Genomic DNA, 144,179 nt, shown 5'->3' with positions numbered 1-144,179 from the left:
TTAATTAAATAACCTAAAATAAATAAAAAGGGCTAGGGATGTAACTCAGTGGCAGAGAAAGCTTCAGAGTGTGGATTTTCAGATCAAGGATATACAATCTGCAGAGAGAGAGAAAGAGAAAGAGAGAGAGTGTGTGTGTGTATGTGTGTGTGTGTGTGTGTGTTTGTGTGTATTCCATACAGGGCAGCATTTATTTCCTAAGGGACCAAAGAGGTTATTTCACATGGTTTTGGTAGAACATACACTTTGGTTGTAAAGAATCAATTATTATTTCTTTATATTCTCAAAATAAAATAGCATTTTTGTTGTTAATGATTATATGTGTAATTTGTACTTACTGTAAAAAAGCGAATATTACAAAATTACGTTAAATACAAGTGAAAATCTGCTAATCATCAAATCCCTCAAAACTATTTCCTCCTTATACTTTAGTGTATATCCTTTAATACTTTCATATATAAACATATTTTCATATAGGTTTTTAACTTAGGATGTATCAATGCATTTAGCATTACAAGTATCCTTCCATGTCAATACCTATTATTTAGTTTTCTCTCTCCACCCCCTTTTTTTCCAGCGCAAAGATCAAACCCAGTGCCTCAGGCACAATAGGCAAATGCACTACTGTGAGCTACATTTCCTATTCCTTATCTTTTTTAACAACTGAATTCTATAAACCTGAAAAAAATTTTAAATGATACTGAGAAAAACAGTTTCTCTCCTACTATATATTCTTATGATACTTCTGACGCCAAATGTGAGGATTCTTCCACACCAAGCAGTTTTCTAGCAGACCACAAGGGGGTGTCATATAATTTAATTCAGAGTCCACAGGCTAAAAACTTGGTTTACTAGACTTAGTTCAGACACCAAACAGAAGTCTTAAGTTGTATCCTGTGCTTCTAATGACCAGTTCATACTACCCATCACCTACTTTTTGATTATTTACTAAGATGATTCACAAAACTCAGAAACACTTTACTTCCATTTACCATTTTTTTATAAAAAAATATTATAAAGGATACATATGAACAGTCAGATGCATATGGTATGTTTGAAATGCATATGGTAAAGTCTGGGAGGAGAGGGGCTGAACGTCTATGTCCTCTGTAAGCACCACCTTCATAGTACCTATGGGGTCAGCAACCTGGACACTTATCAAATCTCATTCAAGAATTTTTATAGAGCTTAATCTCCAACACCTGCCTCTTCTCCTTTTCTGGAGTTTGGTTGATGGGGCTAAAAAAGGTCCATTCCTCTAATCCCTCTGTCTTTTGGGTGACTAACCCCATCTTGAGCCAATCATCTAGATGTTCATCCTAAATTACCTAATTAGCATAAAATCATGTGTTATCAAAAGGCACTCATCATAAACAACCATTAGGAAATTCCAAGGGCTTTAGGGGTCAGTGATGGGAACCAGAGACAAAGACCAAATACAACTACAAATACCCTCCTTTCAACATTTTCCAGCTTTCCAAGTTATATATGATGCTGCAATATATCTTTATATCTGTACATACATTTCTACACATCTCTAATGATTTCCTTAAAATAAATGTCTAGAAGAGAATCAGGGGTTTAAAGGTGTGCTGTCCAAAATGGTATATACGAGCCACATGACTACGTAAACAAATGTAAAATAAAGTTAAATTTAATGTCTCATCTGAATTAGTGACACTGTGATAAGCAGCCAGATGTAGCCAGTGGCTACCATACTGGAGAGTACAGTTATAAAACACTGCTATCATTTCATAACGTTCTATTGACAGCCCTGGTCTAAAGAAGTGTTCATATTAATAAATAATTAAATAAATATATGTAGTTTTTCGGTACTAGGAATTGAACTTGATTGCTTTTAACCACTCAGCTACATCCCCAGCCCTTTTTAATTTTGACAGAGGGTCTCACTAGGTTGCCTTGGATGGCATTGAACTTATGATCCTCTTGTCTCAGAACCACTGTGCCGGGGCTGGGGTTGTGGCTCAAGCGGTGGCTCAAGTGGTAGCACGCTCGCCTGGCATGCGTGCGGCCCGGGTTCGATCCTCAGCACCGCATACCAACAAAGATGTTGTGTCCGCCGAGAACTAAAAAATAAATATTAAAAATTCTCTCTCTCTCTCTTTAAAAAAAAAAGCACCGTGCCTATGTTTATATTAAAAATTTGATATCTGTATCTCATAGAATTTATGTTGCAACTTAAATTCCCAATATTAGTACATGAATTTATGTCATCTTCTCAACATCAGATCAATGTTTGATGTGAGAGATGAGACAGTGTTTTAATTTGCATTCTTAAATTATTAGGCTGAAAGTCCACTTTTTTTTGGCCATTTGTGTTTCGTTTGCTGTTGCTGTTGAACTACATGAGCTCTGTAAAATCAAATGTAATATACTCCTATTCCAATGGGAGTAAATAAATTTAAAAACCAAACCGTATGTGAAATGAAGATATTTCTTCATCTGTTTTGCTGATTGATGATGACATTTCACAGAGATATTTAACAAACTAGTATAAAAATAGCGCATGGAGTATACCACAATTAGTTAAAGGCAGACTTCTGTCTCATAGGTTGTTTCCTTAGAGTTAATGGATTAAATTTCTAAAAATAACAGGACTCTCATTGCAGTATGTTATTGCTAAGATCTTGTTACAAATAGGTTATAAAAGCATTTAAGTTTATATAAAAAATGTAAAACACAAAATGTTCAAATTAAAAAAATGAATACATACATACATATTTCACACATTCAAATGAAAGTATAGAATAGGAAAAAAAAATCACCTATGTGATAAGAATCAGAACAATGGTTCCGGAGTTGGTAGGAGAGGATTGACTAAAAAGTATACATAGGGAGTTTCAGATACGATGAAACTATTCTACATCTTGACAGAGCTATGAACTATAGAAGTGTACACATTTGTCAAAATTCATTAAATTTTACATATCAGAATATACTTTCCCACTCCATTTAAATTAAATGCTAATTTTTAATAAGAAGAAAAACAGTTACAACTACTATGGAAATTAGCATGGAGGTTCTTCAAAAGCCTGGGAATGAAACCACCATATGACCCAGCTATACCACTCCTTGGTATTCATCCTAAAGAATAGTCACAATACTATAATGATACAAACATATTCATGTTTATAGCAGCACAATAGCAAAACTATGGAACCAGCCTAGGTGTCCATCAATGGATGAATGGAAAGAAAATGTGTTATAAATACACAATGGAGTTGCAGTCAGTCATAAAGAAAATGAAATTTTGCAGGAAAATGTCATTTGCAGAAAATGGATGGAACTTGAGAGCATTAGGTTAAGCAAAATAAATAAAATTTAGAAGGTCAAGGGTCACATTTTCTCGCATATGGAAGCTAGAGAGGAAAAAAGAAAAAGAGAGATGGGGAGGGGACTCATGAAAATTGAAGGGTGATCCATCAAGTAAAGGAACTGGGGGGAGGGAGGAGGGAAAGGAAAGGGAAAATACTGGAGAATGATACTGGCCAAATTATACTGCTATATATTGTGGGCATGTATGAATATGTGAAACAGATCCCATCATATGTACAAATACAATGTACCAATTTAAAAAAGTGGGGGGAAAAAAGCAACAAAAAAGAGGAAACAAAGTGAAAAGCTGTATACTATTTAAAATATTAAGTTTATAAATAATTTATAAACTATTATCTTAAAAATATGTATAAAGCTTGGTTTGGGGGTCTGTGGCTGTGGCTCAACAGTAGTGCACTTGCCTGGCAAGTGTGAGGCACTGGGTTCAATTCTCAGCACCACATATAAATAAATAAAATAAAGGTCTATCAACAACTTAAAAAAACACACACACACACTACAAAACTAGTAAAACTTTCCATTTGGAAGAATTCATTTAAAAAAAAAAAAAGGTGGGTGGGGTGGCTTACACCTGCAATCCCAAATAAGAAGGCTAAGACAGGAGGATCACAAGTTAAAAGCTAGCTTCAGCAACTTAGCAAAACCCTGTCTCAAAACAAAAAACAAAAAGGACTGGAGATGTAGTACAGTAGTAAAGAGCCCCTGTGTTCAATCTCTAGTACCAGTAAACAAACAAACAAATAAATAAAATTGTAGAACCTTAAGAGTATGATATGATGGAAGCCAAATCACTCAATTGTCAAATCCAGATGGCACTAGAAAATTCACTATAATGCCAGGGCAACATATATTAAAGTGTCAAAATAGCATTGCTAACTTCAGAAGAAAAAAAAATTAATCAATGCTTCTACAAAGCCTATATCAATGCTTTCTGGAAAATCTACTTTCTGGGAAAGCATTTCTCTAATGCTGGGCTTAATTTTATTTTCTGAGATATTTGTTGAGGTAGTTGTTGAACTTGGTTTATTTTTGTATTATAAGCCTCCTCTTTTGGTTGTACCCATTTGCTCAAAAGCTAACACTTTCACATTAAAACCAACTGATTTGATAATGGAAAGTGTCTAAGGAAAGAAACAGAGAAGAATGCTTCTCCCCATCTGGCGCTGCCCACCCACCCCCTATGTTACAATGCACATTTATTATCTCTACCCATTTCCAACCTATCAATTTACTCGAACCTGTTCAGTGAGCGAGCTCTGGAGCAGCATAAACTACAATCTCATTCAAGTTCTTTGTAGACATGATCCTGGGGAAGTTATTTTACCACTGTAAATTTTATTTCCTGTTGGGGAATAGTAGTATTTCAAAGGTATGTGGTACAGATTAAATTAAAACACAAGTGGCCAGGCATGGGAAGGCAAACCTGTAATCCAAGGGACTGAGAAAGCTGAGGTAGGAGGATCACAAGTTTGAGGTCAGCCTCAGGAACTAAGTGAGACACTGCCTCAAAATAAAAAAAAATAAAAAGGAGTAGGGATAGAGCTCAGTGGTAAAGCAGCCCTGGGCTCAATCCCCAGTACCAAAAACAAACAAACAAAAAAAACCCCTGAGAAACATTTCAGTACAATGGCTGGCCCACTGAAGGTGTTTAACAAATGATAGCTACACTACCATAACAGTGCTGTTCCCTGAGATCCAGTCACAGTCCTCTAGAATGAAAATACAATCAAGATTTTCAGGCAGTTGTATTTTGCTAGAGAGGAGGAGAATGATCAACAGAAGGATATCATAAACAAAAAATATTCACTACAGAAATGTCAGCAGCCAACCTTAGAAAAGAGCATAAAAAAGCTAAAATATGTGCATATATGGTAGAAAATAATACTAGAAAACAGAATCCTGAAGTAAGAAATAAGGAACTGCAAGTTTGCAGGGAGAAAAAAAAAAAGGAATTTTCTTTGCTCAGTAGACACACATGATGCATCTTTACTATGCTACTGATGTATTTCATATCTATTACTACTGAAGTAATAAGGACACAAAAGGGCAAGTCATCCTTTACACACATGGAGTGGTCTATTTTACAGTAACAACCACATTTACTCTTTTTATTCTGGTACTGGGATTGAATCCAGGGACACTCTACTGCTGAGCTATATCCTCAGATCTTTAATTTATTTTGAGACAGAGTTTTGCTATGTTGCTGAGGCTGGCCTTGGACTTGCTATACTCCTGCTTCAGACTCCCAAGTTGCTAGGATTAAAGGTTGTTACTATCATGCCCAGCTACATTTACTCATTTTTAAAAAGCAGTTTGAGCCAAGTGTGTACAATCAACAAATATTTACCTGTTTCTCTTCATCTGGCATGTTTTTTTCCAGTTCTATTAGGTATTCTTCATCTAGTTCAGAGGAATTCACACCATCATCAACTTTGCTCTCAGCCTTATCCATTCCTGGTTCCTCCTCCTCGAATGAGGCACTGCAGTCATGAAAATACTCCTCTTCTCCCTGGTCATCCTGGGGATGGGCCTTGTCATCCTTTGGCAGCTTGCTCTGGGAATGCTCATCTTTGGGATCAGGAACTGCAGGGCTTGCACTCTCTGCTTCTTGGGGATCTGTAACCTTCAAACCATTGAATAGATCCTCTGGAACCTTACAGTTCTCTGACTTCTCCTCCATGCTGAATTCAGAAAGGGAGGGAGGCTGAAACTCTGGGAAAGAAAACGCTTCTGTTATGTAATGATGTTTATATTCTAAAATATAATAATTCTGCCTTTCACACTTAAACAAACCTTTGCAACAAACTCCAAAACACATCCTAACTTCCTTTCATTATTCCTTTCACATTATTCAAAAGTAGATTATGGTGGCCCATCTGTAATCCCACCAACTTGGGAGGCCGAGGCAGGTGGATGGAAAGTTCAAGACCAGCCTCAGCAATTTAGTGAGACCCTCTGCAACTTAGCAAGACCTTATCTCAAAATAAAAAAAAATAGAAAGAACTGGTAACTCTCCCCCCTACAAAAAAGTCAACATGAACTTAAATAATGTGGTAACTCTCCCCCCTACGAAAAAGTCAACATGAACTTAAATAATGCCAAATATTATTTTAACTGAATTACTTTTTCTTGTCAAATTTGGTATCAGAATTACTTATAAGCGGGCTGGGGATGTGGCTCAAGCGGTAGCGCGCTCGCCTGGCATGCCGGGTTCGATCCTCAGCACCACATACCAACAAAGATGTTGTGTCCGCCGAGAACTAAAAAATAAATATTAAAAATTCTCTCTATCTCTCTCTCTCCTCTCTCACTCTCTCTTTAAAAAAAAAAAAAAAAAAGAATTACTTATAAGCACCAAGAGACAAAACTCCCCACTCCCACCCCGGCAACACCCCTGCAAGTTGGGAATCCAACCCTAAGGCCTCACTGCTAATGAGGACATGCTCAGCTCCTAACAAGAGATGGATATTAAGGTGACTCTCCCACGTTTCCCGCTGGCATTTTGCAGGCGTAGTTAAAAAAAAAAAAAAAAAGAAGTAGTTATAACACTGGCAAGAAAAATGAAGGCCCAGGGCCTGGCTTGCTACCACTGAACTACATTCCCATCCCTCTTTATTGAGACAGGGTTTCATTAAGTTGCTGAGGCTAGCCTAGAACTTACGATCTTCTGCCTCAGCATCCCAAGTGTAAGGCCTTCATTTTTATTCAGCGAATGACGAAAGACACGAATAAGAAACCACGGTCTGTCTTTGCCAGCAACACTACCAGAATCCCAAGAATAAGCGTCTGGTGGAGCTAAAATGGAATCCGTGCCCAAACCACGATCAGTAACCAAAATGCACGTGATAAGCACACCTAGCTAATATTAGGAAGCGAGACTAGGAGCAGCGGGTCCTTAAGAGGATCCTCGTAGGCATCAAAATCATGCTCTTAGAGGGGTAGTTCTCAACCCTCGCTGCGTAATGACACTTGGAATGGTTTAGAAATCTTTTCTCCAGACCCTGCTTAGATTCTGATTTCTTGGTATGGAGTCGCACCGGGGTGTCTGAGTTAAAAAATGTTAAAAGTATACTAGGTGCAGTCACTGAAGAACCACTGCTCTAGAAGCTGAGTCAGACCGTCAGGAGTCCCGCCCAATGGTCGCAGCAAAATCACGCCAATGACCCTTGTGTCGCGACAAAGAGTCCGAATTCACCCCAGCTCGTTCCACGAAAACTTAATTAAAGCACCAAGATAAGTAATAGGGAGATTTCGCCTCCAGAGCCAAGTCCTGTTTCTCCCCGCTCCCAGGTCAAGCAGAAGAACGCAGACTGCAAGGTTATGAAAGTGCCACCCTGCCCTACCCGGCAGATTATCCCCTAGCCCGTTGCTCACCGTCACGCCGCCAGACCCACCGGCTACTCACAGCTTCACAGATCCTCCGCACTCTACCTAGCCAGTCTCCCAGACCTTCTACTTCCGCTCAGTCAGGTGCACTTCCGTCAGCGCCGACCAATGGCGTCGCCGTTGGCAAAGTATTCTGGGAAATGTAGTGGCAGCTTCTTGGGGGAAAGGTGTTAAGTCACTGCGTGACTTCATTGTACGGACCAAAAGTATGAAAGGCGGCTGCCATCTTTGGTTACGGCAAAACTCCAAGTTATTCTTAGCAGGAAAGAGGAAAAATTTTAAAAAGAAAAAAATCTGACCAGGCCTGGTGGCTAACGCTTGTACTTACAGCGGCTTGGGAGGCTGAAGCAGTTCAAAGCCAGCCTCAGCAAAAAAGCGGGGCGCCAAGCAACTCAGACCCTGTCTCTAAATAAAATACAAAATAAGGCTGGGGGTGTGGCTCAGTGGTACAGCGCTCCTGAGTTCAATCCCCTCTACCTGCCCCACCCAAGAAAAAAAATCTATCCGCCATTCAAACCAGCCTCAGCAATTTTGAAAGGCCCTATGCAACTTGGGAGACCTTGTCTCAAAACAGATTAAAAAAGGGCTGGGGATTCTATCCCTAGTACAACCCCCCCCCCCCCCAAAAAAAGAAGTCCTTGTTTATTTTACTCTTTCAATGTTTAGAAGAATCTAGAAACAAACTTTATGGGAAGTTTTCTCTCTGATGCCTTTCAAAGGGTTCATTGCGAGGTAACAGTTTTCATGATGATGCTAGGTTGTAATTTTCGTTTTCACATTAATTTTCTTTTGAATGTACAGTGTAGCTTTCCAGAGGCTGTGTGTCATGTGATAGTACAACAGATCAAATGCAAAGGAGACATGAGATTCTAGTTGTCCTCTATTAGCCAAAGATTTCTCAGAATTTAAAACAATGCTACTCTTCTCACTGGATTTTTTTTTTAAGTCATTATTTAAAAATACAAACATTACCTATAAAATATTATTTATGTTAGCATATAATGGGTGTATTCTTACCATAAATGAATAAATAAACATTTAAATTTTTCAAATATAATTTTCATATGGTAAATATTAATAGGTATAACCTGCCTGGCGAGGTGGTGCAATTCTAGGGACTGTGAGGCCGGAGGATGGTGAGTTTACAGCCAGCCCCAGCAAAAGCCAGGTGCCAAGCAACTCAGTATCTTAAAGAAAACACAAAAAGGGCTGAGGATGTGGTTCAGTGGTCAAGTGCGCCTGGATTTGATCCCTAGTACCACCCACCCGCTCCCCCCCCCAAAAAAAACACCCCAAACAGAAGAAGATACCCAAGAAAGGTCAAAAAAAGAAAGTCTTTCATGTCCACTATTATGGGTGGACATGTTTTAAGTACTTTTTGTCATTCTGGTATACTTAAAATTTCATTGTATGTAGGTTCCCCCCACCCTGGAATTCATTAATTGTTTGCTTTGGACATTTGGAAAGATCTTTAATAAAATTGATTTTACTTTTGAAAAAAAATACTATTACTTTTAATTTTTCCCAGTTCCGATCTTCGAATTGAGATTTGAGAATAGGAGACACAATAAAGAGTTAACATTCTACAAATTTAAATTTCTAATTTTCTGTTTTCCCTTAGATTAGCATGACCATTAAGGGATGGTGACTTTTGAGTTCTTGCTGAGTTCCTGTTGAGTTCCGGTTGAGCTCTTGCGGAGATTCCTGAAGAGTTCTCATTGGTAGGGGAAGTGCCAGAGGAGGGATTTCCGGTTTGTGGTTCCTGGAGGAGCGGAGTGGCATTCGGGTGAGTTCCCAGGGAGCGTGTGTGGAATGTGCTGGTGGAGTTCAGAAATAAAGTTTGTTCCTACTTGAGTGGCTCGTGATTTGTGCCCAGCCAGACTGCGGCACCTCAGCCTCCTGAGTTACTGAGATTACAGGGACACACTACTGCACCTGGCATGATTCATGTGTTTGAAGTTTGGTTATGGTGTGGTGAATGGATTATAAAAAAACAAGGGTGAGGGCTGGGGCTGTAGCTCAGTGGTAGAGCACTTGGCTAGCATGTGTGAGGCACTGGGTTGGATTCTCAGCACTACATAAAAATAAATAAATAAAATAAAGTCATTATGTCCATCTACAACTAAAAATTTTTTAAAATTAACATTAAAAAAAAAGGGGTGAAAGTAAAGAAGCAAAAACTGGGCACGGTGGTTCATGTCTGAGAGCCTAGTACTCAGGAGGCTTAACAGGAAAAGGCCCAGGTCAAGGCCAGCCTGAGCAATTTATGGAGACTATGTCTCAAATAAAAATAAAAAAGGCTGGGGCTGTAGCTCAGCAGTAAAGTATCTTTGTATCACAATTTCCAGTATCACAAAAAGGAAAATAAATCTTTGAATCATGTATAATTCTTAATCTTTTTTTTTTTTTTTGTGGTGCTGGGGATTGAACCCAGGACCTTGTGCATATAGGGCAAGCACTCTACCAACTGAGCTATATCTCCAGCCCATAATTCTTAATCATTTTTATTGACACCCCACCCCCATGAAAATGAAACCTGGAATTCCTTACCAGGGCCATAGGGCCCATGTATCTGGTCCCACCTCATTCTCTGACATCAACAGATACCACTTTCTCATTTTTACACTGTGCTGCTCTCTGATCCTAAAACACAACAATCCTTTTCCCATCTCCAAGCCTTTGTGCTCAATGTTCCCTCTGTGGGATGCCATTCACAACCCTCCCCTGCTTGCTCATTCTCATTCTTCAGGCCTTCCCTCAAGGCCACTGCAGGAGCTGACTCTATTACGTTACCTCCTGTATTGCCTTCCTGTCATTCATCACCATCTGGAATAGTCTTGACTAACTATTTACTTGATTATTATAACTCTCTCTACCAGACTAGCATTTCACAAGGATAGAGAAATCTTGTCTGTCTTATTTGCTGTGAAATCTCTCAATTTCTTTATTTTCACATGCCTGGCATAATCTAGGCACTTACATGTTTGTTTTATAAATGGATGAGACAAATGAGAAGACTGAGGCTCAGGAAGGTTAAAAACTTTCTCCAAGGGTCAAACAGCTAGAACAGAGCAGGGAATGAAAGCCTGATCTACCCACAGAGTGTATATTCTAAAGGATGAAGAGGCTGGTCAGATATATTATTTCAGAGAGAAGTGGCTTTGAAGATGATTTATATCTATAAAATGTAAATATGGATGTATATCTGACAGGAAAACCCTTGCAGTTTTTAGCAACAGGAAAATGACTCAGCCTGGTTAATAAGGTCTTTATTGCTCATGATGGATGGATGAAGGTACCATATGTAATGGAGACTGACAGTCTTGCAGGAAGTCATCCAGAAGGAGGCCAAAACAAGCATCCTGCTCCCATTTGCCCAATTGCCTGATTCCCTTTTGCCCTCAATCTTTTGCATTTGGCCAAGAAAGGATTCAGTGCCTCAGTCACAAATGGGATGCCTTCCCCGGGACACATCCACTGGACCAAACAATTTATTCTAAGTTACATTTCCAACCCTGTCTTCATTATATTAAACACTGATGCTCATTTCAAAGCACAAAGCATTGTGCTCATGATGTACAAACCACTGCAAGTCCAGGCAGGAGGCCAATTTGTGCCCAGTGGATGACAAGGTCAGTAATCTGAAGAAGGGGACATTTTCTGAGCACCAACTGGATGCCAAGCACAGCACTGAATAGTTGCAATTGTCCTTGTCCTTGCTGAATCCTCCCAGCTCCCCTCCAAGGGGGAGGAAACCATCTCAGCCCAGAAAGGAGACTCATCATCCTCTGTTCAAGTCAGAGGTAGTGAACATCTGGGGAGGTGAGCCATCTACAGATTTCTCAGCAGGAAGCTGAGTCCAGGATTGAGATTTCAGATTGCTTATATACTCAGCCTTATGATTTTTTTAAAAACTTTTTAAAACTTAGTTTTATTACTTCACTCATTTTTTTAAATGTGGTCCTGAGGATCAAACCCAGTGCCTCACATGTGCTAGACAAGTGCTCTACCACTGAGTCACAACCCCAGCTCTCAGGCTTACATTTTAAAGAGGATGCCTGTGATTACTCCTGTCCCCAACTCCCATTATTCTCTTTTATGGAACTTTATAACATGGATCATGGCTTTTTTTTTTTAGTTATAGATGGGCACAATACCTTTTTAATTTTATTTATTTATGTAATGCTAAGAATCAAACCCAGTGCCCCACACGTGTGAGACAAGTACTCTATCACTGAGCCACAACCCCAGCCCATAAATCATGGCACTTTTAAGTATTTTCAATTATTTCTCTCCTCCTCCTCCTCCTCCTCCTCCTCTTTTGGTGCTGGAGATGAAACCCAGGGCCTTGAGCATGCTAGGCAAGCGCTCTAACACTAAGCTGCACACCCTGCTCTCTTTTACTAATTTCTTGTATGACTTTTCTGGTACAGAGAAAGTATAACAGAGTTTTAGAGGAAGTGTTGGAAAACTTTTTCTGTGAAGGGTCAGAAACAGACTGTTGTAGGCTTTCTGGGCCCTATGGTTTATGATGCAGCTGTTCATCTGCTGTTGGTTATGAGAAAGTAGCCTAGGTATCACAATAATAAATGAGAACAACTGTGTGCCAATAAAACTTTATATACAAAACACAGGCACCAGGCTGGACTTGGGCTGCGGGCTATAGTTTGTTGACCCCTGTTTTAGAGCACAATTATGGCATCAGACTGGCCAAGATTGTGTCCCAGATCAACCCTGACTAGTCCTATTACCTTGACAAGTTCTTTAGCTTCAATGTTTTAGATCCCATAGCTATGTACAGAGACTATGACTGTATTTTCCTCCTAGGGCTACACAGAACCTGTCTTAAAAATTGTAATCTTTGCAACCTTATCCTTTACATGTCTTGAGGTAGGGGCCACATCAGCTATCTACTTGGTGCCTGGCACAGTGCCTTGGAAAAAGCAGGCAGTCAGGGCTGGGTGTGGTGGCACAACTGTAATATTATCTACTAAAGAGGCTGAGGCAGGACAGTGTATTAAACCCAGGAGTTTGAGGCCAGCCTGGGTAACACAGCAAGACCCTGTCTCCAAAAGAAGTAAGTAGTCAAGAAACATTGTCAATAAATCAGTACATAGATGCATCATTTCTTTTTAGCTGCCAAATAAGAAAACCAGGGTTTGTTTTATGTTGATTAAAAAAATATATATATAGGCTTTTCTTTTTTAAATGCAAAGAATTTCTCCAAGCCTAACTTTTAGCTGGATTATTTATATGACTCAGAATTCAACTGTATTTGCTAGCTGTCAATTAATGTAACAAAATTCCTTAGATAATCAACTTAAAAAGAAGAAAGGTTTATTTTGGCTTATAGTGAAGGAGATTTCAGTCCACGGTTGGTTGGTCTCATGGCTTTTAGACCTATGGTGAGGCAGCATTTCATGACAGGATTGCATGGTGGAGAAAGCTGCTCACCTTTCGGCATTTGGGAAACAAAGACAGAGACAAGAAGGGCCTGAGATTCAATATCCCCTTCAAGGGCATCCCCCATGACCCAACTTCCTCCCACTAGGCCCAACCTCTTAAAGATTCTGACATCTCCTAATAGCACCACGTACTCTGGACCAAGCCTATAATAGATGAGCCAATTGCATCAGCATCAGACTAAAATTTTTTTTGAAGCCAGAAAAAAGGGCAGATTTCATTGTGCAAACCAAACATATCATTGGGGAAGCTGATCAAAACACCACCTTCTTTAAGAATTATCTGTTTGACTTCACAGTACCCTGTATTTTTGAGTACAAGACCATGAAAGCACTCAATAGCACCTCTAAGATGATTTGAGGCCATGCCTTAAATATAATTGAGCATATAAAATATTTGTGGAGCTTTCCTTAGTATTTTAAAACATTATTTATGTCCATTTTCGCAGACTTCATGCATGAGTGAATATTTAATAAGTAGTTACAGATATTTTAAAGGCACAGATTAGGAAGGAGACAATCCAACTTTTTCAATTTTACTGTCCTGTGTGCAATTATCCCTATGTTTAGAGATTGTAGACAAAATGACTGTGGGAGGCCAACCGTACGAGTGACTGAGTTACACTCCCAGCTGGGTGCTGAGGCACTCAGTCACAGAAATGGGTGTGTCTTGCTACAGCCCCATGGGTGAAGCTATGCTCACCTGTTCCTTTGTAATATAACCCCTTGCCCTGTTTAGGATAGAATCTTCCATGGAAGTGCCTTGTGTGTGTCCCCTCCTCTTACTGTGCCCTTGGGTGTGGCCTACCCAGGTGTCAGTCAACCTGCTGACAGTGGACATCATGAAGAAGACTCAGCCCCCTGAAACCTGACCCCTTGCCTCATTTGAATAGCTTCTCCTTAATAAAAGGGTTCAGCGTGTGTGTGTGCTCTCTCTCTCTCTCTCTTTCTGCGGACCCTTAAGGTCAGAGGAGCCGTCACAGCAACCCCAAAGAAAAAGGTATTTGTGTCTCTTGTGTGGTTATTTCGTGCAGCCCAGTTAGCCCAGTTTAACTAGAGCGACCCCTGAGCCTTTTAGTCGTGAGAACAGAAACACGGCAAATGACTGATTGATCTGATTTTTCTTTTTTTTTTTTTAACCCATGTTATATTGATCAAGTTTTTCAAAGAAGCTAAGATCTTTGAAGCTCTGGGACCCACTGGTGACATCTCTGTCTATCTCCTCGTGTTCTTAAGTATTTCAATCTAAGTGCTCTGCTATAGTTTGGATGTCAATCATTCCCCAAAGGTCCATGTGGTAGAAGTTTGCTCCCCAGGTAGTGCTATTGGGAGGTGGTGGAGCCTTTAAGAGGTGGAACCTAGTGTACCAGGGTCTCCAGGTTAGGGGGGTGTTCCTTGAAGGGGATAGTGGGACCTCAACCCCTCCCTCTTTGTTTCACTTCCTTTCTACCAGGTGAGTGGTTTATTCCACTGTGCACTCCCCATCTTGTGCTGCCCTGCCACAGGCCCCAAAGAAATGGCCATGTAATCAAAGACTGAGACCCCTAAAGCGATGATCCAAAATAAACCTTTCCTCTTTATAAGTTGGTTATCTCAGGTATTCTTTAAAGCAATGAGAAACTGACTAACACATGTACTTATGGTACATTTTGCCCTTTATTCATTCATTCATTCATTCATTCTTTCTTTCTTTCTCTTTTTGTGGTGCTGGGGATTGAACCCAGGGCCTTGTGCTCGCAAGGCAAACACTCTACCAACTGAGCTATATCCCCAGCCTCCATTTTGCCCTTTACTATTGAATTTTACACTAGTTTGATTCCAATGTGGCACTAGAAAACATATGGTTGGAGCAGGACCACTTATGTGGAAGTGATAGAAAATCCTCAGCATCTCTGGGAAACACATCTAGAGTTGAATCAGTTAATAAGACTCAGTCTTGTCTTAGTGCTGCTGGGGCTGACCCTGTGTAATGAATATGCATCGGCTCTGCACCTGCATGTGTTTACATGTGGATGACTTTGGTTCTCCTTTCAGCCCCGTGCCAGAAAAAGCAAGTATTATTGACATCGTACCTAGGAAAAGACTGAGGAACTCAAGAGCTGAAGGGACTTGTTCCAGATGATAGCTAGTGGGAGAGTTTCATTAATATCGAGAGGGACAAAGAGACATCAATTCAAGAATTCTTCTTCTCATTTGCTCCATGCCATGGACTCCTTTGGTGGAATGCTGAAATGTATGGACCCCTCCTCTCAGAAAAATGCTTTTAAATGCATTCAACACAATACATAGGGTTATGAAGGAGATAAGTTATATTGAGGTACAATTACTGAAATCTTAACAAAATTTGGAACATACACATTTTTTATTAATACATTAAATATAACCTTGTCCAATGACTACAATACTTTTGAAGTTGTGATACATGTAAATGATGTCTGATTCAACTGCAATATGCTGTAAAATGCCTATGATTCTTTTGCTGAAGAAGTCACAGGCTCTGCTAAAATTACTGTGGTCTGCTTCCTATAGTCAGAGTACCAAGAAATGCTAAATTTCAATTAGAGGTGATTGAAAATAAGCAAAATGTTTTCCTATCCAAATTCATGACCGTCCTTCCTGAATTTTATCCGAGATCCCTATGGGTCTGGAGAACATAAGTTAAGAACACTTTATGGAGTCCAGTCCCTTGTAAAACAGATGGGAAAATGAGAGCTAGAGAGGAATGGGATTGGCTTAGACCCCTCAGCTATGTAATAGTGGGATTGAGCTAGAACCCAGGGGCTGGCAATACCTTCCCTGCAGGGATAGATGAAGAATGAATATGATCCTACGTGTAGATGCAGTGACACAGTAGCCATGACAGAAAATAGGACCATGTGACACGGCAGAAGCAAAGAGATGAGAGGTGCTAGAGTCTCCACGGAATGGGAAGGCCCAGCTGAAAGTGCCTTCTGCCTGGACCCTTTCCTCTTCTTCCTGGAGGAGGGACATCATGGCCACATTCTGAAGAAAGTACAGGCACATACTAGAAGGGACATAGGCCCCTCCTGACAAGATGGATTAACCATTGCTATGGTTTGAATGTGGTGAAAACTGTCTCCAAACTCATATGTTAATAGCATTTGGAGGGATGAGGCCTTGGGGAGGTAATTAGGATTAGATGAGGTCATGAAGCCGGGTGGGGTGGGGTGGGGACCTATGATGGCATTAATTGAACTAGCACATTGAACAACACTCTTGCCCGGTCCTGCCATGTGATGCCCTCTGCCATGTTATATGCAGCATCAAGGCCTCACCAGATGTTGAACAGGTGCTGCTGTCAGTTCTTAGGCTTCTCAGCCTCCAGAGCCGTAAGCCAAGTAAACTTCTATTCATAAATTACCCAATCTCAGGTACTTTATTCTAGTAACATAAAACAAACCAACACAGTCTATCCTGGACTGCCTGCCTTTAGAATTCCCATGTGTGAGCGAGAAAAACTCTCCTGACTTGTTCTCTGCACGGTGACTTGTGTTCTGTTCTGTGCAGCCAAACTCACTCCCTGACAGACAGCTCTTCCTAGCTGCGTGACCTCCCCTCTCTGAGCCATGGGTTCCTCATCTGTAAGAGCTCTGTTAAAGATTTTCTTGTGAAGATTAGAGGATACTGAAGACTTTTACTGCCTGGCACAGTAAAAGGCAGATGTTATTAATAAATAATATTATTTATTACTAATTTGCTGAATTGTAGTTCAGTGCTTTCCCTACCATATTGACTATAGCTTGAAACACCATAGACAGACTCGCAGTCCCATCAGCACCCGCCCTGACCCCAAGCTCAGCCCCTCTCACTTCAGCTCTGGCTTGCAGGCCTCAAATTCAGCCTTGACAAAGTGCTTGTCATGTCCCACAGGAAAAAAAAAAAAAAACAGTTTATGAAATACTGACAGAGGCCAAACACCTAATAATTAGTGGCTAGCAACCACAGACATGGAGGCAATTAGGAGGTTTGTAAAAATTCAGGGGACTAACGCAACTCCTCATTTATTCCTCAAATTTCTTGCATAAGCTCCAAAGATATTATTTGTGTCAGGAGTGCAGACTTTACAGGAAGAATGTGGGATAAGAAGTGACAAAGAGGCTGTGGGGGGCTGTGAAGAACCTTCGAACACCAAACCCCTTCCTGTTCCAGTGGCCACTCTGCTGGGCCTTCTACCATAAGAGCAGGATTCATATGGGTCATGTAGGGCGTCCAGAAGGCCATAGGCCTTAGTAGGGGGTCAAAGGATGTGCTGGTCAGCTTTTTGTTACTTCAACAAAACACTGGATATAATTAACTTAAAAAGAGGAAAGGTGTATTATGGCTCATAGTTTGGGAGTTTCAGTCAGTTGTTGGCCTCCTTGCTTTGGGCCTGTGGCAAGGCAAGACATCATGGCATCAACTCACAGTGAAGGCAAGTGCTCACTGCATGGCATCAGGAAGGACAGAGAGAGAGAGAGAGAGAGAGAGAGAGAGAGAGAACCAATATGGGGCAGGGGTCCTAATGTCCCCTTCAAGGGTATGCCCCAATAACCTAACTTCCTTCCACAAGGCCCCACCTACTAAAGGTTCCAGGAGCTGTGAACAGTCCTTTAGCATATGGGGGACACTTATCTAATCCAGAGTGAAGGGTAAAGATGGCATGAGTTTTCCAAAGACACACCTGGCCTACAGTCATGTTCAAGGCTGATGCTGTTTCTCTACCTGGCCCTTTTCTTTCCTCGACACCACATCCTTTAGCACTGATGGTTTGGGACCATGTTAGGATGCTAATGTTGCCAAAGGATGCTTTCATGGACAGGGGCCCTAGAAAAGTGGCACACAGCTCTCTATACTCAGGCCTGCTTGGGTCAATTTGACATCCCTGTAATTAAAATCCTTTTATCATCCTCCTTTTTTTATTAAAATAATACCAGGGGCTGGGAATGTGGCTCAAGTGGTAGCGCGCTCGCCTGGCATGCGTGCGGCCCGGGTTCAATCCTCAGCACCACATACAAACAAAGATGTTGTGTCCGCCGAGAACTAAAAAAAATATTAAAAAATTCTCTCTCTCTCTCTCTCTCTCTCTCTCTCTCTCTCTCTCTCTCTCTCTCCCCCACTCTAAAAATTAAAAAATAAAATAAAATAAAATAATACCATTTTAAAAATTCAAGAACAGAGTTATCTTGGAGCCCTAGTACGGTATCAATAGGCATGGAACCAGTTAACAGGACTCGATGGGAATGAGACCAATAGACTTTTCCACTAATTGAGGCCAGCGATGTCTTAGCATCTCTTACAGATCCTCTGTCTCCCCGCACCCCAACCCAGGTATCTTAATCCAATTGTTGACATTAAGATTGGGGGGCTCTCAAGGACATCTGGTACATTTGGAAGACACTTGGAACATTCTCAAATTTTTATTTTCTTATCTGAGGCTTTTCTAAGGGCTAAATCACTGAGTATTGCTTTTGTCATTTCAGCCCTTTAGATCTTTAGACCTCAGATTTGGAAATGGACTTCTCAGTAATCAGGGCTTCTGGAATACGATGAGAAGAAACCTGAGTACTTCAGGTCATCTCTTTTTGGGAGGATAACTAGGACCAGCAGTGTGAGCAGAACTCATGAAGGCTAATTTCTAGGCGCTTCCTTCATCCTGGAAGATGAGGTGAGATTTGGGAGGCTGTGGAATTGACTGGGCATGCTCATTCCTGTCTGTCCCTTCCCCTTTCAGGCCTTCTGTGATGGAGGCACATCTAAGTCCCCAGTTACCCTCAGGGTCAGCACAAAAGGTCTGGGACCAGAAGCTTCTCCTGTCTCCTCAGTTTTAATATCCAAACCGCAGGCCTCCCTGACTATGCCTGTTTCTCCACTATAGTAACAAAGTGTCAGGGCTGGGGGTGGATGGGGACAGGACAATCTGAGCCTTAGCCAAAACTTTGCCCACAGTCTATAATTTCTAAAGATTTGATGGCTGAATCTCCTTCCAGTTCTCCAAAAGTAACATCATGTACTATTTCCCAAACATCAGTAATTACTGTATCTACATCATGCCGGTTGCCATGTCTGCAGTCTTCTATTATTTCAATTTTAAAATAATCTCATCACTTTTTCACTCAATAAAATTTTAAGAGGAAAATTTTATGTCATCTGCACCGTTGAAATACTGGTGGCACTCGCTCTAAAACGACGTTTTTTTCAGCAAAAGTAAATAAAAAGGAAACAAAAACCATTTTTAAATTTGAACTCAGAGACCTTGAACTCTGAGGTCACCTGTCTAAATTTTTGAGGCTGAGATTTGGTTATCTATTTATTTAAAAGAAAAAGAAAGAAAGCTAGAAGGAGAGAAGAGCAAGAGTTGGAAGGGTGTTTAGGTATCTATGAGCTGCAGGCTGCAGGTCCTTGGGCCCTCCTGGTTCTTCTTCTTTTCTCACTTGTAGTTCTCAAGAACAACTTCAGAGTGTGCTGGTAACACAGCATCCCGAGATAAGGAGGAACTGGCTAGAACATCCTGGACTCTGTTCCAGTCCTTCCTAGAAACAGGATGTTCTTCAACACCGTAGCCCAGTTTGTCATGTGCCCCCTGCCCCCAGGTATAGCACTCAGGGTGGGCTGCTTTGGAAGCATCTCTCTGCTGCGTGCAAGTGGAGCATGCAGTTGGGTCTCCTGCCCTGGCAGTTTCCTGAACCGGAGCTCCTTGTGAATCCTAGACTTCTGTGTCCTTTGTTGCCTACCCGTAAGTAGCAAATCCACTTTCTGTAACTCGGTGCATATGTGAGTGTTCTGTTGGAGCAAGGAATCAGTACAGGGTGACCCTGCATGAATGTGGGAAGTAGGGTGCTCTTATAGCTTGATTATGAGGTATCCCCTGAAAACTCGCGTGTGAGACAATGCAAAAATGATCAGAGTTGAAACGATTAGATTAAAAGAGATGCAAACTAATAAGTACTAGTCCAGTGATAAGGACTGTGTGGTACTGGAAGCAGGTAGGGTGTGGCTGGAGGAAGTGGGTCACTGGGGGTATGTCTTTGGGGTTTATATTTTGTCCCTGGGGAGCAGAGCTCTCTCTTTCCCAAGGCCATGTCCTGAACTGCTTTCCTCTGCCATGATATCCTGCCTCACCTTGGGCCCAGATGGAGTCAGCCATCTATAGATTGAGACCTCTGAAATCATGAGCCCCAAATAAATTTTTCTTCCTCTATAATTGTTCTTGTCAAGTCTTTTGGTCATAGCAATGAAAAAAAAAAAAAACTAAAACAGGTTCTGAGGGGGAAGTGAGGAAAGATTAACTTGAAAATTGTGTGTAATAGTAAAATACACGACATCATATTTGCCCTTAGTTATATCTAGCACATTTATGATATTGTGCAATCATCACCATTTTCAAATTCCAGAACATTCCATCACCTCCAAAGGAAACCCTGTACTTTTAAACAGTCACTTCCCATTCCTCTCTAGTTCTGGCAGTCACTAATCTTTCTGTCTCTATGAATTTGCTCTGGACATGTCATATAAATGAGATCTTTCACAGTTTAAGTTTGCCTTTGTTCAAGATTCAACTATGTTGTGGCATGTATCAGTCTTTTATTATGCTTTATGGCTGAACAATATTCCATTTATGGATGTACTGGATTTTGTTTAACTGTTTGTAGACTGACAGTCATTTTGAGTTGTTTCTACCTTTTAGGTCTTGGGAACACTGTGGCTATGAACCTTTGCATGCCAATTATTATTATCCCAAGCCGTAACAGGCCCCTCGTTTCCACAATCATGCCCATGTACTGATTCCTAGATTGGACAGAACACTCTCATATGCACTGAGTTATAGGGAGTGAGTTTATTATTTACAGGTAGGCAATAAAGGACACAGAAGTCCAAGATTCACAAGGAGCTAAGGCTCAGAAAACTGCCAGGGCAGGAGACCCAATTATTGTTTGAGTACATGTTTTCAGTTCGTTTCAGTATATACCTAGAACTGGGATTGTTGGGTGCAATGGTTATTATGAGTTTATATTATCAAGGAACTGCCCAAATTTTCCACAGTGGCTGCACCATTTTGCATACCCACTAGCAGTGCATAAGGGTTTCAATTTCTTTGTATCATTGCCACACTTGATTTTATTTTTAAAAATTTTAACTATCCCCATGAGGAGGAGAAACTAACTTCTAACTCCTCTGATCTGCTCTCCACCTAGAAAACAAATGGATGTTCCTAAATTGTCCATATGTTCACATTTCCCACCTTTTTAATCCCAAGTTTTTAGGATAAAGACAAAAATACATCTATCTGCTTTTGCTGTGTATACAGGGCAGAAAGTGAGTGAGGGCTCAGAAGTTGTTTCCACCTAGAATTGTCATCTCCCTTCACTGTTGAGTCCTCCCAATGAAAAACCATTACAATTTCTCCTTTCTCTGTTTCTTAGCTCAAAAGCTTAGCTCTCTGTGTTTCTTAGCCTCAAATACAGGATTATCTCCTGATTTGTGAGTATGTGTGTGTGTGTGTGTGTGTGTGTGTGTGTGTGTGTGTGTGTCTGCTAGGGATTAAACCCAGGGCCTTATGCATGCAAAGCACACTCTGTACCAATGAGTTACATCTCTAGCCCCTGGGTTTGCATTCTTTTTAAATTAAAAAAGTTATTTATAGGGAAATAATAAAGCAGAACCATAAAATAATAATAATTATTATAATGTTATACTTTATCAAAATTAAATATGCCTACATTTCAAAAACACTATTAAGGAAATAAAAAAAACTAGGCAAAACTGGGAGAAAGTATTTTCAGAACACATATGTGTTAAAAGAATTGCACTTAATATAAAAAGCTCTTATAGCTAAATAAAGAAAGTAGAAATATCCAATAAAAATGAGCAAAAGACTTGCCAGGTATGGGAGAATGTGACTATAATCCCAGTAACTCAAAAGGCTGAGGCAGGAGGACTGCAAGTTTGAGGCCATCCTCAGCAACTCAGGGAAGGCCTGAACAACTTAGCAAGACCCTGTCTCAAAATAAAAAATTAAAAAGGGCTAGGAATGTAGTTCAGTGGTTAAGTGCCCCTGGGTTCAATCCCCAATATCAAAATAAACAAACAAGCAAAAAGACTTAAACAAGTACATCACCAAAAATGTACAGAGGACAAATAAGCACATAAAAAGTCGCTTGACATTATTAGTCACCTGAAAAATGCAAATTCAAGCCTCAGGAGGGCACCACCAGCCCATTAGAATGATTAAAATTAAAACAGATTAAAGCACCAGGGGTTGGTGAGGGTGCAAAGTGACTAGAAATCTCATGCTTTGGTAGGAATGCAAAATGATACAGCAACATTGGAAAACTGGCAGTTTTGTAAAAGTTGAACATAGACTAACCATACAACCCAGCAGTCCTATTCCTAGGTATTAATTCAAGAGACCTTTATGCAAATGAAATACCACTCATCAGCAAAAAGAAATGAATTACTAATATGCACAACCACATAGATGAATCTCAAACATATTATGTTAGATGGAAGAAGGCAGACACAGAAGCTTCGTACTTATGAGTTCACTTATAAGATATTCGTGAGAGGTAAAACTATACAAAGGACCAGTGGTTGCCAGGCTCAGGGTGAGGGGGGCATTTGATGGCCTAGGGGCATGAGAGAAATTCTGGGAGTGAAGAACATGTTCTGTATCTAGACTATAATATTGTTTACGTGGCCGAATACACTTGTCAAAACTTAAACACTTAAAAAATGTGAATTATATTTTATTTTACATAGATTTTGTGCTGACATAACTGACTTGAAAACTTATTTGAAACTCAACAATAACAAAAAACAAATAATTTGATTGAAAGATGAACAAAGAAGCTGAGTGTGGTGGTGTATGCCTGTAATTCCAGCAGCTTGGGAGGCTGAGGCAGGAGAATCACAAGTTCATATCTAGCCTCAGCAAATTAGTAAGGCCCTGTCTCAAAAAAAAAAAAAAAAAGAAAGAAAGAAAGAAAGAAATATATGTACATGTATATATATATATATGCATATATGTGCATATATATACATGTATATATATAATGAGCTGAGGTGGGGATATGGCTCAGTAGTTAAATGTCCCAGGGTTCAATCCCTGGTACAAACAACAAATAAAGAAATCAATAGCAAATCACAAGTACAATGAGATATCACCTCGTACCCATTAGAATGGTTTCTACTAAAAACAACAGAAAATGACTGGTGTTGTCACCATGTGGAGAAATGGAGAGCTGCACTCTTGGCTGGAACGTGAAATGGTGCAACTGAAGTAGGATGACGAGGCTGGAAACCAAGGAATTGTCAGGAAGCAGGTTTATTAGCTGCAGCGATGGGCTGGTGGGGTGGGGCCGCAATCAATTGCTTTTGCTGAAATCAATCAGTCCCTCTGAACCGCTGCAGCTAATAAGCCTGCTAATTCCTCAGTGTCCAGCCTGGTCTGTCTGTCTTCATTTTGGTGACCCAAATGGGACCAAGGAGGTAAAGACGGCTTTTCTGCCTCTCTTGTCTCTGGGGTGTGGCTTCCCCTTAGCATGCACAGGTGACTCTTTGCCAGAAGGACGAAGGACTCACCCAGCGCCCTGGAGCACCATGGAACACATGAGGGGCAGGCACCAGGACTAGGGAACTTGGAGCACCGCCCAACTGAACAGGTAGGACCTGGATCCATTAGTGGTAGCCCCCCAACTTCCCCATAGAGGCCTGAGCAGGTGGAAGAGAGGCTTGATCAGCCTCTGTGGGTCCTGAGTACCCTCAAAAGGGGTTGGGAACAGGAAAGAACCTAAGGAGTTCCCAAGTAGTCTCTGTTCTGGTCAGCCAGCAGAAGGGAAACTTTGACTCCTGCCGCAGTCTTGGCTGGGCATAGAATCATGAGCCACTAACACCTTGTAGATTCAAACAGCAATTCTTTATTCCCGAACTCACATCGGCCTCTACATACGTTCTGGGGAAATCCAAGTTCTGCCCGCACAATTCACGTCCCAAATTACTTTCTGAATTCCACGAGAACTCAACGGGAACTCAGGCAGCAGGAACGCCCTATTCCCAGCAGCAATAACCTTAAACCTGGAACTGCCCTAAACCCAGATTGTCTTAAACCTGGAATGCCTTAAACCCAAATTATCCTAAACCGGGATACTTCCTAAAACCTGCAGGATACGCCCTAAACCTGGATCCACCTTCGTCCTTAAGCAGGGTCACCTTTCTCAAACACACATGCAATGTCACAGCAAATTTCCAAGGCAAGTCCATTTAACATGGGTTACGCTGGCAAGGAAATTTTGATGCGTCATTCCTACTTGGCAATGGCCCTCAGCAGACTCCCTTTTTTTGGCTTGGAACCTGTGGAATTTGGGGGATTTGGGTGGTGTAGAGATTTTACTCTATGTTGGTGTGAAAGTGTGTCCTGACCCATGATTCCATAGTACCTCATACAGTCAATGGCGGATTCCACCATCCAGGCAGAAGCTCCAGGTCTGGGCTGATACTGACCTGCAAGGCTAAGAGGACCCTAAATCCCGCCAAAGGGAACAGCCAGAGATGGAGAAGGGAGTCTTGTCCTAAATGTGTGACACTGATGTAGGATAAGGACATGGGAGGCATACAAAGTAAACTGAACCTCTTGGAATATATGTTGAAAAATTTTAAGAAGGGTTTTAAGGGAGACTATGTGGTGAAACTCATCCCACAAAGGTTGCGTACTCTCTGTGAATTAGAATGGCCCACCCTAGGTGTGGGATGGCCATCAGAAGGATCTTTAGATGAGAGAGTCATTGCTGAGGTCCTTTCAATAGTTGTTGGAACCCCTAGACACCCAGGCCAGTTTTATTATATTGATTGTGGCAAGAGATAGTTCAGAAATAGCTCCCTTGGTTGAGAGCCTGTCTAGATGGACAGTCCAAGCTGCTGTTAGATTGGAGCATAGCAGCCTCTAAGACTCAACAGAAGGCCACTAAAAAGAGAAAACCTGACAAAGACAGAAAATGACCAGTTTTGCCCAGTGAGCCAGAAGAGAACTTACCACTTTACGTGGCACTCTACCCAACCTTACGGAAACTGCCCCCTCAGGCTCCTCGTCCCCAGAGGCAACAGATGATGGTCCTTCAACACCAGCCACTCCTTCCTCCATGATGTCCTCAGAGCCAGAAGTTTCCCCAGAACAAAAAACTCCTCCTCTACCTCTCGATGAAAACTCGTCCTAAGACCAGAGCCACAACCCAGATTAGAGCTCTCCAGATGCCCCTAAGAGAGGCTAGAGGGCCTGCCTATGTTGACCAGGAAATAAATGTTCGAGGGGGACAATGCATTTATATGTATCGGGCTTTCGTCTCCACTGATCTTTGAAATTTCAAAAATCCTATTCCCCCTACATGGAGAAGCCCCAGCCATGATTGATTTGATGCAATCCATTATGCAGACTCACCAGCCTACCTGGGTGGAATGCCGCCAGCTCCTTCTAACTCTGTTCAATACAAAGGAGCACAGACAGACGACCTTAATAGCTTTAAAATGTCTAGAGGAACATGCTCCAGATGCACAAGGCAACATCCAAGCCTATGCCCAGGCCCAGGTCCCTGATACTGACCCAGGGTGGGACCCCAACAAAGAGTAAGACCTCCGAAAGATAAAGAGATATCAAGTGGCCCTCACAGGAGGCCTAAAGAAGGAGGAAGGAAACCCTAAACATGAACAGGATATCAGAAGGTCTCTGTTTCTGTGAACTACTGTGTGAGGCCTTGTGATTCTTCACTCCCTTTGATCCTGAGGCACCAGACAGCCAGTGGATGATCAGTCTTTGTGGGACAGCCCCAGAGTGACATTTTCAGAAAACTACAAGAACTAGGGGGCTTTGCTGGGAACAGTGCCAGCGAGCTGATTGAAGTGGCCACCACTGTGTTCATCAGTCGAGACCAAGAGGCCCAGCAAGAAGCAGATCAGAAGATGAAGAAGATGAGTTTCCTTGCAGCTGTCCTTACTGCAAGCCTAGGAGTCACCCAAAGTGGGGGTTCCACCAGAGCAGAGCCAAAGCAAATATCAAAATTGGGGCCAAATGAAAGGCCAGAGGAGGATCTGGTTGGAAGAACCACCTCACCCCAGGACTAAGCTGAGACCAAACCAGTGTACCTACTGCCATCTAGAGGGCCATTGGAGAGGTGAATGCCCCCAACTGAAGGAAGACAATTGGGCTGCTGCTACTCCTTCCCAGGATAAGAGAGGTGAAGTCATTCAAGGGCCATACCAGCCCTACAGATGGGTCCCCCATGATACTCAACACCACAAACACCTATCTGATGCCCCTGAGAAATTCTGTGGGACTGGCAGCCATGGAAAATTATGATGAGGATTGGGACCAACTGGGCTCCCTTCCTTTGGGCCCCCAGGAGCCTATAGTCTGAATGTTTACAGGGAGCCAACCTATGGACTTTATGGTGGACACTGGAGCTCACCATTAGGTGGTGACTCAACCTGTGGGCCTACTTTCAAAGAAATAGACCACAATTGTAGAGGCCACAAGCAACAAAGCTCGTCATCCTTTTCTGTTGCCCCAGCATTGCAACTTAGCAGGCCACGAAGTGACCCATGAGTTCCTGTACGTGCCAGATTGCCCAGTGCCATTGATGGGTCGGGACCTGCTGGGAAAACTCTGGGCCCAGATAACTTTTGATGCAAGAGGCCAGGCAGCCTTATCATTGGGAAAACTGAAGCAAGAATTTTAACCCTCACAATTCCCTGTAAAGAGGAGTGGCATCTCTTCAGCCTAGTAGAGGCACCACAGCAGGGACCAGAGCTCTTTTTCCAAGTACCAGAAGTTCAAGCAAAGGACAACCACCTGGCCTAGCTCAAAATATCCCCACAGTGATGGTGGAGTTAAAACTGGGAGCCATACTGGTACACCTGACACAACGTCACAGTCCTCATAAGGCACAACTTGGAATTCAAAAACTTTCGGACAGTCTTTTGCAACATGGGATTCTCAGGCCTTGCCAATCACCATGGGATGCACCTCTTTTGCCTGTCCAGAAACCAAGAACTGGTGATTACTGGCCAGTCCAAGATTTACGTGCAGTGACTCAAGCCACAGTCACCTTACATCCTATGGTCCCCAATCGGTATACTTTCCTAAGTCTGCTCCCAGCTGAGGCAGCACATTTCACATGCCTGGATGTGAAATAAGTCTTCTTTTGCATTCAACTAGCACCACACAGTCAGCCACTCTTTGCTTTCTGGTGGGAAGATTCTAATGGGAACAAAGGTCAATTGACCTTAACTGGGCTACCACAGGGTTTCAAAAACTCACCAACCATCTCTGGGACAACACTGGCTGTGGTGGGCCATCCATGGGCTGTGTGTGTGTGTGAACTTTGAGCATGAGCACATGAGTGGACTGGACTGATGTTGCCTCTCTGTTTGGGCTGGTGACATATGTGACCTTTTTGCTTGCCTGTGATACCCACACAGCACCTGAGATGGGTGTGGCCTCCCAAGATGTCAGTCAATCTGCTGACCACAAGACATCATGAAGCTAGACTCAACCCCCTGAAACCTGACCCTGCCTCATTGGGGTGGAACTTTCTCAAGTGTCTTCCCCTCAATAAAAAGGGGCTTCAGAATGTTCTCCTCGTCTTTTTTTTCTGCCTCCCTGTGAAAGCAGGAGCAGAGGAGCCCTCACTGAAGAAACCCAAGACCAAAGGTATTTTTTCTGTCTTGGTATGGTTATTTGGTATCAACCCAAATTCACCTGGAATGACCCTGAATGATTTAATCATGTGCTGCAGCAGTTGGACTTAAAAGCCTTTCCTGCAAAACAATGTGGGTGCACATTGCTCTAATATGATCTGTGCTGGCCAGAACAAACAGAGAGGGCAGCTTCTCACTCTCCTGCTTAAGGCTGGCTACAAAGTTTCAAAGAAGAAAACCCAGATCTGTCAAGAAAAAGTCAAGTACCTTAGTTTCTATCTGACTCAGGGCCAACAGCCATTGGGCCCCGAGAGGAAATTGGTGATCTGCTCAATTCCAGTCCCTTCAACCCACTGTCAGATTAAAGAGTTTTTTTTTTTTTTTTTTTTGAGAGGCTGCTGGATTCTGCCATATATGGATCCCCAACTTTTCAGTTATGGCAAAACCCCTCTATGAAGCCACAGAGGAGGGAGAACAGGATTCTCTAACACGGGGGCCAACACAGCCAAAAGCCTTTGATGACATTAAACAAGCACTCACCAGTGCACCTGGACTAGGACTCCCTGACCTCACGAAGCCTTTCTTTCTGTATGTCCATGAGTGGTCTGGAATAGCTATAGGAGTCTTAACTCAAATGCTGGCGCATGGCACCTTCCAGAGGCCTACCTGTCCAAACAGCTGGACTCTGTAGCCCAGGGCTGGCTACCTTGTTTATGGGCCCTTGCAGCCATAGCCCTTCTGGTGTTGAAAGCTGATAAACTGGCCATGGGTCAAGAATTGGTTGTCATGGTTCCTCAATGAATTTTGACATTATTAGGCCACAAAAGACAGTACTGGTTGAGTAATGAGAGGATGGTCAAATACTAGGTCATGTTGAGTGAAAATCCACGTATCCATGTTGAAGTCATCCGGACTTTAAACCCAACAACTTTGCTGCCCATTGGACCTGGATGATCTGATCACACTGTGTTGAGGTCATAGATGAAGTGTTCTCCAGCAGATCAGACCTGACAGACCAGCCCCTCGGGGACCCGGATGCAGAGTACTTCACAGATGGAAGCAGTTTCATAAAAGATGGGGTTCTTCTTGCTGGAAATGCAGTGCTCTGACCCGAGCACTTCAGTTGGCAGCAGGAATATGTGTCAATATATACACAGACTCAAAATATGCTTTGCCACCCTTCATGTTCATGGAGACTTATATAAAGAAAAGGGGCTAATTAACTCGGGAGGCAAAGACATAAAATATGAACAGTAAAATCTTAATCTTTTAGATGCAGCATAGGTTCCCAGGAAAGTTGTAGTTACACATTGTGAAGGCCACCAAAGAGAAAACACTGTGGTCACTCAGGGCAACTGGAGAGCTGACAGTGAGGCCAGATTAGCTGCAGGCAAGAAACAGGAAGGAAATCCAGTCCCAGACTTAAATGCTGCTCTTCTGCCTGACCCTCTAACAGAATGGGGGCCAAAATATTCCCAACATGAAAGTAATTGGTTTAAGAGTGAGAAAGGAAGGTATCTCCTGAAAGGATGGTGGAGATTTTCCGATGGCTGCATAGCCATTCCTGAAGGACTAGCCCCTGCTTTTACCAGACAGTTCCACGGGGAACATATATTGGCACTTAGGACTGTTCTGAGTCAGCATCTCTATGTCCCCTAGATCACAAGCATCTTCTGGGTGATCAGTGAACAAAGTGAGGTTTGTGCCTACAACAATTCTGGCCAAGGGAACAGGTTTCCCCCAGGAATCCAAACTATAGGAGAAGCACCCTTTGAGGACTTGGAAGTAGACTTTACTGAACTACCATGCTCACAGGGCTATAAATATCTTTTGGTTTGTATGCTCTTACTCTGGCTGGGTAGAAGGCTTTTCAACCTGCCCTGAAAAGTCTAGGGAGGGAGCCAGGATGCTCCTCTGAGAAATTATTCCCAGATTTGATATCCCGGTAACTATTGACTCAGATAATGAATGGGCCAGCTTTTGTGGCAGAGGTGAAAGAATTTATTGGCCAAGAGTTTAAATATCAGATGGAAATTACATACTGCCTATAGGCCATCGAGTTCTGGTAAAGTTGAAAGGATGAACAGGACTTTAAAGGCTCAATGGGGTAAGCTGTGTCAGGAGACTCATTACATTGGGGTGAACTTCTCCCTATTACACTGTTGAGGATTAGATCCACTTCCACTTAGGAGGATTGGATTCTCTCCTTATGAGATAATGTATAGAAGGCCTCCACTTATCATGGGAATACAGGGAGACTTAAGAGAAATAGGAGAATTAACCCTGAGACGACAACTTCAGGCCTTAGGGAAGACTTTAGAGGTTTTCAACCAACGGTTAGAGAAAGATTGCCAGTAAGTTTGACCACAGATGCACACTCCTTCAAGCCTGGAGATTCAGTCTGGGTCACAGAATGGACTATGCAGCCCTGAAACTTGTTTTGAAGGGTCCTCTCACTGTTATTTTTTCCACCGCAACTGCAGCAGCAATGTCAGAGATAGGTCCTTGGGTTCATTACATCAGACTCAAGCCTGCAGCTGTGGACTGGGAGTGCTCTCCAGACGCTGCTACGCCCATGAAGCTGACCATCCAAATAAGGAAGCACTGGAGAAGCTTGAGGATCAGAAGGACAACAGCCCTGCTCTAGTCACTCCTGAACCTTACTAGCCTCTAGCCTGTGCATGTTTGAAGCTTGAGGAAACTACAGCCCTGCTTCAGCCACTCAGGGGCTGGCTGATCAACGCACAGCATGCACAGTGGAAGATAGACTTATCACCAGGATAAATGGACTCTTTCAGCCTCTAAGATAGTTCTTATACTGTAATGCATTGATGCCTCTTACTTCTAGCTGTATATATAGTTCTCTGTTCCTTTTTTTGCTATTGTTTTGATAACAGTAATTCCTACTGACTGAGCTCTTGGTAACAAAACTTCATTTATACTTTTTTTTATCTTGCTTGTAGAGGTTTTCTAGGTTCATTTGGTATTATTAATATGGCTTTGTTAACTCACACTGTTTGACCTATGCTAATCAAAATGTTGGTCTATCATTTAGTTTGGTTTCCTTTGATAATCTTAGGGGGCTCTGCCCTACTCCTGCCCCAACAGTGGAGATCATGATTATATCTATTATAATCAAGAGGTGATAGAAAACATTACATTTAGGACCTGTCCCACCAGAGAGATGCTCTAGGTGGATGACTGTCTCTGGAAAGGACAAAGAGTCTGTATAGCTTGGATTGAATCCCAATATAAGGGGGGATATAACTTGCCAGGGAATTTCACTCTTACCAGTGGAATTTGGTATTGCTAGCCACTGGACTTTCAGCCTCTGACATGGGAAAATTTTATAAAAAGTGATCCAAAACCAACTGCCCCAAGACTTACTATAAACCCTTGCCCTGATGCTAAAGTTTATGAGGGGTTGAGTTCAAATCTCAACCTTCCTTCCTTGGGGAAAAAAAAATCTCTTTCTGGACCTAGCAGAGAGAATTGCTAAAAACCTTGGAGTTCAAAACTATTGGTTCTGTAGAGGGGCCCTCGTGATCGAAGAATGACCCTGGACTTGAATTTGTCTAGATGCTTATTCCCTACTAATGTGAAATAAGACCCACATGGAACTAAAAATTGAAAGGCCCCCAAGGCTGGATCCTCACCTCAAAAGTATTTGGTAAAGAAGGTCTTGGCAGATTTAGACCCCACAACATCCAATGGGTAGGTAAAACCCCAAGTAATAGAATATTGTTTGGGAATGCTATCTGGTGGCCAGAGAAACCTATGTGGTTTGGGGCAGATAACCCAGGCTGGCTGGGGATTTATGATTTTATATGCAGAGAGCCCTCTAAGAAAAAAAAATTATTTTTAACTGTACTAGTTACCAAGAGATCTCCTTGCATGAGGAGGATCTAGGGCCAAGGAAAGAGAGGTCCATTGGGAAAGGACTTGATCTAGGAGGTCACCAATTTGGGGGTGAAGGTGACTGGCCACCCCAGAGGATTATTGCCACTTATGGTCCCACTACCTGGGCACGAGATGGCAGTTGGGGATATAGAAGTCCTATTTACATGCCAAACAGAATTATTGACTTACAAGTTGTACTAGAAATTAGTATTAATCAGACTACCACAGCCTTTGACCTCCTAGCCACACAGCAGACCCAGATGCAAGCAGCTATATCTATCAAAACCACTTGGCATTAGATTACCTACTGGCTGAGAAGGGAAGAATATGTGGAAAGTTCAACAGCTCAGACTGTTGCGTCCAAATAGATGACTATGGACAAGCATTAAAGACAGCCAAAAACATAAGAAAATCTGCACATGTGCCAGTTCAAAGCTAGCAGGGCATTAAAGCTTGGGATCCAAACTCCCTATTTGGAGGATGGTGTTTAACTCTTGGTGGATTAAAAAGCTTAAGTGGTATAGTGGGTATTCTGCTGTTAGCCTGTTGATTGCTCCCCTGTTTGGCTCCACTGTGTATTAAAACCCTTAGATCTACTATAGAAGCAGTTGTTGAAAGAAGGACAACAACTAAGCTTTTGGCATTATATAATGCTTTAAGCCAACAAGATGGTTAATGATGCTCTTTAATTTAAAAGATTAAATTTTGGGAAGCATCCTTCAAGGGAAGAATTGCTGTGGCACATAGAAAATCACAATTAAGCTTCTCCAGAGACTCTCTGCATAATTGTTCTTAGACCCTCAGCAAGGATCTTTGCAAAAGAGTTTTCAGGCAGGGGATCTGTTTGCAGAATCAGAGTACTTCCAGGAAGACTATCTCAAGGTCTTCACAGAGGTGTTTGCATTTCAAAAGACAGTAGTTAGATCCTAGGGAAAGGCATTACAATCCAATAGATAAGAGTAAAAGATGAATCAGGTCCTTGGAAATCAGCTGGGGGGTGGGGAGGGGGAGGAGAACTCTCCCTTTCCCAGGCACTGATTTTCACAGAGAGCGTCCTTGGGGTTATTTTTGTAAAATCTGGCCTGAGTTTATTGCCCAGAACAGTAGGAAAAAAAAAAAAAAAAAGCCCTACTTTTATGTGGACTTCTGCAGATTGTGAGCCTCTGAGCCCCTCCCTCTACACATTGAGTATAAAGTTCTAAAACTTTCTGAACTCGGGGTTCAGAGGGATTGATTGTGGTGAAAGCCCCCCATCCACTGGACTGTTGCAGCTAATAAACCTGCTTCCTGCCAATTCCCTGAAGTCCAGCCTGTCTCTCCTACTTCACAGCCTCAAGGGAAACGGCTGTGGAGGATCCTCCAAAACTTAAAATAGAATTACCATATGATCCAGCAATTTCATTTCTAGGTGTGTATCAGAAAGAATTGACAGCAGGATCTCAAAGAGAGATTTAAATACCCATGCTTATAGCAGAATTATTCATAGTAGCCAAAAAGTGGAAGTAACCCAACTGTCTATCAACAGAGGAATGGGGAAATAAAATGTGATGTATATACATACAATGGAAAATTATTCAGCCTTAAAAAGGAAGAGAAAGTTTTTTGTTTTTTTTTTTAAAAACCATCTTCACAGAGGTATTTGCATTTCAAAGGACAGTAGTTAGATCCTTGGGAAAATCCTTTACAATCCAATAGATAAGAGTCAACATTGAATTAGGTCCTTGGAAACCAGCTGGGGGGGGGGCGTGGAGAGGGGAACTCTCCTTTTCCCAGGCACTGGGATGGGTATAAAGGCAAATTTTTATGTTATGAGTATCTTATCACAATTAAAATCATATTTGAGTAACCTGGAAAATATTATCTGAGGAAAAAAAAAGCCAAGATTGAGAAAATGTATGGAATCAAAATAGAAAGCTTTCTCTGCCCCTCCCTTTCCTGGAGTGTCATTCTTAATTCTGCTGGGAATCATATATATAAATATGCAGCTTTAAAATATATGATACGTAGGGCTAGGTAATCTGCCTTTTCAATAGTGTCCGCCACCTTTGGGAGATTTTCCCATGTCAGTATGTATGGAGTGACGTCATTTTTAAAAAAAACCATTTCATAGTATTTCAAAACATCCATGGCATAATTTAAGCATTTTTCTATTGATTGACAGTTACATCATTTCTGATCTCCCCTGCTACAGACAATACTGCAATAAACATTCTTTCACTTCCTATGTTCTTTTAAGAGCACTTATTTAAATATTTTAAAAAGATTTCCTCTTGACCTTCCAGGATCCAGGCTACCCTGCCCGTGTTTTTCCTTGCCCTCAGTGGACGGCCAGCTAGGCTGGGCTCTTACACTCTCTCTTTTCCTTGCCCTCTGCTTTGTCTTTCTAATCCCTTCCACGTGAGGTGGGCTGCCTTGCTTCTACCTCCTCAGCTGAAGGCTGCTGCTGTCTCCCATCTGCCTAGAAGCCCCCAATTAGTCAAGCCTTGTCTCATTCTTACAAAACGTGTCCCATTTTTTAATCTGGAGCTATTTGGATGTTCCCACCAAAATATCCCTAATGGCAGGGAAGAGTGAATGTATAACCTGGGATATCTGGGAAGCACATTGCAAATGGTTACAGGGAGAGGGAAATTTCTTTGAAGTCCCTTTTTGATCTAGAAATTTGCTGAGAGCCATTGCCAAGTAGGAATGACGCATCGAAATTTCCTTGCCAGTGTACCCCATGTTGCTTAGAGGAAGGACTCGTGGAAATGGACTTGCCTTGGACATTCGCTGTGACATTGCATGTATATTTGAGAAAGGTGACCCTGCTCAAGGACCAGGGTGGATCCGGGTTTAGGGAGGATCCTACTGGGTTAGTGTGGATCCAGGTTTAGGGTGTATCCTGCAGGTTTTAGGGAGCATCCGGCTCCTTGAGTTTAGGGCGTTCCAGGTTTAGGACAATCTGGGTTTAGGGCGGTTCCAGGTTTAAGGTTATTCCTGCTGGGAATAGGGCGTGTCCTGCTGCCTGAGTTCCTGTTGAGTTCTCATGGGATTCAGAAAGTATTTGGGATTAAAAGCCTGGTGGAGTACGTAAATTTTGCGGGCAGAACTTGGATTTCCCCAGAACGTGTTTGTAGAGGGCTGGTGTGAGTTCGGGAATAAAAATTGCTGTTTGAATCTACAAGGTGTGTGGTGGCTCGTGATTCTGTGCCCAGCCAGACTTCGGCAGAAATTCTTGTATTAAAGAAAAATGTTTTCAATCCTGTCTTGTTTGGTCAAGCTTGGGTTCCAGGTGATGTTCCAGGTTTTTTTTTTTAATATTTATTTTTCAGTTTGCAGCAGACACAACATCTTTATTTGCATGCGGTGCTGAGGATTGAACCCGGGCCTCACGCATGCCAGGTGAGCGCGCTACCGCTTGAGCCACATCCCAGCCCCAGATGTTCCAGGTTTGACCTATGGCTTGCAGGGTGTCCAGGTAGACAAATGCAATTTGAGTTTTATGTTCCCAACTGGACCTGAAACTCAGGAAAGGGATTCAGAGGGGAACTTGCCTTTCTGGCTCAGAGGAGTTGGTAAATGCAGTGCCTTAGTGGTGGCTGCATTTTCTGTTGCTGAGTTGTCCAGCAGAGGGGAAGGGCTATTCTCTCTATGAGAATCAAAGCCTTGTATGGCACTATGTATGTGTGGGGCTCATGCCACGTTGATACCTGCTAAAATGTACATTAGTTTCCTAAAGATGTTCTAACAAATCAACTTCTTGGCCTAAAGCAACACACATTTGTGTGCCAGAAGGCTGCAATCTGTTTCAATGGGCTAAAGTCAGGATGGCCCCAGCTGTCTTTGGGGCCTTTAGTGGGGAGTTTCCTTGCCCCTGCTGGGCACCCGAGGCTGCTTTCATCCTTTAGCTCTCGACCTTTCCCCACCTTCAAAGCCAGCAGCTTGGCGTCTTCAAAAGTTTCTTTTTGTCCTTCTTGATTCAGTTTTCATCCTGCCATTTCACTCCTTTTGTTCCCTTTTTATAAGGACACTTGTGATATCATACCTGCTGGGACAATCCAGGATAATCTCCCCATCTCAAGATGTTGAACTTGATCAAGTCTGCCAAGCCTCTTTTGTCTTACAAGGTAACACCCATAGGTTCTGGGGAATAGAATGTGGACTAATGGGCGGGGGTGTGTGTTTCTTCAGCCCACCACACACTGCAAAGCCCGAGAAGTGACAGCTCGCCTTACCAGCAATGACTTACACATTGCTGGGCACATGGTTCAGAGTCCCTAACAGTCAGTCATGAAATATGCAACTTTTTTTTTCTAGAAAAATCCCATATAACATTTTAAAGGAGTCCCGGATTCCTTGAAGTCAACACACAAACCCCTGGTTAAGCATCCTTACTGTAAAATTCCAGAATATTCAGCTGCCGCTGAAATTCCAGCGAGGGACCAGGGAAAACCCGGCTGAGTCGCCCAGGCTGAATTGCAAAGCAACTTCACTTCTTTACATTCACGTCGCTTAGTCGCTTTGGACAGCAGGTGGCGCCCGCGTCCGCCTCAGCGCCAAGCTGGTCGGATTCGCAGCACCTGCATTTGGGAAAGCGGCGTGGAGCGGTCTCGGTCACTGCAGTGTCTACAGAACTGTTTCTCAGTCTCTGCACGTACGGAAAAAGGATGCCCTGTTCAGGGGGCGAGAAGCAGCTCAGGAGGCTTCGCCTTCTTTGCGGTACGCAGCTGGAGACGCCGCAAGCGCCTGGTGCTGAGCCCGCAGCAGAAACCCGCGCACCTGGGCGCGCCCTACGGCCTCGCCCGGGGCCTGGGAGCAGGGCTCTGGGCAATAGCAGAAAACTCAAAAACCCGAAGGAAATATTTATGAGTTTCCAAAGAGGCAAGATGAAACCTTTCCGATGACTTCCAAGCTATGAAAGCAATTGCAGTTTGGTTTCTGGAAACAGCTCCCCAGGGCCATCTCTGTAGTCCTCAGGGGAGACTGTGGCTCTTTCCTGGCCCTGGGCACGGGTGTGGATGTCCATCGACTGGGCCAGAGGAGAGGCTGAATTTCTCTGAAGCCATTTTAGGCTCTCTCAAGCGTTAAGGCAGAGGTTAGGTAAAAGTTAAAACCTGGAGACAGCCTATGGGCTTGGGGAGAGAGGAGTACCCTTCCAATTTAGTGTTTGGCAAAGTCAGTCCCAGAAGACAGTAGGTGTTGTAAGCCACCCAGGGATGGGGGATAGATAGGGGGTCGTGAAAACTAGTCCTTTCCCATTGGCATGTGTGTTGGAGTACAATGCTTCTCAAAGTCTGGTTCATGGACCAATTGCAACATTTCCTAAAAATTCAGATTACTGGGTCTTCCATCTGCTAAAACAGATGGAAGGGGCTGAGGGTGGTGACAACCTCAATATTTTTAATAAGCTCCCTGAATGATCCTCCTATTCTCTGGGTTTGAGAACCACAGCCCCAGCTCTCAGTAACCCCAAAGTGGCAGTTCAGATAAAATTCCTTCCACGCAGCTGCTTGGGAGGCTGAGGCAGGAGGATCGCAAGGTCAAAGTCAGCCTCAGCAACTTAGTGAGGCCCTAAGCAACTTAGACCCTATCTCTAAATAAAAAATAAAAAGTGCTGGGGATGTGGCTCCGTGGTTGACTGCCCCTGAGTTCAATCCCTGACAAAAAGAAAAAAGTTCGTTCCCAATTGACTCTAGTCCTAGCAGCCAGGGGTGCAAATTAGGCCACCTAAACTGACTAATCAGTATTTCCTGTCTAGTAGTCCTCATCTGTTAAACCTCAGATTCTCTTTAAAAGTCTTCCCCAATTGTTCTGTGAGCCCCTGCGGGTTCCTTTTCTCCCACTACCTCCCTAATAACTGCTTCCTGCAAGTTTCATTAAAAGTAACCATAAGAGTGGCTTCTGTGGCTCTTGTTCCTGGTGCATCTGTGAGCTCTCTCCTTCCTTCAGGGTTAGCCCCAGCCCTCCCAAAACCTCAGAGACTCAAGGGCTAGATAGAATTATCTTCCCTTTGGGTCTCACTGTGTTCAAGTCCTGCTTTGTTCCAAGCAGAATCCTCCTGTTTCCAATGCAGGATTAGACTTTGTCACTAAGACCCAGAAGCAGCACTGTATCTACTTCAGTGATTCAAAGTCCTTTGAGGAGGGAGCCTTTCCCAAGATTGTACCCAGTACTTTCCAGTTAGCTGGAAACATCTCTCAAAACCGAAAACCAAAAAGAATCACAAAAAGCCCTAGGACTCTTGATTTTTCCTGTCTCCTTCAAGTAGATCATGCTGAGCTATTTTCAATACCATTGACCATTGGCCGATCATTTCTTATATTTCCAGCCCTTCTGTGGCCACATTGGATCATATCTTCCTCACAGTGATTGTGTGAAGAAGATTCTACTATTGTGCCAGTTTTATCAATGAGGAAACTGAGGCACAGGGAGGCTAGAACTCTTTTCTGGGACCACACAGTTGGTGAGTAGCAGAACAGGAGTTTGAACTGAGCTCTGTCTGACCCCCAAGTCCCACTCCTTAGTGACCAGGCTGTCCTGCTACTTTCCCCTGATATCTTCTGGACATTGGAATCTATCAGTCACATAACAATCTAGTAAGAGGGAAAAAATTCCGGGTTGGGGCCAGGCAGTGTAGAGTCTTATTCAAGCCCTTTACTAGCTTGGTGACCTGGGAAAGAAATTTTCTACAGCCTCAGAGATTCTGCCCAGCCTATCATAAGAAAATGGTGATGAGGCAGCACCGTGGACATGGAACTGCTTGGTTAAGTCCTCTGGACACCTACGCTGTTACCTCTCACTTTCTCTAGATCCTCCTTGTTCAGATCTTCATTTCTGGCCTGTCATCATGGCCTCGGACAAGCAACCCCCCCCCACACACACACACTCCAGCCTGGAGTCCCTTCTCCTGTCACTCTCTTCTGCTACCCAGCAATCCCTGTGAAACACAATTTGGTTGTCTTCCCTTTTCTATTTGCAGATCTTAGGCAGCTCCATGTACATTGGTGTGGCTCCTAAGGAGGCCTTCACCTCCTCTGGCTTCCTTCCCCAGCTCCATTTCCCTGTTTCCTCTGCTTCTGTCTCTTGCCCACGTCTGCTCTGCCAAATCCTTCAGACCCTGCTGGGATACCATCTCCTCCACAAGTCTTTTCTGATTCTGTGCAGATGGATACGAAACCTTGAATTCCCAAAGCCCTACTTCAATGCCACTTAGTAATAGCAATAGCTGTTCACTGACCAATTACCATGGGCCCGGCACTATGCTACGTATGTCACATGCCCTACCATAACTGATCTTCCTAACAACCCTCTAAGATGGGTATAACTACTCCTACTTCAGAGAGCAGGAAACTGACCCTCAGTTAGTCACTTGCCCCAAAAGACACAACTAGTAAATGGAAGAATCATGACTCTCACCCAGTTCTAACTCTGTGGTTCTAATGCTTAACCCATGTTACATAAACTTTTTTTCTACTTTGTGCACAGTTTTTAAAAAGATGGGTTTTTTTTGAGTGACAGTCCTATCTCTCCTTTCAGACTGAAACTGTCATGAGAGCAAAAACTAGCTTTTATTCTCCTTTGAAACAGTGGGATCACAAAGGAGATCAAGGTGATTGAAGATAGTTGTTGAATGAATGAAAGAACAAATGAGTGAGTGAGGCACTATACATGTATCAGTGGCTGCTGGGTTTCAGGCGGCACTTGATGGGGTGTCAGCTGCAGGTAACACTATAGGAGAGGACGGTCCCTAGGTTTCAGCACTTTTCTTTGGTCGCTGGCAGATTCGGATGCCTTTCTTGAAGACACAGTCTGAATGAGGCCATCAGCAGGGCCAATGCCATTTGTCTTTGCTAATCCCAATGAGGTCTTCTTCCTCAAATAGCTTGCCTCTGAGGATTGTGCATTGAGGAGAGAATAGGAAGTCAAGACCTGCAGAGTTTCAAGGTTGTGTCTGGCCCAGGACAGACAGTAGCCTGGAGAGGGGCAGGGACTTAGAAGCCAAACCAGGACCAGAGGCTTGGCCTCATACTCCTACCTTTGCAGAGGGACAAGGGAGAGAGCACTGATCTGGAAACACCAGTGTGGTTCAGCAGCAAGGGCCCAGGTGAAATTCTTCAGATGTCTTTTCTTCTCATCAGAACTGTCCTCCACCTCCACTAAGTTAGAGGGAAGACCCCCTGCATGTGTTCCTATAGCACTCTGTGTAATCACTGTTTCCACACTCATGGCAGGAAACTACACGCGCATTCATTTGCAAATATTTATTGAGTACCTACTATGTGTCAGGGACTGCTTTAAGTGCTGAGAATAAAACTGGGCAGAATGAGCAGAAATCTCTACCCTCAGGGAACGCACATTTCCAGCATGTGTGGGGAGATAGACCACACACGTAAATATCTTCAAAAGGGTATGCTAGGTGGTGGTTAGTTCTATGGAGAAAAGGAAAGTGGAGAGGGCGGTAGGGAGTGCTGGGTGGCATCGGGAACGGGGAAGTCAAGCCAGGTGATCTCTGAGATGGTGACACTTGAGGAGAGAGGTGAAAGATGTGAGGGAGAAAGGGGCTCTAGGCAGATGGAACAGCAAGCCCAAAGGCCCGGAGGAGGGAACCAGGCTATCCCCCATTTGAAGAAAAGCAATCAGGCCAGTGTGTCTGGTGAGGTCAGAGAGGGACTGGGAACCAATTGCACCTGTGTCCCCTTCCACCCACACTTTAGTGAACTAACTGGTGGTGGGCCTCAGACTCCAGCCAAACCAGCTGGAAATATGTGCCCACTGGGAAGTCAGACAAAAAGTGTCAAATTTCTGGCTTTTAAATTTCAAAGGATAGGTCCATGTATAGGATGGGAAACTGGGAAGATGCAAATTCTTCCAAATCCAAGGGGAATTGGGGCAAGTCCCCTTCCAAGAGCCCAGAGCACTCCACCATCCCCTCCCATCCCCTTCAAAGGGAGGTAGGTGGAGCTTGATGGTGTGGACAAGGGAAGGGTGGCAGACCACCCTAGTCCTTGTCCCTCTTGAATTGGATAACTCGACCTTCTTACCTCTCAGTGAGAGTGGGTTCCCGGAGGGCTGGGTCTGGTCTCCATTGAAGTTGTATTTGCAGTGCTAACAGGGGTCCAGATTCATGGCCTTTGTGTGTTCTCTCTGGATGGGACTACTATATATTGCTGGAAGGCAGTTGTGGCAAAACAGAAATTGGGACCAAGGGGATCTAGCAAAACTATTGTCCACAGACCCATGAGAGGGCCCGCATGCAGCTTTACTGTATGATCGTCCAAAACCCAGAATCCATTCTGACCTGAAGGGGAAGGAAGGAAACAGAAACCCCAAAGCCCCGCTTGTCACAAAGTACTCAAAGGCGCACAGGGGAAAATGATCTTTAATGTCTGACTTTGTTTCCAACCCCATCAAAGTGCCATCATTCAGTGAAGAACAAGGAGGGGCTTAAGAGGTACGAAGTCACGAGACAAACAGCACCCGGGCTGGCTGTCCCCGGGGCGCACACCCGCTCTGCCCGCGAGGGCGGCCCCCAACACACGCACACATGCAGACCACACGTACACCGCACAGACACTCGCACGTGTACCCACAGTTAAATACATGAAGAGAGAGACTCGTTTATATATATACAGAGAGGAGAGAGAGAGAGAGAGAGACGTAAATCCCGGCCGGCGTCGGGTCCCCCAGGCTCTCAGCATGCTCGGCCCAGCTCGTGGCGCTGTACCTGGCACCCATGCCCCTGCCAGAAAAGCAGCTGCCCCTCTCCCGCCCCCCTCCCCCGCTCCCTCGGGCCCTGTCCCCCGGCGCTGACACTCCCCTCCCGCCCTCCGCCCGCCCTCCCCCCACGGTGGCTCCTCCCCGGGAAAGGAAGTTGTGCCGGGGCCTAGAACTGCCCGGGCGCCAGGGGCATGTTGCTTTTGAAGCCCGGCTGCCCGTTGGCCACGTCGGCCTCGGCCTCGCAGCCCCCGATGGCGTCCCCGTCGGTCCCGGGGCTCTCGGGCTCCGCCAGCAGCTTGAAGGTGAAGAGCGGGCCCGAGTCTTGGCGGCCGCGGCGGCCGGGCGGCTCCGGCAGGCTCAGGAGGGCGCCGGGCGCCTTCCACTCGGGGAAGGCGTACAGCTCGACGGCCGGTGGCGCGCCGCGGCCCAGGTAGCCCGGGCTCGGCGACGCCGAGGGTAGGGTCCGCTGGCTGCCGCTCAGGCAGCTGCCGCTGTCGTCCAGCGAGTCCTTGCGCGACTGCGAGCGCTCCAGCGAGCCGCCGCGGGTCCACGGCCGGTAGGTGTAGGCGCAGCCGCCCAGGCGGCGACGGCGACGGCGGCGGCGGCGGCCGCGGCACTGGCACCCGAGGATGCGCATGAAGGCGCGCTTGAACTCCTTGCTGGAGCACGGGTAGATGATGGGGTTGAGGCAGCTGTTGAAGTAGCCCAGCCAGAACACCACCTTGAACACGGCGTCGGGGGGCTTCAGGGTGGAGAACAGGGAGCCTGCAGCGGGAAGGGGTGGGGAGGGCGCCGGGCAGAAACAGACAGCACTGGTGAGTATTCAGCTCTCTCCTCCTACCTCCCCCTAAGCAGTGCCAGCCCGCGCCTTTCCTGTTCCCCGCAGTTTCCCCAAGCCACTGACGCCTTTCCTTTCAAAATGAAAGAATCCCATGTTCCTTCATAGGGACAACCTCAGTCATTTCCCTTCTGTCCTGAAACCTTTCCCGATTGAGTGAAACAGCTTCTGAGCTCTGTTATATGTAGATTTACACATAGGATGTCTATGTATCCTATAACATATAGGATGGCAGTACCCCATTCTACCCACGTGACAACAATCCCCATCATTGCACATGTCTTTGGGGGACAGGCTCTGTGGCAGGCACTCTACCTATAAATATATGCTGATTTGTTTCCATGGCAGATAAGAGATGTGCGAAAGACCTAAATCCAAAAGGCAGACTTTTAAAGGTAAAAAATAAAGGCAACCTAAAGGACTATCTTTTTGATCTTGGGGGTGAAGAAAAATGACTTAGCACTTCAAAAGGATAAACCACGAGGCAAGAATGGGAAGAAATTATTTACAATATCTCAAAGAGTTAAAGGATTGCTATTTAGAAGATAAGGAACTCCTTATATAAACAAGAAAGAGCATTCCCAGGAGAAACATGGGCAAAGAAAATGAACAGGCAATTTATGTAATAGGAAGCCCAAAGGCTAATGAGCATATGACAAGATGCACAAAATATTAGACAGTCAAATAAATTACAATGAAAACCACAAAGAGATGCAACATATCTGTTAGGCTGGCACACATTAGGAAACTGGTTAGGCAGAGGTGCAGGGACATGGGTAGCTTTCTGCATGGCTAGGCTCAGATATTTTGGAGAAGACCTTGGCTCCACTTGGTCCAATTAAGTGTACACATTGTGACCCAGCTCTTCTGCTCTAGGCTACAGATCTCAATGTATTTTCACAAAGTCTATAAGGGGACGTGTATAAGAATGCTCAAGGTAGTGTAGTTTGTGGTGACAGGGAGTTGGAGAAAACCTGGGTGTCCCTCCATGGGAAAGGCAGAATGAGGTAGATGCACTCATGGAGATTATCTAGTACTTAGAGACCCAGGATGACATGTCCACACAGTGATATTGAAGGATCTTAAGTACATCATTCCTTATGATAAAAAAGGAGGAAATAGAATGAGATTTATGACATAATATCACTTAAGTAATTTACCACACAACCATAAACATTTTGTAGAAACACTCTCAAATTAAAATGACATGTTAAACACAGAATGTTTGCCCAAGGGTAAAGGCAGATGGACATGGGAATGGAGAATGGGAATAAAAGGAAATAAATCATTAAAATAAGAGAGAGAGTCTGCCATAGACTGATGAGGATGAGATGTTATGAATCTTGAAACATGATTAACTCATTCCTCTGAATTTGAGATCCAAAAACATTCTATGACAATATCAAATTAAAAACCATTTCCATTTTAAGTATAAGGCAAACAAGACTTGGAGAGGGTAAATGGCTTGCCCCAGGTCACACAGAATGTTTGCAATATAGCTAAGATTTACACTATTTGAATACAAAATATGTTTTTGAAATAAAAAGATGCTAATACCTTTTTTGGAAAAGATAGGAAAATGCAAAAAAAGCCAAAAGGAAGAAAAATATTTTTAAAAAGTAAGCATAACCCTGCAATGCAGAAAAATCACATTTTGGCACATAAACTTTCAGATTTTTTTCTGTTACATATATATATTTGCATATTAAAAATGGGATTGCACTTAACAGAATATTTTGTATCTTTAAGCCACATCTGAACCCTGTCACCCAGCCTGTGGTGTAAAAAATTTTATTTTCCTCTGTCAGACTGTGAGTTTCCCAAGGACCTGATCTGTGGGATCATCTTTGAGTTTATTTATTGAATGAAGATTGAGAATACCTAGATATCCGAATGGGGGTGGTTAGCACTTGTCAAGACCAACCATTTTGCATATGGAGACAATGAAGATCTGAGAGTAGCTGAAAATTCCACAGGTGATGGCACGAAAGAATTCCTATCTTTGATTTTGGGTTATGCTTGCACTTCCCTCTTGGAGCACTTCACTTTCTTGATTGTATGAGGTTTGGCTATTTTACAGGGAACCCAAGTCTTTTCTGCTTAGCAACCCAGTGGTGGTAGCTGGTGGGAGATGATTGGGCTTCTGGTGCAGGACTGAGGTAGTCAGGGATTTAATCTGGGAACAGGAGTCACCCATACCCTGAAGTGTAAATGCTAACTCCAAGTGCTGGCCTCTTTTCTCAATTCAGAGAGGTTTGCTGTGATGAGGCAGATGGCAATGGTCTGATTTGGTCTGATTTGTGTCAAGGGCCAGGTCGTTAGGTTTGTGTCCCACCACTGAAGAGAGTCCTTTGAATTAAGGCACCACCCGAGATGCAGCTATGGCGTGTGAACACTTAGAATCCCACGATGGAGTGGGCTGTCTTTGTCCATGGTGATGGGCTTGTTTGCATCACTGTATCTCAAGGGCCTAAGAAACTAGACTTGACAAAGTGGGAAACAGGAGAGACCGAGGTAAGGCTAGGGAGCCTTGTGCATTACCCCGGGAGGGTAAATGTTGATGAGCCTGTGTACAGGTGGCACGTCCCCTTGTGTGGGGACATATGGGATGGCAGCTGAGAGTGAAAAGACAGTTGTGCCCAAAGGTGGGGAGGGCCCAGAACAGGGAAGCCATGTTTACTGAGAGCAATAACTTTCCTTGGTACCAACCCTGTTGAAGATGGTGGTGAACAGGGAATAAATGAAATAGTGGGGACCCATCCTGAGGGGTCAACTCTTATGAAGAATGTATAAATAGCAGTAATGCTAATAGCCGCCATTCACGTTGCGTGTGTGCTCTACAGGAAATGTGCTAAACTTTTCGCACCGTTAGCCCGTTTAATAATCTTAGGAGTGGGAAGTCAGTCTTGGGGAAGGTGCTATTGGGTCCTATTTTTTTGGCACCAGGACACTAGCATATGATGGTGGTAGCTATTTAAATTTTTATACACTCATCCATTTTTTTTTCATTCATTAATTCTTTCCAGAATCACTGAGCTCCTGACAAGTGCCAGGCACTGACAAGCTGGGGATTTACAGAGCTGAGTTTGGGATGTGGCATCTGCCCTGCGGTAGCTAACGGGCCATTGCAACAGAGTACACGTGGCCTTAGGATATGGGCATAAATATCATTGTGTCCCCCTGGGCAGCATGGCATATCTTTTCAGATTCTTCTTTACTTTCTTTATTACTGGAGGCACCTTGCCACGAGCAAAGGCAGGTTGGATCTTTGCCTTTATTTCTTATCAAATATCCTTCCAGGACCATAGCCCTGAAAAGTATTGAGCCTAAGTAAGGGAGTGCAGATGACCTTTCTCATGAGCATTTACAGCACATTTCGGGTTTGGGCACCTTAAGCTGTTTACCCTTCTTAGAAGAAGCCGTTTCTTTTGGTCCTCAATTTAGGCAGTGTGGGCAAGTGGTTGGAGCACAGGGTTTTGGTTGACATGAACCTATGTTATTAAATGTCCTCTTTAGGAATTTGCTGTTTGCTTTTAGAAATGTTAATTAGTTAATTAACTTTCTCAACCTCAAGTTTCTTATGTGCAAAATGGGGAACATATCTGTGTTATAAAATGCTTATGAATACATGAAAATATCCATGTAAAATACTTTTTTTTGATACCGGGGATTGAACTCAGGGGTACTTAACCATTGAGCCACATTTCCCAGCCCTATTTTGTATTTCATTTAGAGACAGGATCTCACTTAATTGCTTAGCGCCTCACAGTTGCTGAGGTTGGCTTTGAAGTCATGATTCTCCTGTCTCAGTCTCCCAAGCCACTGGGATTATAGGCACGTGCCACCGCATCTGGCCATGTAAAATGCTTTGACACGTGGCCTGATAACTTGAAAATAATAATAAATGGTGACCACTTTGAAGTATGTAGTTTTCTGTCTACATGTTCAGGAGATTGGTTCTAGGACCTCCTGTAGATATCAAAATCTGCAAATGCTCAAATTCCTCATATGAAATGGCATAATATTTGCATATAAACTATATACATCCTCCTCTATACTTTGAATAATCTCCAGATTATTTATAATACCCCAAAGGATGCCAACACTATTTAAATAACAGTATACTCTCTTTCTCTCTCTCTTTTTCTTTTCTTTCCTCCCTGCCGTCCTTCCTTCCTTCCTTCCTTTCAGTGATTGAACCCAGGGGTTTTTAACAACTGAGCCACATCTCCAGAATCTTTTTATATTTTATTTTGAGACAAGGCCTTGCTTAGTTGCTAAGGCTGGTGTAGAACTTGCCATCCTCCTGCTTCAGTCTCCCGAGTCACTGGGATTACAGGTCTGCCACCATGCCTGCCTATACTGTAGTCTTTAGAGAATAATGATAAGTAAAAAAAAAAAAAAAAAAAAAAAAAAAAAAAAAATCTGGACTTGTGCAATACAGATGCAATTTTCCCCCTGAATATTTTCAATCCAGGGTTAGCTGGCTTGGATTCAGATCCCTCAGATACAGAACTGCACTGTGCTTCACAGCTAGCTCAGTCAACTTCCACAGGAACTCTGTCCCATCAGCCCCATCCACATCAGATGGAGTTCTTTCTTCTGCACCCCATATAAAATGTACAAGCAGATCACCCTGTTCTCTTGTTTGCTTGTTGCTATGTTAAGCCATTCCTAGGCTGCTGAGTCCTGTTCACCACCCAGGTTGTAAATTCCTTCTGGTCAGGAGACATATTTTCATTTATTTTCTTTTCCCCTCCAGATCTGTATATTTTTATTACAAAAATGATACATGCTGTGTTAAAAAATTACATGTTACAAAAAAATCTATATTGAGTGAAAATTCTTTCTTCATTCAAGCACCAGGGACCAGAGTTAACAGCTTTGTTTTTATTCTTTCTAGATTAAAAAAAAAATAGAGTCATATTTGCAATACCTTTCCCTAAATTGCTTTCTTTGCTTAGAGTGTTTGTATTTTCCCAGGTCAGGATATATTATGCTATTTCACCCCCCACCCTTGTCCCTGCAATACTGTGTATTTAGTAGTTTATTTAACACCTTCTCCAATGCTAGTCAAAGAGGTGATTGATTTCCAATTTTTGACTGTTACAAACTGCAGCAATAGAAAGCCTTAAGCAATTCACATTCTGCATGTTTGAACATTTCTGTAGAGTAAATTCCCACATGAGGAATCACTGGGTCAGCCCCCCATTTATACACTGACCGCTAACTAAATTGCCTTCCGAACTGGTAGCACCAATTCACCCTCATGCTGAGCAGCCTGACATTCTCCCTACCTCCCCACCTCCTCAGTTTCCTTTAGCCTTTTTTTCAACCCTGGAATGTCGGTAGGTGAACAAGGGCTTGCCTTGGCTTGCCTTCTTGTCTCATTTGCATTCAATTATTTTCTTTTCCTGCAGACCCCCAGCATGGCACCTCCTGACCCCTGAACAAGCCCTCAGTGACTTCTGACAAGGAGTCCCCTTTCTTGTTGGAATGGCACTTTTTGGATAGAATCTTGGCTGTCTCACCATATGACTGGCAATTTTCGTATTGTCCTTGATCCTTGGGTTCTCATCAGAAAAATGGGGCTTATAATGTTAGTGACCTTTTGGAGTTGTTTCCCCTCCCTCTTTCAAGTTTCGGTTTGCTAAGCACCCATCACTCCACCACCTGGACTAATTATTTTTTTAATTAAAAATTTTTTTTAGTTGTCAATAGATCTTTATTTTATTTATTTATATGTGGTGCTGAGAATCGAACCCTCCTGAAGTTGTTTCAAAGCATGTCAAGTCCTTTGGGGCACCCTGAACACTACTAGGTGCCTGCCACCCAGTCAACTCCACATCCACAGTAACTCACCACATAATAATGATGAAACCTCTACATCACTAACTGGGCTAGAAATTTCACTTTAGAAAACTTGTGTTTGGTAACTTGCTTTCCTGTTCTGGACCTCAGATTTCCTCCTTCAGTTTCCTTCTTTAATTTAGTGGTTTGAACGGGGTCCTTTCCAGTCTTGAAATTCAGAGTCTACATGAACCAGCGGCGCCCAGAGCCCTTCCTATTCCTGCCAGGGTACTCCTGTTTCCCCAGATCCACCGCAAAGGGGCAGTGTGGGTCAGGGACTGGATGACCAGGCCACCAGTGTTTCCCCCTCCCTCTTCCCTCTCCTCCCAGCAACTCACTAGCTACTAGGATTAGAGGACTTGTTTGCTACGCCAGCCTCTCCTGATGGGAGCCAAAAGCTGAAGTTAATTAGGAAAGGTGCTAAGCCTCTTTGGCATGAAAGAGTGACAGGGATCTCTTTCTCTGGGCGCCCAAACAGACTTTTTACTGGGCATGAAGCTGCCAGGAGAGGGGAGTCAATACAACAGGAAATATAGGTTCCTGGAAGGCTGGCTCTCCGTGCTGGAAGTCAGGCGGTGCTGGGTTCTTTGACAATGTCACCAGCTTGCTTGGCATGTCCCTGAACCTGGCTCTACTTTTCTCGCTCATGACATAATCCTGATGATTGACCTGCCAGGTGGGCAAGCCTCCTTCTTTTACTGGGGCTTGGTGAAGGTGAGTGACTCGCACAGTCACTCCATGGTACATAGCAGAGTCACTAGGACATGTTCAAGTGGCCACTCATCTCATCAATCAATGTTTATGGATCGAGGCAGTGGGTTTAGTGTTCAGATGCCACAGGTCGGTAGATCTGGGTTCAAGTTCTAGCCCTGGCATTTCCTGCAGTGTGACCTTGGAGATGAACCTGGTGATAGCTCTCCTCTGTGTGGATGAGGTGAGCGTAGGCTTGGCAAAGGCCTGGCACACTGAAAACACTCAGTAAATGGATCTGTTAGGACTGCTTCAAATGTGCTGCTTCAGGGCTGCCCACCGGCTGTTGACACCAGAGTGGCTGCCGAAGAGGGGAGGAAGGCAGAGAAGAGGATGATGAGGTTTTCTGTGCTCACTAGGCATTGGGGCTCTCGCCCTAGGGCTCTTTCCCACACAGATCCAGAGCCTGCTAAAATTGAGTGGTAACATTCATGCATTTTTCTAGCAGGAGGGCCCATAGGGTCATTATGGTCTTAAAGGGGTCAGTAACCATTATGGTCTTAAAGTAACTCCCCTGGGAGGGCTATGACTCACCTACCTCAAGTCTAGGTTTGCTAAGCATCTATCACTCTGCCACCTGGACTTCCTTTTTTTTTAAGTTGTCGGTGGACTTTTATTTTTTTTATTTGTATGTGGTGCTCAGAATCGAACCTAGTGCCTCACCATGCTAGGCAAGTGCTCTTCCACTAAGCCATGACCCCAGCCCTGGACTACTTTTTATTTATGTTTTTCTTTTCTTCTTTCTTTTTAAAAATACTTTTGATTGGTCCCTTACAGTTGTGCATAACGGTGGGATTTGTGGTTACGAATTTGTACATGCACACCACATAACAATGTAATTTCCCTGGTGCATTCGAGCTTTTCTCTAAACCAATTCACTTTTGGTATCTACACTAAATTCTTTTGAAGGAGGCTTTCTATCACTGTTTTAAAACCTGCATCATTTGTCACAAATGAAAAGTCTTGGTAGAGAAAAATAAGATGAAAACTAAAAATCAATTTCAGTACTTTCTGAATTGCTCCAGGAGGAATTGAGAGGAGTTGAAGACATTTTGGGCCCTAGAGCGGGAAGTTTTCCTCTTTGTGGATTCTAAAGGACGGAAACAGACGTGAACAGATAATCCCTTTCTCCCTGGAGAGCCCACAGCACATAGTAGGTGCTAAGTAAATATTTACTCACGACTGAATGATGGAAGATGGGACTCGGAGTTTCTTGTACCATCTCCAGCTGTCATTTCAAGCTATCTTGTACACCATCCAAATCCATTGTGAACTTGACCTGCAGGTGAGGTGCATCCCTGGGTGGTCGGGGTCCCGAGGCCCCACTCTGGCACCCCCTGCCTGGCAACCTCTAACTTAGGATTATTAAGCAGATCTAAAGAGAAGACACTTCTGGAAGGGCTTAGAGAGGGTGAAAGCTCTCTACCTACGTGAGGCATTTGCATTATTTTACCCTATTTATGATGGGTGCAGGGAGCAGGAAATGGAGTTTGGCGAGAAGGGACTTTTGAGTGGCTAAGGGTGATTTAGAGGGATTATGAAGTGTGAGATTCAAAGGCTAACGCTGGGCAGCACCTGCACAGGGAGAAGCAGTTATCGGCAGGACATGGTCCTAGCAGGTCACCCTTAAGGGGCCATCTCACAAATCTGAACAGTAAACAGTGAGCAGTGAAGGTCACAACCCTGTTGAACCTCCGCTCTTTAGAACCACGGGTGCGTGTTCGTAGAATAGTAGGTCTCATTTATCAAACGCTTCCTCTGTGCCTGGCCCTGGGCTAAATGCTCAGCCTTTGTTGGCCTTCCTTTGACCCCTTCAGCAGGCCGAGATCCTGGGACAGCTCCATGTGACTGTGCCCTGCTCAGCTCTATGGTTGCCATCCACACCAACCTCTCCATGCTCCAACTTCCATGCTTGGGCCTGGACACCAAGATTATTATTACACTCAGGAGAACAGAAACTCAATTTACCGAGTCACAGAGCTAGTGGGTGACACAGAATTAGAATTGGAATCCCAGCAGCATCTAACAAAGGCTTTTAATAACCCTCAGTACAGTTCACAGGCAAACAATGTATATGCTTATGGATAGAAAGGTCTGGAAGGATATTTGCTGGAACATCAGCACTGACTATCTTCAAGTGGGAGAATTATGGATGGATTTTCCTTTTCTGTGCTTTTTGGTGTTTTCCAAAATTGTCTCTGTAAACACAAACTACTTCTGTCATTGGGAAAATCCAGTGAATATTATTGAAAGGTTAAAAAAAAAAAAAAAAAACAACCAACCAACCAAAAGATGCTGTGGTTAACATCTTGTTAGGTGTCAGCCAACTTTCTTTGCCCTATTTCATTTTTTTAATTAATTTTTTAATTTATATATGACAGCGGAATGCATTACAATTCATTTTACACACAGAGAGCACAATTTTTCATATCTCTGGTTGTATACAAAGTATATTCACACCAATTTGTGTCTTCATACATGCATTTTGGATATAATGTCCATCATATTCCACCATCATTTCTAACCCTATGCCCCCTCCCTTCCCCTCCCACCCTGCCCTTTCATTTAATCCCCATGGCTCTATGAGGAAGAAGGGATTTACCCTACCTTATAAATCAAGAAATGAACTCAGATGGATAACAACACGTGACCAAGGGCCCCACAGATAAGAGAAAGAATGCTTGGAAATGAAACTTCTTATTGTTAAGCCCAGCAGACTTCCCTATTGGTTCCCAATGTGTGCCCTCTTCCCCTTTCTGCAGGAAGTAAGTGAGCGGATCTTTCTATTTTTTGCATATTCCATTATTTACCTATGCATCCATAGGCCTCCACTGAATATAGGTTGAAGGATTGAGTCAATGAACAGGCGTGGAGACTGCAGCAAGGCCTGGGGACCTGCAGCATCATTTATCTGGTCCAAGGAATGTCAATATTGGGCCGAGTGGTTTCTAAGATCCCTCCGGGTGCTGACATTCTGTGAATCCAGGATTATCAATTTTGATTTGACTTATTTCACAAGTTAGTGGCAGACCAGCCCATGCCCTCAGGGGAGCAGTGGGTGGTGAAACCTTTCTGATCAACTTGTAAATGGAGTGGAACTTTTTTTTCCAAAAAGTGGTTCTTACTAGGAGCATTTGGTTACACCTTTGGCCAAGCCATGAATCTTGAGCTGACAGATTTCAGCCCCATAAAAACTAGAAAATTTTTAAAGAGTTTCTAATTCTTTCAGCACTAGCTTTGTGAGAGGAAGTTCCTTTGGATTTGGAAATTCCCTTCGAGGGTTTTCCATTTTCATTTACCATTTAACCCTGGAACATAAACTTGTCCAACAAATATAGTATCTTTGGAGCCAAGAGACCCATGTTGAGTTTTAAAGTAAATGCTGAAAACAATGATAATCACCAAAGGCACCCTTTACAATAACTGGTTCCTAAACCAGTCATTAGGTAGTGTTTGTAAACATTCTCTAAAGCAACCCTTCCAGCAGTCCTGCTATTATGAATTTCATTTTAAGATGAGGAAACTGAGGCTTAAGAGGTCAATGAGATCACGTGCTCAGAAAAGGGTGGGCTGGGATGAAAGTCCAACGCTGAAGCCCAGGTTTCCTAATCATAAGAAAAAGAGGCTTCCATTCATTTCAATAAATTCTAGGCAATTTCTCCCTGAACTGGGAACAATTTCTCTCTCTGCTGACTTGTCCAAGTGCTTTTTCTGAACCTAAAATGTGGCATTTACCATTTCCTAGCTTGAATTATAGTTGCTGGGGTTTATGTCTCATCTTCTCTGATTAGACGTTGAACATCGAGGAAAGAGAGGTTTCTTCTCTCTGCTCAGGGCCTAGCACAGTGCCTGACCCAAGACAAGCACTCAGCCAACAGGTGTTGGGAGAATAACAATAGTAATAAAAATAGTAAAATGGATATTAGCCCCGAGCTAATATCCAGGTCGAGGTTCTCAGATAAGCAGTACCTAGATGCTGATGCAGACCCTCTAAGCCAGTGCATCAGAATCTTCTTTTTAAAAAGACCTGGAGGTGAGAAGTATTGCCTTGGCCCACATTGCAACTTTATTTTTAAAAAATTGTTTTCCTGAATATCTTGGGATCCAATGACCAGCAAAGACTGGGCTGAGAGCCACCTCCCCATGGGATGGACTCCCTTGCCCCTAGTTCTCCAGCAGCTCTTATAGTTAGTAGGATAAAGTTCAAACTGCTTAGGCTGGAATTTAAGACCCGTTCAACTTGGCTGCAATTAACGGACTCTCGTGACACGTGCTCATTCTTCTGGCCCCTTTCGCTTGATTCATGCAGTCGCTGGTCAGAGCGGATGCCCTTTCCCTGTCCCTTCTCCCGTCCTCCTCTCCCTCCGTTCTGGGCCCTGCTGGAATCCTGCTTCTCATAACCACTTTCCTCTGGAGTGTGACAGCAGAAGGACGGAATGAACGTGCTGAGAAGGCCTGCCACAGCATGGGTGACACCTGAGCTCCCTGATTTCATTCTCACAGTGGGCAGGAAGGCGGGTGTGGATTCTGTATTTCTCCATTTACAGTTGTAGAAGTCGAGGTGTTGCCTGTTGGGCCCTCACCCAACATCACACAGCGACGAAGGGGTCAAATTAGGATTCAAACCTAGATCTGCCTAGCTCCAAGCTGGGCAGCTCCCTTCATATGCAGAACTCTGAGTGCATTTCTGGGGTAGCAGAAGGCTCACTTTGTTTACTTATGTCTTTTGTGGTTATGTCTTTATATATATATATTTTATTTGGCCATCAAACCTTAAATGTGCATCTAGAAGCCAGGAACTCTGTGTCTCTCTGCCCTTCTGGTTTTTTAAGCTGGCGATACTGGTCAACCCATTAAGTTCCAAGTTTTCAATTCTGTGACCTTAACAGCCATCACTTGCAAATTACTGTAAATGATGCCTTTATTGCTCAATTTAAGTTTTGATAGGTGTTCCACATCTGGGATAATGGAACAAAAGGTGCTTGCCAGATAAATTTAGCTCCATACATTTTCAGGGATCCACAGGACCACTGAATGCCATCCATGTATACCCAAGAAGCACTCGTTCCCCTGAGTGAGAACCTCGGCTACTGTCCCCCCCAGAGTTCTATCGTAATAGCTACCGAACTTTATTTATTTATGGGAGTATCATTTTCCTTGCTTGTACACTCATGGAAGCCAAGTCAGTCTTTCTTATTTTGTTTTTCCTAGCACCCAACACAGAGTCTGATTTTTGCAAATGTGTAAAAATATTTGCTGAGCCTGTCACTCCTCTTCACAGGTGCCTAGCTCAGCAGCAGGTTCATGGAAGGTGCAGACTCAATGGTTGTTGATTGGTTTCCCTGCTTGTATTTTGCTTGCTTTCTTTTCTTTACTTATCCAAATGGTAACCACATGCCACCATCCAGCTCAGTTCTGATCTCTTTGGAAAACTTCCCTGACTGCTCTAAGCCTCTTGTTTTATAATTTACCACCAGCATCCATAGTACATGGGTTAATATAGAACTTCTATTGTTCGAGGATGTGTCTCTTTTCTCTTTAGACAGTGTGAATGCTCCTTAAAGACAGATCTGGGTTTTATACTTCCAACATAGGGCTGGGCATACAGTCAGTGACCATTGATTACCCGCTGATTAATAGATGGGCCCATTCCAACTTCCTGTGGGGGAGCTACCTCCTGGCAGAGGCCCATAGTGGGGAACAGATGGGATAGAATGGTTTCTGCAGCACCCATGGGGCCATCTTTGGTGCCAAATGAAGGTTCCATATTTTGATCTCACGGGAAATAGCAATTTCCCCATAAAATGCTTTTAGAAACTGAACATTGGTGAGACTTATGGGAAGGAAGCCATAAAATTTTATAAGGAGCATAAAAAGAAGACATGCATGAATGGAGAGACATAGTTTGCTTCTGTAAAGGAAGTCTGTATCCAAGATAACTTCAGTTCTCTCCTCATTCCACTGGAAGTTCAAAATGATCTCCTTGAAACCCCAACAAGAAGGGAGAGAAGATGAATGATCCAGAATCAAACATATAGAAATATGGAATATAGCAGAGTAGACATGAGAAAAATATCCAGGTAAATGGAAATGAAGAGGAATAGTGGGGAAGGATGTGGGGGAAATGGGTAACTTCACCCTTTCCATAAAATCATAGTAATTAAAAATACTTTTGGCAGAAAGTGGAGGAAAAGACAGAACTATCAATAAAATTTTATAGTGTCGAAAGAGACTGAAATAACCACAAGAACTTTATATGCCATTTCAATGCTTGTGGGAAAAAAATAGGTTATTCTATAAATGATGTTGAGGCAACAGGATAGCCATTTATAAAGAAATAAGGCTGGATCTTTACTTTATTTCTTACACAAAAATAAACTTGGACTGACCCAAGATTTTAAATATAGAAAAACCATTAAACTATCAGAAGAGGGTATAGGAATATATTTTTATAATTTTGAAACAGGAAAGACCTTTTAAGGTATAAATTTGTCTGGGACTTTTTTTTTTATAAGGCTACAGACTTCAAAAACAATGTTAAAAGAAGAATTGAAAGAAGTATTTGTATCTCAAATAACAAAAAAAGCTCTCTTTGCAATCAGAGGAAAAACAACTCCATAAAACTAAATGAATCACATGGATAAGCAAATAACAAGGTAAGTACAGTGCATAATGAATTAATGCAAAAAATAAAATTCCTTTACAAAGTAAATAATGCAAATAAGAAGCAGCTACATATTTTAGATCTATTAGTGTAGAAGATACTTTAAAAAATGCTAGGCTCAATTAGGCAAGGGTATGGGAAAAACCAACATTTTCATACATTCTCAGTGGGGGTAAAAATTGGGGATAGGAAATCTGCATTATCTGATAAAATTATCTCTTTTTTTTTCATCATCTGATAAAATTTAACTGAGTATTTTAAAACATTCAGTACTAGGGATCAAACCTAGGGCCTTGCGCATGCTAGGCAAGCATTCTAAAACTGAGCTGCATCCCCAGCCTTTGATCATGGATTTTGATCTAAGTTCAACATTCAGGAATTCACCCTCCAGAATTACTCCCCAGAGGGAGCCAAGGTGAAAGTATAAGGAAATGCAGCAGACAGTTCCTCCAAACTGGGAAATAACCTAAATTTCCAACAATAGGGGATTATAAAGGAAATCATGTAGCAGTCACATAAAAAACCACACATCTACTAAAACAGTAAACTAAGTCTACGATGTAATGCTGTACATAACAGAATTAGAAGGAAAAAACCCCCAAATTTCAGGGTGTTATATCTAATATAATCTAATTTTTATATAAAAAAACTGTGTGTGTATATGCATGTATTCAAAGAAAAAAAGAATCGTGGGTTAATGTGCACTAAATCGTAATTGGGGTCACCTCTAAAAGATGGATTATGTGAAGATTTTCACTTTGTATTTAGAATTTTTTTTTCAATAAACAACCATTGAAAATATAGGAAGAAGAGGAGTCAATGCAGGGCTGGAATCTGGCATTTAGGCCTGGTCTTGGCCTCCCTCTGGGCCCCAGTCTATGTACACAAAACGAGGCTTGCATTGCTATCAGGGCCTCCTCCCTCCCGCTCTCACCCTGTGGTGGTGGAATAGAAGTTGGGGGAGAAGGTTCAAGTACACTTCCAGACAGCTCCTTTGAGCCCAGAACACATAGGCCACACTGTGCTGGATCCTTGCTTCCAAAGTGGCAGGTGAACCTGCCAGTGGGCTGAGGGGCCCAGGAGATAGGGATGAAAGGTTCCATGAGAGAACAGGGACAATGACTGGCCTTGGGGAGCCAGATGGTAAGACGGTGCGCTTGGGCCACTGGGACCATCAGCCTCCACACTTGCCTTTCATCCCTTCTCCCAGCAGCTGCTGGCTGCTTTCATGATGTCCTCTTTCTGACTCATCTCTTTGTTCTGGCCTTGGCTGGTGGAGATCAAAACTTTTCCTGTATCCAAATTGGTCTGCCAAGAGTAGGTTGGCCTGGGACCCCTGTATGGCTCTGCATCTCCTTTCTACCTGCCTGGCCCTCTCTTTCCTGACAGATACCCTTAGGGGACCATGCTGTCCTTCTCATATGCAGCCCTCAGTTCTTCTGAACCACAGTGAGTAAAGCCAGTCCACCATCTCCACGGTGTGGGGCTCGTCTCTAGAGCTTTCTTTTGCCTTGCTCTATCCCAAGAGCCAAGTACGTTGCCTGTCATCATGACTGTTGTCTAATAAGCAGATTAATTTTTGCTGCCAAATGGGTGTTGTGGTACAAATTCTAGCAAAATGGGTTTTGCATCCTGCCCCTCAGTCTAGATCTACAGGCGTGTTATGAAATGACTCTGGGTACCAAGTTACACTTATGGAAGCTGTGGGGTGCTATTGCACAGCAGGGTGTCCATAGATAAGGATGATACACTGTGCATTTCAAAAAACTAGAAGAAAGGATTTTGAAGATTTTCGCCATAAAGAAATGATAGATGTGTGAGGAGATAGATGTGTTCACCCTGATTTCAACATTACACAATATATACACGTATTAAAACATCACATGGTATCCTATTAACATGTGCAATTTTTATGCTTTTGTGACTCAGTTAAAAAATAAAGTTGAATTTTAAAAAACAAAATGACCCTGAAATTCTTGCCCTCTCTCAGAGCTTGAAGGCTGTGCATAGCCGGGAAACTTTCCAGATAGAGACACCTGGAAAATATTTCATTGCTCAACTCACAGATGTCCTGTAGGACACAGAGCTGAGGTGGGCTTGCTGTGGCCGCCGCAGAATGTTTTCCGAGAATTCCAATGAAAGAAGGTCTGAAGACGTTCAATATTATTGCCTGTGCTGTTGACATGTGTCACCCAGATATCAGGCCTTTGCACCCCTTGCAAATTAGGCGATGTGATCTCCTGTGTTCCTTTTCCATAACCTGGAAGTTTGAAGCCCTCCCTGGGAGGGACTAGATTCCTGGAGTGGATGAGGGTGTCCCACTTCAATCTGGCCCCTCCTGCTTCTGGGACTCCATTCCCCTTGATGAGTTCTCTGTTCACATCATGGCAAGGTAATGATTCCATAGGAGAAAAAAATCACACACACCATGGCAAAGGTGTGCGTCCCCCTAAAATCCACACGTTGAGCCCTCAACTCCCAATGCAGTAATATGAAGAGGCGAGGCCTTTGGCGGTATTTGGGTCATGACGGTGGAGCCCTCAAGAATGAGAGAGAGTAGTGGCCTTTTAAAAGGGACCCCAGAGTGATTTCTAAACTCTCTTTCCTCCATGTGAGTTTGCAACCAGAAGTCAGTATTATGCAGTCAGGAGGAGGCCCTCACCAGAACCCAACCATACTGGCATCCTGACCTTGAACTTCCACCCTCCAGAACTGTGAAGGAAAAGTGTCTGTTGTTCAGAGACATCTGGTCTACAGGGCTTTGCTACAGCAGCCTGAGCCAAGACACCAGACACATGGGAGAAACACTTGATGTTGGGCTTTCTGACCCTGGCCTTGTCTTCATCCACCTCTGCTCCTCTTCACCTTTCTCCCAGATTGCTCCAGGAGACCCAAAATTTTGTTTCTGTTTTAAATTCTCTTAGATTCCTCTTTTAAGATCATCTCTGCTCTCATTTCTGGTGGCTTGGGCACAGGCCTCACAGAGGAGGAGGTGATGGTGGGAGGTGGGTTTCTTCTTCTAGCTCTACCTCTAAATAGGACATTTTCCAGAAGTCACTTCCTTTTCTCCAAGAAAATCTAGATTTTTTCAGAAAAATATGATTTTATCTGCCTTCTTTCATGTAAGCAAAGTCTCAATTCTCAATCTGACTTAGGCTTTTGGATTGTCACTCTCAGTGGGAAGTCGCCAAGCTTTGCTCTACTTTGTGGTAAGCCTTTATCGAGTGTCTCCTAGATGTCGGCAGCTGGGCTGAGCATCCAGTCACGGAGATTAACATTGATTTGGGGAGCAAGGAGATTTCACTGATTATCTGATTCAGTCCTTTTAAGCTTATGAGGTTGGTACAATTATTATGTCCAGTATATATATGAAAAAAAAATAAAAGGTAGCTAAGAGCGATTAAGTAAGCTGCTCAAGATTATACAGTGGCAGAGACGAGATTCAATTCCAGGCCTGATCCAGAGCTGCTCTGGGTCTGCTACCCCAGTCTGACTCCCACAGACTAGAGGCTTGTATGTCTAGAGGAGCAATAAATGTGGAGGTGTCTGGAAGAAAATTGGGAGTGCTGGTGATGTAAAGGGAAGGAGAGATATGTGGGGGACAGTTAGGGAAGGAGGTGCAATTTGACATTTTACTTTCCAAGAATGTTCCTGAAAAAATGTTTCCATCTTCACATACTTTAAGGAGACAGGAGCTGGAAGGGCAGGGAAAAGCACCCCTTCCGTGGGTGGGGGTGTCAAGGCAACAGGGCAAGTGTTTTAAGTGACCGGAGAAGGTCCTTAGCTCTTGAGAGAAGTCTGACTTCCTACACAGTGTCCTGATTCCGGAGGAGGTTGGGAAATGTGTGCAGACTCTCAGTATAGCTAGAAATGGTCTCAAGCTTTACAATGTTTTCAGAGAAAATATAGAAGATGGTGATCTGAATTTAATAACAATAACGGAAATAATGAAAGAGGTTTAAGAGCATACAGGTGGCAAGTGTTATAACTCACCCCTAAAGTTACTTACCCCACATTTCTATGTGGGAGCTAGCATGAACTGTCCCCATTGTACAGATGTTGAAATTGAGGGTCAGAAGAGAAGTAATTTGTTCAGACTCACAGAATTATTTCAGAACAACCCCTGAGTTCCTCCTCTCCCATCTACTGCCACTCATGAGATAAGGTTGCCAAGGAATCAGGTACCGACAGAAATTAAAGTAGAGCAGATTCCACAGGGGAGTGGAACTTGTAGGAGTCTAAAGAAGAGCCATGTTTGGGTGTGAATCTACTCGTTTTCATATGACTCATCTTCTCTGCCAAATTCGGGAGAAACTGTAATTATTTAGAATTAAAAAGTCATCCTCTGCCATGCCCAGTCTTTGTGAATTAAAGTCCCAGGCTCCTGGGAAGGTGGGAAGAGAAGGGATAATTAACTCACAAATTCTCCCATGATCTGTAGATTGGCAATGCAGAGAATGAAAATGAGAGGACAGGGCGAAGAAGAAGTCTTGGCTGGATGGAAAAAATAATAGACGAAGAGGAAGGACTAAGCCAGTCCCTAAAAGAGCAAAATGGCCCTCGCTCCCATTCCTACTCCTTCTTGATTTCTGAGCAGGATGAGATGGTCCTGTGTGCAATGAGACCCCAAACATGGATGTGGCCAGGCAGCCAGGCCAGGGCAGCTCAGATTCCAGTCCCAGCCTGCTGCCTGCATTCTTGATGTGTGTCATGGTGGCCTGGTATGCCCACTCAGATGGAACTCAGTTCTCCACTGGGTCACCCATAAGAGCAGTTCACTCAATCTCACCAATTCCTCTGTCTACCTCCTTCCTTACAGGCTGGAAGCAGATGTTCCACCCCTAATTCTGAAAATGTCACTGAGTGTTGATGGATCATTATGAAAAACGGTCCCATTCTTCCCAGAGGCACATGCTCAGGCCAAGGAGAGAGCACAGGAAAATCTGCCTGGCACAGCAGCATTCAGAGCAGCTGGGTGGACAGGCCCTGGACTTCTGTCTCCCGATCTCTGTGCCCTAATCCACGGCTCATCATGGAAGGAGGTGGGTGGAGTTGCTGGAGGTCTGACTGATCCAAGCCGAGGCTTTGCAAATCATAAAGGAGCAGGATGCAGGGGAGATCATGAAAATCACTAGTGAGTGAAGAAGTGAATTTGGCAAGAGGTTCACAGGTGTGTTCTGAGGTTGCTCAAGTCCACCATAGGGTCAGGCTGGTGCTGGCTGGTCCAACTGGTCTGCCATCTTGGTGAATTGGTGGAGGACAACATGACCTCAAGAGACTCTTGATCTGCCTCCCTCCAGTGCCTGCACATTTTATTCCAGTCTCTCCTGATCTGCTTCCTTCCCCTGCAGGATTGTTAAAAGGAATCATGTGGTAAAACCAGCATTTGTTAGTTCTTCTTTAAGTTTGAATTTCAGTGTTACTGAAGCATCTAAGCCTCTCGACAGCCTAGGAGTTCTCAATGGTGTTTGTCAGCCACTGAAAAATCAGGGGCTATTTGATGTAGTTAGGTACGACTTTTCTGTAGCTGGCTTCTGTAAGATTTTCTAAAGGGCTCATATAACAACAAAGAATAAGAACCATTGATTCAAAGAAAATGACTGTCCCAATCAGTATGGGTTTGCACGTGTGCTCCAAGAGCAGGAAGGAGCTCTCAGAAGATTGGGCTTCATTTCTCTAATGAACAATACAAATTTGATAGCACCCTGTGTTCATGCTGATGCAAATACAGGGACATTCATGCCCTGATAGTAGGAGTATAAACTGGTACAAGCTTTCTGGAGGGCAACTGGGTAATATGACTCAGAGGCCTTAAGGTTTTATGTATTTAGTTTCCATGAAATGAAAATTCTAAGAACTTATCTTAGTGGCTAATAAGTGGCTAGCTTTTAACACTGTCACTTATTATCTATGTCACCATGGGTAAGTTACTTAACCTTTAGGCCTCAGTTTTCTCACCTTTAAAATGGAGATGATATTATGTATTCATAGGATTCTTAGGAGGATTAACTGGAATAGTACATATAAAACACTTGATACAATATTGGAGATGGGGGCTAGGGTTGTGGCTCAATGATAGAGGGCTTGCCTGGCACATGTGAGGCCCTGGGTTCGAACCTCAGCACCATGTAAAAATAAACAATAAAGGTATTGTGTCCATCTATAACTAAAAAAAAAATTTAAAATTTTTAAAAAACAATATAGGAGATGTAATTAATGCAAAATAAATGTTAATTGTATTTGCATGCAAATATTTCATTGCCATTTTATTTATCATAACTAAAAATTGGAATCAACATGAAATAGCCAACAAAGGTGGTTGGCTTAATGATACATACCACACAATCCAGTATGGAATGAACCAAGGAACTGATTAGAAAGGCGTTCACAGTGATGGCTGAATAAATATGTATCAGTCATTTCAGCAATCATGTTTGAGGGATGGCTTTTTTGTTATCTCTTGTGTGCATTTTCCTCTAGCATCTAAATTTCCTATAGTGAACTTTTTGCAATAAGAAAAAAAATAACCCAATAAAGTTCCTTTTTGGAAGGAAAAAATGCCGAGTAGCCTCTGTTGAGAAACACCTTGAGGTTTTGAGGGGCCTTTCTGTGAAGGCTCCTTTCTTCATAATGAGAATGAGAGTGGTCTCTTTTTTCCTTGTTGAGATCCTGGGAAACTGAAGTGGGAGGGTGAGAGCAAAAGTGTTCTGCCACGTTGGGAAAATCAGGGCTTCTTCACTGGAAGGGCTCTCAGGAAATCACCTGCATTGAGGACTCCAGACGCCCAGCTCTCTGGACTTTGAGAATGTGCTCCAGTCCTGGGCTAAAGGCAGCTGGGCTCAACACAGGGGAGCTTGGTATGGATTGAGGATGAAAGGTACCATGACTCTCAGCTACAAAAATTGGTCTGCAGGCAAGATCCCAAGTTTAATCTCTGGGAAACCGATGGCCAAGTGTGGCCATGCTTACTAATTAGGCAGCAGAGATGTAACTGATCAAATCAATTCCCTTCATGACGCAAAGCCAAAGAACCCAGGAACAGCTTAAGCTTGCAGGAGCTTCAGAAAGCCGCAAAACGTGAACCCCTCTCCCGGAGATGTGAACGTGATTAGTCTAGATTGCTTTGCTAATTGCTGGCTTCTTTCTCTATCACCAATAATACAGGGATGCACCGTAGCTTCCAAGTCCCTCACGTGGCCAGGCCCCGGGCTAGGGGCGATTTAAATTGTGCTCATTCATTTCTTTCCTGGATTTACGGCAAGCATTACTCTTCATCAGGCTTAAAGCACCTCCGCTTTCTGAAAAGCAGCAGAGTCATGGCCGCCTCTCCCATTGCATTTATGAATAGCTTTGCTGTTAATTTGAAAGCCTGTGGTATTAAAAAAGAGTGAAAAGGGAAATCACTGGAAGAAACAGCTTAATGCAGCCACCGAGTGTTGAGACCAACGTTTTCAATCTATTTAGTGCAGATCAAAGGAAGAAAAGCACAAGAGAAGCTGTTTGGGTAGAGTGAAATGGGATTTGGCAGGGCCGACAGAGCTGGTCGTAAGCCACTTGTGAGCCTTGAGAACTCGGGCCAATTATTTTACCTTTCTTAGCCTTGGTTTTCTTATTTGTACAATGGAGAGAATTACTCCATCCTCGAAGGTTTGTGAAGGTTAAATAAGTTAACACACTGAAACACCTAATTCAGGGCTGGGGACATAATAAGTGCTCAGTAAATATTAGTTTTCTACCAGTGTCCTGTCCCCTGAAGACAGCCCTGAAATTGCATCTTCAGTCTCTATTACAGACCCACAGATCTTCAGTCCTACTGTCCATGCCATTGGATTTCCAGCCTGTTCTTTTGGACAATGCAACCTGCAGGCTCTCCAGAGTTTGTGTCACATTTATTTGTGTGAGCTCTGATTCTTAAGAGGATTCAGAATGGAGGAGTAGGAAGTTACACCAAGTTTTAAAAAAAGCATACTCAATATTACAGCTATTTTTAAATGTGAAAACCCTGTTTTCATGATACATACCATGGAATGTAAACTTCAAGTATTTTTGTCTGATGGTATAAGAAAAATCCCTGGTAGAAGGGGAAGCAGCTTTCCAGTTTGGAAAAGGGGGTGTGGGTTAAGCAAGACTGAGAAAATGAGCATTTATTTACATAATGTCATTCTGGCAAAACATGTCACATACATTTGGAATGCTAGAGATTGACGGGAAAAAGGCAGGAGGGGCTGCAGGAATATTGATTATTTTTTCTTTCTTATTTTGAGTGCAGCTTACAGGAATGTATTTACTTTGTGAAAACTGATAGGACCATGCCCTAGGATCGGTGCATTTTTCTGCAGGTAGGCCCCCCTTCAATCAAGTGTTTATTTAAAGAAAAACAATGACACGCACTTTGCACACATTTATTCTGAGGTGGAATGTCTCACGTGAATTACCAAAGAAGGTGGAGGCATCCTGTGTAAATCTGGATCCCGCTATTTCCTGGGTAGTCTCTGTTTTTATATACAGGAACAGAGGGCCATCCCAACCTGCCATTACCTCCCTTCTGGACCATGGCTACAACCTCACAATTGGCCTCTTTGCCTCCACCGGTGAGTCTCTATAATTTATTCTTCTATCTAATGAGGTCTTTAAAAATGGAGATCAGATTATGTTAAAAGCCTCCAGTTTCCAAAACCCTCCAGTGATTTTCTATTGCACTTAGAGAAAACTCAGACCTCTTTGCCACGACCTACTAGGCCTTACAAGATGTCCATGATACCTTCCTGTCTGACCTCATCTGTCACCCCCCTCCTTCCTCTCTCCAGGGCAGTGCCCTGGCCGCCATTTTCCATGTCAGCCGCGTCCAACACAAATCTACCTTCAGGCTTTTGCATTCGCAGCCCCTGATGCCTGGAGAGCTTTCCCCCAGCCTGCAGGACTGGCTCCTTCTAGTCTTCAGTTCATGCCACAAAGCGCCCTTCTCTCCTGCTTCCCTTTATTCTGACTACCTTGCCTCTCTCTAGCATCCCAACCCACTTAATTTCTTTTCTAATATTTACAATTACTTAATATCTATTTGTCCAAGACTTAAACTTCATTAAGGTGGAGGCTTGGCTAATGTCCTTTACTTTTGTAACTCCTGTGCCTAGGAGAGTGTCGGGTACATAGAAGGTGCCTGTGATACCTTTATAAACCTCTCACTTCTGAACTGCAACTTTCACATCTGTAAAATTAGGCTAATAACAACCCTTTCCTGCAAGGTTGTGGTAAAGATGGAGGGAGGTGATATAGGTGAGGAAATTAGCACAGTCCTGGCACATGGTACAAATGGTGGCTGTGTTCCCTGGGTGCCAACTATAAGACTCAGTTCAACCCACCAGAGACCTCTCCGATTCATTTATCATGAACAAACTATCATCTTCTATTAAGGGCACTTTGACAAAATGGTCTAATGCTGCCTGCCCCGAGACCAGGTTTGTCTCAGCACAATTCTGATGTTTTCCTTGGCTAAGTGTTAACCACTCTCTGTGTGATGTACAATAATTAATTAACAAAGACCTTGTGCTACTTTAGATCATTCTTCAAAAGACAGGGTGGATGGAATTTGTATCTAGAAGGATGAGCAGCTTGCAGGACACTGCACCGTGGGCATGCACCCAATAAATGCAGAGTAGGAGGCAGCAGCCGGCAGGAACAGTGGAGACCGTCAAAGCTTTCCACAGTAATAAATGGGGCCAGTTGTTCCTGGGGCAGCCTGAGTAAATGGGTATCTGTAAAAGTATTCTGTTGAAAAAAAAATTGTTCCAAAATTCAGAAGAGAACAGGGCTGGTTGGCTTCAATAGTCCAAGTTTGGCAAGGTGGAAGTGCACATTGTGAGGTGGTGGGGCAGATAAATGGAGAATTCTTGGGTAAAGAGCATTGAAAGGGAGAGAGAAGCTAGAAGAATAAAATTGTGGGGGTGGGTGAGGGGAGAGGAAGAGAAAAGGCAGAGAGGGTAGGGGCTGGGGCTGGGGGAGGAATGATTTTCAATTGTGATCGTTAATCACCCAGGTAACAATATACTGATTGGAAGAAAAATCATCACAGAATTGTAACTACCAGGTGAGAAAGTGTTCTTTTGTATTCTCTTAAAATTTTATCCTTTTCTCCCCCTTTGTGATCTGAAAAAGGAAAAGATTGGGAAAAATTGGTGAAAAAATCAAATAAAAAGCAAATAATCTCTTTCATTCCTCAATTCCTAAAAAAGAAAAAAAAAATCTCCTAAGTAGGACACAGGCCACATCCTTGATTGTGTCAGCAGAAGCTCAGGCTGTCTGAAGCAGAAAAGAATTTCCAGGTGATTTCTAGGTAGATCTGGTTAGGGGGAGGTGATGTCACCCAACTGATGAAAGCCATCCAACTAACTACCTCTAATCAGATTGGAGATGAGAATTAGGAACATGGGGCTAAAACCAGAGGATTAGCCTCTAGGTGTATTTTCAGCCCTAGAGAGCTCGGGGCTAAGCAAAGTTTAAGTTAAGTTTGTTTCTCTGGGAGAATAAGAGAACTTGATTAACAAACATAAGAACCAAGAGATGGGGGCTGGGGATGTGGCTCAAGCGGTAGCGCCCTCGCCTGGCATGTGTGCGGCCTGGGTTCGATCCTCAGCACCGCGTACCAACAAGGATGTTGTGCCTGCCAAATAATAAAAAATAAATATTGAAAATTCTCTCTCTCTCTTAAAAAACAAAAAAGAACCAAGAGATGATACTTCGGTGGTTTATTTCTTTGAAATTTGTTCTTTATTCTATTTCTCTTTATTCCCCCAAAGAGATAGTTCCATTTATGTTTTCATTTTAATAAAGAGTGAATTTAGAATGATTAATTACAGCCAGGTGCAGTGGCGCCTGCCTGTAATCCCAGGGGCTCTGAAGGTTGAGGCAGGAGGATCACAAGTTCAAAGCCAGCCTCAGGAACTCAGAGAGGCCCTGAGCAACTTAGTGACATCCTGTCTCAAAATAAATAATAAAATAAAACAGGCTGGGGATGTGGCTCAGTAGTTAACCCCTCTGGGCTCAATCCCTGGTACTCCCCCCTCCCCCCCAAAAAGTTAATGCACACATAATAAATGAATATTTTTTGTTTTAAAAATTAAGAACATACTCATTGACCCTTACCAACCTAATCCCAGCACCTTCCTTCAGTGTTAACTCTTATGATCTTTTTGGTGCACAATCTTCTAGTTTTGGGTTTTGATGTATTTCCATATGCATACTTATAAAAATTAAATTATTTCTGGGTTTTGGTTTTTAACATAACATTTCATACTATATTCTGTAAATTGCTTTTTTAACCTTTAAAGTTCTCTCTTAAATATATATATATATATATATATATATATATATATATATATATATATATATATATATAGAGAGAGAGAGAGAGAGAGAGAGAGAGAGAGAGAGAGAGAGAGAGAGAATTTTAATATTTATTTTTGTTTTCGGCGGACACAACGTCTTTGTTTGTATGTGGTGCTGAGGATCAAACCCAGACCGCACACATGCCAGGGGAGCACGATACTGCTTGAGCCACATCCTCAGCCCCTTAAATATTTTTCTTAATAAGTACAGACCTAATTCATTGTCTCCCCTGCATCATGGTTCAAGGCATGGATGGATTAGAATCTATTTTTTTCACTTGCCTATGGATGGATATTTAGGTTTTTTTTTTCCCCTCCCAATTTGAATAGTATTTTTTAAATAAACAAAACAGCTTCATTGAACTATAAAATGCACATAGCATAAAATCCACCCTTTAAAAGTCTACATCTCGGTGGATTTGAGTATATTTGTGGAGTTGTGCATCAGCATGGCTATCTAATTCTGGAACACAGTTATCATCCCAGGCTAGCAGCCGCGCTCACTTCCCCTCCCCGGTCTCAGTAAACACCCTTCTCCTTTCTCTTCCATGGTTTGCCTGTTGTGGACATTTCATGTTAGTGACCCCAGGTGACCTTGGGGTTTGGCTTCTTTCCCTGAGCATGCTGTTTTCAAGGTTCATCTGTGTTGTAGCATACATCCATACAGGCCACCCTCTGTCCTGCAGGGTCAACTGCATCCTCAACCCACATCAAAAGAATTTGAAAGAAATATTGTTTCTGTCTTGAACATACATGGGAATTTTTTTCTTGTTATTATTCCTTAAACAGTACAGTAGAGTGACTACTATATAGCATTTACACGGTAATCTAGAGATGACTTAAAGTATGCAAGAAGATGGCACAGGTTATATGCAAATACTATGCTGTTTTCTATAAGAGACTTGTGCTTCTGCAGATGTGGCACCTCAGTTAGCAGTGGTGGTGGTGGGCTTGAACCAATCTCCTGCAGATACCATGGGACAACTGAACTTCATTTTTTGGGGGCCCAAATAATATTCCTCTGTGTAGATATGCCATATTTTGTTTATCCTTTATTTAGCTGATGGGTGTTTGGGTTATTCCATGTTTGGGCCCTTTTATGCTGCTATGAACATTTGTGTACAAGTTTTTGTGTGAACATATGCTTTTAATTTTCCTGCATGCATTTTTTCCCCTAAAAGTGAGAATGCTGGGTCATAAGGCAACACTATGCTTGACTTTTTTAAAAAATATTTTTTTAGTTGATGATGGACCTTTATTTATTTATATGTGGTGCTGAGAATCAAACCCAATGCCTCACACATGCTAGGCAGGTGCTCTACCACTGAGCTACAACCCCAGCTCTATGCTTGACTTTTTAAGGAACTTCCAAACTATTTTCCAAAGTGGCTGTACCATTTTACATTGCCATGGCTATATTTTTGTATTTTTTCTCCCATGGTACTGGTTATTAAACCCAGGGTCTCTCACAAGCTTAGGCAAGCACTGAGCTACATCCCTTTTTTAAAAATTTTACTTTGAGACTTGAACTTGGTATACTCCTTCCTCAGCCTCCAGAATAGGTGGGTTTATAGGTGTACATCACTGCACCCAGAATAAATATATATTTTTAAACAAGAAACAATATTTCATGGAGAAATGGATGTGATTATTGCTCCTCAGACATCATCAACACGTTTGGAGCGAGCTGTCTCCACACCGTCCTGTGGAACTCTTTGTGATGATGAAAATGTTTGAAGTCGTGCTGTCCAGTTCGGAAGCCACTAACTGTGCATGGCTATCAAACACTTAAAATGTGATCACTCTGACCAAGGGACTGAATTAAAAAAAATTTTTTTTGTAGTTGTAAATGGACAGAATGTCTTTATTTTATTTGTTTATTTTTATGTGCTGAGGATCAAACCCAGGGCCATTAGGCAAGCGCTCTGCCACTGAGCTACAGCTCCAGCCCAAGGGACTGAATTTTTAATTTCAGTTAATTTAGATTTGATTGGCCTCATATTGCCAGTAGCTACTGTCATAGACGGTACACATCCTCCCCTATCTGCAAAAACTCATAGCACCCAAAAAGGCCACCATAAAAATACGGGGGGAAGTATCCACCTTCCCATGTGCCTTTTGCTTTTGTCATAGGTGTCACACAGAAGAAATTCAGAGATAACCAGACCCTTAAATGCACTGAATTGAGATACAGGTAACTCCTGAATTTGCAGGAATGTGTTTGGAAAATTGGCATCTCACATATCTCCTTTCAGTTCATGAGCTTAAAGAACTGTCTTTATTGTTTTGCTTTTTACTAGGAGAGCAACACACATTCACCACAGAGAAACATGAAAGAGAGAAAAAAAATTATCATAGATGGTTACTGCTAATATCTTGTGTGTGTGTTTGTGTGTGGTTGTGTGTGTGTGTGTATGTGTGTATACCATTAAAGAAAAAAATTCAATGGTATTTGTTAAAGCATGTTAGGAAGAGTGTATTCACTCTAGGAAGCCTGTTGAGCTTTTCAACTCTGTGTTCTAGGAAGGTCATTGTAGAAGCAATGCCAAGGTACTTTTTCTTTTCTGTTTTTTTTTCCCTCCCTTTCCTTTGGCAGTAATGGGGTTGAACCCAGAGCCTCACACATGCTAGGCAAACACAGAGGTACATCCCCAAACCCTTTATAAATTTTTTATTTTAAGACAGGATCTTGTTAAATTGCTCAGGCTGACCTTAAACTTGCAATCCTCCCTCCTCAGCCTCGCGAGTGGCTGGGATTACAGGCATGAGCCACTGTGCTTAGCTACTAAGGTTTTTTTGGAGCAGTTCAGCAATTCACTTTGGGCTGAACTGCCTTTGATTCATGACACATACACACACACACACACACACACATACACACACACACACACATACACACACACACACACACACACACACACACACACACCCTGTTTCAAAAAAACAGCCTCTGAGAATCCATTTCTTTTCGTTTCCCTCTTCTTTCCCAAATGAAAATCTATACCAGCAGCCCCAAAGTTCTATGTTGATTCCAGATTGTGGTGGAAAAGACTGGGGAAAGTGGAGAGTCCTTCCTCTTGCTAAGAGACTTGGGTTAATCTTGTCACACATGACCTCAGTTTCCTCATATGTAAAATGAAACTCTTGGTATTTCCATTTTTTAAATGCCCTTTCCTTCTTTGAAGTTGTCTGGCTCCTAAGAGCAGTGAGACATAGTAATGAATTTCCTTGTGGCTGCACACCATGATTTCGGGACAGCCAGGACAGATATGGATGGCTGGCCCCCAGAGCAGAGACTTTGAGTGTTTCCTGCTCAAGGCCGGAGACCCAGCTTTCCAGGCACCACCAAGATGTACAGTGTCTTCTATGGTTTTCAGCTAGGCCAATGGCAGCAAATAACCCAATTAGGACCTCACAAGCAGCTTGCCCAGTGAAAGCTAATTTAATTAGGGTCTTATTAGTTGTTATAACTACTTTTTAATGAAGCCTTATTACATTCATCTGTGCAGATCCCAAGCAATTGTATTAAATGTTGGCAAACGACTCATTAGTCTTTGATTCCACTTCTCTTTTGCATCCTCCGCACCTATTCTGAGCTTCAGATGCCTTTAGTTCATTCCTTTCTCTTCAAAGTCAGTTGCAGCCTTAAAGCCCTATTTATCCTTCCTTATCTCATTACCCATTCTCGAAGAATCCCTGGACACGGGCTCCAGTGACATGATATTGGACTGATATGAGGGGTGGGAAAGGCTCCCTGCCACATCCCCTAACATTTCCATCATTAATGACAAGATGGCTGCAAAATTTCGAAGACTAAAGTCTCCAGGTTAAAAGGCAAATGCTATTTTGGAGGCAAACGCAGAAACCATTATTATGAATTAGCACCTCCATGAGGATTAGCTCATCATATTAGCTAATTGGTCAATAAATGAGACTTCCAGAGCATCACTCCTGGACAGAGGAGTTTTGGTAGCTGTTGATTTGCAGAGGACAATGCAAGAAAACCAGGAGTTAATTAGTCTGTATTGTGCACTGGGGACTGGGCTAGAGACGTTCACATTCATTATCTCATTTAATTCTCATAACAATTTTGATATGGAAGTCATATTAAAATGGATTTATAGATGAGACCTGGGAGCTCAGAGAAGTTATGTCAGCTTCCCAGTCACACAGCTAGTAGGAATGGAAGATTGTGGTGTAGGCAGCCTTGGCCACTAGAGGGCAGTATCAGGCCCTGGGGGTTAATAACCAGGTGAACCTCAAGGACACTTGACTCCAGAGCACTGAATCTTGACAGGGCTCACAGTTTGGCCCAGGTTGATCTGTTTGTGTTTTGTCTTTTTCTTTTTTATCATTAAAGGTCAACGTGATGTTACTGTGTGATGTCATTGTTAAGAGGGTAGGATTTAGCATTAGGCTGTGACCTGGATCCAGCCCTGGTGACAGCCCTTTGCTGTAGGTATGACCCAGGGCACATTGCTTAAGTTCTGTAAGCTGTGTTTTTCTCATCTGGAAAAGGACATAATAGTCATTTTCTTTTATTCTTGTTGTGAAAGTTAAAAGAATATGTGTCAAGCATTCTGACACCAGGAACGTGCCCGTCAGCAGTGGCTGCTCCACTTCTGAACAGTCTTGGGGAGCTGCGTGCCTGCAAGTAGGGAGGCTGCAGGCACTCGGGGAAAGTAGGACCTGGCCTTGAACCTCAATGTGCATCAGTGTTACCTGGAGGGCTTGAGAAAACCCAGATAGCTTGGGCTGCACCCCCAGTTGCTTTTAAAATATTTTTTTCTCTCTTTTTTCTTCCCTTCCTCCCTCCCTCCTTTCCTTCTTTCTTCCATTCATTCATTCATTCTTTTTTTTTTGTGACCCTGGAGATTGGACCCTGGGGGTGCTCAACCACTGAGCTATATCTCCAGTCCTTTATTTATTTACTTTTGAGATAGATTCTTGCAAAATTGCTGAGGTTGTCCTTGAACTTGGATCATCCTGTGCCAGTCTCCCATGCCTCTGGGGTTACAAGTGTGTGCCACTGCACCTGGCACTGTACCCCCAGTTTCTGATTCAGGTGTTCTGGAATAGAGCCCAAGAATTGTCAGTATTGATGCTACTGGACTGGAAGGAAATTTACAGAGGAGACTACCCACAGTGGCTCCTCTCTGTCCTGCACACCCAGTAGCTCTGATTCCTGGGACAGCCACCGGCAGAGTATTCAAAGTCCCCCTCAGCCTGGGGCAAATCAGAAGCACAGCGCTGGCTTCTGCCCTCTTGCCCATCTTATGTGCTGCCTCTGTGGTTTCTTGAGCCCTGAAGAGCCAGTCCTCATGAACAGGGGCCAAAAAGTGTTCTTTTAATTAAAACACCTTATTTATTTACTTATTTCCATGCCAGTCCCTGGGCTTACTTAAGTTGAAGAAATATTTGTGGTTTAAATGAACCAATTTTGTGGCTGAAAGTGCTGATCAGATTCATTTTGCCGGACAGTAAGGAGGAGTCAGGCTCCAAGGAAAAACGTGCAATGAATGGATTCTCCTAAAATCTTACCATTTCAGTATGTTTACCAATATGATTTAGCAAATGGGACAGACTTTTGTAGAAGCAGCAATGTTTGCCTCCTACCATTCTTTTTATCCAAGAAGGGACAACCTCACTAGATACCAGTGAGATATGCAAGTCAAAGTGTCTAACACTATCTTCCTAGTGACAATTGTAATAATTTACACTTTTGTGTTTGTCGAGCAAAGGTTTATCAAGCTCTTGTGAAGTGACGGCACGTTTCGTTGCAGGGTTTTCCCCACTGGAACAATATTGAGTGGGGTAATTCTTCACTGGGGGGACTGTCCTGTGTGCTATAAGAAGTTCAGCAGCACCCCCTCACCCACCGGGCCTCTCCCACTATATGCCAGTTGCCCTCCTCAATGTGACAATAAAAAAGTCTTTTGCTATGACCAAATGTCTCCTGCGGAGCAAAATCACCCTAGACAGATAACAACTGCTCTGCCCAAATAATCCTATCTCATCCCTAGCACAGCAGTTGATGTTATTTGTCCAATTTTAGAGAGTTTTAAAGAAGGAAAGGCAAAGCAGAGACCAGACACTTCCACAAGTCACACAGCTAGCGAGGGAGTGTTAGCGGAATCCGACGGAGGACTAGCAATCCATACCCTCACTCTTGGTCACCATCCTTGCTTATTTATTTATGGTATTGGGGATTGAACCCAGGATTTTGCCACTAAGCTACATCCCCAATTCTTTTAATTAATTGATTAATTAATTATTTTCGTTTTGAGACAGGGTCTTGCTAAATGGCCGGGCTGAGTCCTTTCCACTCATTTCTCATTCATTCCTTGCCCCAGTTCCACAAGGTTGATGCTTTTAGCTGCATTTTGCAGATGAGTTAACTGAGGCTTAGCCAGATAAGTGGCAGAGCCAGGACCTCAGACCTGGCTTGTCTGATTTCAATTTTCCGGTTCTTTCTAGTGCTCAAAGCTGCCACTCCAATAGCAGTCATGAAGGGCTGACAGGGACGTTCCAGAGGAGGGAGGTGCCAGCCCCCTTGGTCTAGATTTCAGTTTCAGAGACTGGTGGCAGGAAGGGCTTTCCCGGTCAGATTCTGAGAATCACTGGCTGAGACCAGGCCCCTGGCTTAAGAGCATCTCTCTGGATCCTCCGATCCTTGACAGTGGGTCCAAGTTCACCTTCTCCCTCATTGTCCTAGCCGCTGGTTCTAACACCTCTAGATTTAGTCCAGTCTGAAAATAACCCGGCCTCTCCTTCCAGATTAGCAGTTCAAGGTCAGGATTAAATGACGTCCTTGACGGAGCAGGGCCCATTGAGTTCCTGTCCCAAAGCCTCTTTCCCTGGCAGAATATGCTCAGCGGGCCAATCCCTTGCTTTCTGAGAGGTGCTCAAATGGATTTGCACTTGGTGAGGCTGGCGTTTTCCAGGGCCACTTGGAATCTTACAACTAAAATGTGGTGCACGTGTCTTGTCCCTGTCTAAATATAGGCTGCCTCTGCCTTCCCTGGATCCACACAGGCCTCCATGTGGGGTGGGGCCAGTTCACAGGCCCAGAGGAATCCTGATTTAGGAACTCACCCTCAGGGTGCTGCAAACCTGATTGTTTTCCTGGAGGGTGGTAACATTAGTTTTGGAGCCTGGAACCAGTGTTGTGGGACGTGTGGGCCTGGCTGCTTGGAGAAAGATCAGATCCGTTTACACACTGTGGGTGATTGCTTTTTGTTCTCCCATCCCGGGGAAAATAAGACAGATCTGAGGCGGCTGCGTCCTCTGGCTCACTGGTGGATCGGGTGCTGCAGGCCAAGAGGACAGCCAGCCAGGCCTGAGCTCTGGAAGCTGACAGCGAATGATCTGGAAGGATTCGAAGATTTCCAGCTGTCTTATCACCTCAGAGGGGCAGCTGACTTCTGGCATAGACACTGAAGCTCCCGAGTTCCAGGCAGAGAGGAACTAGCAGTGTGAAAAGGCAGCTTCTTCACACGCTTATGGAAGTACAAATGCCACACCCCTTCCTGAGGGTGATGTGAGGGTGATGTGACAATATATGCCAGAGGACCCCTACCCCCACCCCCACACCCAGGTTACCTTTTGATCTGAAAATTTTTTTCTAGGTGAATTTTATCCTAAGGAAATTCTGAAGCACAGGCAGGTTTACAAGCTATTAAGGAAAAATATCTCTATCCAAATATTAATCACATAAATGGCAAACAAATGTATATCAGGAGGGAAGGGATTATAGTAACACTTAACCTCATTCACAAAATTTCCACCTATGAGAATAACAAAGATGGATAAGTTTGATAATGCTTTTGGGTGAATATGTGGGTACCCTCAAATGTCAATTATGGAAACACACATTGGTCTAATCTCTATGGAGGACAATTTGGCAATATTTATAAAAATCAAGACATTTACTTAAAATAGTCCACCTCCAGGATTTTATCTGACAGATACATTTACTCATGTGGAGAATGGTGAAATATATATTAAAATATTATTTTGTAGTCACAAAAATTTAAAACAACACAAAGATGCTTCCATTTCAAAAAAAGAAATACCTGGCAGCTATAAAAAATAAGACTGCCCTATTTGTACCGAAATGGAAAGATCTTCCAACACTTGTACAGTGAAAAAAGCTAGTGCAAAAAGCTAGATCATGTTATTTTCATTGAGAAGAAATACAAACACATTTACATATGCATTCAGTAAGTCTGAAAGGATATAGTAGCAACTTGTAACAGTAGTTGCCTCCAGGAAGGGGAAATTAAATAGCTAGGTCAGGGACACGAGAGGGACTACTTGTTAGGATGTACTTTCACCTTGTGAATTGAACACCTTGAGTGTGCCTCATCTGCTTTTTTTTGTTGTTGTTGTTGTTTAAAATTTATTTATTTATTCTAATTTATTATCTCATTTGCTTTTGTAAGTGAGTTGCTTCCACACCTGACGTGGGTATATACTTTATGGTGACATCTATTCTGGAATTTCGTGCAGCATTGAACAGATGAGAAAAACAATGATGGAAAAGACTCTAGTTTATTGATAGGGCAAGAAGTCCATGATTGATGACTAGCCAAAAAAGCAATAGGGGATCCAAGTTGTGTGCGTGCACACACACACACACACACACACACACACATACACACACACACACACTTTTGGAAAGTTCCACAGGGAAACATCAAACATGGCAATGAGGTGGTGCTGTGCTAAGAATGTTTGAGCCTCCTATGCCCTTAAATTCACATTTTGAACCTAATCCCTAATGCAGTGGTGTTGGAAGATGGGTCATCTGGACTGTGAGCAGGTCATAGGGTGGAGCCACCATGAGAGGAATTGGCGCCCTTAGAGAAGAGGCCTGAGCAGCCTATTCTCCCTTTATACAGCAGGAGGACACCCGGAAGGAGCCATCTATGAGCAATGGGTCCTTAACACATGCCGAATTGTGAACTCTCCAGCTTACAGACTTGTGAGCAATAAATTCCTGCTGTTTCTAAATTACCTGGTTTGAGGCATTTTTTGATAGCAGCCCAGTGGGACTGAGGCAGGTGATACGATTGTGCACGACTTTTCTTTTTTATACCCTACGGTCATATAGGAAATATTTTTTTTTATTACTGAAAGAAAAATTCTTGGTTTGAAAAGAATATTTTAAAAATCCACAAATAATCTGACAACATGTTTTTGATCTGGGGGAGTGAGCAGGGTTATAAACTACCAAAAGAAGAGGGCAAAGGAATTTCTAAGTGTCAGGGCCAGTAATTAGAACACTGTAAAATTAGATAAAAAAAAAAACACCTAAATACAATCATCTTTTCTTCTTTTGGCCAATGATAGTTTTTCTTCTAAAATCATAAAATGGTGTAATAGTCCCCACTCTATTGAAACCCATTTTGCCTTCTATTAAATTTTCTTAATTCAATGTTCTTAATCACAAATAGAGTGAAATAAGAGAGGATATAAAAAAGTTAATAGTCAACTCCTACTCCTCAAAGTGGCTAAGCTAATAGCTTTTGAAAATGGGATTGCACATTATTTGATGACTTCTCTTTTCTTTTGTTTATATCATGACCATTCTTCCTCAGTGATTGATTAGTAGGAATAGGGGTAACCTATTGGTTTTAAATATCACTTTGTGCTTTATTTAATAAAACTAAACCTAATGAGGCTAAAAACGAAAATACCAAATATTCTTTGCCCCAACTATTCCATTTCTAGGAATTTTTATCTTGACCATGTGGGCATAGGCATAGCATTCATTGCAACATTTTTGTAGTATCAAAAGATAAAAAAAAACTTAAATATCAATCAATTTGGAAATTGGTAAGTCAAATATGACAGTATATAAAATAGATTGCAGCCATAAAAAAGACAGCAGAAACCATACATTCTAAGTTAGATCTATGTCCAATAGGCTGTTGGATGAAAAATGTAACCTTCACTGAAGTGCTTATGAAGTGACATCATCAGTAAAAATAAAGAGTATAAATATACATACATTCCACAGGCATACACACTCCAATATATTCACATTCACACATATGTATATGTATGCTTATAAGTAAATAGAGTATTTCTGGAAGCATGCACAAATAATGTGGTAATGGCTTAAACTGCTGTATAAGGAGTATCAAATGCAAACCTGGGGTCTGGAGAGCAATCTTTTTCATTGTTCTCTTTTTCTTATTTCTAATTTAATAAAAGTCTAGGCATAATTTTTAAATAAAGAAACTAGTTGATTAAAACAGTCAATAAAAGAAATGAAGCAAAATATTTCCTTGTGTTCCTAAGACAGTATATATATATATATATATATATATTTTTTTTTTTTTTTGGTAAAGAAGAGTACCTCACACCCTAAAGTATACCCTTGCAGGGGTCCTAAGGCTAGGTTCTTGTTTTGGAGCTGGGGTTCCATGAACTTGGATGGGAAAAATACTTTGTAAAACAAAACAAAATAAGCCTTTGGCTCCAAGTTTACATTTCGTTCCATAGGAATGTAGGCAACTAGCCACGGTAGAATCGGCAGGGTTTGTCACCAAAGAAATCAGATTTATAATATCTCATTACATTCGCTGCAGATATCTTGAAATATTTCCACTTGTCACTACTTCAAAATTATAGTAGTTATTTATTTGACTTGTGCTAGATCTTTTTTATTTAATATGCTAAGAAGGACTTTTTTTTTTACTCTACAATAAATTCACTTTTCAACGTAATAACAACAACTGTATTTCAAAATAATCGAATTGCTTTGAAATCCTATGTCTTTTCTCTCACGTGTCAACTCTGAGAAGGGGCTTTATCAGATTGCTGAGGTGATCAGAGGAACAAAGAAATCCAAGAACTCTCGTGGAAGTCCTGAGGGCTGTGGGCAAGGAGCCACAAGTGGACGCTGGGTAGCGGGGGGACGTCCATGGAGGTAAGGATGGGACCCTATCACAGTCTCTGGATGCCAGGGGGCAGTGAATGGCCTGAATAGAGGAACCGAAGATGTAAATTTTTGTTGTTGTTCCTGTTGGTGGATTCTCCTCTTCCCTGACCAGCTGCCTTCCTGGATCTCTGCCCAGCCTTGAGCTGGTGGTGTGAGCCCCGGGGCCAGGGCCTGCGAATGACAGTGAGCCCTGCTTGCCCTTGGACCCATTTTAACCTCCTTCTGAGGCCTAGCCAGGGCACTGAGATCAGCCTGTAAGCCATGCCTATTAGCCCGGCAGCGAACACTATCTTAAAGAAGAATTTCAAAAAGTGTGCAAAGCCAAGCCCCAAATTCATCCCAGCAGGCGAGAGAGAAAGCACAGAGGGAACAAGACTCCATGGGCAGACACCCCAGAAAAAAGTTAAAGGGCTCTGTGCGGAATGGTGGGCTTGCATGTGCTAGAACATTCTGTTTCTGAACATTTCAGCCTGAACTGCTCCTTGGTGGAACTTCTATAGCACAGTGTGCAACCAACGTGTCTGCACCAGAGGGGTCTGAGATGTGCCACCAGTGGGTGTGGCCAAGAGTGTGGGCAGAGTACAAAGGACACAGGCTACTGGAATGGACTCCACCACATGATGGGCTGACTCATGCTGTCATGCAGGAGGGGACGATGGATGGGACAAAACTCACAGCTCACCTTCCTTCTCCTCTGCCCAGTCTTACAGCTGCCAACCCCTCTTTCTCTCTCATCTACATTTTGTGGACACCTGTCGTTCAGTGACACCATTCATCTTGTGCCCAAATTGACTATTCCATCCATCCATCCATCCATCCATCCATCCATTCATTCATTCATTCAGTATTTAGGGTCAGCCAGATGTAGATTCCAATCCTGGCTGGATCACTTGTTTGTGTCACCAGGGCAACAGGGCTAAATGAAGAATACTTTATTTAAAAATTTCAGACCGACATTTACAACAACCCTCGCTTCTCATTAAGGGCACCGTGCTGAGTTGTACCCTTCTCACTCTGGCCTCTCTGGAGGGACCTCCCTCTGGCCTGCTGAGCCTCTGGCTGCTGGCTCCTGTCTCCTCCCTACCATAGGGTCTGACATGAAACTGGGGTACTACTGGATGTCCCCAAGGTAAAGACACTTACTCAGCTTAAAAATAAGGAGACTCTTCTCTTGTTCCAACTGTGATATTTTTTGGAGAATAGACAGAGATTATTATATGTTACATGATAATAATCACGCTTTTATACCAGACATGAAGAGGACTGGCTGGGGCAAACTGGGGCATGTGGTCATTGCATTAGCCGGCAGAGCTTTGCCAAACCAGCACACGGACCCAGGGTGTCTTTAGAGTGTTAGCAGAGCTGGGGCACCTCCACTTTTTCTGGGAGATAATTTGATAGAAAAGAAATCAGAGGCTGGCGTGTGGCTCACATACAGCATATGCATAACATAAGTGGGGCCCTGGGTTCAACCCCCAGCATCAAAATAAATAAAGAAAGAAATAGAATAAAATAAAATTTGCCTTTGATTTTAGTTTTTTTTTCTTTTTCTGGGTACTAGGGTGTTTAACCACTGAGCTGCGTCCCCAGCCCCCTTCTGTATTTTATTTAGAGACAGGTCTCACTGAGTTGATTGGGGCTTGCTAAGATGCTGAGGCTGACTTTGAACTTGTAATCTTCTTGCCTCAGCCCCCCACTGTCACTGGGATCACAGGCTTTTGCTCCCACATCTAGCTGACTTCAGAATGTCATTGGCCTGGTTTACATCTATTTCAAGGTTCCATGTATATGTGTGTGCCGCGTTTCCATTTAGAATGACATTCTTGTCTCTATAACTTGAGTCTCTAAAGGTCTTAATCTGGCCCAGCTACAAAATCAATGGGATGCTTTCTTCCTTTCCTCCTTCTGTGGGGATCAACTCTGATTGTACTCGTGGCAGAGATGAGAGGGAGGTGACGGGGGTACTTTGAATGAGTGGATATGGGGGCCAACTGGCAGCAGGGGGATCTCCCCCAGAGGAGGGTGAAGTGAGAGTCTTAAAAGAGTGAAGGCACTGCCCAGTTTTCAAGCTTTTTCCTGGAGTCCAAGATCTTTAACCATCCAATCTTTCTTACTACTCCCTGACCATACTGATTGGCATTTTGTGTTTTTTTAAGAAGATAGCCCATGGCAGTCTTCTTTTAATGTGTTTGGGGGTTCAAGGAGCATGACAAGGCATTGAACCCCTCTAAGCCCATCTCTTTGTTTATAAAATGGGAAAAACAACACTAATACCTGTCTGATGGGTTATGGGGGGTTCGGGTGTAGGGGATGTCTGGAACACGTGTGCATTTCTCTGGGCACAGAGGACGAGAGGAGGACACACACCTTGGTCTGTCCTCTTCCAGGGGTTTGCAGCCTGGTAGCACTGCTACCTATGTGCACATTAGCCCTTGTCTCCAGGGACAAATGTGACAAGCACTGTAAACCAGGTATAAATGGAGGGACTGCTTCCAGGAGAAGGGGCAAGAACCAGGGATCCATCATGGGAAAGATGTCATCAGAACTGGGTGCTTATGGGGGGGGCGGGATCTGGATATTCTGAGGGTGTGGGAGGAGCACAGTGGTGGCGATGGGGAGGGAAAGATAAGAACAAAGGCACAGGGGAAGGAAAAGGTAAAAAGGGTATTTGGAAAATGGCAAATAATTCTACTAGACCCCACCCTAATTCTTCTGCTGAACTAGCCACGCTGTTCATTCATTCATCTATCCATTCAGCTGTGTGAGCACCCGGGTCAGGCGGAGATGAAAGATTGATCATTGCTTTCAAGACGTTTGCAGCTTGCAGAGGAGAAAGGTAAGTAGGTCTTGAGGTTGCTAGAGCGAGCATCCTGCAGTGTTTGGGTGCAGATGAAGGATGTCCACTCCAAGGCTCGGGAGGCCCAAGGACATTATAAAAGTTTCAAAGTAAGGTCAATGAACGATCATCAGTGAAGACCGCAGGCTGCTCACATGAGTGTCCCTCTGCTGCTGCCATCACCATTGCTAACCTCATTGGGTGGCGGCAAACCTCAAAGGGCTGTGAGCATTTAGGGGAAATAGCTAAGAGTTAAGGTACACTTCATCTGGGCTCTGTTGGATTTTTGCATGTGGTTTGCCGTCACATGTAGCTAGGTCATCATCAGCCTTGGTTACTGCAAAGTGGAAGAATGGTGTCCAGAAATACTTTGGTCCATGGTGCCCTCTTCCCCGTCCTCATGACATCCAGCAGAAGGACTAGAGGCTGATCTGTGATAGGAGAGTGTCTTAGGATTCTGGTACCAAAGGTAAGTGGGTGGAGGTGGAGATGAATGCAGTCTGAAATGTATGTGGCTGGAAACCATGAAAAAGTCTTCTAAAGTTTATGTGGTTTCCCAAATTTGATAAAAATCTTTAAAAAAAAACACGTGTGACTTTACCAATAATAAGTTATGAAGCTGAAAAAACTCTTCTAAAGTAATCAGCAATAAGAGCAATTTTGACGTCTCTTACTTCTTTTCTACTCTGTGTTCTCTAGGATTTGCTGTCCCTTGGTTGCTGAATGATTGGCAGCTGTCTGCCTTTCCCTTTTGCCCTTCTCAGAACAGACTCTCATTTCCCCAGTTCCTTCTTGCACCTCCTCATACTGGGGCTCAGAGCCCCACCCCTAGGCATCCTCCAGTGACAAGCCCATCGGGCTGTCTGAATTTGAACCCAGGTCTTGCCATTGATCAGCTGGGAGCCTGAGGCCAATTACTCAATCTCCCTGAGCTTTCATTTCCCCACCTGTAAAATGGGGACAATACCAGCACCCACTGACAAGCCTGTGGAGAGGAGTAAGGGACAGGCCGCCTAGGCAACACCCCAGCAGGGAGCAGCACTGGTCGGCTGGCCCCTGGCGAGACCTAATAAATGGTAGCTCTCAGTATTATTATGATCAGACGTGGTCAGAGAGCAGGAGGACTGCAGAAGCGTCCTCCAGGTATGGGAGAAAGCAATTTCCCAGTGCAGGCTGGCGGCCATCAGTTATTTTTATGAGCCACACATGTATTCAGGTAAAGCCGTGCCCTGCATTACAGATCTTAATAGGCCCATTTGTGACGCAGGGCAGCTACACATGCATCTGCGGGCACCCCTGTGGCCAGTTTGCCCCCCGCAGGCCTGGGTGCCTCCACAACTGGCTCCCATCCTGTGGAACCAGACAGGCATAATTGTCACATGTCACCATTCCACTCCTGCCTCCTCTGTCCCAGCCCATTGAATCTCATGGCTGGGAAGAGGATGACTCCTTTGTCTCTCCCTTCTTTTCCTCACAGATATTTATTATCTAGTCACCGGGGTGTCTCCTGTGATTCTAAGACTTAGGAAATTTGCAGGAAAATTAAAAAAAAAAAAAAGGGGCGGGGGATGGGTAGAGAAGGGGAAGATTCCTAGGTACAGGGAGGTCTGTCATGCTGGCTACATAAGAATTCACTGAGGAAACTTGTTAAAAACTGAGATTCTTGCTTGTCCCAGCTACTCAGGAGGCTGAGGAAGGAGGATCAAAAGGCCAATTTGGAGTTCAAGGCCAGTCTGGGCAACTTTGTGAGACTCTGTCTCAAAATGAGATCAAAAGTGCTGGGGGTGTAGCTCAGTGGTAGAGCACCCCTGGGCTCGATTCTCCGTACTGCCATCAATCAATCAATAAAACAAACTCCTACAACAAGAGAATGTGGAACAGTAGGTTTATGTTGGGGTCCAAGAAGCTATGTTTTAAAAATCAATCCCCCTGCCACATGTCTCTTAGGAATAGTGAGGGTTGCGGTTGCTCCTGGCTCCTGACTTTTGGGTTTGACATTCCGTTGGTTCGACTCATGGGTATCTGGTGGGTTAATCCCAGCATGGCATCTTCTGAGCCCTGAAGAATGGTCTGAGGAAGAGCCTGTGAGGAATCCTCTGGGTTTACTTGCTCACCCTCTGCCCTGCATCCCCCATCTCAACACATAATACCTAGGCAGCTCCATCCCCAACCTCAGAGTGATTCTGGACACATTTCTTTCACTCACTAGCCTTCCTAGGCCGTCCCCAATCCACCCCCAAATCCTTGAATCCATCTGCTTCTTACCACCTCCACCGTCACCAGCCTGGTCTAAGTCACCATCCCCTCTCCCTGGACTTGCTGGGCCTCCGAGTGTCTAGTCTGCCGTCTGCTCTCCACATGGTTGCCTGAGTCATCTTTCAAAGACACTATTCAGAGAGGATCTTTTGTCTGCTTCAGATCACCCCATAGTGGCCAATGCACTTAAGATAAAAATCTCAAATCCTTAATGTGGCTTGAAAGTCCCTGCATGGGCTGGCCTCTACCCATGCCTGCAGCCTTGATTTGTACCCACCTCCCTTTTATCCTCCAGACCCTGTTAGTTCCCCACCATCTCCTACCTCTAGTCTTTTAGGTGTGATCTTCCTTTTGCATGGATTCTTTTCCTACCTGCCCCCTTCACTGAATTAGCGCCTCCAAACTATTTGGGGTTCCTTCTGCCTAACTCTCAATTCCCCAGGAACCCCGTGTTAGACAGATCCCTGTTATGCCTTTCCAATAGCATCTCTTCCCTTCAAGTCACTTATCACAATTTGCATTCATGTTCATTTGTGGGTTGTTCCTGGTTCCCTACTAGAACTACATTCTATGGAACAGAACTAATATGTTACCAAGGTTTCTCCAGTAAAATGCCTGGACACAGTAGACACTCAATAAATCCATATATATTCAGCAACTGAATGAACACATGATTTAAGATGTGGACCCACATCTCTAGATGGGTAAGGTCCCTCCAGCTTTTCCCCTTTTGTTGGGTGACTGACCAAGTGCCCAGTCCTAAGAGACCCTTAGCAAGAAACAATGCAGGAAGCATGGAGAAAATCTAGCTCTGAACTTGAACATGGATGGACTGCCATGACACTTCATGGATTGATGTTTTCTCAGGAGTGGGCAGGCTTTTTGCAACAGAAGCATCATAACCCCGCTCTTGACAGGGTGGCTCTGGGCTTCCTGGAGAACATGTGATGTGACAGCAGGTTGCTACCAGAAAGCAGAAAAGGCCAGACATCTCCTCGGTGCAGAGAAACAGGTACGGCCTGTTCTGACAGACCAGGATTCAACTCTTGGCCTTATCGCTTACTTGTCTGGTGACCTTGGGCAAGGATCTAACCTCATGGAGCTTCAGTGTGTCCATCTGTACAGGGGGAGCAGTTACTCTCTCCGGTCAGGTAGCTCTGGGAGGATTAAAAGGGCAAAGTTTCTGGGAGACTTAGCAGGATGTCTGTCATGAAGTAAGTGCTCAATAATCACAGATTGATCATGCACACGGGGCCCAGGTTGGCCTTTGGTTTTATGACCCAGTGCCTAGTACAGAGTCTAGCACACAGTAGATCTTTAGGAAATCTTTCCTTAGGAGTAAATATATAGTCAAATGTATTTGACCTTAGTAAGATTGCCCTCCTCCAGGAAGGATTCCTGTGTGTAAAAACTCCTCCATTACCACACACTCCAACCAAATGCTTTCCTTTGAGCAACCCTAACCCCTGTGCTTGGGAATCTCAGGGCTGAGGAATAATGTATTTGTGGGGGGTGCATCTGTCCCAAGTCATGAGTCATCTTGGAGACCCTCCTTCTGCCTTGCGCTTGTGGGGGCTGGACATCCTTCAGCCCCCATTTGAATGAGAGGGCCAGAGAGTCAAATCCATGGAGAGAAGGGATCCTCTTTGGTTCCAGTACGGTAGCGAGCACAACTGTTTCTTTGAAACTGACCTTCATTTATTTGGAGGGGAAAGCAGTTAGTTCAAGAATGGTTTCCTAATGCCTTTCATTCAGCATTTTAAAAGGCGGAAGAAAGATCTGGAGTGAGGCAAGTCTCCAGTGTTTTCTAAACAACTCACTAAGCCTGGCCACTAGTTGGCTGCCCAGCACTTCCTGCTCCCCCCCTTCCTGCACACCCCACACTGCAAAGCGTATCCCTCAATAGCCTGGCCACTTCTGGGGACCCTGAGCAGGCCTGCCCTAGGCGGGGGAAGTTGGTGTGCACTGCAGTGCCACCGGATGTCTTCCGCGTGGTGGATGGAGTAGAAATACTGCTATATTCTATTGCAATTATTTCCTGCCCCTCCCTGGCTTGATTCCAGGGGTGATATAAAGAGGCCTTGTTTGGTGTAGTCCATCCCTGATCCTGAGTGAGTGAGCACTGGTCCCTGGTCCAACTGGTCTGAGGCCACAGGGAAAGGGTGGGGAGGAGGTGAGGAGAGTGTCATAGATGGGAAGGGCACAGACAGAGACAAGACGCCCTGCTCTGTGGGCAGCCCAACCCTGCTCCCCAAAATAAAAAGAAGGGAAGAAGGAAAACAAATGGGGCACCCCGAGTAGAATCCTGGAGGGGGCCTGGTTATTTTCCCTCCTTCCCACAAGGAATCCCAACCCTTCTCTCCCATGGAGAAGACAAACACAGCTATGGAAATCTCATGCCAACCAGGCACCTAAAAGTCTAGCACCAACAGGAGGTCACTCCTACCTGCACTGCTCTGTTTGCCCAGCACAGTCACCCCCGGATCTGCTTTCAGCCCTGCGAGTGAAAAGTCCTTCATGGAAAATTTAACATTTAGAACTTTCTTCAGATTCCAAAGGACCTATCTGTTCTACCTCATGTTACTTTTATTTGGGCGTTGTTTTAACCGACAGGAAGTAGAAAACTACCTCTCCATTTTTTAGGGGGAATGTTCATTAATTATGCACCTTCCTTGTTGGAGATGTCGAGAACCTTTTGGAGTCCATCCCAAACCCAAGGCCAGGTGACCATGTTCCTCACCTCACCTGTCAGATTTCCAAAGAAGAAGGATGGAGATGGGGTCAGCTCAAGTACCATGTCTCAGAAGGTCCCAAGGAGATCATGGCATGAATGATCAGAAAGTTTTCCTTTCTAGGAGAGGAGAAGCAAGCTCAGAGAGCATCAGGGAGGGCAAGAAGCCCTCACTTCTTATGCATGGAAAACAAGAACCTGAGATGAAAGGCAGGGACAGAAAGGATGGCAGGATAATGGGAATGAGAACAGTGGACTTGCTTAAGCACAGGACCCAGAGAGGAGCCACATCTTCCCACAACACTGTTTTTCTGGGAAAGATCTAATCTTGGCATCTAAGATATTGATTATGAAGGATAGTAACAGATCCTCGGACCAGTAATTCTCAAAGCGTGTTCTATGGAGCACCTCTCCAAAATCCCCTGGGTACTGATGAAACATGCAGATTCCAGGGATCCATCTGCTTTACTGAGTTAGATTCTCTGTGACTTGGGCATAGGTGGCCACATGAATATCAAGTTTCACAGGTGATTCTGATATTTATTAAAATTTAAGTTCCCTTGATCTCCATAGGATGTGCTCCAGACACGAGATCTGGAGCCCAGAGAGGTAGAGCAACAAGTCTAGATCCACAGAGCTAATGGATGGCAAAGTTCAAATGAGAACTCTGCTGATATTGACCACCAGAGCAGAGCAGAGCAGAGCAGGGTTCTTTCCATTTCAACGTGCTGTAAGCCTCTTGTCTGTGTGTAGCCATTTTCCTTGCCAAAACCTGCAACTCTGATCATCTCTGCAAACCATGAAAGCCTTTTCCTTTTTGAGCATCACAGAGGTCACAGCCTCTGTAGGCTGGTAGGCAAGGACAGAAGGAAGGAAAGAGAAAGACCCAGTTCTCTTCTGAGCCATTAGTAACACTTGTGAGTTAGTAACACAAGTGAGTAAAGGAGGAGATACATTATTATACCCGAGGGAACGATTGGGTTTGGTTTTTAGTACCAATAGCTAAATTTCACTGAGTGTCTGTGATGTTCTAGATTTTGGACTGCCTTTTCCATGAATTAGTGCAAACTCCATGGAGTAAATACTAAGTAGCCCCATTTCATAGATGAAGAAGCTGAGGTTCATACAGGAGTGATCCTTTGCCTGAGGTCATGTGACTAATAAAAGACCAAATAAACTCTATACAACCATGATCTTTGCCATGGCCCCAGGCAGTGTGAACTATCATCCACCTGCAAAAGAACCCTGAGACTGTGGGAAAGAGAAGCAAGCTTGCTTGCAGTGGGATGTGACTATTCCTGGCATAGAACTTCAAGCCCTTTCCACTTAACCCTCGTCATTGAAAATATTTCTCAAAGACATTAGCCTGCAAGCCTGCCTTAGGAAAGATAATATGGAGAGTATCTTAAATGGCTTTTTTCTTTTTAACAATGAAAACTCTTGATATCAGTGTGCTTTCTTTCCATTCACCTTTTTCTCTAAAGGAGCGTGACTTCACAATTTTGGTTGTTTGAGGGGTTTGGTTATATTCATTTCTGAGACTGGGTGGGATTGCAGGTGTACATGGTCTATGGCATGTGGCACTGACACCTCTCCCAATATCATGGCAAGTCATGTGCCATGATCACTTCCTTTCATTCAGTTGCTGCTCCCAAGGGATAGAAGAAATCAAAGCAGATCAGTGTCTCAGAAAAGGGACAAGGTTTTCCCAAGCCATGGGAACCGCAGGTCACAATATCCTCCTCTAGGTTTACCCCCAGCTAGACCTTAGAAGAAATCAGGTAGCCTTTTGAACAATTCAGTTAGTAGGACCACAAGATGAAATAAGATGGACACATTGTTGTCAAAGGAGAAGGACACACTGCATTCTATCTTTCCAGGACCTGGGATCTTGCAGTTGAAGGGGAGGGTCTACTATAATTTAATTCTGGGCATTCCGTAAATCACCAGAGTTGGGAACATTTTGGGGTGAAATGGAAACCGAGAACATGTGACCCTCTAGTCATTTTCTCTTTTAAACCTCAAGCTTCAGATAACTTAAAGGCCCTCGGGGGCTGTGTGGCTGTAAAATGTTCCTACTAACTGATAATGAAGGCAGCGCATTGAGATGAAAGACAGCGGTGAGGGAGGAGGGGGAGACTGCAGCCTCTGCAACGCTCTGGAGAAACGTGGTCTCTGCAAGAGCCCTGGAAATGCTGAATGAACACTGCCTTTCTGTGTGTGAGCTGCCTCCCTGCTTCCCAAACGCCGCGTCTGCAGTAACTACAAACTATTTGGTATGCTGCATTAGTGACGCCGCCTAAGCCAGCACATCATTACTACCGAAATAACGCTGGTGTGATGCTCAAGCCAATGTCCTTTTTAATTATTAAACCGAGGCTGTCTAGTGAGTCATTCTTTATCCCAGATTTTCCTCCCGAGGTTCTATTTCAAGTGCCTAGTACCTTAGCGTATGCCACTGACACCTGAGTTGGTTCGTAGCCAGCTCCCCAATCTGCAAAGCCTTTGCAGAACAAACAACATTATCCAATCTCCAAACACACAGAGACTGCATAAAAAACAAAAGCTACATAAAAACTTTAGAGTAAGCTCCTCAGGAAACCCTCGAGCTCAAAATAGTCAGTTCCCCTCTGCCAGTCCCCAACTTACCAAGAGGGAGAGCGATGAAGAAGGGAAGCCAACACAAGATGAACATGCCGACCACAATGCCCAAGGTCTTGGCTGCTTTCTTTTCCCTGGAGAACTTAAAAAGTTTGACAGCTATGGAACTCCTGGGGTTGTGGCCCTTGGCCTTGGTACTGCTGAGGGTATCCTCGTGAAAGTTCTTGGAGTGGATCCTCAGGGTCAGCTCCTTGGAGTTGGACATCTCCTTCATGACTCCCGCCTCCAGGTTCTTGGTGGTCCTTTTGGCCACGATGTAGACACGGCAGTACATGACCAGGATGACCGCCAGAGGGATGTAGAAGGAGCCCAGGGAGGAGAAGAGGGCATAGAAGGGTTCTTCGGTGACCCCGCATTCCTTGTCGTCGTTGGGCGCCGGCTCCTTCCAGCCAAGAAGAGGCCCAATGGAGATGACCGTGGACAACACCCAGACACTGAGGAGCGCCAAGATGGCCTTCCTCCGGGTGACCAGAGTGGGGTACTGTAGAGAGTAGCGTACCCCAATGTAGCGATCGATGGAGATGGCGCACAGACTGAGAATGGAGGCCGTGCAGCACAGGACGTCCACGGCCGCCCAGATGTCACAGAAGATGCGCCCCAGCACCCAGTAGCCGAGCACCTCCAGGGTAGCCGAGAAGGGCAGGACAGTGAAGCTCAACAGCAGGTCGGCAATGGCCAGGTTGACGATGAAGTAGTTGGTGGGCGTCCGCAGGTGCCGGTTGCAGGCCACAGACAAGATGACTAGGATGTTGCCCACGATGGCAAAGAGGATGAAGGCGCCCAGCACCAGGCCCACAGAGATGGCCCTGGTGATGTCCAGCTGGGGCAGTGTGGAGTTGCTCGAGGTCTGGTTGGGGCCACTGAAGTTGGCATTTTTCAACTCTCCCCAGCGGGCAGGTGCTGATGTGTTGTGGCCGGTGTCCAGATCGGGATTCATTTTAGAGTCCGCCCTCCATAGCCAGGGAGGTGATTGGGCTCGGAAGGGCTGCGGCGAAGGCTCCTCAGCTGCCCTGAAACTTTGCTTCCCCGGCAGTGGTCTTCCCAGAGGCGTCCTCCTGGCGAGAAGGCATGTCCCCCGGGCAGTCCAGCCCGGCAGCGCGTCTCCTGCCTGCACCGAGCTGCTCGCTAGCCTGTCAGAGGGAGGAGGAGAAGAGAGGGGACGAGGAGGCAGCTCCAAGTTTAATGGTCCACGTCAGGCGCGCCGGGCCGGGCTGGCGGGGAGCAGCGGCGGAGGGGGCGGCAGGCGCGGCGCCCGGCTGTGCCCGGCCCGCGGCGGGTCTGCGGTGCGCGGCGCCTCCTCCGCCCAGCGAGAGCCGAGGAGGGTCTGCTTTCAATGAGCCGCCTCTGGGCTGACTGCACGGCGGTGACATCAGGCGGGGGAGCCCGGCGTCCTGACTCCGCGCGGCACTAGGGGGCAATGCGGGTCCAGCCAACGAGCCCGCAGCCCCGACGCCGCCACCCGGGTCAGCCTGGCGGCCGGCCGCGCCCCCGCCGCTCCCGGCCCGGGCCAGCCCTGGCAGGGGCGGAGGTGGAGAGCAGGGACCTGGGCGTGGGATTCCCCACCCCGCCATCCCCAGGGGCCCTGCGGGGTTTATTTTCCCTTCTATTCACTCTTGGGTTCCCAAAGTGGGGTGGGGTGGGGTGCTTACTTCTAACTGGGGGCTCCTGGAGTCAGACCCTGATTTAACAGGAGGTGCCAACGGTCGGGTCCCTAAAGGAGGAAGAATCCAGGGTGAGGCAGGCGGTGGGGTCTTGAATCAGATCTGAGACCAGACCCCACCCTTGATCTCCCCGTGGCAACGTCTTTGGTGTCAATAAAGCCTGGAGGCTTCATTCATTCATTCGTTCATTCGCTCCCGCACTTACTCACCCAGTGAACTTTACCAAGCACCCACTGCCGCCCCGCTCACTTCTAGGCTCCCAGGGTGTGGCAATTGAACAGGCACACACAGACTCCTGCCCTCCAGGAGCTTCCATGCCAGTGATATATCACTTGATGACGTGTTAGGGATAATAAATAAGCAAATTATGTGTTTTATCATCTAATGACATGTTAGGGAGATAATAGAGCAAGGAGAGGGAAATTCAGTGTGTGTGTGTGTGTGTGTATAGGGGCACAGATTTTAAATTTTTAAATGGGTGCTGGGGATGTCACCCAAGTGACTCTTGAGGCAGGAAGGAGGAAAGGAGCTAGTTGTTTATCTAGGGAGTGAAGGGGGAAGAGACAGCCTAACATTTGGGGACAGGTTTTCTTTCCTTTCTGCCTTATATCTATGTTGGAACTGCAGCTGCAGGGACATATTTCCAGAGGTGGGTGAATGGTACTTAGGAGAGAAAGTGCAAGCTGAGAAAAGCCCAGGAAGAGTTCTGTGCTAGTTAACAGTTAACCAACACTTATGTCCTGGACAGCATGTTAAATTCTCTTTACATTTTTTTTTTCCCACAGCCCTATGAGGGAAGAACTATTCTCCTCCTTATTTGTATCTTGAGGATGGGACACCAAGTTACTGAGAAGCTGAATTCTTTGTCCACGCCCATCCAGCCATCAAGGAGAGGAGCTGGGAATGAAACCCAATTGTGAGATCTGCTCCCAAGTTGAGTGCTTAGCCACCTTGCCCCTTAGAGGAAATGTAGGGGATAGAGGGATTATGGTAGATGGAGCCCTCTTGTAAGTGATACATTTTGGGGTCTGAGCTACTGTATTGCATGGAGTTGCATTTGTTGAACTCTTATTGATAGCCAATATTCAATTTTTTTTCTCTTCACAAAATTCTTTGAGAGGGGCACACTGTTCTCCATGGATAGATGAGAAAATGGTGATTTATAGAGAGTTAGCAAATTCCTAAGTTCACATGGCTAGTGACATGTAGCAGAGCAATGAGCAGTGGCAGCTAGAGATTGAAAAGTCAAGCCCAACATCTCCTTTTACTTCAGTCCACAGTCAACTTCTCCTGCCCTTGAGAAGCCCTGTAGCTTGATATTAAGGGGAAAGCCATAGTATCTCTGTATAATTTACATCTAAGCTCTTCAATTTAAAGGTGGGTTCTTAATCTCTTTTTATTTTTATTTTCCAGAGAGGAGTGCAGGTGGTCATTATGCATCTATCTAAGGATTTATCTTCTCTTACTAAAATACAGCTTCCATAAATGCACAAAATACCCAATTTCAAGGATTTTCCTTGAGGTTAAAAAAAAACACACACACAAATAAAAACCTGTGCTAGAGATAGCTCTAAAAACAGATTTTTTTCCCCATTTCAATTAAATTGGCCTAACTTGTACCTGAAGATTTTACAATGAGAGATTCACACGTGTATAGTAATGGAAACCTGTAGGAATTCTCAGAGCCTTTGTCCATCTTCCCATTGTGGAAGTGGTACAGGGGGCAGAGGAAACTGACCAGCTTCTCGAAGGGGCTGGTCTGGGCAGAGCTGATTATGAAATTATGTTTCCCCAGTTCCCTCCCCTGCTGCAGAAGCAAGCCACCTGGGACAGCCTCTTGTAATTCACACAGTGGGGTGTGAGACTGGTACAGCTCGGGCATGTCTCTGCCAAGGATCTTAATGGGAAGGTGAGGTGGTCCTTGGTCTTGAGGCACATGTGCTAATTTGTCTGGAGAGAGGGTCTGGTGAAGGTGATCTTTTGAAATGCCCTAGCTCCAGGTTGTTAGCTTTCCATGCTGGATAAAATGAACCCGGAAGGCATCCCTGCTTTCCTTTCTCCCATGCATCTTCCACAGTGGGGTGGGGGTGTGTGCCAGCCACTCACTCCCACCATCCCCATGGATTTTCAAGTCTGGGATGATGGAGCTTCTCTTAAACTGCTTTACTCCCAAGAGAAAGTCGGGGGAGGGAGAGAATGCCAGTGAGCTGGCACAAAGCTGGTGATTAGCACAGAGGCAGAGGGATGCAGGGTGGGGAAGGGTGGGACAGAAAGAAGGGCAAGTTCCAAGTCCACATTTTGATTGTGGTGGCCCATTTCCCACTTCCCTGGGCATTAATTTCACCAGCTATTGAGCAGCCAGCAACACACCATTGAATTTACAGAGGCCGTGTCTACATAATCACAGTTACCAGCTGCAATGTGAGAACTCAGCCTAGCAGACATTTTTTTTTTTTAATGGTGGCAAAAGGCCAGGAGAACAAAAAAGAAAAGGGCAAATCTGAGATTCAGACTTGGTTTATCTTTATTATGAAAGAGGATAATTTGTTGCTTGGTGAGAACTTGTGTCCTGCTTCAGGTGTCAGGATGTGGAAGAGACTATTGAGGCAGCTACAGAAATGCAGGATCCTTGCGGGTTTCAGACATGTTGTCATTGACCAGCATCTTTTTGCAAAGGCAAAACAAACATCCCGCCAGAAAGCAAACAGGTATTAGCTTTAATAGTGGCCACTAGCGGGACCCCACCAAGTAACCTTTGCGGATGGTCATTTTCTTGCTTTCTTCCCTTCCCCTCACTTAACCCTTCTGGCTGATTTTTTGACCCATGCAACTGACCGTTTGTTTAGGTGTCATGAGGATACAGACGATATTTCATTTTCTCGGTACTCCCTGGGGCAAAGCCAAGCACAGAGCTCTGACTCACTCGAGGCTTGGGAAAGAAGAATCTTTTCATTATCCATCTTATTACATTAGAAACCTCTGAAGTTGCAAACTTTCATTTCTGTGAGCCCTCTGGGAGAAGCTGTCACTGAACTTGACTGGTGGGGAAACTGAGGCTGGCAGATTCAGGGATCTGTTTAGGGCCTCTAGGAGAGGAGATCTCTCACCTGTGATCAGCGGTTTTGTACGATCCTCTCCCTAGTTTTCAATTCCACTAGAGATTTATAGGAACATCTCTTCTGCAAGTTAACCACGCTGGGTGTCGTGGCTCCAACAGAGGTAAATTGACTAAGTGAATGAAAACCTAGCCTGGAGCAAGGTGAGGAATGATACTTACAGTACTTCACCTTTCAGAGAGTACCTCTATGTGCCAAGTGCTGTGCTAGAACTGTGGGCAAGGAATTATCCTCATTTTACAAATGAGGAAACTGAGGTTCAGGGAGGTTCTGTGACATGGCCAAGGCCATTCAGTGAGTAAGCAACATTGGTATGCAAAGCATCATTGTCTGGCTCCAAAGCTTGTATCCTTCTCTCTGCACCAGACTGAGATTAAAAAAAAAAAAAATGCAGCAGAAGGCTTCATGTTAGCCTGAAGGAAATTACAGCAGGAAACAGAATGTGATCGGGGTCGTGAGTGAGGCAGAGGTCAGGGAAGAGAGGCAGAACCATCCCAGAGAGAAGGTTCTGCAGAGGTGCTCCTTAGGCCAGCCTTCCCTGCCTCCCACGCAGGATTCGGTCTGCCAAGGAGTTGAGAACTGACTTGGATTCTGATCTTACTTCCATCCTTAATAGTTGCTAATGTGACCTTGGGTAGAAGAGTAAAGTGAAGAGCCAAAACTCTGGCATCCCACAGACCTGGGTTTATGTTCCAGTTCCACTAATTCATTATCGGTGTGCTCTTAGGCAAGTCATGTAACTATTTTGGGCACCCAGTTTCTTTACATGGGAGATGAAGATCATCATAGTCCCTACCTATGTATAAACTACCTAGTGCAGAGCAACAGTCATTCTTTAAGTCAGGAGTTACTGGACACACAGTAGGTGCTAGGCATTGGTCCAAAGGGTCTTGTGCCTATGGGCTCATTTAATCCTAATAATATTTCCAGGAGGATGCTGTTATTATGGACATTTTACAGATGAGGAAACTGAGGTTCAGAGTGGTTAAACGACTTGCGTGAAGTCCCAGGGCTAATAGCACAGTTAATATGCAAAGAACTTAGTAAATGAGACTGAAAAAGCAAAAGGAATTAGAGGTACGAGGCATTGGCTCATGAAGCATACTGGGCTCTGTGGGGACTCAAAGCATAATTTTTGTTCCCCTGTGCTCCCAGATAAGACAGATGAGAAGTGTCCTTTCTTCTGGTCAGGGGACACTGACTGCAGCAGAAGCATTTCTACTACCTCCAAGGGTGGCCAGTCAGAGGCTCCCAAGAGTGAGGAATTTCATCTCCCTCTGGGCAGAACTGCTTTTGTCTGTGGTAATTACAACTTGTCACTCTTTGGTGAGCGTGGATTCCCCTAACCCAGCACTTCCGGCCACACAGCTTTCCCTGTAAAGTAGAGAGAGCTCAGTAGCAGCTATTTGTAGCAGACTGGTGAAGATTAATTGCCAAGTCATGCAGGGACTTAACGTACATCCCTTAGTCAGGGAGAGCCCAGGAGCCTTGCACTGGAGGCTGGGGTGTGAGCCCATAGGGTGCTGAGCGTGGAGTCTGAAAGGCCTGTCTCTGGAACTGGAGAACAAGTCCACTCTCTCCTGCTCCTCTGCCAAGGAGCACTGCCAGGATTGACTCTCTAGCCACATGTGCTGAAATCACCAAAGGTTATAACAACAGGCTCCCTACAGCTGGCTTTTCAATGCCCTGCCCCGGCTGGTCTCCAATGCCACCAGTCAGAATCATGAACTTCTGAAAGGTCAGAACCAAAAAGCTTTAGATACCATCTAGTCCAGGGTCTGCAAACTACAGGCTGGATCTAACCCAGCCTTGCATGTGTTTTTGTAAATAAAGTTTTATTGGCACACAGCCAGGTCATTTATTCGCATATTGTCTGTGACTGCTTTCATGCAGTAATGGCAGGGTTGAGTAGTCGTTAACGGACATCCCTCCAGCAGAACCAGTGGTTCTTAGACGTTTTGGGTCCTAGAGCTTTCTGACAATGTGTTGAAGGCTATGTATTTTTGTGGCTTTATCTGACACTTTTTTTTTCTGAATTGCTTATCAGGGCGACCTCAGTGCAAGTTGTTGGCAGGGCCCCTTGATCATTTGATCTCTAGCCTGTTACTTCTTATTTTTCTCTCTCCTGCTAACTCTATCTCGGTGTAACCTCTTTCACTTTGGGGCAACAGAACCAATCCAGTGTTTTACCATTTATCATGGAGCAGGACTTGAACTGAATAAACTGAATGGATGCTGGCCTCCCTTGTCCTCCGGGAGTTTGCAGTTTAAGATGAATAATGGAAAATTGCAACCGAGGATGCACAGAGAGAATCGAGTCTGACATTGAACAGGGATGTGGGTTAAAGAAGGAAAGAAATAACTACACGACACTGGTCTCAAATGTCTCCATCCTTCCTCTTCTTCCTCTTTGTGTGCTCTCGGAACCACACCATGCCTCCCCTTTGGGAAATTTTCACTTGCGGTGGCCACCAAGTTCAAAAAGGTCTGAAGGAAGCGGTGGGAATCTTTTCCTTGGGGGCATCTGAAAACTGTATTTGGACAAAGCGTTAGAGCCCAGCTTGGGAGGGAACAGACCAGGCCCCAGGGGAGCAAGGCAGGGGAGTGATGTCATGGGGTGTTTTCTGCCTTCTCATCTCTTTTCTCTGGCAGAGGGGCCAGTGTGGGAGCCTGGGAAGAGCATGGGCATGTTTGGGGAGTGCTGGGCGGCACCACTTTGGGCACCAGGGGATGGCCAGGAGAGAAGGGTGAGAAAGAGGCAGTTCCCTTTGCCCGTCTCAATGGTGCACTGAGGAATGCTGGACAGGAAATGCCAGCAATTATCAGCTGTTTACTGGACACCAAATCAAAAGATTTGGAAGGTTGCCTTGGGAGTCCTGAGAAGACGAGGGGAGAAAGAGGGAGAAAGAGGAGGTATCTTGATTTTTTTCTGCTCTAGGGAAGATTTTGTGGAAACTTCTAGACAGGAGCAATCTGGTATAACAGCAGTTAGCTACTGGATGTGAAATGCAAGTTCCTGAGAGGGCCCCCAGATATCTCCCCTGCCCCTTAGGTGCTGTGCCCTTAGATAGAACTGTTGCCTGTCTCCCTGGACCACGTTTGAATTAACCATGGCTTTCTGAGCGCACTTATGCACCAGGCATTGTGTCAAAATGAGCCACACGTATTCTCAGTTAATCCTCCACCACCCTCGTGGTAGACACCCTTGCCTCCTCTTTATAGATGAGGAAACTGAGAATAGGAGAGTCAATCACTTGCTCAAGGTGATGCAGACATGGGGCCAAGAGCAGAGGTGGTGTGACTAGAAAGCTGAGTCTTTTCACCTTTGTGATACCTTAAATTTTGCTGCAGGCTGACTTTTCTGTAAAAAAGTCAAGCAAACAAAAATCTATAGAAACTTCTGGGCAAACCTCAGCAGAAGGGGACATAGATTTGGAGAGGCAGAAATGTTTGGGGCTGTGCTAGTGCACAATGAAAATACAGGTCCTTCTCTGAGATCAGATCTGAGGATTAAGTCTTTCATCCTATAAAGAAATGTGTCATATGCACACGATGGAATATTTTCAGCCATTAAAAAATGAAATTCTATCCTTTGGGTGGAACTGGAGGAAAGTGAAAGGATCCAGGTGCAGAATAGTGAATACCACAAGATCCCATTGATTTTCAGAGGCTAAAAAAGTAGGTCTCAAGGAATAAGAGAGTCAGCATAGTGGTCACTAGGGACTAGGAAGGATAGCCGGGAGGGAAGATCAGGGCTGTTCAGTAACAGGTGCCAAAATAGTTAGGAAGAATTGAAAGAATCGCTGTACAACAGCACAGCAGGGTAAATAGCGTCTATGATAATTTATGAAAAGTTTCAAAATGACTAGATGACTGAAGCTTTTCAACACATAGAAATGATAAATGTTTTAGGAAATGGAAATGCTAATTATCCTGATTTGATCATTATGCATTTTATATTTGCATTAAATTATCACACTTACTCCATAAATATATATATACAAATACTATGTGTCAAAAAAAATCTCTCTTCTTAATCCCTCCTTAGGAACCTCAACTGAGTTTATATCAGGCTCCTGACACACTTCTTTCAAGAAAAGGGTGGGAGGCTTGACCAGAGTCTTGTCTTTAAGGATTACAAAGGTTACTGGTCCCATGATGGTAACCAGCTGTCATCTACCTCAGAGAGTCAGCAAATATAGACTCTGACGACAGCATGAGAGATGCCAGTTAGCTCTACTGAAGTAGCTCGTTAAACACCAGACTGGTTTCATCTGGATGGATCAAATTTTAGCTCCTGCCACTTCCTGACTTTGACCTTGAGCAAGGTGCTTATTTATTTAAGCTTCCATCTGTTTATCTGTAAAATGGGGATTTTAATAGCATATACCGCATCAAGTTGTTGAGAGGATTAAATGGAACTGTGCCTGGAAAGTAGAGCGCTCAACAAATGTTAGTTATTGTTGATATTTTTGTATAATCTAAAAGATACACAACAGATTTCCCAGGATCTGGAATATGTCGGAACAGATTTTCCTAATTGATCTCTCAACTATCCTTCCAACCTTGGACTTGCCAAGAGATGTAACTGATACATTCCTTTTCCTGACACAAATTGGCCTGAACAATTGTGGCTGGAAAAACGATGATAAAATAACAGCCAGTATTTACTGAGCACTTACTGTGACTTAGGCACATGTCATGTGCTTTACATGCACTATCTCATTTTAATGCAAGAGTCCTATCAGGCAGGAAGAAATTATATGTCTGGCCTTTGAGATGCAACTTAGGAAATTGCCATATTCGGAGAGCCCAGGGTTTTCTGGAAATATTTATACACAGAGAGGACTCCTAGGTTGGAGGCGAAGTCAGTGTGTGTGTGTTGGTAATCTTGGGCAGTTGGCCCAGTGTCCTTGCTATGCAGAAGGAAAGAGAAGCACAGTTCCGGTCTGTGAGCAGGATCGCAGGCCCTTGGACTATAATTCCTGATCACTGGTACAATTAGGGTCCATGGAAATTTTCCCTGGGCACCAGACCAAAGAGGCCCACACGCCATAGACTTCCCATCAGAAGCAGACCACTCATATCCTAGAAGGGCAGGGGAGGAAGGGGAGGCTTGTGTGAACCTTCATCTGCTGTTCCCAGATATGGCAGAGAGGACCAGGTCCCTGAGAAAGGGACAAGAGGAGGGAACAAAAAAAGCAGGAAACCAGTGCCAGTCCCTATGTATTTAAAATTAAATTCCAGTGGTTGAGTGGAAAAGAAAACATGAAACAAAACAAATCCAGAATTCAGTCTGGGGGGCTTACGTGAAGCGGGGGAACTTACCCTAAAACAGCGGGATGATCTCTAGCTCTGAAAGCTTGGTTCTCTGATGTCACCTGAAAACTCGAGACTGTTCCTTTGTTCAATCTGGGGGCTGATCACTTCTCTTCCTGATGCTGCTCCATCCAGACAGAGCCTAGGGATTTAGAAAGGGAGAAACATGCAGCCTGTGAGCAGGTCAAGGCTTTCCTGTGTAGCCCGTGGTGCTTCCCCCAGTATAAAGGCCACCTAGAGTGGGCCTGAAAATGCAGATCCCTGGACCCGGATATCCTCATTCTGCAGTTCTGAGGTGGGGTCCAAGAATTTACATTTTGTACAAGAGAATTCTACTGCAGAAGAGCAACAGGGACACGTTCTGAGAAACATCATTTTGGTCCAACATCTCCATCTTATTGATGTTCAAATGGAGGCCCAGAAAGCACAAATGACTTGACCGAACGTCTCCCTAGCGAGGATTCCCGCAGGATCTGGGTCTTGAAGCCAGGTTTCTGATTGCCCGTGCTACCAGTGTTGCCTCCACTGAGCCCATGAAAGATGGCTTTGGCCTCCGCTTTCTGCTGCTTACCTCTGGCCCGGGGCCTGCCCATTCATCACACTTCCTCAGGTGAGCGGAGTCTCCGTTGTTCTCTGCTCTCACATGACCACATCCCTCTCCATCATAGTGGTATGTGCCTTGGTTTGTGGCTACATGCCCCTCCCGTGATGCTGTGATTACAGTCTTTCTCTCTCCCTAGACTCCAGGTGTCATGGGAGGAGGGGTGGCCTTTTTTTTTTTTTTTTTAATGCTTGTCCAAGGGCCTAGCGACAGTGTCCGACGGGCAGTCAGGGCTGAACAAATATTGACTACGTGAGTGAGTGAATGAATGAATTAAAGAGTAAGTTGATCTCAGCCTTCACTGAAACTCAAAATAAAGCAAAATGTGTGAAACTTTTGTTTTTCTATGGCTCTCTCTTTGTAGATTTTTTTTTTTTTTTTTTTAGTTATTGTTCTTGTTTCTGGCCCAGCCTTTGCCATTCCGGCTGTCCATCCCATCCCTGAAACCAGGGCCTCCTGAGTTTGAACTGTGTAGGAGGAGGTTGGCTGTGTGTGTGTGTGTGTGTGTGTGTCTGTCTGTCTGTCTGTTCACCTCTATTCTCTTTCTATTTCTGTAGTGGAATTTGACGTTGCAAATCCATTCTCCTCTCTGCAACTTTCCTTTCTTTTCAACCCTAACCCCTTTCCAAGATTCCAACACTTTCATGTTGCCTCCGGCAACTCCTAAAAATTGTGACCTTTCCAACCTTCTGTTCCCTGTCAAAGTCTACCAATCCAACATGCCATTTCCCAAAAGCCCTGTGAGTGGTAGGAATCCCTTGTAGGGCTGGATTCTTGCCAGTGATGGAGAACAACCTCATCAGTTGGCTCTTCTTCTTCCCCTTTTAATAGGACCCAGATCATTTTTTCTTAATTAAAGATGTGTGATCCAATGAGCTGGTCACACTCAGATTCTATGGAACCCAAGCCGCACTGATGGTAGGAGAAGGGTCCCAAGGAAGCGGCAGATATTTATTGAGACCACGTTTTGGTTTGAGGGGCATATGAGAATGAATAGGATCATTTCTCCCCCTTGAGGGTTTTATGGAGAGGTGAGTCACAGATTCATATTCATTAATGGAGTGCCAGTTAAATAGCACTTTTGGAGATTTAGTATTTTGTTACTGGACAAACAATGATGGTGGCAGTGCTATGAATTTAGATGAGACTGGTGTTTAACGCCTCCTATATTGGGCCTGAACATAAGTCCAATAATGCTAATTCTTCTCCCACTGAGAAAGAGATAGATGTTTTTCTGGGCTGGAGTGGGTTAGTTGTTCTCCACTGAGGAGAAATCTCTCTTTGAGGTTCTGGGAAGCACATTTGACTTGCAATGAAACTTTTTCGACTTGGCAAATGTACCCATTTACGTTCGGGATTGATTTCTACTTAGAAACAATTATTTTCTTTGAGTTCAAGCAGTTCTCCTAGTGTAGATGGGGAAGAGTCATTCAGAATCACAGCTGGAAGGGACTGTAGAGATCACGTGGCCCTTCCTTTGTTTCACAGGCAGGGAAACTGAGGCCAGAAGAGGAACTTGGCCACTCAGAGCCAGATTGATGCCCAGCCTGATAGTCTTGAAAATAAATGGACGTAAAATAACTATATGTTATTTTTATTATTTAAGAACAAATGAAAGTAGCTTTAAGAAGATTATTAAGGTGAATTATGCGCCTAGCAAAATTATGGAAACAAAAGAGAAATCATTCTTCATTCCTCTACCTAGAGAGACCAGTGCTGTTGACATTTAGGCCCAATGTTTTCTAGATTTTACATGCACGCGCGCTCACACACACGCACACACACACACACACACACACACATGCACACATGCATCAGTATATTTTGTTTGTGCCTCTGTTTAGATTCTTTGTAAGTGCTGCTGTCCCCAGAGTCCTCTGCCTCTGAGGCCCAGGTTGATCCTCTCCTTTAGCTCCAGGGTTGGGCATGACCCAATCAGAGCCAATGAGTGCCCAGGGACCCCTCTGATGTGGGATTTGAGGATGAGGGATGTAAAGTGAAGCAAGGTCTGGGAGTGATCCACAGGTCATGTGACTATAGTGAGGGGAGCCTGTCTGGGCACAGGGGGCTGAATGGAGCCTGGAGATATGGGTTATTCTTCCCACACACTCCCCTGGGGGTTACCAGAATAATCTTCCTTTAAAGTAGCTAGATGGCCACTACAGAGGACCCAATTCTTAGTTGAAGGACTTTGAGCAAGTCAGTTACTTCTCTGAGTCCAGTTTCCTCACCGATAATATGGGATGCCCTTTGGGGCATTACCGTGAGGGTGATACTTGTCTACTACTATCACTGCTACTAATAACAAAAATAAGAATCGAACCTACAGCTATATCTATTAGTCACTTATTGTCTGTCAGGACTCATGCCAAGCAGTTTAATGTACGTTTCATTTTATCTTCACACCCACGGAGAGTGGAAGGAAGGGGAATCTGCTCACGATTGCCTGTGTGATGATTAAATTCTGAAACGCAGAACCAGACCCTGGGTCCTGGTGCCATGCTTTGCCTCTTTGAACGTTTGGTCTGGGGACCTTGGAGCTTTTCAGATCCTCTTGGCTGGGGGCCTCCTTTGCCCCTTGCAGGAGACAGGACACTGGCTCCATAGTAGAGAGGGGGACCCTCCTGCCAGGCTGTCATGGGAGAGGGCTGGGACACTGGCCAGAGCCCTCTCTGTCTGCAGAGCCCCCCTTCCTCGCTGTGCCCCAGTGTTCCCTAGGTAACCGCGGGGGGATGTGGCACAGATTTATAGGCCCGCTGCTCCCAGCAGCTACCTGACATGTTGTGTCCGAGAGCGATGGTGTCTGGCTCCTGGATGACTCAGGCTGGCGGCTTGGGAGGAAGGAAATCCCCCACATTCTCACCTCCCACCAGCAAAGGGACCAGGAGACGCTGCTCCAAAACACAGGCTGTTAAAACAGCAGGTGCTCACGACTCCTCTTTTGCAAATGGGGAAACTGAGGTTCTTTTCCATCAGCTCTGTTATTTATTTCAGAAACACTGACTGAGAAATGGCTTTGTTAACAGGCACCGTGTTAGATTGTGTGGGGGACACAAACCCAAGAGAAACATCCACGGTGCTCTTGACTAAGTGAGGAGGTGTATAGGATATGGCAACTGGGAAATGTCACCCAAGGGGACCTTGGAGTGTGGGAGGCCTCAGGAGTTAACCTGTCTGGTTTGCTTGGATGGATTCAATTTGAACTCACTTCAAGCATTCCTTTATTTTAAAAAAACAAGTTGTGTTAAAAAACACATAAATTTACCCCTTTAACTCTTTTTAGGGTGCATGTTAGAGTATTGTTAACTATATCCACATTGCCTTGTGACGGTTCTCTAGAACTCTAGAACTCTAGAACTGTTCTCTAGAACAGTTTACATGATAAACTATGCTCATTAATAACTGCCCACTTGTACCCCCCAACCCAGGCCCTGGGAACCACCGTTCCACTTTCTGGTTCTGTGAGTGTGACTACTCTGGGTACCTAATAGAAGTGAAATTGTGCAGTGTTAGGGTTTGGATACGAGGTGCCCGCAAAGCTCCTGTTAATGCAGGAATGTTCAGAGATGGAATGATTGGATTGTGAGGGCTTAACTTAATCAGCCCATCCTGGTTTGAACAGACTGATTGGGTGGTGACTATGGGCAGGTGGGGCATGTCTAGAGGAGGTGGGTCACTGGGGGTGTGCCCTGGGAGGGTGCATCTTCTCTGCACCCCTCCCCCTTTCCCTCTCTGTTCCCTAACTCCACCATGGGCTGAGCAGCTGTCCTCCACTGGGCCCCTCCCCCATGACGTGCTGCCTCACCTTGGGTCCAGAGCAGTGGAGTCGGCCATCTATGGACTGAGCACTTTGAAACTGTGAACCCCAAATAAACTTTCCCTCCTCTAAGTTGTTCTTGTCAGGTGTTAGGGTCACAGTGACGCAAAGCTGACACGGGTGGTGTTGGTCTTTTCTTGTGATTGACTTCTTTTATTTATCATAATGTCCTCAGGGTTCATCCATGTTGTATCATGTGACAGGATTCCCTTATTTTTAAAAGATGAATAATATGCTATCGAATGTACCTGTGGAGTTTTCTTTATTCATTCATCCATCAGTAGACAGTCAGGTTGCTTCTACAGCTTGGCTGCTGTGAGCAGTGCTGCAACGAATGTCTTTGAGATCCTGTTTTGAATTCTCTGGACATGTACCCAGAGAGGGACTGCTGGATCATATAGTAGCTCATTTAAAAAAAAATTTTGAAGAAGCCACACAGTGTTTTTCATAATAGCGCTACCACTTGCCCATCCTACCAACAGTCCACAGGTGCCCCAGTTTCTCCACATTCTCACCAACATTTGCTATTTTCTGCCTTTTTTTAAAAAAAATAATGACCACCCTAACAGGTATGAGGTGCTATCTTCTGGTTTTTGATTTGCATTTCTCTGATGATTGGTGGTATCTAGCATCTTTGATATGCTTGTTGGCTAACTGTGTATCTTCTCTGGAGCTAGGTTTACTATTTAGCCCATTTTAAAGTTGAGTTATTTGTCACCACAAATATTCTTTTAGCATCTACTTCAAGGGCTGAGAAAAAAATCAGATGAACAAGAAATCCTCAAGACGATTGTAGGAAGGCATTTGGAATTTTTCTCAAGGTGATGTGTCTGGTTGAAATCCTACAACAGATGCCATCAGTTTATACTGATATTCAGGAAGAGGTTTTTTTAAATTTTATTTTTTAAAGTTTTGATCCCACTGAGATTCTATTTGGCTTATGTGGCCAGTGTTGGATAAATCAGTGGGGGACACATCTTCTGAGAAGATCTTCCACTTGCCACTCCCACTTTGTCCTTTGAGGAAGGTGACCAATTGCTCTAAAGCAGAAAGAAGGGAAATAGGTTTTGCAGGACTGTTCCAGAGACTGAACTCTCTTTGATTTCCATTTCTCAGGAGTTTGTTGGAGTAACACACATTGTACCTAGTGAATAATTCTATGTTAATGTGCATACTGAAAAATAGTACCAATTCACCCGTAGGCAGGTTTCCTTCTTCCGTGTGCCCCTTATAGGAGTTGTTGAGCTTATTTCAATTTACTTAAAAAGTAATTGAATCAAAATTACTTTTTCCTCCTCTTTTTGATACTGTTCTCAAACCAGGGCACATTCTGTGACTATCATGGTCAAGTCAAACACTCATTCTTTGAGAGCAGATGTAATTTTAGAGGCAATTTATAGTTCTAATGAAGAGATCATGAGTTGGTCTATGGACTCCCTGTGCTGCTCTGTATGCCTGGGGGTCACCTCCAACCCTCCAGTGTCTCCTGTCATCAGCTTCCAGATGGGTTTGGTCATTGAGGGTGTGACAGGAGGAAAAGGTGAGAGAATAGACCTCTCTCTCTGGTTTGGGAACTATTATGGTCTGGGCTCATCAGTTCCCTGGCTCCTATTCCAACAGAATGGTTCAGTTGTACGTGTGTGTGTGTGTGTGTGTGTGTGTGTGTGTATCAGTGGCTTGATATTTACCAGTGTTAACTTGCTAGAAAACATAACAGCAACCAAATGTGTAGCACCCAGAAATCATTTTATCCGGAAACATATAGGACCTTTATGAAAAAATGATAAAACCTTACTGAGATGCATAAAAGAGAACTTGAATAAACGAAAAGACATATGGTCCTAGAAAGAGTGTACCAATGTCAGTGCCCTACAATTCAATTTATTAGTTTAATGCAATTCCATAGGAAATACCAGTAGGATTTGGAAGGAACTTAACACAATTACTCTAAAGCACTTCTGGAAGAATAAATACTAAAACTGGTCATAAAATTTAGAAAAGAGAAGGTTAGGTAGAGGGAATTGCCCTACTGGATTAAAATGCTTAATTTACTGGAGGTAAAACAGAGTTTTTGGCAGAGGGTCAGGTTGGCAAACTGTTGGAACAGAAAAGACCATCTAAATAGGACCTGCTGTGCATGATAATTAATATATTGATAAAGCAGATATATCCATTCTTCACAAATGGCATCGATTTTGAATATTTGTAAAAGATGAAGTTAGAGCTTGACTTCCAACCTTACACAAAATAAGAATTCCAGATTAACTGAAAATTTAAATTAAAATCATTCAAGTAGGAATTTATAGGAAGATAATTTTAGGTTTTTTAGGCTTGGAGAAATTCTTTTTAACTATGGCACTAACCACAAGAAATCATTTAAAAAGAGTATGAATATAAATAAAAATGTAAAACTTATGTTGCAAACCCCCCACATTACCAAGTTGAAACAGAAAGGCTGGGGCTGCAATTGTAGCTCAATGGCAGAGTGCTTGCCTAGCCTAGCGTGTATGAGCCACTAGGTTCGATCCTCAGCACCACATAAAAATAAATAAAATAAAGGCATTGTGTTCATCTACAACTGAACCAATTTTTAAAAATTAAAAAAATAAGGAAAAAAACAACACACAAAGGCTATATTAAAAATATATTTTCAACATAAACAATGAATAGAAAATCAATATTATAGGTATTGAGAATTTAAATACACATCACATACGAAAGATGAGTAACATTCAAATAAAGTGTGAAAAATAACTAATAATTCTTAAAGTATACAGATGATCCATTATCACATAAAATAGGATAGTAATAAAATAAATGCAAATTACTCAACAAAGCTATCTGGTTTTTAACTTGTTATGCAGAGAAAGTAATAAAACTAAGACTGAAAAGAGGGGAAATTGTTTGTCTCATATTGTATTGTTAGGAGGTAAATAAGCCCATTTCTAATGAGTTTTTCAGAAAATGCATCAAAAGACTTAAAAATATGCATCCCTTTTACATAGCAATCCCCCTTCTTGGGATTTATTGTAAAATCCTGTAAGTCTGAAGTGTTCAATTCTGTGAATATTTTAATGACACAGGTGCACTGAAACAGGTTAATATTTGTAGCTTAACTGAAAATTTTATAGGGACCATGGAACCTAAATTGCTAAGAAAACATGTAAACAAGTGTACAAGATTTGTGTTTTACAGTTTTAATACAAAAGTCAATGTGCAATCCCTCCCCACCCCACTACCACACACACACACACACACACACACACACACACACAAATTGGTAGCAGCCTGAATGTCCATCAATGAGGAACTGGCTAAAACATCCAGTCTAGTCCATCCATTCAGAGAATGCTATGCAGCCGTTTAAATGCCAAAGACGTAAAATCATACTGTTAACACATATTTAATGACATTCTGTCCATAACATATTGTAAATTGAAAAAGAAGTCAGAATGCCAAAACATACAAATAATTAAGTACACTTTTATAATATGTAAATATTTAAAAACTTAAAAAGAGGCAGCAAGAATATATACATAAATACTGTCTATTGTGCCTCATAATGCTGTCTAAGTCGATGATGGACTGAAGATTAGATGGTAGTCTCAAAGATTATGATGGAGCTGAAACACTGCCTAGTACTTTTGCTCTATCTTTTGTATGTTTAGATATGTTTGGATCACAAATGCTTACCATTTTTTTTACAACTGCCCTTAGAATTCAGTACATAAAAATGCTGCGCAGGTTTGTAGCTTGGGAGAAATAGGCAAAACCACATAGACCAGATATGTAGTAGGCTTTACCATCCAGGCTTTATAAACACACTGTATGATGTAGATACAATAACCCAATTGTCTACCACTGCATTTCTCACAATGTATCCCTATTGTTAAGTGATGCGTGACTATTAGCTGAGACCATGTCTGAGCAGGTGGAAGGGTGATAGGCAATTTATACTTTCTCATATTTTCTAGGTATGTGATCTTTTGAAAACACTAGGTAGGTAATTAACTATCCCTCACTCCCCAAAATATTTGTTTTGAAAGGGCAAATCAATAAGGATGGCTCACATACATTCCTGGGGAGACTGCAAATTGGTGCAACCAATCTGGAAAGCAGTACGGAGATTCCTTAGAAAACTTGGAATGGAACTACTATTTGACCCAGCTATCCCACACCTCAGTCTATACCCAAAGGACTTAAAATTAGCATACTATAGTAACACAGCCACATCAATGTTTATAACAGCTCAATTCATAATAGCTAAACTGTGGAAGCAACCTAGATGCCCCTTAATAGACGAATGGGTAAAGAAACTGTGGTATATATATTACTCAGCATTAAAAGAGAATAAAATCATGGCACTTGCAGGCAAATGGATGGAGCTGGAGAATATCATGTTAAGCAAAGTAAGCCAGTCCCAAAAATCCAAAGGCCAAATGTTCTCTCTTTTAAGTGGATACTGATTCATAATGGTGGGGGGGCATGGGAAAAATAGAGGAGCTTTAATGGAGCAAAGGAGAGGGAGAAGTGGGGAGGGGGTCTGGGGGCAGGAAAGATGGTGGAATGACATGGACATCATTACCCTAGATTCACAGATGACTGCAAATGTGGTGTGACGCTACATTGTGTACAACCAGAGAAATAAAAAGTTGTGCTGCAATTATATACAATGAATCAAAATGCATTCAACTATCATACCTAATTAAAATAAATAAATTTTAAAAAAGTTTTAAAAAAAAGAAAGGGCAAATCAATGGATCCAAGTCTATTAAATAATGTAGGAACAAGATGGAAGCCATTTTAAATTTTGTAGAGGTCCACTCAAGTGTGCTTACCCATTTTTTCAAAATCTTTTTGCCCTTTTTTGTTCCTTCTGCTAGATGTGCTCCTTCCAATTTACTTTTCTAATAATCCCAGTCTTCTCTGTCCATTAAAATCCTACCCAGCTCTCAATGTTTTGTCAAGTCCCTATGGACCACTTCCTGTTCTTTATGGACCACTTCCTATTCTTGTGGCATGATTTGGTTGCTCCTTCCTCAACACTCCCATGCACTGTGGACACAGTTCTACCACAGCTCCATGTCTGCAGCAGAGTGTCATGGTTTCTTATCTGATTCTATTCACTTCATAGGAATACGAAGTCGAGTTTTCCAGGCTAGTATGAGGATGGGGAAGGCTGATCTGAGAAAATGGAAGGCATCAAGTTGCAGACAGCTCAAGGCTAACAACCAACAATGAATTCCTGACTGCAGGAATTAGGGAGAGAGTTAAATCTGGATGGGTAGATTTAAACTGGAACCAGAGGTGAAAGAATGAACAAGGCTAGTCCTCGGAGAAATCGGAGAAAATGCCTGTTTATTGAGGAACAGCTCTGCCTATTTATAGAGCGGGGGGGGGGGGTGGTTTGACAGTTAAGAAAGTTTAATGGTTGAACGGTTTGATAGTTGGCATGGGGTGCTTTCTGATTGGTAGATAAGGATCATGTGAGTCAGCAGGGCTAGTCTGATTGGTGGGTAAGGATCCTATGAGCCAGCAGGGCTAGTCTGATTGGTGGGTAAGGATCAAGTGAGTCAGCAGGGCTAGTCTGATTGGTGGGTAAAGATCATGTGAGCCAGCAGGGCTAGTCTGATTGATGGGTAAGGATCATGTGAGCCAGCAGGGCTCACCATTGGACGGCTCTTCTTGGGGGATGGGGAAGTTAGTCTTTGGAGCCTGGGCGACTCTCAATAAGAGGCACAAGACTTCTCAGGATCTTACGTTTGTGTAAGAATTCTTGGTTCTACATGATAGAACACAGCTTCAGTGGGCTTAAGCTAAAATAAGAATTTATTGTAAGCTGAGTATAGCAGACAGTTCAAAACCCGTTATGTATCTGGGCTTCAGTAGCAACTGGAACCAGGGGCTCCAGGCTCTCTGGAAAACTCCTCACATACCACGTCTGTGTCTGTCTTCTTTTCATTCTACAGGATGAAACCCTCTCTTACTCTGGTTTATATGTTGAAAAACAAGAGCAGAGAAAGTTGCAGTGTTTGCAACTTAGAATGCAAGGAGTCATAGAAGCCCGGCTTCCTTTCACCAGCCCTCTCCTCAAACTCCCATGGAAGTTTGTGTAAATTCAAACCTGGAAGGGCTCACACACTGATCAACTATGTCTGGGCAATGGGTTCTATGATTGGTTTGTCTTGGGTAGGCGACTATCCCTGGACAAGCACCTTTGTCAAGGTGAGGTAGTCACATCCCTCTGGGATGGCTTCCATGGTGACTATTGATGATGGGAGGGCCAGTCCTTATGAAGAGGGGCCTCATAGGTATTCACTTGAGGGTCCCTGAGGATTCAAAGTGGGTTAAAGGAGTGATAAGCCTGAAAGTTCGTCTAGAAAACCACTTAGCATTTGAAGATTGTCTTTATAACCCAGCAGGAGGGGAATGAGGGATCAATTGGACACCTGTCTTATTCTTTTTCCTTCTAAATTATACATGTTTTGAGGTCCTGAACTTTCTTTAATCTGGCTCATTCCCCAGCATTTGTAGTAATGCCTTACACCTAATAAGTTTTCTTGTAATTCTGACTTAGAATGTGCTCATGAGGTGGGGGTGGGGGTTTGCAAACTGGATCTGCAGGTCTTCAAAAACAGAGTACCAGAAACCATTCTGATGGAAAGAAATAAATTCACAGCCTGCCTCCCTGGGTGGCGACCATGCTGACATTTGGAAGGGAAATTCTGGTGGCATGTCAACACCAGCCACAGTGTGTGTAGTTACATGTGCAGGAGAAGCAGGTGGAATCTGGGGTCTTGCATATTGAGCATCTTACAGACCTGCTATTTCTGTTGGGCTCTTTTCAGTGATACCGAGAACAGTTTTGGTCATAGGTAGAAATTCACTCTTTGGACTCAGGAATTCGTAAATTTTCAGTTAGGATTATTTGAGCAGAAACCATGTCCCAAACTGCTTAAGTCAAAGGAATGCATTGGCCCTTGGCTGGAGCATGTCTGGCTTCAGGTGAAGCCTAATGCAGAGTTCAAGTAGTGGTCCAGAAAATAGCGGTCTTATTGTGGATTATGTTATTTGGGAAGAACACAATTTTCAAATAGGAGTTCCCTTCATAGTCCCCCAAATTACTGCCAAAACTTCTTGAAGCTCCATTCTTCTATACACATATCTAATGGGAAAAGTGAAACCCACTCCTAGACTTTAAAAGAAATCCTAGACTCAAGTTTCCTTGGGCCTGGTTGGGCTGCAGTTCCAGCTCTGACTGAGGCCCTGTGGCCAGGGACAGAGCGTGGGTGAGATGCACTGCTTGGCTTAACTCAGACATGCCTCTCCACAGCAGCAAACCTTCAAGACCAAGGGCGGGAGGGCATCTCCTCAGAACCACTCTGAATATCATGCCACACAAGGGGAGGACAAGTTGGGTGGCAAAATCAGGAACAAAGCACACCACATACATTTTTGGCAGAAACTTCAAATACACTATGGTCTAAACAGCTCATGCAGGAGAAGCAGGTGGAATCAAGAGCAAGAGCTCTTCAGTTTCCATTTGAAGCTCTTTGTATGAATGCATCTACCCTTTAAGGACTCATCACTCTTGTTCAGTCCATCATCTCCTGCCTCAGTTTTCATTTCCAGGTGGGATCACAGGAGCAGGGTGGCCAGGTATGTTTGTGCAAGTTAGGACTGCATAATTTCAGGAAGTTCTATTTGCATCAAAAAATACATATAAATGGTTCCCTTTGAAGTCTATATGGATATATCAAAGGGTCCCCCTCAGAAAAATGGATTTGGGTGGATCCAGAAGATTGATTTGTTCTTCAGCAAGAATGGTAAATACTTGTTACGTATAGTGGCTTTTCCTTGTTTGACACCCGTGACTGGCATTGCCTGTCAATCATATCACTTCTTCCCACTGAGCCAGACATAATCTCAGAATCTTTCTCATTCAGCTTTCTAGTTTCCCACTGATTTTTAATTGTAGCTGGTACTTGAGCTAAAATCTATTTGCTTTACTGCTATAAGTGAGTAGCTCCAATCTGTCCTCAGAATTGTCCTTTCCAGGTCTACACCCTAGTTTCTATCCATTTTATCACCTATAAAACCCCCAAACAAGACATTGTCAGTACTGCCAAGGTAACTTCATAGGGTGTTTTAAGGATTGAATGAGATAATCCAAGTAAAGACCTTGGATAGCAACCAGTGTCTGGTCAATAGACAATAGTTTGTATTTTAAAATAGAAGTAAACTATTTATAAATCCCCTAGTTAGAATCCATAAACATGTGTTTGATGCATTCACAACCCCTAATCTCTGTATCCTTAATCCAATCTCCAGGTTACACACATATATCAGAGGTATACATTACTGTTGTTGAAAATCACATTTATCAGAGTTCTCACACACACACACACACACACACACACACACACACACACACACACACCCCTCCTGGGAATCAGTCTCCGTGATCCAGTAGTTTTTAAAATCCAGGAGGAAGAGTTGTCTCTGCTCATATGTTGATGGCTATCTTGTGAGTCTCTGTCTCTCTCTTTTCCTGCCTTCTGTGTTCATAGGAAACCAGGGGACAGTAGGCTGGCAGCACTGGCCGGCATCAGGAGGAGCCGTCCGTCCTCTAGTGGTTCCTGAGCAGCTAAACACATCTGGAAGAATAGCCACCTGCACTACCCTTTTCTCTAAGTGGAACCATCTGTGGAGCCAGGGAGAACCCACAGACTAGCCTGGCGTGGGCTTCTCTCTCTGTGGTCAGTCTCCCTGGCCAGGCAGGCAGGAGGGAAGGAGCCAGCATATGGTGGGGACACTATTAGCTTTGTGTCAATAGCCTGAGAGTTGTGTCGGCCCCCAAGCTCTCTGGCATAATGGCCTCTGGCAGGAACATTTCTGTTCAGGTGCGGCTACCCCTCCTCCTTGCTCTGCCATTGGTCTTTTCTAAGTGGACAAGGAAGAGTCAGCCAGACTCCTTAGATCAGGACAGTGAATGTCCCAGCGGGAGGGACTTTCAGGATCACAGTGACTCAGACTCTTTGTTGTATAGATGAAAGTGCTGGGAGTCTGGAAGCAAAATTTTGACTCAAATGTTTACCAACAAGGACAAGCTTAGGCTCTTTAGACGTCTCATACTGGACAGTTCTGTGTGTGTGTGTGTGTGTGTGTGTGTGTGTGTGTGTGAGTGTGTGTGTGTGTGTGTTGGGGCGGGGAGAGTAGTTGACTCTTGGCCTTGCAGAGGGGCAGGCAAAGATTTCAGGGACTTTGGAAGGACATTGAAAGAAGGAAGAAAATTAAAAAAAAATCATTTCACTTCAATAGACACCTGTTTAATGCCCATGGGAAGGGTTGGTTCTCAAAATGGAGGCATGGGCTAGTGGGACAGGAGGAACCAGGAAGATGAATCTCAAGTCCAGAAGGCTGCAGGTAAAGTACCTCCAAATTTTCCCTCCTGGCTTGGTCACTTCCTTGTTGTGTGATTTTGGGTCAATTACTTGGTTGTCTGAGCCTTGATTTCCTCCTCTGTAGCATAGAGACAATAAAGCCACTGCCAACTGTTGTCAGAGTTACTGGAGAGAAAATATTTGCAGGTACTTTACCAATTGCCCCATATTACATGCATAATTATTTGAGACCTGGGGAGAACTTGGTTATATGAAGTTATGTTATGTACTCTAACATGCAGGGTTAGGTACTTTCCCACCTGAACTCATGAGACACGCACACTGACCCCACATCTTCTCCTCTTGGTGACATGGGGAGATGTGTTTCTTCCCCTTGGTGGGCAATACTCTCTGTCCTTGAGAATTTTGTCAATGGGGTTTTTATATTTGAGAGTCCAGGGTAGGGTTCTGATGAGTATGAGACCCTGATATGATCACACCATAAAACAAGACTGAATTCACCAGGTAACTTGATGTGCTTTTCAACATGCTATTGGCTCCATATCTTATTTGGTCTCCAGATCTGAGAAATGAGAGACCCCTGAATCTTACCCCCCTTCAAACTCACATTCTCCAAACACTAGCAATTCAAATGTGTCCTCTCTTGCCTGAGATGTGCACCTTCTGTCTGAATCAGGGGGAACAATTGCAAGTTCCAGGAACACATTGAATGACTTAAAATTATTGGACATCACCAATCTCTGGGGAATTGATAAAAAAAAAAGTTGCTAAAAATGTAATTTCTTTTGGGCTCAGATTGGGTTTGAAATCCAACGGTTTGGGAAATTTTACATCTGTCCACATGATCTTGTACCTGATTTGGAAAGTGTTCTGTCTTTTTTCCTTGATTACTAATAGCTTGTTTGCTGTTTTACACAGAAGAATGTTCCACTTAAAATCCACACTCTTTAGGATTCTACAAAACAGAATGACAAAATCTTAGTGTTACTTAATTTTCAAGTAACAGGAGTATTATTTATTGATTCAACAGATATTCAACGAGATCCTTCTATGTGGCAAGCACCAAGCTATGTATTGGGAATACCATATTCATGGATGGACACCCATCCAACCTTCATCCGTCTGTTCACTTAATAATTATCTATGCGGTCAGGAACCATACCCTGTGAAAAGGACACAGAATTGAACAAGATAGAAACAATTTCTGCTTCCATAGCCCTTAGAGTCTGCAGGGAGCATTAAAACAGGGGTTGAGTCTTTCAAGTTCAGTGGGGGGTGGGTGAAACAGATCGTCACAATTGTAGATTAGTGTGTAGCACTAATATAGTTGTGTATAGAATGCCTAAGGCAGAAAAGGATCATAAAGATTGTAAGATTGAGCACTAGATTGAAGACCTGGTTTGGATTCTAGGTCTGTCTCTTGTAGCTATGTGACCTTTGCCTTCCTTGTTTTTGTAAATTGAGGGTGGCAGTGGCTTCTGGTGTCTGGGTTGTGAAGTTTCAGCGAGGCACTGTTTGTCAGGTACTCAGCATTTTGCCTGAGGTTGCTCTTCTGTCCTCAGATTTAATTCTGATGACAAGTACCTTGAAAGGTAGAGATTCCACTGGACCTGAGATAGGATCTGAGATAGGGTGAGCTGATGTCATGGGTCCAGTGGGTCTTGCTGTCATCTTGGTGCTCCAGCCTGCTTCAGCTGTTGGCTTAGCCCAGCAGTTCTTAAAGCGTGGTCGCATAGATGACATTACGGTGGTGCACAGGCAAGTGACGAACAATTTTAAGACCTGGGTATTTTAGTGTGTATTGCAGATGCCATCTTTTCACTTATGCTTTCCTTAAAAATAGACATAGGTAAGTTTAAAAAAAGATTTGATTTAAAGGAGAATCTTAAAGACTAGCAGAGTGGTCTGTGAACATGGTAAAATCATGAACGATACTTGTTTGATGGGCGTTTGGGAATGCTGGCCTAGAAGGGGGCTCACAATGGTATCAGTTCAACATTTCTTTCTGAAACGACAGTAACAATATTGCCTCCTGGAGAGTTGGAGGGAAGGCATGAGGGGATGGGTGAGAAGGGCCCTGAGCACGGCTTTGGATGAATGGTCTCATTCCTACCTCGTGAGTGTTGATATCACCCTGTTTTATTGTCTTCATTTCTTAGGTTGTTAGCTAAAATTACCTTGTGTATAATTTGTCTCCATAATTTTGAAATTCCAAATACCTTGAAAACTAGATGCTAAAAAAAAAAATGTTTGGCACCCATCAGTTTATTTTTGATATACATTTGCAGTTTTTGTAGCCAAGTCTGACCTGAATCATTGTGAGACCATTTGCCTTCTTAATTTAACCCTCTTGGTGTAAATATTTACATGTGCAGCTACAGAATTGTTGTGTCTGACTACGCAGAGCTGGCCCAGATGCTGTGTACTAGAGGTGTGTATTCAGCATATTGGATAGTACCTCTCTGAAATGTGAAAAGTTCTCAATCCCCCAAACATCTGGCGACAAGTGCTTCAGATAAGGGATTGCTGACTCTTGGTTGCTGTTTCCCCAGCCAGCACATAAATCCCCAGGGATTTCATTGGTTTTCTTATTTACTGCTGGGACCCCAGGCCTGCACCAGAGCTGGCAGGTGGTAGACACTTGGTACCGATGAGTGCAGCTGCTGGACAGATGTTTCTCTGTGGACCATGATGGCCTGACTGTGTGTGGTTAGGGGCTTGCTAACAGCTCAGCACAGTGTGACTTTTGGCAAGCTGGCCCCTTTTGGTGGCAGGTGGCCGTCTACTTTGGCCATGAGAGGAGCTAGCCTGTGTCCCCTGAAATCAGATTTACTTGGAATCAGACTAGAAATGGTCATCCAGAGATGCCTTTCCAACGAAGTACATTACGGCCTCTTAAAATTCCAGAACTTTTGCAGCTTCCGTGTCTGAGGCTGTTTGCGTTGAGGGGGAAAACTGCAAGCCCCCACTCTGCTTCTCAACCCATAGCGCTGTCCCCAAATCTCTGCACAGGTACTTTCAAAGCTTTTGGATGACAGCTCTGTGTCTGACTGCTACCCTTCCTACCTTCCTCACACAGCACCAGCCCCTACTCCTTTCAGTATAACAGGGCACATTGAATGTAGCAGGGACTTGGGAAATATTCATTGAATGAGTGAATGAATGAGTGAAGAATGAATTGCAAAAAAAAAAAAAGAATAAATTGTATCCTTCTTGACATTTGACCTCCCTTCTTCCTGGTCTAGTGCAACCCTTTAACTCTAAGGTGCTGGCTTGTGTTCCCCACTTGGTTTTGCAATATGCAGACACCCCTCTACTTAATGGGGTCCTGTCTAGATAAACCCATTGTAAGCTGAAAACATCCTAAGTTGAAAATGCATTTAATACACCCACTGATCATCCATACCTAGCCACATGACCCTCTGTTGAGGACTCTGTATTTGTCCTGGTGATTGTATGGCTGACGGAGTACTAGTTCACTGCCATTGCCCAGCTTCAAGAGAGTATCGGACCACTTACTGCTAGCCCAGGCAATGACAAGAATTCAACACTCGAAGCATGATTTCTACTGAATTCATTCTGCATTACCATCATAAAGTTGAAAGCTCACAAGTCAGACCCTTGAAAGCCAGGGACTCAACTGTCCTTGGCTCCCCTGGCTCTGGTTGCCACCGAGTCCCTCCTTCCAAGCTGCATCCTCATCCTCACCTTTGTCCCCACTAGACATTGCATGATCACTTCCTAGAGGCCGAAACTGTGCATAAACTCGTTATCTCATAATTATTTTATTCTGTCTTTACTGAGAGGTGAAGTAACTCCCCTAAGGCTACATAGTAGTAAGTGGCAGAGCTGGGAGGCAAAACCCAGGCCTGATATCCCTCTGCATAGCCTGGGCCCTCTACAGCCTCTGCATTTCCTCCTTAGAGTTTACTCCAAGGTGACCAAGTTAGACCACATTCTCAGCTTGGTCTAATGAGCCCTGCATCTCAATGTGAGCCCCTGGACCATAGGCACCAACTCTTCAGGTCACGAAGACACCAGTGTTACTAGTACAGGGGCTCTCCAGCTTTGTGGTTAATGTGTCCAGCACTGGAATCCCACGTAGCTATAATGGCATCTATTTCAAAGACTATGAACTCCAAGAGACTATGGTCGGTACTCAGCAACATGTGTTTAATTAATTAATTCTATCCAAATAATCCATTCCAGCAAAGCCCTTAGCTTAGTGACTGGCACAAACCAAGCTTCTTTAAGGGGTAGCTGACATTTTCATTTGCCACAAGGGACCCTTTTCACATTTCGGCATCGATAAGTCAAGCTTTTTGACAAGTGAAAATTATGCCTGTTCTCTAATCATGGTTGAAACCTAAAATGATTCCCCCCCCCACAATGATGGGGTCCTAGATTCTCTATATTGGTTGAATAGTCTAGAGCTTGGACCCCATTCTGGCTGCCCTGAGCACACTGGTCTCCTCTTGTCTCACATAGAGTTCTATAACCAGAGAACTGAGGGTGCAAGGCTGCAGGAGGGTGTTATGAAAATTCTTAGCAATGAATCACTGATGCTTTGCCTGAGGGTTAAAAGCACAGTCAATTTATTTGGTGCTTTTCCGCCTTCAAATTATCCAGCTCCTGTAGGAGCTTTAGTTTGGGAACATTAACTCAAGTTTGCTGGAACCTCCCCTTTCTGATTGTGTAAGCCACCTTCTTACCTGGCTTCCTCTCCCACCTCAGCAAGGTTGTTGATGTGGAACTGAATTTTTATGCGGAGGTGCCAGCCCCTGAGGGGATGGGTCTTAATGAACATAATTCAAGGAGGCAGAAGCCAAGCGAGCGGAGGATGTAGAGTATGAGGGTTTATTGAACCAGGTTTGTACTTGACTCTGTGTGCTTTTATATTTATTTACTTTTTTCATCAGAAAAGTCATCTTGGAATCTATTGATTGGAGGAGCTTATGCAAGCAAAAGTGCGGTATGAACTATAAACCAGCATATAGCTCTAAGGAGTTATTGAAATTAGTATTGTTGAGTTAATGTTTGTAGCAGGGAGCCCTTTTGTGATGACATTTGCTTTATGACATTTCTTTGTTTTTCTTTGGAAGGAGCCAGAAGACCATCTGGAACTCACTCAGTATAGCTAACCCCCTCGCCGCCCCTTAGAAGGTGGGTAGGTGTAAGGTGTTCAGGACTCAGGAACAGGGTGCATTTACAAGGGCAGGTGCAGAGTGAGTGTCCACATGTCCACTGAGTCCAAAGAGGTTTCTTTTAACCTGGGAATTATTGGAGTTTACTATGGCAGAGAGTGTTTCCCAAGATAACTGCTTCCAGGTGTCTGCTATCTTACAATGAGGCATTGGCACTCCTTCTTTGAGAAGTAGGGGTCTCTCTTCCCTTCCCTTGAATTGGGGCAGATCTTTGTAACTGCATTGACTAATGGAATGTGATCAAAGGGGTGCCACATGGCTTCTGAGGTTAGACTGCAAAAGACAATTTGGCTTCTGTCAGGTCTCGGAACCCAGCTGTCATATTACAAGAAAGCCTGGGCACACGTGCGCATGTTTCAGAGAATGGCTCAGCTAGGCCCGGTCCACCAGCCAGCATCACCTGCCGGGCATATGAATGTATGAATCTGTAGATGAGTGCAGCTTCCAGGCATTGAGTTTTCTACTTGATGCTTCCAAATATTATAGAATGGAGACAAGCCATCCCTACTGTGTCCTGGCTGATTACCTGGTCCCCAGAAACCACGACAGACAATAAAGTATTGTAACAGACTACTGTTGTTTTAAGTCAGTAAGTTTTTGGGTGATTTGTTATGTAGTAATAGATGACTAATTTAACAGATGATGATTTAGAATAGGAGCAGGGTGATTATCTTACTCTTTGGAGGATTCTTGGCTGATTCTGGAATAAGGTTAGGGTTCTGAATTTGCAAGGGAGTAGAAGCCAATCATTTCTGACAGTGTTTCCTGTTGTTTGGGAGAGGTGGGAGACATCAGTGCCAGGGCTTCCTGGATGGAACTCACTCAGTATAGCTATTCCAGGTGTCTGCTATCTTACAATGAGGCATTGGCACTCATTCTGTAAGGGGTCAGTCCTTACAGAAGAGGCAGGAAGACGACTCTGTCTGCCATTGGGTTTTGAGATGATCCTTGAGACAATCACCCCTTTCCCACAGTCGTGGCTAGAGATAGTATGCTGTAACCCCCTGGATGCTTGAGGCTAGCTGCCTATTCTTGCACCTCAGGAGTTCTGGAAGCATCTATGCCAGTGCCTGTATATCTTCAGTTGTTGATTGATTGAATATTGTAGGAGATGAAGCTCTCTAACTAAGACCCTTAGACGATCATCAGTGCTAGGTTCAAGATATAAGATCTCTGGTCACAAACAAGGAGAGGTTTATGGTAGGGGCGATTCTTTGTTGTAACAATTATCCTTTATGATTTAGGTGGAAAATGAAGTCATTGAAAAGATTTGAGTAGTTCACAAAATCACTGGGAAATCTAGAGAACAAGAGCAGAATCACATTATACAGCCGCTTAGAAAAGGCACGGTTGTCACAGCCATTGGAACTTGGATGTCATTGAATCCCAAAGAGAGCTTCTGGCATGGCTTCCATTTTGGTTCTGGGAACCTGGGTATGGCTACTTCTCCATCAGGATGGAACCTCCCTACTTCTACTTCTTTTGGTCTCTAGATCGTGGTTCCAAGTTCTGGAACAGAAGTATCCAATTGGTGGATCCTAGTGTGCCACCTCCTAGCTGCATGGAGACCTGAGAAATGAAGGGTCTAGAGTTTCATTTTTGTACAATGGGGGATTCTCCAGATAGGAAGAGGATTCAGGCACTGGACAGACAAAAATTATAAATGCCTACTACTAGGTTGTTTGGGATTTATAATTGGGGCCACATCAGCGTGTTGATACATATTTATGGGGGAGAGGGACAGCAGAATTTGAGAACTGTGGGGAAATTGCCAGGAGGAGCATTTCATTTAGAAAACATGGGCAGGTTGGTCACCTGCCTGTTTATTCTCAGCATCATTCTTGCCCTCCCATGCTCTGCTCTGCTCTGCATCATAGGTTGTGGAGATCCAGGGCCCTTGGTAGGTTCAGGAAGCAGGAAGCCATGGTAGAAGGCTGGGAGATGCAAGAAGGTGGAGAGTGTTCTCTCTTCTGTTGTGCATGTGATCTCTGAGAATCTCTGAAAACTTCTCCTTTAGCCACAGTATCTCAGCACCTCCTGTGTAAGCCCTCCTTGTTGGTCTTGCCACTGCTCTGATGGCCTTTCCTTGGTGGTTCTGTCACTTTCCTGACATTCCCAGGTAGAGTGGTGCATCCCTGGGCTCAGAGAATGACATGTTTTCATCTTTGCTAGGAGGAGTAACTGCTCCCTGCTATTCTTGGACTCGGTTTTCTCACTCACCCCGCCCTCCTTTACCATTTCCCACTCTTTGTAATTAGTTACCTGGGGGAAAAAATCCCCTTTATTTGAAAGACCTAATACGCTTCCCATTTCCTGAATGAACTCTGACTCATATGCATAGTAACTCAGCAAAAGTGGCACACTTTCCATCTGCAACATAACTCTCAATTTCAAAGAGCTTTAAAGTCTAGAAGGCTCTATTTCTTCTCCTTTCTATCTGGTGAATCCCTTGCCCTATTCAAACCGTGTTCAGGCATTAGTTCCTCCGTGAAGTCTTCCCTTCCCCCACTCTGTCCCTCTAAGCTACAAAGTGCCAAATACAGTTCCACACACCCATAGCAAATGGGTGACAGAAGTGTCTGTTGATGTTTACGGTGACAGTATTAAGATTAAAAGTGTCTGTTCACAAGAAAATGCTTCCAATAGCTTTCCTTAGATAAGTGTGTTGATCTCCAAGTCTGAAAATTTAGTCCAGATTCCGTTTGTATCTAGTTGTGCAACCTTGGACAAGTGAGTTGACTTCCCTGGGCTGCAGTTTCCTCTCCTGAGAAATGAATGAGGGGTGGGGATTTCAGTTGGGGGTGGGCGGATTTCCAAGCTGTGAATGGTATTGTATGAACAAAACTATGGTATATGGAAAGAGAAATAGATATACTGGTTGACATAAGAAGAGGGCAACCCAGAATTCTGTGCTTCCAATGTTACCTTGTCCCCAAATCCTTGTTGGTAGCTCCATCAGAACTCTAGGGGCCTGTGGAGTATGGTCATAACTTCACTAGATGATTTCTTCTATATGTTCCAGTGCTACACAGAGAATCAGTATTAGGTGACCCAAAGCCAATTGAGTATGATGCCCATGCATTGTTCAAATCAGTCTGCACATGACCTTATTCCTACCACTAGATTTGGAAATCTGAGTACAAATTTTCCTCAAAATCATGCATATTTTGGTCAACTAGATAAGCACATCACACTCAAGGATGTGTAAATGGAATCATGGGGGATTTTTTTTTGTGTGTGTGTGATAGTGTAATTTTTTTCTTTCCATATCTTTTATTGGTACATTATAGTTGTACATAATGATGGAATTTGTTGTTACATATTTGTACAGGCACACAATATAACAATATAATTTTGCTAAATCACTCCCCAGAACTGGGGGAATTTTTAAATAAGGACAGTCCAAGTCTTTTTACCATGAACTTGTTAAGATCATCATAAAAGCTTTGAATGCCGAGGATTAGTTTTTCTGTACCCAACATTGTCTCTTGAGACGAACCATATTTGTGTTGGTTCACCTTCTCCAACTTGATTTGTAGCCTGAGTAATTGGCTCTACTGAGCTGAGGTAGGTGTTCACCATTAACACAGCTTGATAAATTGGGAAATCATCTTCGTGGCTAGCCACAGAAGTCACTTGATTCTTTGGGTAAAGTTCAAGTGTACTGAATTGCGTTTTTATTAAGAAGGAAAGAAGTATAGGGCAGGTGGGAAATTAGAGGCAGAGAGTCTCTTCTAATGAGGCTTGGACTTGTCCTGAGTTGTTATTTAACAGGAGAAACTTTGACCATGAGAATTATCATATGTTCTCTATCCACTTAATTTTTTGTCATCATCATCATTATAATCATGGTCATCATAGTCATCATCATAATCTTTGCAGCCAATATAATTGTCTTTGAAGGTGTTGAGCTTTACTAATGTGCCAGGAATTATGCTTATCATATCCAAAATTCATGACCACCCTACTCTTATTTTTTTACACAGGAAGAAACTAGGTTCAAGGAAGTTCCATTGCTACTATTTCTGTATTTAACATCTAGCAAGTATCTTAACTGGGAGTTAAACCCATATTTGCTCAAGTATAAAACCACACCCTTCACCATGAGACCCTACTTCTGTCCCATGCTGACAGCTTCACAATGCAAAGGTGGGTTCCCCATTCCTGCTCATCATATTAGCATGATGATGTTGCCATCCCCAGTCTCTCCTCTTTCTCATGGACGATGCAAGGCCTATGAGGTTCCCATGGTGAAGCTCACTGTGACTCATCCTCAGATTGAGGCAGCTTCAAGTGTTTGCCTACTTTCCGTGTCTGAGACTGCTGGCCACTGTTGAGCTGTCAGATGGCTTGGGAGACCACTGAATCAAGACGGAAACCAATTAGCATGGGAAGCCTGCCAACTCATCCTCCACAGCCCCAGCAGACAGCCTAATTTCCTTGTTGGTGAGAACTCCTAACTGGCAATGATCTTGCCCCTGCCATGGGGGTTTTTCCAGGAGAGTCACATGACTCTCTTCAGTGGCTGCAAAGAGTCAATTAATGAGCTAAAGAATCAGAAATGAAGGAGGTGGAAGATGAGCATAGAGAGTCTAAGAGTGTAGTTAATGTTTGCAGAGAAAGACCATGCATTTTAAGCAGACTATGGGTTCCATGAAAAGGGATGCCTTGGTTAAGGGAGTAGTGGGCTGAATTCACTGAAATAATCACCATCAGATGAGCATTGAAGAACTGGAGTTTTAATCCATGGATGACACTGACTTATGGTGCTTTTTGAAGCAAGTCTTTCCCTTTTCTGGGTTGCATAGCATGGAGGATAAAAGAGACCCTGGTGTTAGACTGCTAATATTTTGAATCTAGTCTCTACCGCTTACCAACGGATTCTGGGAAAATTAATACATCTCTCCAAGACTTAGCTGTGTTTTCAAATGTAGAATGGGGATAATAATGGTAATCACCTTACAGAGATACCCTATAATGCATGTAGGGTACCAAGCACCGTGACAGGCACATGGTAAGCACTGTCAGCCTTGGGCCGTTTTTGATTACAACTAATTGAATCTTCAACTCAAAGTGGCTTTAAAGTGGATTACAAAAACTTCATATAAGCAATTCAGGAAGAGGCCATCTTCTGGGCTGGTTGAATTAGTGGCTCAGTAATATCATCAAGAACTTGGGTCTTTTCATATTTCTATTTTGTGATCCTGAGTGTTGGTTCCAATATTAGGTTAATAGCAGGATATGTTTACATCACTCTTGAGCATCACTTCTAGATATGTCCACGTCCACAAGATGTCTCCTCTGGGACTTTCTATTGGAGGCAAAGGAACTTTTTTTTTTTTTTAAATAGAATTGTATCCACAAAGGTCTTCTTCTTATGTCTCATTGCCCAGAATTGGGTCACATGCCTATTCCAACAGATCATAGGTACTAATGGCACTCACCCTGGAGCTGGGGGATGCAGTAGGCTTCCTGTGAGGCTACATGGAATATGTGTGTGGGGTGTCTAAACCAAACTGAGGTTTTATTAGGCAAGAAAGCAAATGTGAGTGCTGGCTGGGCATTTGACTATGATCTCTACAGTCAGTACATTTTGTTATTATTATTTATATTATTACTGCTATTAGCATCCATTTCTCCCTTAGACTGCTTGCTCTCCCAGTCTCCTTCCTGTTCTGAGAGTCTGTGGCTCTGATTTTACTCAGCCTCTCAGTGTGGCGTGGGCTAAGTTTGGTTTCTGCCTCATCTGATGAGAGGATAACTGAAATTTGTACCATTTCGACTTCCAAGTTTCTTTTCCCTCTTAAAAACACAGCAAGTGTAATAGTCAAATACTCCAGAACCAGCCAAAGGAAATTAATTTAAGATTGCAGCATCTGTCACTCACAGCACTGAGTTGTGTAACTGAGCTGATGACACAGCTGGTTATGTGCCAAAGCAACTGCCCTTTTCTACTTCAGTCCTATACCTGGAAATCCTTGCTCTATCCAAGATGGCAAGCCCACCTCAAATCGTTTGCAACGAAGGGTGGTAGATTTGAACATTTGAAGTTCATTGAGCTAGCTCCTCCAGTTTAATGGTTACAGATTGGGTGGTTAACACACTTTTCTTCTTCTTCTTTTTTTTTATTTGGAAGAGAGATCAATGTGAATGACCTGATGAAAAACAATTCCCATTTTTGGAGAAAAATCTTCCGAACATAATAGCAAGTCATTTGGAGGTTGGGTCAGTATTTCCCAGTTACATGGTACTACAGATTTATTTTTGCTATCATACCCTAAAACAGCTTAGTTCCACATCCATAATTGAATTGATTTTTTTTTCTTTTTAATTTCTTTTTGGCTTTTGGCCACAATGAAGCTGTGTGTTGAGCAGATGGCATAGGGCCACTCTCTTTGGTGCAGGCAGCCGGTTCAGTCAACCACCAGTAGTAACCCCTCGTCCTCTGGTCAGTTAGCTCAAGGCAACCAGAAAGTGATGTTTGGTTTTGGGGATAGATATGAGGTATTGACTCATGGTTTAGAAAACATTTTTTTTTCTCCAAGGGTCAGGTCAGATCCTGTTCTCTGATGTCATTACTCCTAGGCAAGTGGCAGAAATTCAGCACCCTGGGGTACGCTTAAGAATCAGCCAGAAAGTCTCCGGAATCCGGTGAAGTGAATTCCAGTTCATTGAGTAAGACGTCCATCACCCACTTTTTAGAAATAGATTTCTTTTGCTTAATCAGAGAATCATGGACTTTTAGAACTACAAGTGACTTTGGAAGTTATGTGTTTTGATGTTTTTGTAGCCAAGTCCTAATTTGTGTTCCACTGCAGGGTCTCTGACACAAAGGTTCTGTTTGTATGAAGTCCCCAAAGTCCTTCTAAGAGAACTGGAGAGGAAGTATTTGGAACTGACTGCTTGCTCTAGGCTAAAATTTTTGAACCAAGATGAGGGGCCTGGGTTGCCTCGTACTCTTGCTGTGAACTGACTCTTCAGTTTGGGTCCAGCTCTGGGAAGGCCTATCGGAGAAGGGATAATTTTGAATGCAACACTTTTTGCTTTTTTTTTTTTTTTTTTTTTCATTCTAATCACAAAGGCTCCCCTCCCCAATCCCGGTTCTCAGAAAAGAAGACGTGGTAAGAAATTACATGTGCAAATCAAATAGAATAATTACAACACCAGGCTATGAGTCGGCGTGAGCGTGAAGATACTTTGCTTAGGAATTGGTAAGTGTTGGGTCTTATGATTCTAGGAGTGGAGTCGTGCATGGCCCAGGTTGGACTGGGATTGGACGGAAGAGCAAGTGCCACTTTTGAGCTAGAGAGGCTGTGACTGAGTCATACCACCCAAGACTTGGTGGAGGGTAAACAGGGTGGCCTGAAAAACCTAAACTCAGCATTGGTTCCAGGGGTGGTGGCTGTGGCTGCCAAGTGTGTGATCAAGGGAACTGAGCTCGTCCAATCTGTTTCTCTCTCTCTCAGGACCTTGAATCTTGGGAGGGTAGATGGGATTTCATTTATTCCAGCCATAGCGCCTTGACATTGTCGGTTTGGAGAGCTCCTTAACATTCTGTCACAGTGTCTCTCTCTCTCTCTCTCAAGTTAGAATTGAGGTCTGCTGGTTGCGATTTAATTACCCTGGTATAGGTTCCCTTTAAAAATTAGCTATAGGTTCCCTTTAAAAATTAGCTGGTAGTTGCAAGATAAACAGATAACCAAGGAGCCAGTTTGACAGTTTAGGGATGTGAGCCCCGAAGCCACCAGTTTATCACTGTTCTGCAGCTTGGTCACTGCCAGACACAGCTGTGTGCTCGGGCTATTGGGAGGTAGAAGCACGTTAGCAACAAATGCCTGATGGTTCCTGCAGGTGGAAGCCACAGATGGTTAGCTGTCACGACACTTATCCTTGTCAAAAATCACTGTTCCCTTTCTTGTATCAATATGACCTGTGGCAGCAGAAGGAGGGTTTGGGGAGTCAGCACAGCTGGGAACCAGTGCAGCTTAGGCCCTCGCTGTGTGACCATGAGCAAATCACTGCTCTCTGCAGTTTCCTTGCCCAGAAAAGAGCAAAACAACACATAGCAACCACATAAAACCAAGAACGGTAGAACTGCACTGTTGCTGGGAGGGTGTTGGTGGTGAGGGATGCCTATGCAGCCCTTCCTCTTACCTGTTCTCTGGTGCTAGAGGTACTTCTGGGAAACCCTTCAATCTGGGTTGGATGGCTACGTGGTAGCAATTTTTAAGAAATCTTCCAGCTTACAATTCAATGAACGTCCTCTTACAAAACAGTCATATTCCCACATTGTCCTTCTCTGTCTCCTCTTTCTACCCACAGCCTTTACCATGTCATGTACACACACACACACACACACACACACACACACACACACACACACACACCACACCACACACTTCCTTTATGTATCTAAGAACATGTGGGCTGTTTCTGGGTTCAGTACTTGTTGATGGCATCTTCTGTCTTTCTGAAGATTTCCAGAGTCATCAACAAGATGCTCAAGAGCCACAAATAAGTCCTGTAAAGTATCATCTTGCAAGAGGAAAGCTGGGGCCTGGCTCCAAGTCACCTGTGGGTTTATGGCCCTGAATATGAATTTCAGAAGAACAAGAAGTTCTGAAAGTCCCTAGTTCCCACAGCCTGTGTCTGTACATCCTGAGGATAAAAGTCTTCTCTGGGCTCATCCTGCCTATCTGGTATTTAAAAGTGTACCAGACATGCTACCATTTCTATTCACCACACCCTTTCCGAAGAATCTTCCCTCCCCTCTAATATAACCTTAGAATACTTGATAAAGAACTACTTAATGCAGCCCTGTTTGTGCCAGGAGAGCCCCTCCCTGCCTGCTGGCCATCACTCATTGGTCTAGGAGTGATCACCTGACCCTAGTCTGACCAATCAATTAATGACCAATACTGGATCATAGAACCTCTGTCATGTAGATGCTGATGGACCTGGAGCTGTATGTGGGTATGGCTTTTGGACAGCTGCCATTTTGAGCAATGAGCTGCAGAGAAAACCAGCATGTCAAGGGGCAGACACAATAAGGGAAGGCAGAGAGCAAACACAAGGGGGAGAGAGAAAGAGAGAGAGAGAGGGAGAGAGAAAGAGAGAGAGAGAGAGAGAGAAAGAGAGAGAGAGAGAGAGAGAGAGAGAGAGAGAGAGAGAAACTAGCTTTCTGATATCAATTCATTCCATGAGGTCCTATAACATTTTCACATCTGGCTGTCTCTAGAGTTCCTTACATCCTTCTATCAAACCTGAATTTTACTTGAACTAGCCAGAATGGGCTCTGTGTCTGGCAACCATCCAATCCCTAATTAAGACAAAGGCTTAATGAGATATGTCCTGACACCATCCACCCTGAAAGGGCTCACACATGACTTCATTCACACAGCTGGTATATACATAACCTACATGTGGCAGCAAAGTGGGTACTAGCAGGAAGGATTTTGTGATGAACAAATATCTCAGGATTTGAAATTATTTCCAGTATGGAATGGTTGAAGGTGAGTCTGGCTTGGGGAGGAAATAGCACATTGATTGTCATTGGTTATTTCAAAGGCTGACACTTGCTCTCTGTCTTCCCAGAGGGCGTATGAGAGACAGATTGAGCCTCAACACTGGGGAGAACTTTCTAGCAGTTTGGCACTGTCTAAAGATGGCACAGGGCTGTGTGTTGATATTGTTTGGGTGTCCCCTACAGTGTCTGTGTTGAAATCTGAGTTGCCCACGTAGCAGGCCCTTGAAGAGATGGGCCATCTAGGACAGCCTTGGCCAAAGGGGTGCTTTCTCAGAAAAGAATACAAATCACATGGAGTGAGATCTTGCAGGAGTCAGTTATTATAAAAGCCTGGGCCTGGTCCCACTCAGCTCCTTTCCTATTTGGGCAGCTATGTGACTTCTTGCTCCTACCCATGCTCTATCCATTGCCATCTGACATGATGTGTCCCCACCAGAACAAAGCCAGCACAGATACCATGCCCTTGAACCTCCAAAACTGTGAAGTTAAATAACCTCCTGCTTTACCTAAGCAGCCTACCTCAGGTATTTTATCACAGCAACAAGAAGCTGGTGAATACAAACAGCTTCTTTTGAGAGCTGAATTTTGTCTACCCAGAGTTTGAATGATGGGCTTTCAGGGATTTTTGGGAGTAGATGCAAGCACTAGATGAAGGTTTAGATGAGTTAATCTCTAAGATTCTGCCCCAAATTCTTCAACTCAAATCTCAAATTAGACCTTCATGGTCTGTGTGATTTTCTTAGGCAAGTTATCTATCTTCCCTGGGGATGTTTTCTCATGAGTGAAAAACTTGGATAAGAGACAGTCTTTCTGTGCTGTTGTGAGGAGTAAATTATGCAGCACTTAGTAAGTGCCTAGCACAAAGAAGAAGGGATTCAATAAATGAATGTCTTTCTCTTCTCTGTTTCAGGTGAGACTTTTTCTGGCAAGAAATGCTGCTTTCTCAACTGCTGCTGGGACTCAGGGATTTTATTTGCTTTAAGCAACTGCAGGCCATGAAGATGGTAGAACTCCTATCTTATCCCCTTTGCTTAGCATAGAACAGTGCACGGGGAAGGGTCTGAATTAGCGTGACTTAAGGTGGGTTCATGGCCAACAGCTGCCATGCTGGAACCTGAGTGACAGATGCAGTTCCAATCTACCCTTTAAGATGGAGCAGCGAGTCACCAGTTGACATGTGCTCACGCAGACATGCACGCATGCGGACTGCACCTAAGTTGACACGGTGCACCACAAGAACGGCCACACACAAATAGGACTTGCACTGTCCCCTTCCTGTAATCAAGAAGATGGATAAAGAATCAGCTTGTGGAATGAGTCACAGAGGCGACCGGGATGAAGGGCAGCATTCAGCATCCCGGGGGATCTTTATTTATAGCTCTGGCTGCTGCAGAGGGGGGGCTGAAATCATTCCTAAGAAGTTTCGGTGACGGAGAGTGATCAGATAACCAAAAGATGTCATTCCCGCCATCGTGCTCTTTTAGAGGTGAAACTCAGGCGCCTGTTGCTGCCCGAGCTGGAGCCGGGAGAAGCGCTGTGTCACTCTAGGGCTGCAGTCCACAGGGAGGAGTTGTGCTGACTGCCTTCCAAGCTGGTCTTTCAACAGCTGCTGGGCCCCTTTCCCCAGTGTGCAGGCGATCTCGAGACTAACCCCAGCAAATCCACCCAGCCACAAACAAACAGAAGCCTCCCGGGGCCAACAGAGGCTACTGATCGCAGAGGATGTTGTTTAGATTCAGAGTGACAAAGTCGAATCTACTGGCCCAGGGACCCTGCCTCTGACATGGTTTCTGGAATGACCAGAAAAAGTGGCATGGGGACATGCAACAGTGGACCCAACCAGCTTACCCAGGGCCAGAAGTGGGGTTGGAAGAGGCAGGGGCCTCCTTCCTGGTTTTCTAAGGTGACCTGAAAAAATTAGGTCAGTTGTGGTTTGGATATGAGAGGTCCCCCAGCGGCTCCTGCGTTAATGTAGGAATGTTCCAAGGTGAAATGATTGGATTGTGAGATCTGTAACCTAATCAGTCCATCTGAGTTTGAATGGTCCGATGGGCATATCTGGGGGAGGTGAGCCATGTGTGTGTGTGTGTGTGTGTGTGTGAGAGAGAGAGAGAGAGAGAGAGAGAGAGAGAGAGAGAGAGAGAGAGAGAGAGAGCACCCTGGAAGGGGCCTCTTTCCTTAGGCCTTTCCTTTCCCCCTCTTCTTTCCAGCCATCATGAGTGGAACAGCTCTCCCCTGCCATTCCCTTCCACCAGGACAGTCTGTTTCTACCTTGGGCAATGGAATTGACCAACCATGGACAGAACCTCTGAACCACAGGCCAAAATAAACTTGTCCTCCTCTAAGTGGTTCTTGTCAGGTATTTTGTCACAGTGATGAAACACTGACTAACACAGCCGGGCAGTGAGTTCCTTGGGTATGGGCTGTGGGTGGCCATTTGCTGTGGCCTCCTTGCCCAGCACACTACTTGACACGGAGGCCGTGCCCAGAAGATGTTAGTAGCTGGGTTGACCCATGTGTGATCTTTGCAATTTTTCAGCTCTGTGGTCTCCACGGGTTCTAGTTCTGAGGTAAGATATATGCTGGAGAGGAAAGGAGTCAGGCTCTAATCCTACCTGATCCTCTAGGGGACTTTGGCAGGTCACCTCGTCTCTCCAAGTCCTAGTTTGCTCATTTGTTTAATGGAGACTCTCTGACACCTACTATGCTTTGAGGGTCATGGTGAGGATTAGAGATGGGGAGAGTATGGAAGCTCACTAGGACATGTGCTAGCTGGAAGGAAGGGGTATTATTACTATGAGCCGATGACATTTTAGTTGAATTAATTGGCCAGATTGCACCTGGTAGGAACCAGGGCCCCCAAGACTGCCTGGGACTATTTGTTCTGCTGTTCTCTATTTTACCAGCTTCTCTCTTGGCCTGGAGTCCTGTTCTGAATGTGAGTTCTCCTCCAGGATCTCATTGCTTTCAGCTGGCTCATGAGTGTGTGCCAGAAACTGTTCCTAGCAGAGGTGGGAGACCCTTGGACTGGACACCAGTTGCCTAGTACAGACCCCGTGTCCTGTCTCTTGCATGTCTTTCCTTTTGGTCCTTGACCATGACCCTTGGCTCCTGGCCAGGGACATGGCTTAGGCAATTCCTGCCACTCATTTTTGGACTCTGCTGTTTCGAGGGGATCTCTCTGGCCTTGCTGATTCCAACTCCCCAGACTGTGAGTGCTGCCCAGGAGCACCCTGGCACTGGGAATTCCCTGTCAATGTCCTCTTCTGATTCTTGGGCCTAACTGAGCTCTGGCACCCTGAAGCTAAAAAGACCTAAAGTTGCTCTTCTGTGTAATAGAGCAGTAATCTAGCTCTTGAGCTTTAAAATGTTCTCATGGAGGTGAGAGGGCAAGAGAGAACAGGAAGTGGAGGCCAGTTACCTTAATATCTAATACTCATCCTTTATTCTCAGGATCTCAACAGCACCCTGGTCACCATCATTTCCCAGACTGTGCTAAGGTGGCAATGGTCAGTACAAGCCCTGTTTTTGTACTGGACAGATCTGAGTTTAAAAACCTGGCTCTGTCACTTGTTACCTGGGCAGTCGCACCATTTTCTAACGCTTTGGGTTCTTTGCTGATAAAATAGGATTCATAACAGGACCTACCTTATAGTGCTGTTGAGAGCATTAAATGAGATGATGGATAGAAAGTGCTTATCACAGTGCCTGGCACACAGTAGGGAGTAAATAAAATAGCGGTTATAATGATGGTGATTGATGGAGTCTGCTCGGAGTTGTCACAAGGAGCTGCTGAGACAAGAGATCTGAATGTGTTAAAAGCTGGTGAGCGTGATGTTGTCACAGAGTAGTCAAACAATTATTTTCTCAGTTTTTGAAAATTTGTCAGTGGATGTGCCGTGGGACATGTCTTGGATGCATGACAGTCAGAGAGCTAGAGAGCTCCCCAGACCTGCTCCAGAAATGACAGTTCAGTCTGGTGTAGTGGGAGGGACAGTCCTCTGATGGTCCCAGAGCTCTCTGAAGCCATCAGCTTTGCACATGCCTGCCAGCTGATCAGAGAGGTTTTAACAAGGGGGGTGTGGCTCATAGGACCAGGAGCTGAACATTTATTTGATAACTGTTTCCCAGGGTTGGTGTCTCTGAGGCTGCCCCGGAGTGCAGTGAACAGAAGTGGAGACAGGGGGCCAAGCAACAAGCCCAAATTTATGATTTGAGGCATCCGTTCCAGAAACTTCATCATCAGCTCCTTAGGAAAGAGAGATGAGTTGCTCTTCTGACTGCAGGACCGAGGCCCAGGCCCGCTCCCTAGGGGCAATGTCTTTTTATATACCCCCAAGGGGAAGAGAGTCTGGTGAGAAAATTCAGAACTGGGGTCAGGAGGGAAACCTGCTCTCTGCTGGCCAGGAAAATGCCTGAAGCAAAATGCCGGTCCCCAAGGTTGAACCGGAGAGGTGGCCGAGTTCACAGCCAAATGCTCTCACTGTGAGTCTGTCACACACAGAGTGCAGTAGAAGGAACAAGCAGTCCTCTACTTTGTATTCACACCATATCTTACAGTCCCTGCAGACGCCAGAAGAGCGAATTCCTTAGCACAAACTCCTTCCCCAGCAGAGCTCCTTCCCAGCATCCTAGGTGATGCGTAGCCATGATAGAAGCAGAGTAGAGAGGCCCTGCCTTCCATACATGGTATGTGTGGTGGTCACCTACCGACCTCCCTATTTTCCTTTTTATTAGAATCATGATGTGCTAAGTAGGACCCAGGAGATGAACCACGTTGGGTCTCACTCCAACACGACAATTTCATTCTCATCTGCCAGTGTCTTAGGGGATGGTCATGGGATCCAAAATTCTGGCCAATAGGACCTGGGTCAAAATCTTCAGGAAACTTCTGGAAAGATTTTGCTCCCTGATAAGAGAGATATAAGAGACCTTCTGGACTCTCTCTTTTGTATGTCATGGTATGAGCATGTAGGGCTTTCAGCTGTGGCAGCTTTAGTGCCACCATGAGAAGAAAGTCAGAAACACTGCAGAGAAGATGATTCAGAACATTCTGATTCGACATTGTTAAGCCACGTTCCAAGGTGGGAACTGCCAACTTGTAGACTTTTGTTGAATAAAGTAACAAAATTTCTTTTTGTTTAACTTTTAGTCAGGTATTCAGTCAGACACCTCCATCCCAAATTGTCTGAACTAATGTCCCCAGGAATACTTTCTCTCATTGACTCTCTTTTCTTTCCTCTCCCTTCCCAGACTTAACCCAAAGGACTCAAGACTGTATGCCTCCAAAGGTCTGGAAAATAACATGGAAACATGCATCTAGTGTAAGAAGTGAATTCTGTTTTCCTTGTAAAGGATCTGGGGCCGGGCCACTCATCTCCAGCTGCTGGGGGGGAGGGGGCGGGAGAATTCTAGCAAAATGTAGCCAGACATTATTATTTTTTTTGAAAGAAACTGGAAAACTGGATTGTGGTGTTGCGTCTCTCCATTGAAGATGCTCACTTAAATGTCAAAGAAAGATATCGTAGGGACCCAGCCAACATGTGTGTGCTGTGTTAGTCTGAGGGTTCCACATTCGTACTTGGCTTTGGCTCCGAGTTCTGTGTCTTCTTGGATTTGATTCTCCAGGGTGAATAGTCAGAGATAGTTCAGATTCTGCTCTTGGCTAAGACTGTAGGTATAGGCTTAGGTAATTTTGGGGTTGGGGAGAGAGGATGGGAGAAAGGAGAAAAGAGGGCCATGATTAGGGACTTCCCTTTAAAGTGTCTCTGCAAGACAACCGGCCTTTGACCTGTAAGACAAACCTCTTAGCGTAGGTCCTGTGTGTGACTTTACTGAAGAGGTCACTGCTGCTTTCTCCACATGAGCCATGTTACCAGAGCCCCTCCTCTGATCTAACCATTAGGGGACTTCAGAAATGTGGTGCTAAAGTTTAGATCTTGAATGCACCCCAAAGGTACCTGTTTAAAAGCTTGGTCACCAGCCTATGGAGGTATTGGGATGTGATGGAAGTTTAGGAGGTAGGGCCTAGCGGAAGGAAGTTAGGCCACTGGGAACATGACCTTGAAAGGGATATTGGACTCTGATCCCTTCTTCTCTCTGTGCTTCCTAGCCACCATGAGATGTACAGGCCTCCACTGCCACATGCTCCCTCCATGATGTATGGTGCCACCGCAGGCTCAAAGCAACAAGACCAAGCAACCTCTGAAACCATGAAACAAAATTAACCTTCCCTCATTTAGAGTTGATTATCTCAGGTATTTTGTTACAGCAATGGAAATCTGATTAACATAAAAGGGTTGGAAGAGGGCCTATCCCATCAAACAGCTAAGAAGCCAGTAAGTTGGATGCAAAGTCCTAGAAAATTGCCATCCTACATGATATAATCAGTGCAATAGAGACTCATTTTTTGTTTGTTTGTTTTTTTCTCAGAACTGTACTCTCAGTTCCCATTCAACCCAGTAAGTAATTTTTTTTTTTTTTTAAAACAGAATAAAAATATCCCATGGAAAATCCAAGGACACTGTCTACTAAAAGAGGCTGGTGTTGGAGTATCATTCTCCTTCCATGTTAGTAGCACTTTGGCAGATGGTAAGTTCAAACAGGCCCCTCTGTGGGCACCCAGACCTTTTGCTAAATTAACTTTCCATGACCTAGGATCCTATCTCCCGGGGGGCAAGATCAGAGTTCCTGTCCCTGCGTGACCCAGGCTTAATTTCCTTCTGCAAGCTGCAAAACTGGAAATCTTCATGTTTGGCCCTAGGTCATCAAATTAAAAGTTTTCAGAGTGCTTTTGATGAAAAGCCTCAGAGAACTTCCATGCAGTGCACTGGGTACAGATCAGCGATGCCCCTCGATGACAAGAGAGGATGAGTCACCACCAGCTTCAGGGATTTGGAAGAAATGTCAATGAAGCCATGAATAATAGGTGCTGTACTGACACCTAAGAAGGTTAAGGGCAGGGATTAGTTGGCAGGAAAGAAAATCGTGTGTGTGGGAGGTCAGCCACAGCTCCAGAGAGAACAGATGCCAAGAGTGAAGAATCTCTTTCAATCTAAAGGAAGAAGACACGTGGGAGGTGGTCGTGGTGGTGGACCCTTCCTGAGCACAGAGAGGGGATGTGAGGCTTCTGGAAGCTCTGCCAAGCTCTGGGTCTTATTATGGGTGTGGGGGCCAGCAATTAGAGATCAGTGAATCTGAGCACTTGGGCAAGCATCCTGGTATCTTTGTATGAAACATTCTACAGAAAGACAGGGGCCAACCTTTGCCTTCGTCTAGAGGGAAGGCTCCAATGTCTCTGAAGCACTAAGGAATGGAAGGACATGTTTCAATCCCAATGGGGAAATGCCCTCAGAGCAGTCGTGGTCCTGAGCCGTGTCTTACCCTCCACATAATGGACCAGAGGTGAGGCTGAACATCGAGGAGTATGCCTCCACACACCTTCCAATCAACACCTTCCTGGTGATTCATGGGTGGACAAACAAAGCATGTTCCTCAAGAAAACAGCAAGTGTCTCATCATCTGATAGTGTCCCCACTTGCTTGCCAGTCTAAATTAACCAGAAAGTCTCCGTGCGAGCAGGCCTGCAATCTATCTAGAGAGGACAGGAGATGATACCACCTCTGTGATGGTCAGCACCATTTTCAACTATGTAGAATGAGCGGTTGTATGTAAAAGAGCAAGAACAGCATAAAAGCCCACCATGAACAGGGGTTGGCATTAGGATTGACACCCAGGGAAGGGAGAGGAAGCAGGATTGGCCAGATGAAATTGAACTGCAGTGTTCATTGGGGTTGTCCCTCAGTGGACCCCAAAGGCTGAGCCGTTATCAGTTACTGGATATGGGCTGCTGGGGAAGGGTACTATCCCGGGCAAGGAAGCTCTCCATATCTGTGAAGGCCATGCTCAAGATGACAGCTGGAATATCCTCTCAGAGCATTTCAGCTGCAGGGTCAGAGCTTCTTCCTGAAAGGGGTTTTGTGTGGAGCATATTCACGCTATTCACAAAAATCCACAGAAATTCCTCCTACTAACATGATAAGCCACAAAGCAGCCTCTCAGGACCCCAAGTTATATCTCCTGACCTCAGCAGTCGGACCAAGCAATTGCTATTTTCTATGACAGTAGTGAGAGCAAGGTGCAGCAAGACCTCCAACATCAGATTCAGAGAGACCTGGTTGCAAAATCCACACTTATTCTGTCCATGTGCAATTATGTCACCTCCTCTGAACTCCATGTCTCATCAATGATAGCATGCTGGTCCTGGCCCCACTTGTCCTCCGATCCGATCCATGCCTTTCCCTTCCCTCCTTTGGTTTGCATCAGAGGGGGCTGAGTTCTGAAAGTGGTAGCTCCCTGGGTCAGCTGACTTCTAGCTGGGTTTGGCCAGTGATCTTCCAAGGACAAGAAGAAGGGCAGTTCTTGCCTCCCCATCTGCCTTAGGTATTGTCCCCAACTGTTTCATTAACCTCTAAGTTTGGTATACTTTGTTATGGCCACCCTAAGGAACTAAGATTATGACTTCCAGCTAGACTGTCTCTAGCTGTAGCTACATCTCCACAAATGAGCTTGTTCAAACATGATCACCCCGAAAGGGTCACATGTACAGGTTTTACAAATGTTGACAAACCAGTGGCTTGGTAAAGGTGATTATAGTTGATAAACCATCTTTCACATAGAGCATGAGCTATGGGAAGGGAATATTGATTAGGACACGCCAAAGTAGTGAAGTGTGTCAGGGCTCGTTAGGTACCAGAAGGGTACGTGAGGTAGTCTCGGAGAGCTTTGGGGTGTCAGATGGGGATAGTAAGGCAGAAGAAGAGATTCTACAGAGAGGTGTTTAAACAGCTGTGGAGATAAAACATAAGAGCTGCCATTATCACAACTCTGCAGAGAAGTAGTCTAAGTAATGTGATGCTGGTACTTGAAACCTGTCAAAATAGGGTTTCAATACACCTCTCTTTCTTAGACCTTGTAGTGGGTTAAATAGTGTCCCCCCCCCCACAAAAGATATATCCAAGTCCTAATCCCAGGTATTTATGAACATGACCTTATTGGAAATCTTCAAAAATGTTAATTAAGTTAAAGATCTTGAGATGAAAGCCGGCTTGATTTAGCTGGGGTCCTAAATTCAATTAAGACTGTTGTCCCTATAAGAAAAATGAGGGGGGATTTGAGAGACAGAGACACAGAGAAGGAGTCAGATGAAGATGGAGGCAGAGATTAGAGCTACGTGCCCCAAACAAAGGAGCCCTGGAGTCATCAGAAACTTGAAGAGGTAAAGAATGGAATTTCTCTAAAGACTCCAGAAACTGTGTCCATGTTGACCTTCATTTTAGGCTTCTGCTCTCCAGAAATATTAGGGAATAAATTTCTGCTGCATCACCATCACATTTGGGGTATTTTGTTATGGCAGCCCCAGGGAACTAATATAGACCCCAATTTCCAGGTAGACCATGTCAGTGAGCTGTTTCCTGAATCGCCCAGCTCTTTGCTGACCTCAGGCCTTTGGCTGTGCTGTTTAGATTCATATCATATTTATATTTAATGCATGAAAATTTAGCTATTTAGTTGGCAAAAATTTTTAAAAAGGGGATAGATCGATGGATAGAAGCAGAGAGCCAGAGAAAGCTGAAAGCTGAGGAGCAGAGAGATCTGGCCACATTTGCACACCAAGTAGAGTACTGCCCAACAGGAGGCAGGAGGCAGGAGTGGCCACAATCATCCCTCCTGCCACTCCCATGAATTTTCTTTGCTTAGAATTTCCTGATGAGGCCCAGCATGCCACCTCTTCCTTAAAGTTCTCCCTGAATGCCCATATCTGTGTTAATTTCTAACTTCTTCATCCTTCCATACCATTTCCTTCCGTCTCCCACACGTATCTTGTTTTATAGGAACTTTCCCCCAGATCAGCCTCCCTTGAAGGATTCCTGGAGAGGTTGACAGGCTGGCTGGGTGGATGAACGGAGAGATGAATGGGGCGATGGGTGGGTGGACTGATGAGTTTCTAGATTTCAGAGATAAATCAAATGGGATCTAACAGCCAAGTCCAAGAGAGCCTGTCTACCCTTATAGTGCCCAATGTAGAGCCTTGATGCGTAAATGGGGAAACAGATTGTCATGGAATTCAATGCCTGGATTCTTTCAATGCATGGATTCTGGCTGGATTCTTTCTTTGTGGATTTAAAGTAAAGCCAGATATGGATATATCCCTTTAAGCCACTGGTGATAGGATATGTCTGTGTTGCAAGTCTTGCCTAAATGTCACTCTACCTAGCATCGCCCAGTCTACATGAACCTCCCCTCGGTTATATGCTATCATAGTGTCCTCTGCTTTTCCTCATAGCAATTGTCAGCTTGAAACTACATTCTTATTTTTGTGACTTTTTGTCCAATATCTTTTATGTCATCTCACCTCCTGACCGAGCATGTCTGTGTTCTCCAGTTCTGCTAATCCAATGTCTAGCCCAGGGCCTGACACATTGCTGTCGTCTATCACAGGAGTAACATATTAGTACTGCTATTAGTATTTTGTGCTACTCTTCAAAAGTGCTTTTTTTCATAAATCATCTCTTTTCAACTTCAAGACAACTCTGAAGTAGAAACTATTATTACTCCCATTGTATAGATAAGGAAACTGAGATACAGAGCAGCTAACGTATCCAATAAATCTTACAGCTAGGAAGTAGACGAGTTGAGATTTAAACCCAAGCATGCTGGTTCCAAAGTCGGGATGCATGCACTAAATATGTGCTCTGTAAATGACGGGTGTGATTAAATATTACTCTGTACTGATTGACTTACGGAAGTTAGAAGTGCGAACCCTGACATGCATCTGGTCAGTGCAGAAGGGTCGTCTAGAGCCCTTCTGAGAGTTTCTGAAGTCTTTCTGGCTTTGGGGATTCTCCAGATTTTCCAACTGGGGTGCTCTTCATTATATGAAGTTTAAGTCCACTTTCATGGTGCTCCCTGCCGTGGACACTTGTTCTCACCTCAGAAGTTTAAAAGAATTGCCCTCCCTTTCCAATCAGTTGCCAGCCTCTGTCCCATCAGTATCTCTTGCTTCTGGCCAAGCCAGAGTGTATTGGTTTCTCTGTTGAACCATGGCGTTCACACCTGGATATGTGGCTTTTCAGGCACGATTGTCCCAGGAAGAGAACAGTGAGATTATTCTTCTCTGTATCCCTGGGGACTAAGGTGCTTCCTGCTTGCTGAATTGAAATGGAGTGATTTCGTGGTGGTGACAATCTCTTTCTTCCCTAGTTGAAAAGTCATGATACTTTTGCATGCTCAATTTTTGGTTGAATTTCTTCACAGCGTCATTTAATCTGTGCTACTCTTCTGACCTGAGGCTTTGGGACATCAGGGCTGCAAGCACAAGAGATGCTTTGAACACCAGAGAGGCTAAGTGGCTTGCTTAGGGTCTAGCTAGGTTTCTTTCTAAAACTGATATTTTCTACAGACTTTGTCCTTACCATGATTTCCCATAAACTTTAGTGGTTTGCAACTCCTGGTTCTTTTTAATGTATCAATTGTGGTCAAAATTGTATTGGCAATGAACATCTGATAATTAGATGACTTTTGGACTAGGATGTTGAAACTACAATAACAATTGGGACATCTAGTGACTAATGGTCTAAATGATCTTTCGGGTAATAAAACATTCAGTCTTTTTATTCTATGTCATCTGTGGACTGCATAGGGTCAGAGAGAGTTCTAGCCATAAGGTATTGAAGACTCCTTTCCTGTGCTTTTTAATGGTGCATTATAATTGTAGGTAATGCTGGGATTTGTTGTTACATTTTTGTACATGCAGCATTGAAGTCTTCTATCAACCCAGTTATTTCTGAATGTAGCAACATTGCTCCTTACATTACCTGGTAGGAGTTAATATCATCCTTCAAGACCTAACCACAATCAGCAGTGCACAGCTTTTCAACACTGACAATAAACCACTTGGAAGTTCCCAAGACCCTTTTTCCAATGCTACCTATTTTCCACAGCCAGCTCAACTTCTGTCTGCCCTGGGAAGCCTTTCTTAATCTTCTCAATCAAAATGAATCTCTTGGGGCTGGGGCTGGGGCTCAGTGGTAGCGCACTTGCCTGTCATGGGTGAGGCATTGGGTTCAATTCTCAGCACTGCATATAAATAAATAAAAGGTCTATCAACAACTAAAAAAAAAAACCTAAAAAAAAGCAAATGAATCTCTTCCTCCTACACTCTACCATGGTACTCTGCCTCTCCCATAAAACGCACCAAAGTTAGCCTCATACACTGTTCATTTATTTATTTGCATACCATTTATTATTGTTAGTCATGTGCCAGCCAAGCACTTTACATGTGTACCCTTTGTATTTTGGTTTTGTTTTACCTTATTTATTTTTTGCAATGACCCCATCAGCTAAGAGTTTACAGCATCATCATTTTATAGAATGAGGTTGTCATTTTCTCAGGATGATACCGTAAATTGGTGCCAGAGCTGGTTCTTGAACAGAGGCCATGCTTATTTCATTTCTAAATTTTCTTTTTAAAAAATATGCCTCTATATGTATAGTTTTCCTAAGATATAATGTGACATTTTTAATTCATGGATACACTGGGAAGTGATCAAGTCAGGGTATCTATCATTCATAACTCTTGAAATTTTATCATTTCCTTATGGTGAATGCATTTAAGCTCCTCTCTTCTATCTATTTAGTGGTCTACAATAAATTATTATTGAATATATTCACCAAAAGGTGCCATCCAACTTCTTATTTCTATCTAACTGTAATTCAGTGCCCACCGATCAGCTTCTCTGCTCCCTTCCCCTGCCACTCTCCTGTCCCTGACAACCTGGTAACTCTCCGGTGGTCTCTCTTTTTTACTCTCAATGTCTCTGAGTTGAAAGTTTCAGATTTCATGTGTGAGGGAGGTCATTTAATGTTTGTCTTTCTGTGCCTGACTTATTCCAATTAACATGATGTCCTCCAGGTCTATCCGTATTGTCACGAGTGACAGGATTTTATGTGCTTTTCGAAGCCACGACGACTCTCTTTTCTCCCCAGTCCTAGCCTAGCACTTTGTACCCAGCAGGTATCTAATAATTTTCTTTTCTGTGTCTGATAGCCACAGATTCAGAACACATGAGACCCCATTCAGCATACAGAGGGCCTGCGGTGCTTGAGAATCAAAGCTGGGTGGCTGCGCTGGGCACCGGATGGAGGTGACAGCAACCCAAAGGGCTGCAAAAGAGAACAAATGAGCAAAGAGAACCCCGAGGAGCTCCACGATGACAGGGACCGTCTGTCATCTCTCACTGTGCGGCCAAAGGAAGTACCGGAAATGATAAGTGATGGTCTGCATCTTTGATCTCGGTCTTGGGTAGAAAATTTCTTTTGTCTTAACAGCTGGTCTGAGAGTGCCATCCGAGGAGAGACCTACCGCGGTGGGAAGGGACACTTTGACAAGTGCACTTACAATACACGTTGAAGCTGGGGGCAAGTCTAGAATTAGAAAGCACTGTGACTTGGGACTCGGTGGTGGAACGGGATTAGTGAATGAAAGAGGTTACCAGGGAAAAGCAAAGATCTTGAGGACAATTTAAGTCTTTCTCACACTGTGGAGCCAGGGATCGAGGCAATGTGGTTGAGATGTCAAGGCTTCTTTTGGGATTGACCATCTGCCAGTTGGTAACATACCGATAAGAGGTCAAATGACTGAGTCCCCCTGAACAAAGAGGATGTAGGTGTTTCTTGAGCACCAAATCCGTGCCAGATGCTGTGCCGAGTTGGACATCATCTCAGGACCACTGGAGAAATCATGCAGCTGAGCTATGGGATTGCTATTCCCATTTGTTCTGCAGGGAGATCTCTTGATGCTGCTGACGATCACTAGTTTCTGCAGTAATTAGCAGATCATCCCTCCAACAACAGAACCTCGGTGTGGGAGCTTTCTTTTCTTACTTTCCCCCATCAAAACTGATCCATGTGCAGGAAGCTCTAGGAGGTCTTGAAGAGTGTTCTGAAGTCAATCATGAGACACTTGGCAGGCAATCCTGCTCCAGAATCTTCTACCTGTTTGACTTAGGGCAAAACACTTAACATTTCGGAGCTGTTCTCCTTAGGGTCTGTGTTCTGTGATGGTTTTTACGTGTCTGTTGCTCCGTATGCTGGGAGTGGCACACATAAGAAGCATCTTTATCTTGTCTTTATCTCTATCGCCCTGCTGTGCTTTTGCCGGGTCCATAACATTTGGTGTAGGAATGAATGAACAAACAAACACAAACCAGTCTGCTATTTCCGTGAAGCTCAGATGAGTCAATGAATGCTAAAGTCGTAATAGAAAACACAATTTGCCTTTTGTTGGAAACTCCATCACCACAGCTAGCTGTCACATTAGAAGTAATTTAGATAGACCAAATTTATTAAGGAGTTAATGTTTGACAGTTAGCTTTATGGATTACCTCTGCTAGAGGCTGCTTGTGTTTTCGTGTGTGGATTTTGGGGAAAGTATTTGTATTTTATAAAGGAGTTAATTAACCCATAGGAATCATAGGCAGCAGAGAAAAGCACATCAAAAAAAGAGTTTGGGGACACAATGGAGGGATTTTTGGGTTTCTTTAAGGAAGAAATAAAAACCTGCCAGCTTCAGTTGTTCCTTGAAGACGCCAGGCCCACACCATCTTTTCTAAGAGTCCTAGGGACATGCTGGGCCCACACCATCTTTTCTGAGTCCTGGGGAAATGCTGGGCAGTAGTGACAGGCTGTATCTTATTTTTTGTTGGGGGGAGGTACTGGGGATTGAACTCAGGGGCACTCGGCCACTGAGCCACATCCCCTGCCCTATTTTATATTTTATGTAGAGACAGGGTCTCACTGAGTCGCTTAGCACCTTGCCTTTGCTGAGGCTGGCTTTGAACTCGCCATCCTCCTGCCTCAGCCTCCGGAGCTGCTGGGATTATAGGCGTGCGCCACTGAGCTCAGCTGACAGGCTGTATCTTTAACCCAGTCTCTAGTCAAAACCAAGCACAAAAAACCAGAAACAAATGACCAGCTCACAGCCACTGTGGAACGAGCCACCCACGTGGGCCATGAACCACGTGAATTGCGGTTTTCTCTTGGCCTCCATGCAGAAACTGCATCTGCTTTGCACAGTGACTTTTTTCCAGAGCACGGCGAATGAGTTATGATGCTCGGACGCCGCATCCCACCAGATGATACAAGGAACAGAGGAAAAACAAGCCATGGAGCCAAACTTAGAAACAAAACAACAAGAGTAAGCATTGGCCAAAAGTGGATTTCAACGTGGCCTCCGCGATCTTAATGGTTTTCTACTCACCAAAAGTACCCCTTCTTCCAAAGGGCACCCCGTCCCCGTGAAGATCCTCGGACCTCCTTCCGCTGTTGCCAGCAAATTAAGTCCAGGTTAGCGTTAGGTCCCCGGAGATGTCCAGGAGCGTCCAGCTGCCCGGAACCCTCCCCTTCTCCCTAAAAGTGAACTTTGCAGTCAGATTGCAGAAAGTTTCATGAGTCTGGTTAATGATTAGCATCGATGGGAGTAATATCTATGTGGCTTGTCATTTCACAATCACAGAGTAATAGAATTTTAGGGTTTGTGGGGGCCTGGGATCACCTTGTGCTATCCATTATTTGATAGATAAAGAAGATGTTGATCAGAGAGGTGAAATGACTCACCCAAAGCCAGATGGCCTCTAGTAGAGTGCAGCTTCAGAACAGCGTTGCTCATGTGTATTTATCAATGAGCTCCCGTCTCCTTACTTAAGTGACAACACTGAATAGTATCTGTCACCTCCAGGATTTTGGAGCTGACTGCTGACTTGTTTATTAAACCTGGATCAGTCCAGGGAGGTCAGGGAGGCAGGTAGTGGCTTGCAAGGTCAGGGCTGTGTTGAAGGTTAAGTCTTGGGTAGCAGGCTGGGCAGGCTGAGATGCTTCCCCAAGGTCTTGGTCACAAGTGGCCAATCATGGGATGCGTGTGTCTTTGAAACCTGAGGTCTGGCTCAATGGCTGTGTAAGCGCCAGGTTTGAGGGGGTAGGGGTGCGTTGACGAACTGAGGGTGAGGCCAAGCTGAGGTTGAGGATTTGCAGAGGGCAGGTGGCAGAGGCCCATGGCAGGGTGTGGGTTGTGAGCAGAATAAAGGTCTGAGAGAATGGACGCAGGTCCCTGAGCCCAGCACCTGCTACATAGTGAAGGTAGCTTTTGTTCTTGTCAAGTCTTCATCTGTGGAAATAAAATAAATCTGGCTTCGAAACCCAGGTCTGTCACATGTTTGCTGAGTGCCCTTAGACAGGTCACAACCTCTCTGAGCCTCAGTTTCCAATCTGTGAATTGGGGATGATAATCACCACATTGTGGGATGTAGTGAGGATTTGATGAACTGACATCAAAGACTCAGACCGATGTACTCCAGGAAAGGTAGGTAGTTCTAGGGGCTGGGGGTGCCATGGTGAGGCTGAAATTTTGGACAAGAAAGTCATAAAAGAGAAAGAAGTGATGCTCATAAAAATACTGATGGCACTCCTATTTCCTTCATCGTTAGTTGTCTGTGTTGTTTGGAAAAAAAGCATTAGTAAGGAGGCTGTTCTATTGAAAAGGAAAAGAATGGTTCATCTCAATAAACAAAGATAATACCTACTGCTTGTTTCACAATCCTCGAGTGATAAGAATCAGTAGGCAAAGCCCCAGGATGACAAGCTACGGCTGTGATCAGGACATTCTGATGTCTGGAGACTTCTCTCTTAGCCAGAAATCCCCATGGCTGTTTTGGACCAGGGTAACCAGTGTTTACAAGTCACTTTATCTGGCCATGTGTTTTGAGGGTATGGATGCCATGGTAGTGAGCACAGGGATGTCCTGGTGGACTGTGCTGAATCACAGAGTTTCAGATCTGGGTATTATTCCAGCCAGGCAGGCTTGAGGGACTCCCTGGGCGCTGGCTCTGGGGAGGGATCTAGGAACCCTGCTGCACCATGTCGCACTCGCTCTCAGACGCTGCTCCTGCGACATCACCCTCTTATTCTGACCTGGGAGCTCCATCCCCCTCTCTGTGGTGGCCTGAAAACTTTCCCTCAGGGGTGCAGCTTGTCCAATATGGTGATGTGGGGGCCCTTTGGAAGATCTCTGAA

The 144,179-nt window shown here is 44.0% G+C and overlaps 2 protein-coding genes and 1 non-coding gene across 6 annotated transcripts in view; all 3 read right to left on the bottom strand.

Moving 5' to 3' along the window:
- Ttc1 (tetratricopeptide repeat domain 1) overlaps window positions 1–7,873 on the bottom strand; it is a 48,560-nt gene extending 40,687 nt beyond the window's left edge. For 2 of the 4 annotated variants that reach the window (XM_005325427.5, XM_078051894.1), the window contains exons 1-2: window positions 7,732–7,866; window positions 5,705–6,069 (exon numbers count right to left, since the gene is read on the bottom strand). In XM_005325427.5, the coding sequence (XP_005325484.1) occupies window positions 5,705–6,037 (333 nt within the window). In that variant the 5' untranslated portion in view covers window positions 6,038–6,069; window positions 7,732–7,866. Of the gene's footprint in view, window positions 1–5,704; window positions 6,070–7,731 lie in introns of all 4 variants that reach the window. The other 2 variants (XM_013358698.4, XM_013358699.4) reach the window with 2 other exon arrangements.
- A 7,031-nt stretch (window positions 7,874–14,904) lies between these two features.
- Window positions 14,905–14,978, bottom strand: Trnaa-ugc (transfer RNA alanine (anticodon UGC)). The gene has a single exon. It is a non-coding gene; the product is annotated as a tRNA-Ala (tRNA).
- A 26,674-nt stretch (window positions 14,979–41,652) lies between these two features.
- On the bottom strand, window positions 41,653–142,521 carry Adra1b (adrenoceptor alpha 1B). The gene is made up of 5 exons (XM_005325428.5): window positions 142,372–142,521; window positions 98,510–98,642; window positions 90,054–90,115; window positions 88,393–89,534; window positions 41,653–42,251 (listed from the first exon to the last, which is right to left on the bottom strand). The coding sequence occupies exons 4-5, from the start codon at window positions 89,339–89,341 to the stop codon at window positions 41,653–41,655; spliced, it is 1,548 nt and encodes a 515-aa protein (XP_005325485.1). The 5' UTR covers window positions 89,342–89,534; window positions 90,054–90,115; window positions 98,510–98,642; window positions 142,372–142,521.
- Window positions 142,522–144,179: the final 1,658 nt, after the last annotated feature.

This window comes from Ictidomys tridecemlineatus, chromosome 1 (assembly GCF_052094955.1).
Source record: "Ictidomys tridecemlineatus isolate mIctTri1 chromosome 1, mIctTri1.hap1, whole genome shotgun sequence".
Classification (NCBI taxonomy): Eukaryota; Metazoa; Chordata; class Mammalia; order Rodentia; family Sciuridae; genus Ictidomys; species Ictidomys tridecemlineatus.
This window is presented reverse-complemented; position numbering and strand designations above follow the sequence as displayed.

Excerpts from the sequence above, each read along its gene's own strand:
- Adra1b (XM_005325428.5), bottom strand. The coding sequence starts at position 89,341 with ATGAATCCCGATCTGGACACCGGCCACAACACATCAGCACCTGCCCGC. Across the intron at positions 42,252-88,392 it reads CTTCATCGCTCTCCCTCTTG|GCTCCCTGTTCTCCACCCTG; the intron begins GTAAGTTGGGGA and ends TTCCCGCTGCAG.